At 44.5% G+C, this 144,179-nt stretch overlaps 2 protein-coding genes across 2 annotated transcripts; one reads left to right on the top strand and one right to left on the bottom strand.

The window, feature by feature from the left end:
• Positions 1-10,330: 10,330 nt before the first annotated feature.
• Positions 10,331-12,197, top strand: LOC147617288 (fasciclin-like arabinogalactan protein 10). The gene has a single exon (XM_086776921.1). The coding sequence runs from the start codon at positions 10,378-10,380 to the stop codon at positions 11,716-11,718; it is 1,341 nt and encodes a 446-aa protein (XP_086633047.1). The 5' UTR covers positions 10,331-10,377; the 3' UTR covers positions 11,719-12,197.
• A 20,917-nt stretch (positions 12,198-33,114) lies between these two features.
• Positions 33,115-118,536, bottom strand: LOC147617287 (methylesterase 18-like). Its single transcript, XM_086776920.1, has 4 exons — positions 118,223-118,536; positions 117,440-117,580; positions 117,211-117,330; positions 33,115-33,567 (listed from the first exon to the last, which is right to left on the bottom strand). The coding sequence occupies exons 1-4, from the start codon at positions 118,496-118,498 to the stop codon at positions 33,286-33,288; spliced, it is 819 nt and encodes a 272-aa protein (XP_086633046.1). The 5' UTR covers positions 118,499-118,536; the 3' UTR covers positions 33,115-33,285.
• Between the last annotated feature and the right edge of the window lie 25,643 nt (positions 118,537-144,179).

Genomic DNA, 144,179 nt, shown 5'->3' with positions numbered 1-144,179 from the left:
AAAAGAGAACACACACTCACAAAACCCTAAAAGAGAACACACACACTCACAAAACCCTAAAAGAGAACACACAAGGTGAGAGGCTGAAAATCTTCTTCTGCTTCACTCAACACTCAACACACCATATACAAAGATAAGAGTACACACAATATGAAAAGGTACTCAACCAAATACATACTAGGGTTCTCTATAGTGTGAATCCAACTAAATGAGCTGGCGCTATAACTATGCTAGTCTCTAGAATGGCTGTCACACAGCCTGTCATCCCACTGGCCGCATATCACCCATGATCTCACCAACCATGCCAGTGGTGTAAGTGTGGGGCCTATCCCCCAGCAGGCGGGTCATCAGCGTCGTCCACCGTCTCACTAGATAAGCTCGATATCTCAACACTCCCTCGAGCTCAACTCCATCTCATGTACACCAAGCGAAGCCTGAATCTGTGGAGCTTCTCTGTACCCAATGCTTTGGTGAAGATGTCAGCGACCTGATCCTATGTGCTAACATAAACAAGGTCAACGTCTCCTGCGCCAAAACCTTCTCTCTGACAAAATGGTAGTAGACCTCTATATGCTTCGTGCGAGCATGAAAAACTGGGTTCCTAGCCAACTATATACTTCTAATGTTGTCACACAAAATGACAACTTGTCTATCCACTCATAGACCCAAATCTGCAAGTAGCTTTCTCAACCAAGCTACCTCACATGCTGCCATAGCAGCACCTCTGTACTCGGCCTCTGTACTGGATAGAGCAACCGTAGGCTACTTCTTGTGCTGCTCCAAGTCATAGCAGCACTCCCCAAAGAAAACATGAAGCCACTAGTAGATCTTCTATACTACCAGCCCAATGAGTATCTGTGTACCCATGTACACATATCTCTATCCCAGTTTCATAAAATAGTCCACAATGCAAAGTAGACCTCACATACCTCAGTATGTGTGTCAATGCATCCAAATGCAACTTTCAAGGAAACTGACTCACAAACCCAACATCATAGCTCAAATTTGGCTTGGTGATCATCATGTAGATCAAGCTTCCTACTATGCGCGTATGCATAGTAGGATCCTCCAAAATCTCTCCTGAATCTGCACTCAACTTGCCATTCTGATCTAATGGCACTGAGATAGGCTTATAGCTTGTCATACCATACTTGGACAACATGTCCAAGCCATACTGTCTCTGTAGTAATCCAATACCATGTGGTGACCTAATCACCTCAATGCCCAAGAAATATCTGAGCTCCCCCAGATCCGTCATCTCAAACTTCTGTCTAAGCAAGATCTTTACATCAAAGATCTCTGCATCATGGTGCCCCGTAATGATCTGGTCATCTACATAAATGACAACAAGCACAACCTCTCTATCACTGTGTCTCACATACACTGAGAAATTTGCATTGGCTACATGAAAGCCAATAGTGACAAGATATTCTAAAATCTTGTCAGACCATGCTCTTGGTGCTTGTTTTAAGCCATACAAGGCTTTTTTCAACCTCCTGCAAACATGCTCGGGGTGACTCGCATCCTCATAACCAGAGGTGGCTGCAACATATACACCTCTTCCTGCAAATCCCCATGCAAGAATGCATTCTTTCAATCCATCTGATGTAAAGACCATTGCTTTGACGTAGCCACTGCTATCATAACTCTCAATGTTGAGGGCTGAAAGTTTTCTCATAATCAATGCCATATGTCTACGCATATCCTTTGGCTACCAATCTAGCCTTGTACCTGCTTATGCTTCCATCACTATTATGTTTTACTTTGTACACCCACTTGCATCCAATGGCTTTCTTGCCTTCAAGGCAATTGCACTAAATCCCAAGTCTCATTTCCATATAGTGCATCCATCTCCTCATCCATAGCTTTCTCCCAACACACATTTCCAATATAGTGCATCCATCTCCTCATCCATAGCTTTCTCCCAACACACATTTCCAATAGCCTCATCAATGCATGCGGGCTCTACAACCTGTACAACTTTTGCCATGTATGCATAGTGATATGCCAAATAACCATCATAGGCAAACCTGTCCAGAGGATTCTTCACTCTCCCAGATCTTTGCAGCTTTGCATTCATGGCTTCCATAGCCTTCTTTACACCAGGTGTTCTCATAGCTGGTATCCCAAGATCCTCATCAAGGCTCATCTCTGAGCCACTAGACTCTCGATCAACATGAGAATGCCCTGCAGAAATGTCAGGCATACTAAGGGGCTCAACCACTTTCTCTTCTCCTTTATGTGATGTACTAATCACATTTGCAGGACTGGTATTATGACACAGCCTGCCACTCCATGGTCTATCAACAACTGAACCACTAGATGAGGACTCTCCTGGTCCACTCAAAGACTGTGATTGCTGACTTGCATTCTGTGCAACCACATTTCCACTCACATTAGTCAACAGCTTCTTTTTCAGCAGCATACCAGCTGCTCATCTCATCAAAAACAACATCCCTGCTTATCCTTAACTCACGTGTAGTAGCAGGGTTATAACACCTGTATCCCTTTTGCTCAAGGGAATACCCAATAAACACACATTTTTCAGCTTTTGGATCCAGCTTTGTTCTCAGCTCATCTGGCACAGCTCATCTGGCACATGCACATATGCAATGCACATATGCAGTGCATCCAAAGACTTTCACATGAGACAAATCAGGTTTTCTACCCCAGTAAACCTCTCCTCTGGAGTTACATCATGTATGGCTGCAGTTGGAGTCCTGTTCATGATGTAAACTATTGTAGAAACAGCCTCAGCAGCCCAATAGCTATGCGGCATATTCTTCTCTCCCATCAATGCTCGCGCAATCTCAGCAATGTGCCTGTTTTTCTGCTCAGCAACTCGATTTTGCTGCGGAGTGTATCTGCATGTAAACTATCTTTGAATACCATTCTTCTTCAAAAATTCAGAGAACTCATTGGAGAAGTACTCTCCCCCTCCATCTGACCTTAGGCACTTAACATGTTTCCATGTTTGCTTTTCAACCATAACTCTGAAATTCTGAAAATGAGTGAACACCTCACTCTTCTCCTTCATGAAGTATACCCACACTTTCCTTGTGTGGTTCATCAATAAATGTCACATAGTACCTGCAGCCTCCCATAGATATGGTCTTCGTAGGACCCCATACATATGAATGCACAACATCTAGTGCCTATCACGTAAAAATACATGCTTTGTTTGCTTTCCAAATTGGCATGCTTCACATATTTTCTGCATACCTTCAACTTTAAACTTTGGAAGCCCTGTCACAATTCCTTTAGTCTACATAAACTTCATTCTCTGCACATTCACATGTCTAATTCTTTTATGCCAAATGTCTGTGTCTACAACAATTCCCGGACCATTTGGAAACATCGCAGCACTCACTTCATGCATGTTTACATTCAATGTAAACATTTTGCCCACTCTGTTGCCTTTTGCAACCAACCTGCACTTGTCTTAAAGTCTTAAACATAACAACCATCAGGGTTAAACCGAACATGCAAACCCTGCTCAATCATCTAGCCAACTAAAACTAGATTCTTTGTTATGTTCGGAACATGAAGCACATCTGCAAGGTACTTCACTTTGCCATCCTGCATAGATAATAGCACATCTCCAACATGGGCAATTGGATGAGCAGTGTCATCCCCTGTTTCCACAAAACCTGATCTTTCAAGGTTTTTCATCTCCTTGAACCACTCCCCATGACTCGTCATGTGGTTCGAAGCACCTGAATCAACATACCATATATCATCTTTATGTGCTGCTTCAACATTTTCAGACATGGCATTAATGACATGCTGCATAACAAATAACCTTTCATTATCCTCATTGTTTCTGCTCAAGGATGCATAGTTGTTTTGCTGCAATTTTCCATTTTGCATGTCAGCCTGCTTCTTATGACAATCTGCATGCACATGTCTAGGCTTACCACAATAAAAGCATCCACGTGTATTATTATACTGCCTTTGCCAAATTCCACGACCTCTTTGACTCCCCTTGCCCCTGAATTGGCCTCTTCCACCCACGTGTTGTTGTTGTTGTGAATTTTGGGACTGTTGTTGTTGCTGTTACTGCTGCTGCTGGCCATAATTCTGATTACCTGTTCGGCCACCTCCACGGCCTCCTCTACCTCGTCCTCTTCTTGAACCTGTGTAGAAGGCCTATTGCTCTCAACCGTTTTTGTTTTGTGAAGACTGTTGGTCTTCACCCAAGCTCTTGTCTTCTATAATCAACATAGACACCAAATCTGTGAAATTTGGGAATGTTTTCCCGAGTCTAAATAGACGTCTTGAACGCCTTGTATTGTGGCCCAAGACCACGTAGACAGACTTCCACCTTATCATCATCATTCTTTTGAAACGCCAATAGATGCAAGGGATTCCACAATACCCTTGATCTTCAATGCATAGTCATTTAAAGACATACTTTTTTACTCCACATTTTGAAGTTCATTCTTCATTTGTATCTTTCGTACCTTGGTATTCGTTTCATAGAGTATTACCAAGGTGTCACACGCCTCCTTGGGGGACTTGGCATGTTGTATGTGCCCAATCATGGTGTCCTGTATACTGAATAAAGAGCCAATACATAACTTTTATGGCTCCTTGGTTCCAATCCTTAAACTCTTTCACATCTGTAGCAGTCAAATTGATCTCCGGTATCTCCGGTGCCTCTTCATGCTTACCTTCTATGTAGTCCCAGCAGTAACCCTTTCCCATAAGGAAATTTGTCAACCTGAACCTCCAAGCATGGAAGTTGTTCTTGTCAAGCTTCTCAGCAACAATCTGGTTTATGCCATCATTTGACATTTTACCAGACACACAAATTTACCAGAAATAGCACTCTGGTTTTTGTCCTGCACAAACTGCTGTATTTTGTGCAGCGGTACTGTACTACACTCAAATGTCACAACCAGTGACCTCAATGTGCATACATACACCCAATGGCAACTGTTGACCTCTTTTTTGCAGCACACACAATATCTACACAACCAATCTGTCTTCCTGCAGTTCTCAAAACAAAGTTTTACATAGAATCGATGACTTACCCGTAGTGCTCAAAATCACCTGCTTTCTAAAAATCGGAGGTCCTAATGCACCCGAAATGTGTTTTCGGCCCGCAAAGAAAGCTCCTCAATCAAAGATCGTTTGTCGGTGCCTCCTGCACAGAGCTCCCAACAAGGATGTAGTCGCCAACACAAATAGGAAAGAGTAGATGAAACTCTTACCCTCGTACTGCTTCCTATGCTTCTCTTGCTTGCAGCTTAGCCCTTAGCATGAACCAAGCTCTGATACCATGAAAAGATGCAGGGGAGAAGAGAGCTTGAGCTCTTGCAAGCACACACACACTCACAAAACCCTAGCATGAACCAAGCTCTGATACCATGAAAAGATGCAGGGGAGAAGAGAGCTTGAGCTCTTGCAAGCACACACACACTCACAAAACCCTAAAAGAGAACACACAAGGTTTGTCGGTGCCTCCTGCGCAGAGCTCCCAACAAGGATGTAGTCGCCAACACAAATAGGAAAGAGTAGATGAAACTCTTACCCTCGTACTGCTTCCTATGCTTCTCTTGCTTGCAGCTTAGCCCTTAGCATGAACCAAGCTCTGATACCATGAAAAGATGCAGGGGAGAAGAGAGCTTAAGCTCTTGCAAGCACACACACACTCACAAAACCCTAAAAGAGAACACACAAGGTGAGAGGCTGAAAATCTTCTTTTTCTTCACTCAACACTCAACACACCATATACACAGATAAGAGTACACATAATATGAAAAGGTACTCAACCAAATACATACTAGGGTTCTCTATAGTGTGAACCCAACTAAATGAGCTGGTGCTATAAGTATGCCAGTCTCTAGAATGGCTATCACACAGCCTGTCATCCCACTGGCCGCATATCACCCATGATCTCACCAACCATGCCAGTGGTATAAGTGTGGGGCCTATCCCCCAAGCGGGTCATCAGTGTCCACCGCCTCACTAGATGAGCTCGATATCTTAACAAAGCTAAGGTATCCAATGAAAATGAAGATCTTTTACATAAAAACATAAGAGTATTATAAGGCATAGTGATGTTAAATCCATATGTGGACTATTTCTAAAAACTTAGTACAGACCATGATTGGGTGTCTATTCGGGGGAAAAGTTATGATGTAAACCTCAAGGAAGGTAACATGACCTCAATAAAGGTGATAATAAATTAATTAAGGTAACATTTACCTCACTTAAGCCTAATAGGAATCTCTACTCCTCTACTTATCAACTGCATTCCTTCGCATCCACTAGGTTGGCCAAGGAGCTATAGACCAATTGGTCTTCTCAACCAAACCATGAAATTGATGATAATGAGTAGAAATACTAAGGTTAATTTTTAATATATGAACCAATTCCTCCACCAAATCATAATCAAATAACTTCCCTCCATTAATGAAAATATCTAATGAAAAGCATGCATGTTCTCCATCAAGAATGGATGCAACAATTATGGTTGCTTTGTCATTTTTGGTCTTGTGTCAATTTTGTGGTATGGTCTATGACTACCAATTAGTAGAGTCCCCATTTCAAAATCAAGGAAGAACCACCAACCCACTACATTGGTAGGTAGCATTATTAGGCATCTTACCTGTACAACCTCTAGACAAGACTTAGCAATGCTCTCATGCAGAAAGGGTTATCGAGGCTTCTTGCCCATCATACAAGCTTCACATGTATCTAACACTTCTAAAAATGTTGGTAGGTGCTTCATAATCCTAGACCTACCTATCTCTATTGAGAACACATAGCTCAGATGCCTAAACCTCTCTCATGCCACCAACCTACTAGTGCTCATGTTGGCCTAGGTATTAAAGGTTAATAATTCATATAGATTGTTGGACATTGTTCCTCTCCCAATGATTGTGTAATATGATTGCACTAGAGCTCGATCACAAGGAACTCACATCATGCTATATTAGAGAATAGATTTCTCTTGATATTATAGCCATTTAGATTGTTCCACATAGTTCCTCTCTTAATGACCATGCAAGATGACTGCACTAGCTCAATCATAGTGAACCCTCACATCATGGTCCATGATGCTATAATGGAGAATAGATTTTGCTTGATATTTTTGTAGCCATTCCCTCCCCCAATGACCATGCAAGATGACTGTACTAACTCGGTCGTATAGTGAACCCTCACATCATGTTCCATGATGCTACGATAAAATATAGTTTTTTCTTGATATTATAGCCATTTATATGGTAGTGACGTGTGAATGTAGGCTAATAAGGGGATGGGGTACTTTTCATCTCAAGAAAAATTTCCCCCCAAGCATGTACATGTACACACTCTTATAAGTGAGCATGTAAGTAACCTTATCATGTCATGTCACTTTTATTTTACTCATTCTCGTATTGTGCTTCTTTGTATCTCTGCTTGCTTACTGCATTTCTATGTGTGCCAGAAAATTTGTTTAATCATAGAATCTTCTCTTTTGAAATGGAATAGCTGAGTGGGTGAGTTAAAGAGAAATGAAAATGAAAATGAAAATGCCAAAGCATTATTTTTCAGTGGAAAGGTTATAATGATTTCAAAATATTTAAATGATGTCTTCACACAGCTAGACAAATATAATAAGTATTGGAACTAATGAGATTGATGAGGGTAGAGAGGAAGTTATACTTGTCGTGGAAAGAAGTGAGGTCTGACTAGCCCTGACTTAGTGGGTCCTCCGGTTTTCTTGGGTGAGGTCAAGGAAAGTGGCCTTGGGATGAACATGCTTGTTAGTGAGAGGCCCTCAAGCGAAGAAATCGAGCTCCCTAGCTAGGCCGACCTCATACTCCAAGCATTGTGGAGTAAAAACAAGAATAAAGAGTGCATGGTGGTGGCCAACATACTTACAAGAATATAGCACATCAAAAAGATAGATATCAAAACAAAGTGCAAATAGACAATGCAATAGATGCAAAATGGAGAGAATTTAAAATTTTGAGATAGGTACAATGTGATAGTGTCGTCCACCCATGCGCTCTTAATTAGCGCTTGCATTTAGAATGCGCAACTCTAGAACTAATTTATATATTTGGAAAATGAAGAAGAGGTTCACAGATGGACATATCTCTCATAGAGTTGTTTTTCATGTGTATGGAGAAAACCTAGATCAATTATAATATAAAAAGTCAAATGTAATGCTTAAGTGTGCTAAAGTCTTGCATAAGGAAAGTAGCCATGTAGATAGATACCTCAGGGAGATAAAAGCTATCTTTTGTTGGCATCTAAGAAACATTATGAAATGAGGAGGTGACAAAACACCCTCAACATTCTAAAGAGAGTATTATATAAAGAAACTTGTACAAAATATGAAGGACATCAAATGATGCAATGGTATAATGATATTGTACCAAAATAAAGTCTTTTAATGAATTTCTTAGCTAAAGCATTGGCATTGTGGTGAGTGTCATAATGTATACAAACTTTGCAATCCTTAAAAGTTACACCTTTGCAAGCTTTTAAATTTCTTTATCATTTCCTTTACTTCAAATAGCTTATGTATATAAGTGTTCATATGCTTTTCCTTATAATGTGCACACTCTTTAGTACAAAAGAATACGTCATATCGGAACCCACTACAAAGATGAAAAGATGGTTTCCTTTTACATTTCTAAAACTCTAATTATGTCTTCAAGATCTCTCTCTCTCTCTCTCTCTCTCTCTCTCTCTCTCTCTCTCTCTCTCTCTCTCTCTCTCTCTCTCTCTCTCTCATGACATGAAAATTTCTATTGCAAGATTTTTTTAATATTAGAAGATTTAGGTCTTACTACAATCGCAAGCAACCAAGTTTCCTTGTCCACTTAAATTTTCTCTATGTAATGAATATTCGTGACTCTTATCACAAACATAAACTTCCTAAAAATTAGTCATCCTTCATATTTAATTGTATTTCTTTCGTATTTAGTGTGCAAAATATTATGATAAATATAAGAATGAGTAAATACGTGTGCTACTGTGACATGGCATGTCACAAAACATACTCCTTCTAGATTGATCAGTGTCTTGCATATCAATCCATTATAAAGATCACATGGCCATATGTGTGATGCTTGATTCTTATAAGTATAAAGCTACCCACTTTCAATCGAGGAAATTAAGAAGGGAGAATCATGCCCAATGAGCTAGCATAAGCTTTGAAAGAAAGACTTGAATTGCTACTCATATTTGTGCGGTGGGCCGGGCATAAAAGAGTGGATGCTATGTTACTCTTGGCATTTTATTTTGGAATAAGGTTAGGTTTGAATGTTTCCATTGAAACTAAAATTTTAAAAGAGATCATATGATGTGTTCATGTGCTCCTTATTCTCTTACTTGATATATCCAAGTAGGATTACTTTTTAATGGTTAGCATGTGCATATTGGTTTATTGATATAAGTTGAACTTTGAAGCTCTCAATATAAAATATAATGAAAGAGGTGAAATTGAGCAAACCATTTGTTCTTTATGTCATTGGCTTTGTCAAAAAACATGGGTCCTAGGACCAGTATACGCCAGTTTATAAAGGCTTATATGTTAATATGACCCTAATTTTGTCCGGAGATTCATAATGGCAAAGGAATAAATACTATAGGAGCCTTGAATGGCAAAGGAATAAATACAATAGGAGCTTGGAGGTATTACGACGACTTTAGTGAATAGGGCTCTCTAGTGCTAAAACAGGTTGTCCCAAGTTTCTTTTTTAAAATTGGTTAAAATTTAGGCTTGCCTTCTTGGAATCAAGGGCTTTTTTTTTTTGGGGGGGGGGGGGGGGGGGGGGGGGGGGGGGAAGGTGATCAATGTGAGGGCGTATTTTTTGGGCAGGTTTTCTAGGACTAGGAGTGTGTTGTTGTGGCCAAGCTCCAAGCTTGGAGGTGTGAATCACAATATATCATATTCCCTAAGACATGAAGTAGAAATCTATGAGAGGGAAAAGTGGCATAGGGATTTGTTTTGCAAGTTATTAAATATTATAAAAAAAGTTATTTTTTTGAAATGATAATAAAAAAGTTAAATTCTTTGAAATGATAATGGTGGGCCATAAGAGGGGGATGGTGTGGTATGTACATGATGGAAAGCATGCAATGTTCTTCTCGAATGTACACGGACAGAGAGCAAAGGGCACGCGAAATTCTTTGGAAGGACGGGGCGAAATCCCGGCATTAAATAGTGCAGGAAATGTGTGGCCGGGAGTCGCGCCGGCCGTTAAGAGAAGCCGTTGATCCGATCCCGTCCGATGATTGATGGCGGATTGAGCGACTAACGGCAGGGTCGGTTGAAACCAACTTAAATAAGTGGGAGTGCCCTCCCTTCTTCCTTACCTCTCCCCTCATAGTCCTTCACTAGAAACTCCCTGGAGCAGTAGCGTCGCAGCCATGCAACGCCACTCCCTCCGCCCGCTCCTGCTCCTCTGTTTCTTTTTCGCCTCCGCCAGTTGCTCTCTGGCTGCCTTCCAGAATGTCACCACCCTTCTGCTCAACCACCCAGACTACTCCTCCTTCAACGAGCTGCTTTCCAAATACGGCGTTGCCGCCCAGATCAACAGCCGAACAACCATCACAGTTCTTTGTCCGCCCAACCGCGTCGTGGACGCTTTCATGGCCACCCAAGGCTCGGCCCCGGACCGCCAGACACTGTTCAACATTCTAAGCTTTCATGTCCTCTTGGATTACGAAGACCCCGCCAAGCTGCGCTCATTGGCTGGTGGTTTCGCCACCATCACTACCCTTTTCCAGACCACCGGCATGGCTGCCGGCGACAACGGGTTCGTCAACATCACCATCACCGCCGGCGTCGCCAAAATCCGTCGCCCAGGGACCACCACCTTCGCCACCATAGGCTCCGCCCTAGATCTTTTCCCCTTCAACATCAGCTTGCTGGCTGTCGACGATGTTCTTGTGCCTTCCGGCATCGGTGGCCCGGGTCCACCGCCTGTAAACGTCACCCAGATCATCTCACAAGCCGGTAACTTCAGCCGGTTTGTATCGTTGCTCGTGTCGACTGGCGTCGATAAAGTCTTTCAGTCTCACGACACCCCTCCTGGGGTGACGATCTTCGCTCCGACAAACGCCGCCTTCGACCGCCTTGGCTCCGACGCCTTCAACCGCCTTACAAACGCCCAACTGGTGGCGCTGATGGAGTTCCATGCCATCGGATCGTTCTTTCCGACGGAGGAGCTGGCCACGGCTAGCAGCCCGCAGGCCACTCTGGCCAGCGGCTCCGGCGGGGCAGCCTTCACGGTGGCGATGTCTCAGAATAAGGCTGGCATTATCGCCGTAGATGCGGGCTCCAACAAAGTACCCATTGCTGGAACGCTCTACTCCAACAACCCGGTGGCCATTTTCTTGGTGGACTCCGTTCTGCTTCCGACGGAGATTTTCGGGGCACCAGCACCGTCATCTGTGGGGTCACCCTCTCCGGCACCGTCAAAGTCGCTGTCGCCGAGGTCTGTGGGATCACCGTCGAAGTCTCTGTCGCCGTCGCCTTCTCCTGTTCACTCAAAGCCAACTCCGGCGCCAGCTTCAATTCCGGTTTCGTCACCACCTGCCCCGCCTCCGGGAACGTTTACGCCTGCGGGTCTTACACCATCCACGAACGGTCCGGAAGCGTCATCGCCCCATAGTCCCACGAGCTCCGCTGATGCGGCCGCCCCTTCACCTCCCGCCCATCTTCGCTTTCTGGCTGGCGCTTGTTGCCTTCTTTTCTTTTTGATATGATGAGCCATATAACGAACGGCCCTTGACACACACACACACACACACAATTCATTTCATTCTTTTTGCTTACATACAGAGAAGGGCACACATTTCTCGTAATTAGTTGTGCCTGCCCTTCTTGTCGGGTGGCCAGCAGTGTTTTCCCTCTTCCTTTGCATTTTGTAGTTTTCTCCTCCTTTCTACATGTAGTTACTTGTTCGAGTAATACACAGAGGGTCAGGCTCGCAGCATTGTTTCAATTTAGTTAGTTATGAAAAGTGTTCTGCACATGGGTCTAACCGATTGGCTAATCACTGCGAAGCAAGCTTTTGCAAGCAACACAAGCAATGTACGCAATGCTGTACCAGAAAAACCACTTATCAAATGATTCAAATTCTCACTGATTGAGGCTATGCACTCAACAATGCCCCACACACTTAGATCATTAAGAACTCTTTCACATACTTGTTTTGATTTTAAAGCCCAGAGGATTTGCTGTTCCCGATGATTTTGGCAATTCTTATTGCGTTTTAATATTTTGTTTCTTATTCCTAGTTGTATTAAGTTTTGACTTGCCCATTTGGTTGTTATGGGCAAGTCAATTCATCTTCCTTCACTATCAAGCTTTTAAAAATCCAAATGGTATAAAGCTTTTGGGGCTTTCTTAATACCACTTGACCCCATGCATGATGGTCCTAAACCCTCCCATCGGGTGGCATACACAATCAAATGCAAGTCCAATCCACGATCATTGTTTCGATTAATCCTAATATCCATTATATGAACTTTTATATGGTTGCGTAAGATTTTCAAAGTTGTAATGAGTTTAATTTGCTCACATGTGATTTTGTGGAAAGGTGAAAGGGGAGCTTTGTTTTGTGGGAAATTTGTTTCATTAGTAATGCCAAAACATTGTAATTCTTTGATGGCCAAGCAAATTTCATTCCTCATGGTGAGAAATGCTATGTATATAAGTATCAAGATGCATGTGAGGGCTCCACATGTATCTTTTTATTTTTTTAAAGTTTGATTAGAATTAGATAATACAACAACACGCATCATGCCACCGCACACATCTTGACACAATTTGGGTGCCAAAACAACAAGGGAAAGTTTAGAAAAGCGGTAGGATAGCTATAGAAATGGGTGACAACATAGTAACATAGTTTGGCAATTGTTTTTATATTATTTTAAGTTTGATTCTTGGGCGTATCTATGGTGGAGTTCCTTGTTGTTGTTGGCATCACCGCCTTTTATTCTCCCTCTAGCAATCCCATCTTTTTTGGTTTTCAAACTACACACAAAGTGCAGTGTAGTGTGTGCTCACCATTTAAAAAAAAAAACCAAGAACAGTTTCATGATGAAGAAACTCTTGAAAGTCCTTATCTTATACCTTAACATGAAATAATGACAACCTAGCAAGAATCCATTTAAAAAAACTCTTATAGGTCCATTAAAAAAGCAAGAAATAATGAGAACTCATTAGTACACAATCATGCCTAGATAAATAACATCATGGATGATAATTCCTAAGCATGATATGCTAAGCACTCTTTTGTATTGCCAAGTGCCATGCTAAGGACTCTTACTCTTTTATGGGTTTTATCCTAGTCTGAACCTTAGTGAAAACATTGCAATATTTTTTTGGGTCAAATTCAAATGTTAAGAGGAGTGCATAGATAGACCTTCAGAGAGAACGTTTCATCTCTAGGTTGAATCATAGGATATGGCAAATAATCAAACAAGTAAAAAGGTGCCAGAGACTAGGAAGATATACAAATCGGTATTGTCATATTAGTTATACCTTCGTCTAATGCTCCTAAAGTGATTAAATGAATCACAACCAAGTATGGCTACCTCTTGGTTGATGTGATAGTGTCTCAAATCACAATAAGGATGCATCAGTTACATCTTGATCATGAAAGGAGGCTACCTCATGTTGATGTGAGTGTCTCACTCAAATCACAATTGTATGCTTGCAACCAAGTATCCTCCTCTAGTGCAACTTGATTGATGCTACTAAGGGAGAAAACGGAAAGGATATTATGGATATTTATAATGTACATGCTATTGAAGTGCAAAATAATGGATTTTCAAAAGGAACATATGATAATAAAGTAGATGTAAATTTTATGGATGCCTCGGTTGTTGGTTTTATTGATGTGGTTGATACAAAAGAAGAAGGTGCTCATTGTGAATATGGTTTTATTGATGTGAGTGTCTCACTCAAATCACAATTGTATGCTTGCAACCAAGTATCCTCCTCTAGTGCAACTTGATTGATGCTACTAAGGGAGAAAACGGAAAGGATATTATGGATATTTATAATGTACATGCTATTGAAGTGCAAAATAATGGATTTTCAAAAGGAACATATGATAATAAAGTAGATGTAAATTTTATGGATGCCTCGGTTGTTGGTTTTATTGATGTGGTTGATACAAAAGAAGAAGGTGCTCATTGTGAATATGGTCCTAGCTACTTGCTAGAGGAAAATGTTGAGGTGGTTCAAGAATGTCAAGGACAAGATGATGAAGTAGCAAGTGAAGGTACTTGGGATATGATGTATTGCATAGAGATCATGGCGATCCCTTACGACATGTGAGGCTTGACTACAACCATCTCTTATGGAAGAAGGTATGCTTGGAACAAGAATTGGTAGCAAGTGCTAATGATGAGAATGCTGTTGAAAAAGGTTTGGGAGGTGATATATTTATGAATGATATGACTGGTATTTTCATATGGAAAAGGTATTCATGAGGATGTTCATGTGGATGATTACTTTTTCCTCTTGCTTTTCATAAGTAGGTTTGCATATGGAAAAGGTATTCATGAGGATGTTCATGTGGATGATAATGCTATGAGAAAAAAACTTGTGCTTGTGATAATGCAATGGGAAAAGAAAGAACTCGTGGACCTCATTGTGGAAAAACAAATGGAAATACATGCCTACGAAGATTTTGACAAAGAAAAGGGAGCAAGATAATGTATGATTTTATGATGAGCACTCACTATGGAAATGTGATGAAATATCGATGATATAATGAGGACATGTCTAGCAATGATCTAATAAATGCCCATGGGATGGCATGTATCTTGATGAGTGAAGACCACATGGATGTTATTGTAGATATGTTTATAGGGTAATAACATTTCAAGGTTGGTTTAATGAATGGAGACTTAGAGATGAGAAATGGCTACATGCTTTACCGATGTATAGAAGCCTTCAAAGAGAGGTTATAATGTATCCATGTGTTTTGGAGATTCTTACTTCAATAACGTACTTCAAAGGGCCTAGGGAATACTTCAAAAAGGCAATGGCTTACATGAGGGATCTTTAGTGCATGCTCTTGCAATCCAACTCTAAGGACATAGTTCCATTTTGGTATAGGGGAGATGTAATGTCAAAAATTTCCTTTTGTTGAGGCTTATTTATTGTAATGTATAATATATGTGTGGTGGTTATCCATGTAGGGCCCAACATTTGGTACAAGACTTGGAAAGCTTGTATAAGAAATTGGTAGCTTGGCGACATCTTGGCAGCTATCTTCAACAGATACAGATTTATGATGATTTGGCTCCAAATATATTGTTTCAAATGAAGGATTCTATTATGTAATATTATGTATTGGGTGTGAGAATGAGTGGAGTGTTCATTGTAAATACCATGATATTGTGTATGGTATGGGTTATAGTACTAAATGTATATATAATGGGTGATGAGTCATAAAATCGAAGTGGGCCTTATGTCTACATGGAATGTTAATTCTAGTAAAACAAGATGAATAATACATACCAATCTTGTGGAGAGCATGTGGAGGAGTGTGAAGTATGCATAATAGAGAAGAATCCTAGAGGTTCTATGTGGACTAAGGAGACTTTTGACATGTGTATCGAGAGGCCTTTATGTGGGATCAAGTGGGGTTGAGCATATCTTCCAAACCAACAAACCTTTGAATTAATAAATCAAGAAGACACACGTCAAAATTAACTAAGAAGGACATGTGATAGTGTCATTTGTACTTAGGCAATCCAAAGTAGAATGCTTCTTTTATCTCTTAACTTTGTAATTCTTGAGAAGAGAGACCTCTTGCTCACTTTTAAGACATATTAGAAATACTGAGATACATTGTGATAGTGTCATTTGTACTTAGGCAATCCAAAGTAGAATGCTTCTTTTATCTCTTAACTTTGTAATTCTTGAGAAGAGAGACCTCTTGCTCACTTTTAAGACATGTGATAGTGTCATTTGTACTTAGGCAATCCAAAGTAGAATGCTTCTTTTATCTCTTAACTTTGTAATTCTTGAGAAGAGAGACCTCTTGCTCACTTTTAAGACATATTAGAAATACTGAGATACAGTGAATGATGAGGATAACTAGAGTGCCAGTATTTTCGGCACCCTCAATGCCACCTCTCAGTGGTGGCACTACAGCTTACCCAAGCACAAGAACTCGATTTTTACTAGGAATCTATATAGGTACATGGATATTCCACCTATAATGTTACCTCCTCAACCAATGTGAACCACTCTTACAATGCTAGTCGAGATTGAGTCAATTATTGATGAACCTCCCAACACACTTGAATTCTATATTGAGTACCAAGACTCAATGGTTGGAAGCCCACGAAGGGATGAACACCACATGTCCTAACCTAGACATTTGATGCTTAACATAAACAAGTCGACCACCTTAAGCAAACAACATTTATAGCTTACAAATCGAGAGATATCAACGCACCAAGGTGAGTTCCCTTAGCTTGCTTTAGATGGCCCTCATAGAGTGATCCATTGGCCAATGAGAGCTAACCTGAAAGAAGTAGCTACTACTAGCCCACCACCTTTGGATAGATGGTGTATAAAAAAGTGTGGCATTGATCATTTGACTCTCTCTTAAGACAACAACTATAAACCTTCAATGAGTGCATCATCTCCTGCCACCAAGGGTTGCGGGTTATCAGTGTGTCATGTCCGATCTCATCTTTAGATGAAGAAAAAAAAGTACCATTGTAGATTGTGACAAGGGCTCATGCCAAGAAATTGTAAAATCAAGTATACACAACTTCTTCTGCATTACAAACCACTAAAATAAAAAATGTGAAAAGAAAAAATAGGGATTGTAACAAAGGGAAGGCACACGCAGTGCCAAATAAGCCCTCATAGAACTACATGAGCCAAGAACTTCCCAAAGTTCTAAGGTGGTAAAGGAAACCAAAGAGAAAGACCCTAGGGACATACCATGTTATTTTGAGAAGTATATTCTAGATTCTTCCACTCAAATTACCTTAGAAAAAGAGTGGAGAGTGGGAAGCCTCGATGAACCAATTCTCATGGACAGAACGGAAGAACTGAGAGAGAAAGCCTGGAGAGTGTCGCAAGTCCATAGGGAGGACGAGAGGCCTAGACACACCAGAAGATGTTCTAGAACCTCCAATCCAAATCACTTTGAACGAGGAGAGATGGATGGAAAGTAGTGATGGATCCATCCTAATGGATAGAACAAATGAGTGCCTAGAAATATCCAAGAAAGTCGTGGAAGGATGATACAAACCGAGACCGAAACATGGGGAAACCCTTTCTAAAAATATACAAGAATACCCTAACCCAAGAGACGAGATCTTGAGGTTAAGTGAAGGAAATGACTGGTACTACAAGCCTAGCTAGAAATAGAGGGTCTAGCAAGACCTATGATCATGTTTCCACAAACAATTTCTACATCGAGACCTCTAGAGCCAATCCTAGAAGCAGAGAGGTTGGGATGAACATACTAGTAGAAGCATTGCGGCTTAGAGGATTGCACATAAGGTACAACAAATAGAACAAACTCCCTTCCAATTAGTTTATGGAATTGAATCCATCTTTCCAATGGAGTTACACTTGCCATCCCTTATCTCAAAGGCTTGAAGAGCAAGTGTCCATAAACTAATGGTTACTTCATTTAAAATGTTTGGATGAGATTTGAAGGATGTCTTTGCAGTGTCCATAAACTAATGGTTACTTCATTTAGAATGTTTGGATGAGATTTGAAGGATGTCTTTGTAGTGCATAGAGTCCAGACAATTAAGAAAAAAATCTTACCATGATGGGTTCCTCAAGCCAAAGGAATTCAAAGAAGGTGAGCTTATCCACTTATGGCAAGTTTCCAAGAAAGCTCCAGCAAAAATTGGATGGGACCTTTTATCATAGTGAAAGTGTCCCCTAATGGGTCCCTGGCAATCCAAGTGATGGACGAATATGAGGTTCCCTTCCTCATCAATAGATATCGAGTAAAGCAATACTTTCCTCTCCTAAAGAATCTTAACAATTAAAGGCCGCCCCTCACAAGTCAAGAAAGAAGCAGTACAAGTGGGTATGTGTCCTGACTCTCTTAGAAATGTTATCTCTTTGAGCCACAATGCAAATTGGCAACCAAGGCCTCTCTAACAACTCGGGAAATATTCCTTGAAGCCTATCAATTTGATCTTGTGTAGCCTTACCTCCCTGGGTAAGATTCTAGGATGATATTCCTAGAATGATATTCCTAGAATCTTACCTCCCTGGGTAAGATTCTAGGATGATATTCCTACCTTTCCACTATAGGGCATTTCTTTGTAGACATTGATTCCCAATGGATCCTTGTTCACCATTCATGTATATATCCCTTCTTTCAATAGTTGTTTCTCCCTTTTAATATATTTATTCAAAAAAAAGAGAAAAAAATTCCTTATGGGAAAAAAGGAGAAAATTCCCTCAAGGAGCCCTGGCCAAGGAAAAGGTGGGTTGTTAACCCAAATATTAGTCTCTCTTTTTTATTTTTTACATCAACACATAAATCCATGCCTCAAAATAAAACCCATCTGACCCCCTAATCCTTGTACCCTACTCGGCCCTATGTGAACACCCCTTCCCCCCCTTTATTAAAAAAAAACCACTTAACCTACCACCAAAGCAACTCCGTCCTTCATTTAAAAAAACCACTTATCCACCACCAAAACAACACCCCCCTCCCCCCCAATGTTTGTCTCTTGTTTTTAAACATTAACACATAAATCCATGCCTGAAAATAAAACCCATCTAACCCTGATCCATTAGGACCAAAAATGTTAAAAAAGGGCCGCATTTTAATCACTTGTACCGAATTTGTTTTAATCTTTGGAACAATAAAAATGTGACATTCAACCACAAATATGACATTGGGTGTCATATCTACTTTTCACTAACTTCACTAATTTTGGCTATTTTAGTGGGTTATCACTACTTTAATGTAATACGGCGTGGCTATTTCTAGGGGTTCTAACTTCAAGGGCCTGCCCCCACGTACCAAGTGTCAGTACTTCAAAAATCAAAATTTGAAATTTTGGTTCCCCCCAAAATGAGTGTTACAGTTGAGTAAATGCACTTTAAATTCCCTAGTCTACCACCATTGCACCTCTTTCTCATCATCTTTGTGCATTATCCTCTCCTCTATTCATCATCAAACAATGTCAAGACAATAGTCCAACTTGAGGCGCAATCCTAATGCCATCTTATCATGCATTATTCATAATGTTAATGAGGGAATGATCAAGGTGTGTTGAAAGGAATTAGCTTCAAGCTAAATGATTGGGCGACTATGGTTGCAACCATCATGCAAAGATCCTCACAGGATAAAAAGGCAAAGAAGGCTGATTTACATGTGTTGTATATGTGATAGATGTTTATCCACATTGAGTGGCAACTTGTGGAGTCATTCACCAACACTTTTGAAGCTATACATGATAATATTGGAAAAGTATTATTTTTTGATCAACCATTGTCTTTTTTCATTAAGAAGCAAATATTTTTATACATTGCTAAGTCCATTGTCCCTAAAGACTGGAAGCCTATTGAAGACTAGAGAGTTTGCCTGCACCAAGTCTAGATTCTTTAGATTGGGATTTCTAGACTCTATTAGCATTTAAATCAAAGATTGTCTTGGATATTTAGAAGTCTATGAAATTAGGAAGGATTTCTAAGAAGATTAAGCTATCATGGTTTATACCTCTTCATCTATTTGTGAAATGTTTTCAAGAAACAAATATGTAAAGAACAAAAGCAATGTGGGCATCTAGAAATATATCTGAGACTGACTTGGATAATACGGTTGGAGAGGAATGTAAAATGCTTAAGTCTTCCACCACACAAGGGTGATTTTATAAAGTGTAATGCTTGCATTGATTCTGTGGTGATGGCATATAACATCTCTCAATAAACCTTGTACATCTTTTTGGAGTAGAAACGATGGAAAAAGAGTGGAGGAACTTGGATGCTATTGGATTCAGAGGAAAAAAAGGTGTTTTATAACCTAAAGATCAACTTCAGTGATGATCATAGCATATTTCTCTCTGTCAATGCAAAATGGACATTGAAGGATGTGCATGAGTCCTTGGAATTTCTATTAGATAGTATACCATCAAACTTCAAATTTAAGGTAGATGGTATTACATTGGGAAGAAAATCTGAAAATACTTTCAGTTGTATGAAATGTGTGTTTCTCCCTGTAATCTTGAAGTTTAGTTCTTAATATATGACAATTTTGCACACATTTATCTTGCCTTCTAGATTAAATATTGTTATATTTAAGACATAAGACAAGGTAATCAATGTTAAACAATAAAACAAACGCAATAGTTATTCAACCTTCTTATATTTAAGATATAAGAAAACATGATCAATGTTAAACAAAAAAAAAACTCAATATATAGTAATCTGATATATATATATATATATATACATTTTTTAAGGGTATTTGTATAAGTTGGCTGGATACAAAGAGTGAGAACAAAATCTCTTGTTCTTAATAGTTTCTACTTCTTAGGCTCTCGCTTTTTAGCTGGTTGGTCTCCATAGATTCTTTAGTTGACTTGGACTCTTTTCAAAAGGCATCACTTTAGCCTTTCCTTTCGTCTCTCGTACTTTTGGAAATTTCCTCTTTGTGGATGCCCCAAATTTCAATGGAGATCTTATTGGAGATATATGGACAAACCCTTCTTTTTTTATATCTTATATTTCTTCTTATATGTATAAGAATATGGCACAACAGAAAGAGATAGCAAGACCTTTCAATAGACAATGCAATAAATATACGTAACAATGGAGATAATTTAAAATTTTGATTATACCAAAGGGGTACAAGTGATGGTGCTGTCCACCCGTGCGCTCTCAAGTAGAGCTTAGATGGCGATCTAGACAGACTTCTGGATGGAGTACGTACAAAGTGTAGAAGGGGGTGGATACTCACAAGCATTGGATACCTTAGCTCATGGCAACCATGTCCCTATATAGTACTGTAGGTAGTGTGGTAGACTCGCATACAATGAGGGCGGTTACACTGCATAGACATGGTTACCACCCACATATCAAGAACACAGCCCATCGACCATCGACCATTGCCCACTAATGATGGACCTGGTATCCGAGGGAATATACTGCCCCCGAACCCCGCTAGGGGGGCTAGCATTGGGGCGATGCCCCAAACCCCAACTAACGCTCGTACCCTGACCATCTCCTAACCATCATCAATGGTCACAATAATGATCCCATCGGTGTCTAAGCTGGGGTTCCCACTAAAGATATATGCACCATGGCTACTCCTCATAATGGGGGGACCTAACAAATGTGCATTATACATCAAAGTGAGATACGTGCTGAGAGGCGGGCATTGAGTGTATACTAACAATCCCTCCTCAATGTCCACAAGATGAACTAGGTTTTTGGCCCAACACCAAGTCGATGAAGATGTCGTGTGTGAGTTGGTCCTTTCCAAGAGCCTTTGTGAAGATGACTGAAGTATTGCTCTATAGAGCAATACTTCAGCTTCACTATCTCATCCTCTATTAGCTCCCAGACATAATGATACTAAATCTCAATGTGCTTTGTGCGAGCATGAAACACAGGGTTCTTGGAGATAGCCATGCAACTCTGATTGTCGCACCACAAGACTGTAGCCTCCATGATCTGAACTCCCATGTCAACCAAGATTCTCCTTAGCCATACTACCTCACATGCAGCAAAGCAAGCTGCCTTATACTTAGCCTCTGTGGAAGAAAGTGTCACTGTAGGTTGCTTTTTTGCTGGTCCAAGAGAAAGCATCGGAACCAAGCGAAAAATAATATCCAAAAACTAATTTCCTAGAATCACAATCTCCTACCCAATCCGAGTCACCTCTACATGAAAAGAGGTTGATAAGACTAGCCAAAATAATACTGTATATAGTTTTAGTAGAAGGCCTACTAGAGGTCTATTAATGGCTAAATGCTGAAATCTGATCTCAAACATTTCTTGCTCTTGCGTGAAAGTCTAATTTTGAGTCATTACCACACTTTTCAACTTTACATCCTTAACACAAAATAGTAGGTAAACAAGAAGAATAACATCATATATTTTATTATTTGAAGTTTACATATGTACAGAGAGATTCATAAATCTCATCAATCCTGGTCCTCTTCTCTCTCACAAGCTATCTCCTTAACCTTCTCATGATGGATGGCCCTATTATACTCTCTCCTTGTCATGCCGCAATAAATGTGATCCATGACACTCAAGGAGGGGAAATAATCCTGGGTCAGGGGGAATAAAGAAACTAAGGATAGGCCCATATAACCTAAACTGAGCTATGGTCCTCATCTTAAAAAGCATGACCAAACATACGTTCCTAACTGTAATAAGCACTGATAGTGTTGTCTAATAAACTAACATTATCACTCACTCAACCCAAGTCAGGATGAAAAGTATAGCTCCTCAAAATGCCGGGCTAGAGCAAGTCTCTCACACTTAGCGACCATGAATCAGTAGTAATAAATGTTAGAATGCAAACATTATCACTCACTAACCCAAGTCGGGACGAAAAGTATAGCTCCTCAAAATGCCGGGCTAGAGTCTCTCACACTTCACGACCATGAGTCAATAATAAATGATAGAATGTAAAGGCTATCATATCATCCTCCTTGGATATTCTAAGTACCCCAAAGAGGTATGGTTGAATCATCTATTGCACCATATGAAAAGAAACCTAGTAAAGTACTATAAGTTTAATTTTCAAAAATTACACTCTAATACCAAATGTGAGACCCCTACCCCTAATAAATCTAAATAACTACATTGAAATACTATACTAAGAGTAGAGTGACTCTCTCGATGTCTCCATACATCAATTTCCTATCACTCGAATATCAACTAGCTTTCTCAACTTAGCTAGTTGAGAAATAGACCTCATCATAGGAAATTGAGTATAATTCCTCCATACATCAATTTCCTATCACTCGAATATCAACTAGCTTTCTCAACTTAGCTAGACTTAAATAGACCTCATCATAGGAATTGAGTATAATTCCTCCAAGTTAGTGTCTTCTTCATTAGTCTCACAAATAAGAGTCATTAGTAGCTTCCCTAGGCTCAACAATCATGAAGGTGACTATTCTACCTTATTTTTTGCTAAAACTTTATTAGAATTTAAAAATTATATTTATAAATACTTTTGGTCTCAATTTGGAAAGCACTTGCGATCTCGGGTCCACCCGACCGCTCAATTTTTGGTGTTTAATCCTTTATCAACTTAAACTAGGTCCTTAGGCTCAGCCTATCCCCCTTCACTCATGTTAGGATCTTTATGACACTTGGAGAAAAACTCTATTTCTCAACACAAAAATTAGAGCAAACCATAAACTAGAAACAAATAAACAAGAGAGCATGAAAATAAGAAATATATCACGTCGTCAACATAAGATTGGGTTGAATCTCCCTTGGATGAGTGTGGCCCATCGTACCACTCACCCATATTTATATGTATAATAATACTTTCTTTTCAAATAGATAACACCAAAAATAAGTGCTTGTGAGGTTTTGAGCATAAAAGCTCTTCCAAAAATATAGCTAGATACAAATATAAAGTCTTGGGCCTACCAATAGTACAACTACTAATTGGTATGTACAAAGGTTTGAGGAATTAGCCTTATAATTAGTGCCAAAATATGAAACCAAAATAGGTTCACATTTCTTCCCAAATATCTCATTGTGATCCAACAAATGTTCCATCCATGATTAACAAATAATCCACCCACTCAATCATTGCGTACATCCAAAATAATATTAGTAGTGCACAAAGTTGATTACACACATTACTCTTGAGTATGTCATCACTTACAGCATGGGTGACACTCTAACAAAGACACAAGAGAGAGATAGATGGCTAAATTTTCTTCTATATTCTTCTCTTCTCTACAACCATTATCATAAAGAGATAAGAGTACATACTATAAGGGAAAGTAATCTTCTACTGTAATATGTAATGGTTGATCTATAATATGTGAATCTAACTATATGAGCTAGCGCTATAACTATGTCATCCACTAGGAGTATATCAACCATAATCGCACCAACCATGCTAGTGGCATAAGTGTGGAAGCTATCACCCCGGTGGGTCATTAATATTCACAACACTAGTTAAGCTTGATATCTCAATAGTCTTCCAAACCCACTTGGTGCCATTAATCTTCTGCTTTACATGATCTCCACAAGAACCAAGTGTGGTTTCTCAACATTGAGTCATACTCCAACTGCACGGCTCCCCTCCAGTTTGGATCTACTAATACTTCCTCTAAGCTAGCTAGCTCTTATACTTTCATAATCTTCTTCACAATGTGAGTAGAGATCCTCATGTCCTTTCATTATCTCAACCATCAAGATCATATTGACAATGTGAGTGGAGGCCCTCTCTTGCTTCTCTATTCTCTTGGATCTACAAACTGCTAGCTCTTCTATGATTACCAATGGAGCTTTCCCACCTAAGATCTTATTCACCCATTTAGGATATGGCTCCTTCTTCTATGGTGTTGCAAGATTATCTTCTTCATTATCTAATGAATCCACCTCTTGTGGAGTTGGTACTGCTACTTGTTGTGGCTATGTCTATTGGGCTAAGTTGAGATATCGAGCTCAACTACTGCAATGGTGAACATTGATGACCTACCTTGATGATAGATTTTTCACTTACGCCACTCACACATGAATGGTGAGATTATGGGTGATTTGCTACTGCCACCAGTGATTCATAGATTGTACCACTTTGGTCCTTTCTTCTTCAAGATGATTCTCAAGGTTTTAAATTCTTATCTAATTCCTCATCTCATATTGATTCTTAAGAACTCTTGCAATGCTTTAGAATTTATGGTAGTATGTTGAATAATCAAGTCATCACCAAATCGATGTGCTAATGACGATAGCACATAGTATATCTGCATTTCTTTACCTCCACGCTAAAGTGAGCAAAATTTGGTGGTATGGTCTATAGTGGATCTAGTAGATCCAGTGTAGGATCTGACTTTTCATCAACCCCTTTTTGGAATTTTCCACAACTTATATGAATCAAGAATATAGCCCTGATCTTAAACTTCTATTTAATTTATTCCATCCAAGAATATAGCCCTGATCTTAAACTTATATGAATCAAGAATATAGCCCTGATCTTAAACTTCTAGAGAGTTTAATTTATTCCATCCAACTTTTCATTACCAAATGGTGGAGGATGGGCACAAGAGGCTGCAGTATTTGTTGATTGGGCCATCTCTCCAAATCTACCTTAAAATAGTAAACTTCCAAAACAAACTAAATACCAAGAGCCTATACTCTAGTACTATGTAAGAATGCACAATAAGGGAAGCATGATAAAGTACTGAATTATAGAAAGGAGTGGAGAGTAAACAATGTTACTGCTTGCAAACTTTGATTACAAAAACTGATGATTGTTTGCTCATTCAACATGAGCTCTAGGTAAGAAGATTTTGATGGCGTTCTAGACCTCGATGGAGGATGTCCTTCTTACAAGAGTTCTTGAACACAATGAACTCGATGATGAACTAAGGCTACCAAACTAGTTTATATGTAGTACCCAGGGTTAGCATAAACATGGGTTGGCCATGTCAGCTAACCCATGACTTGGTCTAAAATGATAAATCGACCATATTATCTAGCTTGGACCATCTAGAGGCATATAGACCCTCATCAAATGGGCCAACCTAAGAACATTGTCTCAATCTAGCACTAACTAATGCGGCCACATAGCTTGCACAAGCAAGTATCCTACTTGTCAGAGTACTAAGTCTATATAAGCCATTTCCTAACCATCTAGTGTCTAAATGGGAAACTATTGGGTGCCTAGGTGAGTGCTCACCACAATGGCTTATAGAGACTTGGCAGAGTGCTAAGCCTATATAAGCCATCTCCTAACCATCCATGACTAAACTGGGAACTGTTAGGTGCCTAGGTGCTCACCATAATGGCTACTCCTCATAAAGAGAGTCTTACAAAATAGAGCACATCCATCACCCATAGTAATAACACCAAGATGGAGCATTGAGAAAATTATATTCCAAGAAATAGGTGGCACCTTTGGATCAGGTGCTTATTATTCTAGGCCCACCCATGGTTGTATGATCATGCAAGCATGGTCTGTCATCACAAGATACTTATTTATGGCTATTCCTTAGAGGTGATTGGGGAGTCCTTATTGTGTCCACATAGGTCCTATTTAAACCCTATTTGTAGTTATATTCGCTCTTCAGATGAAATTAATGGTACACACAAGGGTGGTCATACATGTATGGTATATGTTGAGGTTATTCATACAGATGACTTGGGGATTGGACATCACTTTTTGCACACGAGCATGGACACTTGTTCAATGGCAATTTTCCCAACAAGGAGTTTCCCCTCAATCACGATCGAGCACCATCACATTGATCTCATTCTTAGCACGCAGAGCTCTATCTCGTGCCCCATACCATATGAGTCATCCTTAAGATGAAAAAGCTCAAGAAATAGCTAGAAATGTTGGCAAAAGTCTTGTTCATCTAGACTCGAGTCCACATGTGTCTTGAGAAGATTTTCTAATGGGCTAAGCCAAACATATCACCCTACTAGTGAAACATTACATAAAAAGTACATCCACAGGTCTTGGTACAACTTTTAGGCTTATCCGAGGTTCTCTTTGGGTATCCCTTTAGGCTAAAATCCATCCACTTGCACTCTTATGTCGCTCCTATTTTGCATGGTCTCAAATTTATATAAGCCATCTCCTAACCATCTAGCCACCTGTAACCAGCCCCAATTCCTAAACTCAGCATTGTCAATGTCAACACATGCTCAAACTAGTGGCTTCTTCTCATAAAGAGGGCCTTACAAAATTATTGAGAATAGGGTTGTAAGAATGTGTACGTGCACGCGCATGCGCGGGCGCGCACACACACACACAGTGGAGAAGATCAAGGGAGCACACAACGAGATGTGATGTACAAAGAAGATAAGTATACCCCAAGATGGGTGTATACTAGCATGGGGAAAAAAACCTCCCAAAGAGGGAAAAGTGCCCTAGCTGGTCCTAGTGTGTTCACACACATCAATACCAAATATGGCTACAAATCTCCCCTAGGAGTGATGATGTGAATAAGGGGTGAGCTAGCACTAGAAGTACAAGGTGTGCTAGGCTCTTTGGACTAGGGAGCCCGGACTAGTCCCCAAAGAAAAGTAAGCTTAAAGCTTTGTGAAAAGCTTCAAAATACTCTCGTGGGAGAGTCTTTGTGAATAAATCTGCCAAGTTGTCCCGTGTTGGCACAAAAGCTAGCACATGACAACTTGACATAATGATGGTGCACCTCAATGTGATTTGTGAGAGCATGAAAAATTGGATTCCTCACAACTGCCATAGCGCTCTGACTATCAATGAAGATGGTAGTGACTGAGGACTACCTAAATCAGCAACACAATAAGGCATTTGAGCCAAACATACTCAACTATAGCTATACATGCTGCCCTGTACTCAGGTTCACAACTAGTAGTGGACCATAGTGGGTTGCTTCTTGCTGGTGAGCCATGATATACATCAATCACCAAGGTGAAAGCAAAAACCTCGTGGTGGACACCCGTGTGTCATAACATCCAGCCTAATTTAAGTCTATAAACGTATGCAACTATGATTTACCTCCCTTGGGATAAAATAACCCAAAGTGCTTAGTGTTCTTTAGGTAACGGAACATCCGTTTGACAAACTGCCAAATCTTTGTACCTAGGCTATGCATAAATCTGCTCAATATTGATACCACATTCTAAATGTCGAGCCTAGTGTTACACAAAAAAGATAAGGCATCCAATAGCTTCTTGATACATGCCAACATTAAAAGAGTCACTTACATCTTCAAGACTTAGTCGTAAACCTGGCTCCATTGGTGCAACTAACAGGTTTACAGTCTTCAAGATTGAATCTCCCTAACAATGCATCTATGTATTTCCTCTGTAGCATAACAATGCCATCATTATGCTACTAAAACTCAATCCCCAAATAATAGTGCAATGGTCCAAGCTCTGACATCTCAAAAGACTTCTCTAAATCAGCCTATAAAAGCTAAAATATGATCATCATTAGGACCTATGAGCATCATGTCATCAACGCACAACACGATGACCAATAAAACATCTTTAGTCTCCTTAATATAGAGGGTACTATTAGTTGGGTTATTACAAAAACCCTATGCAATCAAGTATGCATGTATTTTTTCATACCATGCTCTAGGAGCCTGCTTAAGACCATATAAAGCTTTTTTCAATCTACATACTTTTGATTCTTGACTTTTCTGAACAAAACCACGAGGCTGAGATACATAGACCTCCTCATGCAAATATCCATTCAAGAAAATAGTTTTGATATCCAACTAACGTACATTCCAACCTTTGTGTTGCAAATGCAATGATAGTCCGCATGGTAGTCATATGACATGTGGGTGCAAATGTTTCACTATAGTCAATGTCTTTCTCTTGTGCATAACCCTTTGCAATAAGTCTAGCTTTGTATCACTCAACACTGCTATCCGCTTTACGTTTGAGCTTGTAAACCCATTTTTTGTACCAATGGTCTTCTTCCCAAGAGGCAATTCTTCCAAATCCCATGTATCATTTTTTAGTATTGAATCATACTCAGATTGCACACTCATCTAATTTTCAGATTCCTTTGCTTTGTAAAAGGAGATAGGTTCTCCTTCATCACATAAACTAGCAATATGAGCATAACCTGCATCAACAAGAGATGCATAATGAGAGCCTGCACGTGTTTTGCTAGGCAAAGGTGTGGCCAATTTGCTGTCAAGTAGCATTTGCACACACCAACCATTTAGGCCTACTTTTAGACTCCTCAATTTTCCTTCTTTCCTCATCAATTGCAGCATCCATATTTGCCTCATCAATAGGTTGATTTATGGACTAAAAACATGCTGATTCGTAACATGTGTGTGGGCTGATTTTCAACATTTCTTTAATTACCCAAATGCTCTACATCAATGTGTCCTACATTGAACAATGGAAGGAGAGTGTTGAATATGTCACATTTTGTTGTTTTTTACATGACAGCAAGGGATGAATTACATCTTCCACAAATACAATATATCTACTCATAAGAATCCGCTTGGTAGAAGGATGATTGAGATGATAAACCTTACTTTCCGAGCTATACCCCACAAAAATACATTTAATAGCCTTAGTATCAAACTTGCTACGAAGTTGCTCAGGCACAATTGCAAAAGTAAGACAACAAAAAAATGTGTAAGTGAGCCACATAAAGCTTTCTACCATTCTAAGCTTCAAAAGGTATAATTGTATGCAAAGACTTTGTAGGACACCTATTCAAAACATATGTTGCACACATGACTGCTTCTAGCCAGAAACCATAAGGTAACTCCTTACTTTTGACCATATAACGTGCCATCTCCATGAGAGACCTATTTTTATGTTCAGCTACACCATTTTGTTGAGGTGTATAGGACACAATACATTGGTGTTTTATCCCATGATCAACAATGGATGCATGAAACTCCTTAGACATATACTCCCCCCCTCGAGGGTACCAATCTTACATGTAGAAATATTTCGAACCATAGCAACAAAGTACCTAAAGCAAATAAAAACCTATGATTTTTGTTTCAATGGATACACCCAGGTATGTCTGGAATAATAATTAATGAATGTGACAAAATAAAGGTAGCCCCCAATAGGTGGTGTCCTCATAGGACCACATACATCACTGTGTATAAGCTGTAATTTTTGGATAGTTCTAACTGAACCATCTTTGGGAAATGATGCCCGCTGCATTTTTCCAAGAATATAGCCTTCTTCACAAGCATGTTTGATAGGGGCTTCAAGATATGGCAGCTCAGACACCATGTCATGTTTATGCAAACACAATAAACTGCCAAAGTTCAAGTGACCAAAGTGTGCATGCCATAGATTAGCATCACCCATTGCCTTTGTGGAAGAAACTTTCATATGCATCTAGCATGTAAAGGCCATGAGACAAAGTACCCGAAGAAACAATTGTCTTGGCGTCGCACTCATGAACAATACATCTGTCATCCTCAAACTGAACCACTAAACCACTTAGTAATATCAGAGATAGATAACAAGTTCTTCTTGATCCTTGCTACATATAATACATCTGAAAACATGATTGTTTCACCATTTGTAGTAGTGAGAACAATTTTACCAACTCCTTTTACAAGATATGAGAAGTTGTTTGCACATGTTACAGTGTTTTCCTATGGAGTAGATTTAGGTGATGAAACAAACTGTGATGAGAAGTAAATGCGTTACTAACACCACTGTCAAAATACCAAACATGTATATTTGTAATAGCCATGCATACATCCTTATACGAAGGATCATAATTACATTTCACAATGAAATCCCAATCATCATGTGCATAGCTTGCAGATTCTTTGTTTTTTGCATTAGATGATGATGCATCTATAGCCATACCTGAGTCTTTCTTTTTCTCCTTCTCCAGCCATTTCCTACACTCATTAATATAGTGACCAGGTTTCCTACAATAGTTGCATTTTTCTTTTTTCTCTGGCTTGCCACCTCCATTGTCTATAGGCTTGCCCGCCGATGACTCTGATTTCAGCTTGTAACTACCCTGAGAAAAGGATTTACCTTTGCCTCTTTGTTGAACTGGCAGCAAAAGCCTGATCTCCTGTACGCATGATATTTTTTTTTTCTTGGATTTCTCTTCTTGTAAGAGCACAGAAACCAACTTCTCAAACTTCAAGGCATTTGGATTACCTTTTATTCATGAGTATGATGGTAGAAGAAAAACCTTAATATAAGTCCGACAACATATTCAAGACAATAGGCACCAATGAACTATCAGAATATATTTCATTAACACTGGCCAGCTGCTCCTTAAAATCCTTGATTTTTATAAGGGAACTATCCATGGAGTCTCCCTCATCCATATGCTCTAACTCTAATCACTTGCGTATATAAGCAACACGTGCTTCATTACGTACCCGGTACAATGATGCAAGTGCATCCCAAGCATGTTTAGCAATCCTATATAATCGAATGTGAGGAATGATACTCCTCTTAACTTACAAAGCAAGCAACACATGTGCTTGCACATCTCTTCCATCTCACTTTATTGTTCCTATGTGTAGGAGATATGCTAGGCTGTGATAATACACCATGTGAAATTGAGTCCATGTTTGCAGATGTACCTTCTACATCATGTGCATTAGAGGAACTAGGACGTTTCTCAATAGCAAACACATCATTCCATAGTTCTTTGGCTACCAATACATGTCATATTATATAGGACTATAACGAGTCAAGCTTATTATCAGTGGATAACATTCGAAATACATGACTGTCTGCCATTTTTGGTAATAGCCAAGTAATCACGTAACCTGCAAAGTGCTAAGTACTCCTTTGTGCAACCAAGGTGGCTACTAAAATAAGGTTGTTGATGATGGAGATCTGCAAGGTGTGAAAGAAATGCAAAGTAAAGTGAGTAGAAATTTTACTTGTAAGATGTGGAGATCGATACTGAAGTGTAGTTTGCACACCAGATCTGGCATGGTGAGTGTCTGTTGATGCTTTCTTGTGTATCTACACATTCTTCTATAATAGATCTTACAAAATTCTCCGTAATCCGATCCCCAAAGTTGTCTATAGGAATCAAAAACTGTGCAAACAACCTCCAAAACGCGCTTGAAACAAAATCCAATAGTAAAACTATAATACAAAGTACGGCATATTTAACGATCCTCTTTCTTCTCCCAAAAGGGCTTCTTAATTTGATTCAAGAAGACATGCAACTCAAGGTGAAAGGTAGGCAATAGCACAAGGACGAGGAGTGTATGCTCTATTACTAAATGTTGAAATGCGCACACTCACACACAGTGGAGAAGCTCAAGGGATCACACAATGAGATGATAGATAATGAATATGCGTTGTACAAAGAAGATAAGTATACCCCAAGATGGGTGTATACTAGTACAAAAAAAAGAACCTCCTAAAGAAAGAAAAAGTGTCTTAACTGGTCCTAGTGTGTTCACACACATCACTACCGAATATAGCTACAAAATAAAGCAACCTATTACCTCCACATTAATAATGAAGAGGACTTCTTCTTATAAAAGGAGCCTTACAAAACATAGCAACCCCTTACCTCTACAATAATAATGACAAACGAGGAGCATTGATTTCTAAATATATCTCATTATTAATGTCGATCATTATCAACACAATTAAATCTTTAGCTCATGTCACCATTGTCTATCTTTTATATGCTACTCATCACTAACTCTCTAATTAAATCTGTCTTATGCCATTTACCATGATTAGCTATTAGAGTGCTCAAATGGAATAAAAACACTTGATAAATGGAAAGTAATTATGCAAACAATAACCCAAATTACAAGATGTAACAAGAAACTTACAATGTTCACAAAAGAAAAGATTTAATATAAAGTAAATAATCAACTTTAAGAATTGACCTTGAAAAATAAAAAAGAGGTTTTTATGAATTGTAAATTTTAGTAATAATTTTTTTTCTCATTGGAAAAAGGAATTTTTAATCATTTTAAGAGCATACAATTTGTTGTCATTGTGAAGGAAAAAAATGAAAATTAATGTTGGAAGGGTGTAAAAGATTCATGAATTTTACACATCATATTTATAGTCTTTTGTTTTACGACTTAAATAAAGAAGTTAGAGAGGAAACCTTGACCAATCAACTAGTGTATCTACAAAGGCGTGTTAAAAAAAGTAATGACCAACTCATTTAAAAATAAGCAAGGATATCTTGTGGTATGAAATGAGTATTAGGAGTTTTCTTTCTCTTAATGTTTAAACTTGCATGTTAAATGTTTTGTAAAGCCATAGTTTTACAGCTAAAGATTTTCCAATTCCTAATTGTGTGGAAATAATTTTATAAATTATGATTTATGCTATAAACTCAAAACTTTTGCTAAGAAGTGAGTTTTTGTATGTTGTACATAGTTATGGGAACTCTTAACCGCACATGTGAAAAAATCTCTTAGCCATAAGTGTGAAATTCATTGGCACACCTCGTTGCAACACACCATGGACATTCTAAACAATAGACAATAAAAAATCCAGTTTTGATTGAATTAAGATATTCTCATGCTTGCCAACAGTAGAAGGCATGGTGATGGCTCCAAATTCAAGTACTCATTATAACTAATATACACACTTGCATTAATGGCTTGGCTTAACTAATAAACACACTTGCATTAATGTACACACTAGCATTACTGTGAGCCATACTTGGCTTGAACTTGAAGCAGACATGCTTGTAGCTCCTTTGCTGCTGAAAAGAAAGGACTGTGATCCGAGTCAATAGTGAATATGTCTTTGATGCCGTGTTCCCTTGCCATGTCTTCTTGGCTTGACACTGGAAAGCAATTATCAAGCCTAGTCTTGATGTATACCTTTGGTATACTGTAAAAGCCTTCTTTTGTGAGATTCAACTTTGGAGCAAGTTGAGCAGCTACCGGATTAGACCTCATTAGCATTGAGGCTAACACAACATCCTTCACAAGGAAAAACACACAAGCTTTAGTTACTAATGTGATTTTCACATCTTATCCGTACACAAAATGAAACCGATCCCGTCAAGTGGGAAGACTCCGTTGGACACCCACACGCTTAATAGCACAACTTTAAAACCACAAATTTGAAATGGACAACTTAATACAACTTGAAATTGAAATGAAATGAAATGGAAAGATGGACACCAGCATTGGGGCCGGAACGGGCCGACCCCCCCCTCAATATATGATATATTTATTGGGAGTATTTAACAAATACAATGCTCCATGGGTTCCAAGAACCAGATGATGTCCATGTACATATGAAAACAGTACCAAACAAATATGCTCGAAGTCGACGTTCGAAGTAGATACTCGAAGCAGAATGACCACTAGCGTGGTCCAGTCTCTACGGTCCTGTGCTTTCACTGGACTCCGCGGAGAGCGCCTCACTGGTGTTCCGAGACCACACACAAACAGGCGCTCTCGTACTAACGCCTGGCTCTCCCGATCTCAGCACCTTTGGACCGAGGTTCGCCAATAGAGCTTGGACTACCTGGCACCGAACGGGTGTTGGCCGTATAGGGAGTCGGGAATCCCTTATCAGATTTAACACAAAAATACTTTACTTAAATCTGAAATTCACTTACTTGTGGATGGCAGATAGAGGACCAATACCCGAGGTATTCGTGTAGAAGATGTAGCCACCCAGGAGATGTGAATTCCTCTTGTAGTCGCCCGTGGAGAAGATGTGCAAAGAGATGGCACAGCCGCCTTGTAGATAAACTTAGTGTAGCCACCAGGGTAAGTACAACCGCAAAAAGGGGCACAGCCGCCTGCTATGAGAGAGGAAACACCCACTTGCAAGGGAGGAGTTTCCTGGCTGCAGCGTGGAGAGAAGATGGCATGGAGGAGCAGCCGTCTGTATCCTTCTGTTGATGGTAGCTGCTGTGCAGAGGAGGAGAAGGAGAAGGCGCACAACCCTCTAGAGTGTATGCCCAGCCTGAGAAGGAGGAAGCGTGCACAACCCGCCTGTTATGGCCGCCTGCAGAGGAAAGGCAGCCGCCCACTGGAGGGAGAAAGCAACCGTCGGCTGGGAAGGACACGTGCCTGCTGTGAATGAAGCGCAGCCTATTCTGAAGGTTCAACGCAGCCAGCTGGAGAGGGTACAGCCGTAGCAGAGGGTACAGCCGTCTGCAAGACAGAACCAGCCGCCTCAGAGATGATGGAAAGAGCCGCCTCAGGGGTTGCGTAAACAATCGCTGGTTCTTGCTCTTCACGAAGATGGTGGAAGTGGGTGGTGTCCACGCTTGAAGGAGAAGGTTTTTTTTATAAAACTTAAAGTGGAGTTAACACTTTCATTTGGCTGGCCCCCCCGCATGTGGGTGGCCAGTTCTAAGGTGGGTTGGGTAGGTGCCCATGCACCCACCCCCACACACACTTAAGTGGGGCTCCCCACCTTGGCCCCTAAGTGGGTGCCCATAGGGGGTGCCCACTTTTAAATGAATGTGAACATTTAACCTTATAAAACAAAAGGTTAGAATATGAAATATTAAAATAACATGTGCAATATACTTACCACCTGTTCACATGCACTAAAACTCGTCAGAAGACAAAGCAAACTTCACGACTCACTGGCAGGCGTCCCCGCTCAGTAAGTAACACGTCAAGCAAGCAAACACAAAAATACATGTCATGCGAAAACAGTTTCAAACATGCAAAACATGTGTGCATGTGCAATAAGTAACATGGACATATCTCCCATTCATGGAACAAGTACAAAATATCTGTCGGCACAAAACTGGCACGACGTAAAACATAAAAACCTGGTCTCCCTATGGTGTGACAGTCCCATAGGCAAAACACGGCACGAATACTGGCTCTTCCATGACGTGACAATCCCATGGGTCGAACACAGTCCAGGTCATACACGGGTGGCACCAGTTTGGCTCCCGTCCATACGACACCATCCTGCTAACACACGGGTACCAGTCTGGCTCCCGTCCATGTCAGCAAAATACTGGCCTCTTCACATGAGACACTGGCTTGGCCTCAAGTGAATGAGACGCAAAAACTGGAGATGGACCAAATGGTCGGCCAATTGGTGACATCCCCCCGGGCTTCTAAAGAGTTGTCTTCAACTGAAAAGCCTCAAGATATGCCTGCAACAACTGCGGGTAATCAACAAAATAATCTTCATTTACCCACTTGGCATCAATAGGCAGATAATTCTTAAACTTCACAAGGTATCTCTTGGAAAGCTTTCCGGCAGGTAGCTTTCGCTCCTTGTGAAAAACAATCTGTTCTGGCTGGAGGATCTCCTCAAGCTCTTCAATCTCTGGTGGATCTTCTGTGACAGGCTCATCAAAATCTGGCCCCACATATTTCCGAAATAGACTCACATGAAAGGCATTGTGAATCTTCCAATGACTAGGTAAAGCAAGCCTGTTTGACACTTCATTGATCTTGTGAATCACCTTGAAGGGTCCATAATAGCGAGGAGAAAGTTTAGGATATGACTCTTCTCGTCCTGGCCTATTCCGTGTTGGGGTAAAGGCATTATGCCCACCCTTATAGTGTGTACAAGCCCGTAAGTTATAGTACATAGTACACTTAGTACTTTTAAGTTTTAATGTACCAAGTGCACTATGTGTACTAGTGCAATATACATGTGTGATAGGAGAATCACACACTCATCTTGGTGAGTTGACTTATCCCCACAACTCTCTCTCTCTCTCCCTTGTTTCTCTGTGTATGTCTCCCACATGAACTCTAACCCTAATTCTCTCTCCCATTCAACTGGTATCAGAGCCCTGGTTTTAGGGTTTTGTTCTCAAGTGCTGCATCGTTGGCTTCTTCGTGGAGCTTTGCCATTAGCCCACTCGCTCATGAATCACTGGCTCGTAGGGGTTTCGTCTTCTATCAGCATCTGTAATAAATTCAGTGTGCAAGGGAGACGTGTGGACACGACGAGTGGCTGGGCGAAATCAGGTCAGCCCACACAAGGCGAAGAGTGTAGGCAGAGGGCGTTGACGGGCGACAGCCGATGGTGATGAAGCAAAACGGCAGGTACAGAGAGGCGTGAGCGAGGGAGCTCACCTTCAGTCAGCCAAAGAGAGCAGCCCGTGACTGGGCAGCTGGGAGCGATGGCACGGAAGGTGCAGGAGAGCAGCCCGAGGGGGTGAAGCGGGAGCAGCCCGTGGCTGGGCAGCTGGAATCGCGGACGGGTGAAGCAGGAGGCGTAGACTGCAGAGCTGCCACATAGTGCAGTACACACGCTGCACGCATAGAGCTTCCGCTGAACGTTCCCGTCTCGCAGGAGCTCGCGCATTGTTCCCGTCTCGCAGGAGCTCGCAGGTGCGGTGAACGTGTAGCGATTGGTGGCCACATGGGATACTCTTGGCCCCAAGGCGTAGCAAAGTACACCTGCATGTTCCATTTTCGCTGCTACGACTGTGTGCAAGTCGTCTTGAGCTTCCCGTCTCCTCCTACAGTCTCGCTTCTATACCACCAACGGTTTCTCCGCCACCGCAACCGCATGCTGCGACCATTTCTACAATAGCAGCACCAAATTCATCAACCCTTTTTTCTGCAACAAAAAATCAAAAATTACCTGAGGTATTTGCTTCAATTTTTTTGAAATTTGCATGTCCAATTTGCAATTGAGCAGGTACAATCATCAATTGAGCAGGTCAGGTGCCGAATTGCTCAATTTTTGAGCAAAGTTGGCAAAATTGGGTGACATTGGTCACAATCAGGATCAATTTGCAGGAAATTGGATGTCGAAATTTGGGGCTTTTGATGTAATTGTGCAATTAAGCATTCATACATGCTGTATGATGTGAGAAATCGCACATTCGGGCAAAATTGCAGCAAATTGCCGTGCAAATCAAGGAACTTTTGTGCCGATTGGATTGATTTACATGAAGGCAATCGCATTTGATGCTTTGGGCAATGTGTTAATGCCTGTCAAGCACTCAATGTGCCTGTAAATCAAGGGGCTTTTATGTACTGGATGTGATGTGGCCAGGGGAAAGCATCGCGAAGACTCTGGATGCCTTCATGTGCGTTAATGTACCATTGATCTTAAATCAAGGGGCTTTTCAAGATTTTATGCTTGTTGAGCTTGGCAAAACAGCAAGCAAGACTTTTATGCCTTGAATTCTCAGAAATCAGCTTGCAGTCAAGGGGCTTTTGCCCAATTTCTGTTCGGGACTGTTGTATGCAGTGTTCGGGACTGTAAAAGTCTGATTTTCACTCATTTGGACAGCTAGGAGAGCATTTATTGCTACTGTACCTGCTGGTACAGATTTGGTACAGCTTTGTACAAGTTTTGGCATGGCTGCACATTGATTTGAGTGAGCAAAAGGTTCATTTTCAGCTGTTGTACTTGCCGGTACAGGTTTGGTACATCACAGGTGAGCACTTAGTACTGCTGTACAGTACTTTGGAAGGGCAACAGAGCACATTTAAGGTGCTGTCCTAAATCTGCAGCAACCAGATTTTGGTGATTTCATCACATACAGTGGGAAAAAAGTTGCATTCTTGCTTCCGCAGTGGGAGATAAACTTTGGGAGAACAACTGTGAGCACTTTGTGTGCTTTTTGGTGCAGTGTTTGCACATTTTGCAGGGAGTCAGGCATTGACAGGTTGCATATTGCTATGGCAACCACAGGTGAGAGCTCTTCATTGCTTCACATCAAGAAGCTTGAAGGCTCACATAATTATGACATTTGGCAAACCCAGTGCTGTAATGTGTTGCTCCAGAAGAAGCAGCACAAGCCCATCAAAGAAAGGGGTGTAAAGCCCGCTTCTCTTACTGCTGAAGAGTGGGAAGATATGGATAAGCTAGCAAGATCTACTATCATGTTGTCTGTGTCAGACACTTTACTTTTCAGCATTCGTGAAGAGAAGACTGCTTGGGGAATGTGGCAGAGATTGCAGGACTTGTATGCCCAGCAAAGTGCCTCAAGCAAAGTGTATTGGTTGAAGAAACTCATAGGTCTTCAGATGAAGGAAGGGGCGTCTATGACAGCCCATCTAAATGAGTTTAATGGTATTGTCAGCCAAGTTATAAATCAAAAGTTGGCAATTGACGATGAGTTCAAAGCCACCTTTCTCTTATGCACTTTGCCAGAGAGTTGGGACACATTCAGGACAGCCACTAGCAATTCGAATGCTATGCTGTCATATGCAGATGTTGAGGGTGCTCTTCTTTTTTTTTTTTTTTTGGAAAAACGATCCTTCTATTAGTTACTGAGAAAACGCCATATGGCTACAAAGCTCACCTCGCAAGGAGGGATAAAAAACACAATGAACACCTGAGCTCCCCCCCGTGGCTGGCCGCTCTCTGGGGGGGGCTACCTAGTAATACATGATGGAGGTGAGAAAAGCCAAACTGGCGGTCTATAGTGCCAAGTGACATCCTCGTCCCTCGCGGCGGTGAGGAAAGGACCAGGCTGCCAAGTGCGGAGGAAAGCCTTGCGGCGCCCTCTCATGCGATCCGAGTCGCCCTGGAGTTTCCCCCAGTGTCCTCTCAAGGTGTGAATGATGTCCACCCAGAGGGCCTGTATGACCTCCGCCGGTGGGGTCGCCTGGTGGTCAATGGCCTCCCTGCATCGGGCTCTCCATATGTGCCAAGCCGTCATGCTGCTGATCATCTCCCATCTCTGCCCGACCCCCTCCTGAGAGGCTGCCGAAGAGAAGTCTGGTGTCGGAACCACCGCCATCGCCCTGTCAGAGACCTGGATGGTCACACTGCCAGGGACGTCCTCATATCCAAGTGCAGGGCCGCTGTCCGTGGCCCAAGCCACCGCACCCCACGTCACCAACATCTCACCTGGTGAGCCTGCAAAAACCATCCTGAGAGCGCGCTGCCAGACCTGCTGTGCCTGTGGGCAATCCCATAAGCAGTGCCGCTGTGACTCCTGTGCATGGCCGCACCGAGGGCAGGACGCTGGGTGTCTGCCAAAAGCTAGCCAAGCCCCCACAGCCAATCCTCTATGCGCTGTGAGCCAGAGAAAAAGCGTCACCTTCCGGGGCTGGAAACTGGCCCAAAGGCGCTGCCAGAAGTCCCTAAGAAAGGCAGGAGAGAGCCCCTGTCGCCGCCAATGCTCGGCCGCTGCCGGGGTGCTCGCTATCCTGTGTCTCTGAATCCGCCGCCCCAGCCTCGCTGTGTACTGAAAGAAGGGGATGGCAGGGCTGGTAGGGGCCGAGTAGGGATCTCGCCAAAACCACTCACCTGGATCCCACTGGAGGCGAATAAGAGGCCTGCTGTCCCATGCCCATAATCTCCAAGAGCAGTCCTCCCCTATCGAGGCCGGTGAGGGGTCTACATACCACTGCCTCTGATGAAAGCCGACCACCCGTACCCTCTGAAGAATACAACCCTGGAGCCCATCCAAATCCAGTCGTGTCCTATGGAGCTGGCCACCCTCTCCCACCTCGAAAGTGAGTGGGGAGACGCTCTCCGCTGTGCCGCAGACCGCTAGAAGGATCTCATGCCGAGTAAAGACACCCATCCACTGTGGAGGTGGAGGGTCCTGTACTGGGGTCCGCCACTCCCGGGGGATGGCCGCCTCAATGTCCTGTCTCATCAACTCTCTGCCCCTCATCCCACTGAGCCTCCTCTCCTGAACCTCTGGAGGCAACTGCTGAAACCATATCCAGTCGTCTAGGGACTGGGCCGGGCCGGAGCTCAACGGGCCCCACGACACGTGAGACCGCGAGCCAACCATATGGCCACTGGGAAGTCGAATCAAGGGGTTCCATATCAATGGCTGCCGCAAGCGTTCCTCATCGGTGCCCGGGGGAGTCTGGAAAAGGGACGGCCTCAGATGCGCCCAGGCCCTCAGAAGGCTGGCTGCAAAACGCTCCTCGAAGCCAAGGCCCACTCCTCTGGATCGCTGCTCCGTAAAGATCCACCTGATGCTGGGGGTCCAGGGGCCGCTAAGAGAAGGAGTGCGGCTGAGCATCCTGGAAACAAGAAACTCCTTCCACGGCTCAGCGCCTGGCAGGAGACCACGAACTACCAACTTGCCAAGCAAAGCACGACTTTGGCAAATAGGATCTACAATGCCCAGGCCGCCTCTCTCCCTCGGCTGAGTGATCACAGCCCATGCCACCTTGGCCCTGGCGGGTCGCCCGTCGCCTCCGGACCAAAGAAAGTTCCTGATGAGCCTCTGCACCTGGCCAATGCACGCCCGAGAGAAGGCCCAGCAAGAAGTGATGTACCACATGGTAGCGAGCAGAACCTGGTTGGCCACAACTACTCGGCCAGCCAGAGATAAACGAGCGGTACTCCAATACAGAAGCTTCTTCCGAATACTCAGAAGAAGGGGGGCTATCTGCTGCTCCGGAGATATATCAATGCCCACATAGCATCCCAAATAACGCACTGTAGTGCCGGGCGGCAGCCACTGAAAACCATCAACTGGCCTCCAAGTCGGGGGGGGCATAGAACTGACCCACAGCCCACACGACTTGTGCCAGTTGATCAAAGCGCCCGAAGCTCTGCAAAACCTGTCCATGGCTGAGGCGAAGCGGCGGAGGTTCTCCTCACCTCCCTGAAGATAGACAGCAGTGTCGTCCGCAAACTCCGAGTCTAGGAGCTCCTCCGAGGTGCGGATGGGAAGCTGGAGGCCCCTCAAACCTGTATCCTGTGCCGTCAAGAAGGTGCTCATGGCCTCCGCCACAAAAAGAAAAAGAAAGGGCGCCAAGGGGCACCCCTGCCGCACCGAGCGCGAGAGCTGGAACCTCTCTCCGCACACGCCCTGTATCAGCACCTGGCTATGAGCCGAAGTGTAGAGTGCAGAGACCCCACGAATCCACTGAGGGGGGAAGCCCATCCTCTCCATAGTGCCTTCCAGAAAGGCCCAGTCCACCCGATCATATGTCTTCTCAAAGTCGAGAAGGAGCACCGCCAGATCCTCCTGTCGAAATCTAGCCAAAGCCGTAGCCTCCCAGAAAGAGAAAATGTTATCCAGAATGCTCCTATCCTGGATGAAGCCTGTCTGCGTGGTGTGGATGATGTCCGGAAGGTGAGGCTGCAGCCGCCTGCTGATCGCCTTAGCTAGGACCTTGTAGGCCGTGCCTAGCAGGGTGATCGGTCTCCACTGTCTAATCTCCAGTCTGTCTCCTCCCTCTTTGGGGATCAAGTGGATCAACCCCTCTGCCATGCTGTCCGGCATGACTCCCGTCTCCATAATCTCCTGGAGTGCCAATCTGAAGCCCCTATGAAGGAGGCCCCAGTATCTCTGGAAGAAAGCCACTGAGAGACCGTCCTCTCCTGGGCATTTGCCCCGAGGTAATGCCTGCAGAGCCTCCTCCAGTTCCGTATCCGAGAAAGGGGAGAGAAGGGAGTGCTGCAAATGGACCGGCACAACCGGTCTCGTGAAGCTCCAGACCGCCTCCCTAGCCTCTCTCACCCTGTCGTCTGCTGGCTCAGCAGAGAGAAGATCCCTGTAAAAATCTGTGGCTATCGCCCGAACCCTGGGGGGATCCACCACAACCTGGCCATCAGCCTGGCGAAGCCGCCTGAGACCTTCGCCTCAAAGAAATCCCGAGTCACTCTGTCTCCAGCCTGAGTCCAAAAAGAAGCCCGAGCATGGAATCGAAACTCCACCCGCCTCTCCTCGATGGATCTGATCTCAGTGCGGGCTGTCTCCATCTGCTCTGAGATCCAGGGGCTCAGAGGATCTCTCTCCTGGAGTCTCTGAAGGGACGCTAGACTCCTCCGTAAGCTCCTCTCCTGCTCTCTGAAGGCCTCCAGACGGTCCAAGGCAGCCAGTCTGAGCATCCGACTGATCTCCTGCAAGCCACTGGCAAGATCACTGGCTGCCGAGCCTCTCCTGAACTGCAGCTCCTGCCAGACCTGCTCAACTCTGATCGCGATCTCAGGCTCCTCTATGAGGCAATCTGGAATCCGGACGCTCTGGCCCCGCTCTCCTCTCGTAGGGTCCTCAATCTGGAGAAGCACTGGGAAGTGGTCTGAAAGCGAGGAGCCTGCAAGTATGCCCACGGTGCCACCTCTATCACAAGCCCACTCATCAATGTAGAACCTATCGATGCGAGAGAGGTTGACTCCTGTGGCCCGTCTATCCGAGCGCGAGAAAGAGAGACTCCCCTGCAACCTGCCAAACTCCGGGAGAGTCCACGGATCCTGGCCTCTCACCTGTAGCACAAGCTCCTCCCAGGCAGCGAGCTCTGGCCCATGAATGGTCTCCTGGCTGCCCCCCAGCCTGTCCTCTGCATCCTCCAGCATGTTGCAATCCCCTCCTAGGCACCAGTGGTCTGCCAAGGGGAGGGACTGCCTAATGGTGCTCCAGAACTCAGCTCTCCCGGATGCCCCGTTAGGGGCGTAGAAGTTGAGGAAGCCAATGCGATCTTCCCCAACCCGAAGGATGATCCACTGCGCGCGACCCTGAACCAGGGTGCCAGAGTCCACAACCTCGGAAAGAAGCTGCTCGCTGACTGAAATGCATACTCCGCCCTGATTCCCCTGGGGGCCATATGCCGGGGACCAAAAAGTGTGACTCCTGCCTGGCAAGATCTTCCCGCAGGTGCGGGTACGCCCGGCAGAAAGGTGGTGCTCCTGGATGAAGAGGATATCTATGGGTCCTCCAACGAGAGCCCTCTGGATCTCCTGGCGAAGTCTGCCCCGACCAATGTAGCAGCGACGTCCACCGAGACCCTGGATGTTCCATGAGAGGATCCTCATGGATGAGCTGTGGCAAGTGAAGCAGCCACCACTGGCTCACCCCTCTCAGCCGGTCCGGATGATCTGCCCTCCACTCTGTGAGTCTTGGGCGCCGGCTTGGAAGGAGAGTAGTCACTGTCTGTCCGGGTGCGGAGTCTCTCCAGAAAGAGGGTGACCTGAGTCTGTGTCCAGCTCCACTCCGCCTTCGCCCTGTCCAGAGCATAGGCGTGAGACCACTCCTCTGCATATAAATATCGAAAGGTAGGCTGCACCCTCGGGGCGGCATGGAGGAGAATCAATAGCACCGCCTCAACTGATGTGTGGACCGGATCCACCCGCCAATCTCCTATACCAAACAGGCTCATGCGGGCTGAGTGTAGTCGGGTCTGCAATAAGTCCGTGAGCCCCAAGTCACTGAAGTGGTGAGAAAACTCCAGTATCTGGTCACGAAGAACTTCCTCTACAGAGTTGCAGTCCCATGCTGTGTCTGGGGCAACGCTGAGAGGAAAGGAGAAGGCCACCATGCTGCTCACCACTGAAGGAGAACGAGAGGGATGGCACACCACGCAAACTCGCAAGGGCGCGACCAGTGTCTCGAATGGGCCAGCATCCAGCTGGAGGCACCTGAAAAAACTGTAATCCACTGGTAACCCCATCACTCGTGGGGGCCCCCCGGGGGAGGCTGGAGAGAACTCTGTGGCGGGCGAAGCTAGGATCGCCATCTCCACCGGCCCGGAGAGGCGGTGAAACAGCCGCTGGACTGAACTCTGGCCTACCCCGCTGCGCTGCCCCGGGGCAGCGGGTGGTCTGGCGAAATATCCTGGAGAGGCCGAAGGGGGGATGGGGGCTCGCGGCGAGGAGGGGGGAGAGCGAGTGGAGGATGTAAAGGCATCTGCCAGAGGATAGGAGTCAAGGGGGGCCGCATGGGGGAGGAGGGAGGGGGGGGGCGGGGGGGGGGGGAGAGGGGGGGGAGGAAAGAGTGCTCTCCGGGTGGGGGGGGAGGGGAACCGGGGGTCGCAGAGAGCGTCCGGGGATCCTCAGGAAACTGCTCCAAGGAGGGGGCGGGGCCCCCCGGGGGGGGAGGCGGGAGTGGTGTCTCCACGTGAGAGGCTCCACCATCGGCCTCAACAACGGGCACTGAGTCTGAATCCTCGTCCATCGGGGTGGGACCTGCAGGCCGCCTATCCCTGACTGGAGCATAACTGCGGGTAGGTGCCTGTACGCCAGCCGGAGTCGCCTGTCCACCAGCCTGTGCTGCCTGCTGGCGTCTGCGACGGTCCCTGCGGGCCGGGCGTTTCCGCCGGCGAACCTCCTGCCAGCCGCCAGTCTCCTGGGTCTGCGCGGCGTTCTCCGCTGGAGCCTGCTCGTCCGATGGTGGTGCCTGCTGTGGCGAGCCAGGGATGTCCGGTCTCGGAGGTGGCTGGCCACCTCTCGGGTCTCCTGCAGTGGGTCCAGAGGCCGCATAGCGTGAAGGATGAACCCCCTTGCGGGGGCATGTGCGTGCGAGATGGCCCATCTCCCGACATATGAAACACTGGCCGGGGAGGCCCGAATACTCCACGCGCTGTATCAGATGTCCTCCAGAAAGACAAGGGAGGAGGATCGTCTTCGGGAGGGACTCTGGTGACGGAACCACAACACGAATGGCCGGGAGTCCTGCTGCCCGAGCAACCACTGAGGCCGCGGTCTGTGGCACCTCCACCACTTGCCCGAAAGCCCTGCCTATGGACGGCAAGAGGGGCAAGTACTCCCTTCGGAGACCTGGAAAGCAGACGGTGATGGGGAATCCAGTCGCGCCTGCCAGTGGATCAGACGATGGGTCGAAACCGTGGGTCCACCGTGCAAAGAACGCCCGAGAGGAGCGTAGGGCAATGGGGCTCCGAGCCAGCACCCTCTGAGCTGCTGGAGGGGACTCGAACTCCACCTGGTAGTAGCCGCGGCCTAAAAATCCACGCTGACGATTCTTGCAGTCTCGCCAATGAGGCTACCCTGCAGTAGGTCGCGTAGCTCTCTCCGCATTGGGCGGCTACCCACCACCTTGCAAACCAAGGAAGAGGCCTCCAAGGAAGAAACGGAGGACGCGAGAAGCTGCTGCTCTGCATCTGAGAAGTCTAATCGAAGACCTGTATCGGTCGGGGCTGACGGAGAGGCTGCCATGGAGTCCTCCTAAGGGAAAAGACCAGGTACTGGCTGAATCGAAGAGACGAAACCAAGAAAAAACCTCTCCACTACGCGGAAATCGCCGAAAAAAGGGGAACGGGGGGCTGAGGCGGGGAGAAGGGGAGAAGCAGGGACGGGGGGCAGGCGAGGAGGGGAAGTAAGGAAGGAGGCGGAAAACAAAAAACCGGGGGGGGAGGCGGAGGCAGGAGGGCGAGGGGGGGCTGCGCAAGGAAGGCGAAGGGGGGGGAAGACGAGGGCGGCGCAGAAGAGGGAGGCGGGGGGCTGAGAAGGCTGGCGGTGCAGGCGGGGGGCTGAGGGGGTGCTCTTCTTCAAGAAGAGATGAACAGAAAGAATAATTCTATTGGAAAGTCCAATGCAATGAATGCACGTGGGAGATCCCAGCAAAGGGGTAAAAGCCAAGAACGGGGAAGGAGCAAGTCCCGCTCCAAAAAGGACTTGGAATGCCATTATTGTGGCAAGAAGGGACACATCAAAAAGCAATGCTACAAATGGAAAAATGATCAAAAGGAAAAGGGAAAAGGCAAAGACAAAGACAAAGATGAAGCCAAAGATGTAAAGCCAAAGGGCAAAAGTGGAGTCAAGATTGAAGAAATCAATGTGTCACATGCAGGTGACAATGAGGATGAGGTCCTATTCACGTCTTCACTTGATGCCCATTCACTTCTTACAGGAGATGGTCATGGTATGCACTCATGGATCATTGATTCAGGTGCCTCCTTTCATGTCACAGGTTGCAGAGACTTGTTTGTCAGGTATACTGCTGGCAATGAAGGATTAGTTTATTTGGGTGATAACCATGCATGCAAGATTCTTGGCAGAGGTGATGTGAGGCTTGTGTTTTCAGATGGCTCACAGCTTATGCTCCATGATGTCAGGCATGTGCCTGAGATCAAGAAGAACCTGCTTTCTACTGGACAACTTGATGATGCTGATTATGTTACCACATTTGGTCGTGGAAAGTGGAAAATTAGTAAGGGCTCACTGGTTATTGCCAGAGGCTCTAAGGTGGACACTCTTTACTTTATGCATGCAGGTGTTTGTCACCATGCTAATGTAAATGCAACCGAGCTGCCGGAAATTTCTATGTGGCATAGCCGGTTGAGACATGAAGACAGGATAGGGTTAGGGTTAGGGTTTACAGAAAGCAAATAGGCATGGAAAACCAAGCAGAGGGAGTGAACACGACTGCTGTACTATTCAATGATGGAAAAAGTGAAGTACAAGCCACATGATAGTGACCCCTAAAGGATAAGTGTTCACATGACCGGCCATAAATGTGCCGGGTGGACCAAAACACTTATAAACTGCATATAAGTGAAAATGAACTAAACTGGGGGAAAAAACCTCCACTAACTGAAGTAAAAAGTGCCCCAGTAACCTACTGATGATCACTAGCACTCCTCTGGGTGCATACACAGCATAAAACCCAACAAACCCCCCTGGAGTGATATGTGATCACTGTACATCATCCACCAAAAGGAAACAAATTCAAAGCATTGCGGAATGCTTCAAATTTCGGACGTGGTAATGCCTTGGTGAAGATGTCTGCCACATTCTGATCTGTAGGACAGTAGATCAGACTGATATCTCCTGCCTGGAGTCTCTCCCGAACAAAATGATAGTGAATCTCAATGTGTTTCGTGCGAGCATGAAACACAGGATTCCTGGCCACAGCAATGGCACTCTGACTATCAGTATAGATAGGTGTAGGCTCCTCCACTGAAATATCCATATCAGTCATAAGACGACGCAGCCAAACACACTCAACAGTAGTAGTGTAGGCTGCTCTGTACTCTGCCTCACAAGATGAAGTGGCCACTGTGGTCTGTTTCTTGCTTAGCCAAGAAATGCATGAAGCGCCAAGGAAGAAACAATTCCCACTAGTGGAATGTCTGGTATCAAAATCACCAGCCCAATCTGAATCACTGTAAGCATGTAACTGCATGTCACCCCCCTCAGGATAAAGCAACCCAAGAGACAAGGTACCCTGCAAATAACGGAATACACGCTTCACAGCTTGCCAATGTGACAACCGTGGGCTGTGCATGAATCTGCTCAACTGAGAGACTGCATACTGAATATCTGGCCTTGTATTACACAAGTAAATGAGGCACCCAACAGCCTGAGCATATGTAGTGGCATCAAAGGAAACACTGTCATCTTGTAGTGACAGTTTCATCCCAGGCTCCATAGGAGTACTAATAGGCTTGCAATCCTGAAATTTAAACTTCTCCAGAAGTTTAGCAACATAACGTGATTGCAACAACCCAATGCCTCTGTTATCCTGCACAAACTGTATGCCCAAATAGTAATGTACAAGGCCCAAGTCAGACATGTCAAATGTCTGTTGCAGTATCTCCTTAAATGCTGCAATTTTGTCATCATTTGATCCCATGAGCAAGAGATCATCCACATAAAGACTGATGACCAGCAGATCTGTCTCTTCTTTCTTCACATACAAAGTGGTCTCTGATGGACTGTTCACAAATCCCTGAGTGAGTAGAAAAGCATCTATTTTTGCATACCAAGCTCGTGGAGCTTGTTTCAAACCATACAAGGCCTTTTTCAGCCTGCATACTTTCCCCTCATGACCATGTTCTGCAAATCCCATGGGCTGAAATACATAAACTTCCTCCTCGAGGTCCCCATGTAGGAATGCAGTCTTTATGTCCAACTGATGAACAACCCAACCACGATGTGCAGCCAATGCAATGACACACCTAAGTGTCGACATACGGGATGTAGGAGCAAATGTCTCCTCATAATCAATGCCCTTCTTCTGTGCATAGCCCTTTGCAACTAGACGGGCTTTGTACCTGTCAATGGATCCATCTGCATGTCTTTTCAACTTGTAGACCCATTTAGTACCAATGGCTTTCTTGCCTTTGGGCAGATCAACCAAATCCCATGTTTGATTCTTTTTAATAGAATCAATCTCATCCTGCATGGCTTTGTTCCAATGCACATTATCTCGTGCATCCACGAATGAATCAGGCTCATCATCATCCTGTAAACTGGCTGCCATAACCAGATTCAAATCCATGATGTGTGCATGCTCATTGTTCCTTGTCTCCCTACGAGTACGACCAGCAAGAGGACCTTCTAAATGGCTGTCCTGTAATGTCCTCAAATACCATCTAGGTATATGTCTGACCTGTGGTGCCTGCTGTCCCATATTTGGTTCAACTTCTGGCTGATTTGGCTGCTGAATTTCTGCACCACCTACATCATTTGCTGGCTGTCCAGTACCCTCATGAGTTGGATCACCAACTGTGGAATGAAACTCCATGGGTAGAAGACCTTCAAATACATCATTTTCAGCCTGATTTGCCTCATAACCAGCCATGGATAATTCTGATTTTTCATCAAAAATCACATCCCGACTGATGAATATCTTCCTAGATAGTGGGTCATATAACCTGTAGCCCTTGCTCTCACGGCTATACCCAACAAAAATGCATTTTGTGGCTTTATCATCAAGCTTCCTCCTCAACTCTTTGGGTATGTGTGCATATGCGAGACACCCAAAGATACGAAAATGTGATACAGAAGGCTTGCGGCCATGCCAAGCCTCAAAAGGAGTAATAGAAACCAATGCCTTTGTGGGACATCGATTCAAAATATGACAAGCACACATTACTGCTTCCACCCAAAAGATATGTGGTAGTCTTTTTGCCTTTAGCATACATCTGGCCATCTCCATGAGTGACCGATTTTTCCTTTCTGCAACCCCATTCTGCTGTGGAGTGTAAGGAGTAGTATACTGATGTTTTATACCTCTACTCCCAAGAAAAGAATTCAGTACATGTGACATATATTCCCCCCCTCGGTCAGAACGGAGAGTCTTCACCTTGCATCCTGACTCTGTCTCAGCAAGTGCTACAAAGGCCAAAAATGCATCATATACCTGTGATTTCTGTGTCAAAGGATAGACCCAGCATATACGAGAGAAGTCATCAATAAATGTTGCAAAATAAAAGCAACCACCTAATGACTTCGTCTGCATGGGACCACAAAGATCACTGTGTATAAGTTGCAACTTTGCAGTTGCTCTTAGAGCCTGATCACGTGGGAAGGAAAACCTGTGCATTTTTCCCAAAATACATCCTTCACAAATGTGATCTGGAGGCTTCTCCATGAGAGGTAGATCTGTAAACATATTATGTCGCTGCATAAGCATAAGACTACCAAAATTTACATGCCCCATGCGAGCATGCCATAACTCCGCATCAACCATAGCTGGAGTAAGAGTGAATGCATGATAAGCAGACTGATCCACTGGCTGAAATGCATCCAACTCATAAAGTCCATGACATAATGTACCAGTAAGCATCAAGGTCAAGGCATTTGCTTTGTCTCTGACCATGCATTTATCATCATCAAAGTGGACTTGCATTCCACAATGTGCTAAAGAAGAAATGGACAACAAATTCTTCTTTATCCCTGGTACATATAAGGCATCTGTAAGGCGGAGAATGGAGCCATCAATGGCTGTAAGCTGAATCTCCCCAATGCCACACACTGGATATGAAGCATTGTTGGCACACTGAACAGTTTTGCCAACAGGGGCAGGGCCAACATGACTAAACAAATCCCTGCGAGATGTGATATGCTTTGAGGCACCACTATCAAAATACCAAGTACATGCATGCTCTGTCAAACTGAGTGCCTGTGAAGACCAAGAGGCATCATAGCTGCATGTAAAAAAACAGTAATCCCTGTCCTCAACAAAAGAAGCAGTCTCTGGAGGAGCTTTAGGAGCATCATTAACAGACATCCCAGCTTCCTTTGCCTTCTCTTTGGCAATCCTCTTCCTACATTCCGTGATGTAGTGACCTGGCTTCTTACAGTAATGACATTTGCCCTTCTTCTTGGGCTGTCCATCACCTTTCTTGGTATCCTGTGAAGAACCACCATCACCTGAATTTTGATTTGCACTCTTTGGCTGAGATTTCCCTTTCCCCTTTTGACCTGTAGTAAATGCTTGTTCAGCATTTGTGTTCATATTCATATTCATATTCTTCCTCATTTGCTCCTCTTGTAGTAAGAGAGCAACAAGTTCCTGATACTTGAGGGGTTCAACAGCATTCCTCATGCTGAGGTTCAAAGAGGTATGGAAAGCCAAGTAAGATCTTGGCAAAGCTGCAAAGAACCTGCATCTGGCTTCCTGTCCACACGGCATCCACAAATAAATCCAGCCATTGTTCACATCGAAAGACTCTCTCACATTGAGTCTGCATACAAAAGCTTTCTCCCATGATCAAGGCTGCCACAACCATCCATAGCCTCTCACACTATGAACAGCATCACACCCTGACACATCCAGTGCTTCTGCATCACAACACAAACTCCCAAACTGTCTCTCAAAAGAGAACTCGCATCACAGCCAGCATACCATACAGTTGACACACCTGTACAAACCCTCTCTATCATCCAAGGGTACTATCCATCTCTGTATGGATTCCCTGTCCCCTGTCCTATCAATAGCAAGGCTGTACCAAACATGTGTCCACTCCTGTACCTTCTGCCTGCATGTGACCTATCTCCTGGAGAAACCCAAACACATGTCTCGTCGAGAAAACCTACGACCTGTTTCCACATGAAACCCTTAGGCCTGTTTCCCTTTGAAACTTATGTCCTGTCTCCATACATCTAGTTACCTATTCCCTCATGAAACATCTGGCAACATAGAGATTCTCGTAGCTGTAGTTCCCACTGTTCCTTTCTAGCAGGAAGAAAGCAATCTGCTCCATGAGCACGCAGCCATGCGAGCTTGCTTAACTCCCATGCCAAGAAACATAACCACATGACCTGCACTCGTAGCCAAAAACTCAAGCACAAAGCTGAATTTGCAACCAAACAAAAACAGCCCATAAACTGTCCCAAAACAGTCCCGAATCCAAAGCAAATAGAAGCTGAAAGTTCCATCAGTTGAACGCCATCGACATGATGTCTATGTTCATGGAAAAACAGCCCTTGCTTTCTGTAGAAACACAGTGTCCTCCAAAAAGCACACGCCTGCAGCCACCTTTCCGAACAGGTCAACATCAGCAGCCACCCGTACCCAATAGTGTGCAACTGCCACCTGTATTAGCTGTCGTACAGCAGCCGCCTGTACCAGCTGTACCTGTCCGTACACCTGTGCATGCAGTCGTACAGCTGTACCTGCAATCGTACAGCTGTACTTGCAGTCGTACACCTGCCTGCGCCGCCTGAATGTGCAACTGCAGCTGCCTGACCTGCGCCGCCTGTACCAGCAGCAGCCTGATATGCGCTGCCTGTACCTGTAGCAACCATGCACTGTACCTGCAGCAACAGCCGTACACTGTACCTGTAGAGCAGTCGTACAGATCTGCACGAGCTCTTATGTGCGCAGCCCACAACCAGCAGCCAACATGCAGTCGACCCACTTCTCCTCCCTTCCACGCATGAGAAGTTGCACGCCTCCCCAAAAGCAAGAGAGAGAAGCAAGAGAGAGACCAGAGCCTCCAAAAGTGGAGTAGTCTCTAAAAATTGCCTTGGGGTCTCTCAAGGCTTTGAAACCTTCATAACTTTAATTTTGCCCCACCAAAGGTTATAAAACCTTTTTAAATTAAAGTCTCTTTTGCCCCCTTTCACACATGGGGTTATCCACACATGGGCTTCCATCTTCACTCCCACCTGATGCCATTTCACACTGTCCACCATGTCCCCGTGCACATCTGCATCTTGTCCAGAGAAAAACACAGGGTCGTAACAGAATGCCCAAAACTCAAAACCTGTGATCCTTACCAGCTGAGATAAGAGTTGATTGATGTACTCGTAGACTGTTGTACTGTGCAGGTACTTTACGAAACCAGTCCTCTGTAAGCAAGCAGGTACAGTACGGATTCTGAGGCGACCACAGTACTGCAGGTTCAGTCAGCGCTGAAGGCGTATGGCTGCACAAGTGACAGTAAGCACTGTCGGGTCTGCAGTACTGTTGGCGCTGAAGGCGTAGGCGTACGGTGGCTAGTACACGTGTGCTGTACACGTGCGCTCAAGTTATAGGCGGCGTACTGACTAATGCAGTACCCGACTGAAGGCGACCAGGTACGGGCAGCAAGCGCAGAGTAGATCTGACGGCGCACAGGTGTACGGGCTGAAGGCCAACTGGAGGCGACTAGACACGGGCAGGTGGCGCACACGTACAGTTGAAGGCGGCGCAGGCTTGGTGTACGGGCAGCATATGCTGAAGCCGGCGCTTGACTCAATGTTCGTATACTGTACGGGCAGCAGCAGCAAATGTACGGGTGTTGAGCAAAGCTTCAAAGGCTCTGATACCAATTGAAGACAGGATAGGGTTAGGGTTAGGGTTTACAGAAAGCAAATAGGCGTGGAAAACCAAGCAGAGGGAGTGAACACGACTGCTGTACTATTCAATGATGGAAAAAGTGAAGTACAAGCCACATGATAGTGACCCCTAAAGGATAAGTGTTCACATGACCGGCCATAAATGTGCCGGGTGGACCAAAACACTTATAAACTGCATATAAGTGAAAATGAACTAAACTGGGGGAAAAAACCTCCACTAACTGAAGTAAAAAGTGCCCCAGTAACCTACTAATGATCACTAGCACTCCTCTCGGTGCATACACAGCATAAAACCCAACAAGACACATGAGTGTCAAAGGAATGGAGCAATTGTCTCGTTTGGGTTACTTGCCTTCTCTAAAGTTTTCAAGTTTTCAGTTTTGTGAGCATTGTATATATGGTAGGCAACTACAGTGCCCCCACAAGAAAGCTCTTGGACAAAAAGATGCTCAGTTAGAGCTTGTGCATACAGATGTATGTGAGATGCCTCAGCTTTCTTTGGGAGGGGCAAAATTGATGCAGAGAAAACCAAAATTAGGGTTAGAGTTCATTCATGGGAGACATACACAGAGAAGCAAGGGAGAGAGAGAGAGAGAGAGTTGTGGGGATAAGTCAACTCATCAAAAGCATGAGTGTGTGACTCCCCTATCACACATGTATATTGCACTAGTACACATAGTGCACTTAGTACATTAAAAGTACTAAGTGTACTATGTACTATAACTTATGGGCTTGTACACACTATAAGGGTGGGCATAACGCCTTTACCCCAACAACCTCCCACTTAAAGGCAAAGTGCCCTTAAGGAAAGGAAAAGAAAAAATCAGCATGTACATGATAATATACAAGGCCATATCAAGGCTGAAAATGGCCTCATCCAATGCCCATCAAGTGTCTGCAATGAGCAAACCGCTCCGGAGGCAAACTCTTCGTCAACAGATCAGCCGGGTTGTCATCCGTATGAATCTTAACAAGCTGAATTTGCTTGTTCTCTATCACCTCTCTGATGAAGTGATACTTCACATCCACATGCTTCGTCTTTGCATGAAAAACAGGGTTCTTTGCCAACTGAATGGCACTCTGACTGTCACAATGCAACAATGGAATATCCCCTGTATAACCCAAATCAACCACTAACCGAGATAGCCATAATGCCTCCTTGCAAGCCTCTGTGGCTGCAATATACTCGGCCTCTGTAGTAGATAAGGCAGTGCACTTCTGCATCCTGGATATCCATGACACAGCACCTCCTGTGAATGTAAATACATAACCGGTAGTAGACTTCCGGTTATCTGGATGACCGGCATAATCCGAATCCGTGTAACCATGCACTAATGCATCCTGTTTGCCAAAGCAAATGCACATATCCTGTGTGCCCTTCAGGTATCTCATGACACCTTTCACTGCTTCCCAATGCTTCTTGCCAGGGTTGGCCATGTATCTAGAAACCACTCCCACTGCAAATGCAATGTCCGGCCTAGTAGCAACCATGGCATACATGAGACTGCCACAAGCTGAAGCATACGGAATCTTGGCCATATCAGCCCTGTCACTATCTGACTGTGGGCTGTCCATAGCACTGAGTTTCACATATGGAGGCAAAGGAGTACTAGCCTTCTTCCCCCCGTCCATATTGAACCTCTGCAAGACTTTGCCAATGTATTCCTTCTGAGACAAATACAACACATGCTGATTTCTGTCCCGAAGTATCCGCATACCCAAGATGTGATTTGCATCACCCAAATCCTTCATATCAAAGGTTTGATGCAGCCTCTGCTTCAAGGCATCCATCTCTTTACGAGATTTCCCGGCAATCAACATATCATCAACATACAAGATGAGGATCAATAGACTGCCATCCAAGGCTTTCTTGGTGTACAAGCAGTGATCTATGTCACTTCTCCTGAATTTCTGAGATTTCATGAATGTATCAAATTTATGATACCATTCTCTTGGTGCCTGTTTGAGCCCATAAAGACTCTTTTTCAGCTTGCATACAAGCTTCTCCTTTCCACTCACTGCATAACCCTCTGGCTGCTGCATATATATCTCCTCATGGAGATCACCGTGAAGAAAAGCAGTCTTCACATCCATCTGAATCAAGTCCAGATCATCATGCGCAACCAAAGCCAACACAGCTCTAAGTGTGGTCATTTTGACCACTGGAGAGAAGATCTCATCAAAGTCCACACCATATTCCTGCTTGAAGCCCTTAGCCACTAACCTGGCTTTGTATCTTGGCTTTGCATCTGATGCAACTTTGAGCCTGTATACCCACTTGCATGGCAAAACCTTCTTGCCTGCAGGCAAAGGCACCAACTTCCAAGTTCCATTTTTATGCAGAGAATCCATCTCTGACTTCATGGCACGCTCCCATAGAGCCTTGTCTGCCCTCTGTAAAGCCTCCTTATAACATGAGGGCTCCCCACAGTCAGTGAGCATCAAGTAGTCAACCCCTGGAACAAACCTGTCAGGGACTCTGGAGGGTCTAGTGGACCTCCGTACCCAATGACCATCATTTGCAGGTTGCTGTCCAGCCTGCATATCACCCATTGGTGGCTCCTGTTCCATGCCATAAGGCTGAAATATAATGCCCGGTATCTCCTCTAACTGTGGTATATCCATAGGGATATCTTCTGCCATCTCTGGCTGTCCATTTGGACCATTTTCAGCACCATTTAAGGGCTGGTTTTCCTGCTGTAATGGCTGATTTACAGCCCTTTGTTGTTGTCCATGATGTCCATCATCATCAAAGATGACTCTGCCAGGCTCCTGTTGCCTTGCAGGCTCCTTATACATGCATGTTTCATCAAAAATGACATCATTGCTGCGTATGATCTTTCTATTTATGGGATCCCAAAGTCTATACCCCATTTCACCTCTGTCACCATATCCTAGGAATATGCATTTATGAGACTTAGGATCAAGTTTGGTGCGCATTTCCCTGCGTATGTGCACGTACGCAACGCAACCAAACACTCTCAAGTGCTTGTATGACGGAGGCTTCCCTGTCCATACTTCCTCTGGCACTTTCCCACCAAGCCTCGTGTTAGGTGACCTGTTTATAAGGTGAACGGCTGTCATAACAGCTTCAGCCCAAAAACCATGAGGTAATGCAGCATGTGACAACATAGAACGGACCTTCTCCTGTATGGTCCTGTTCATCCTCTCTGCTGTCCCGTTTTGTGGAGGATCATAAGGAGTAGAGAGCTCCCTCTTGATGCCTTTAGCATCACAAAAGTCCTGAAACTGTTTGGACGTATACTCTCCACCATTGTCGGAACGCAAAGCCTTCAGTGTTTTGCCAGTTTGATTCTCAACAAGAGCAACAAACTTCTCAAACACTGAGAATGTATCACTCTTCAAACGAAGAGGATAAACCCACACCTTGCGTGTGGCATCATCTATAAATGACACAAAATATTTTGCCCCTCCCAAAGAAAGCTGAGGCATCTCACATACATCTGTATGCACAAGCTCTAACTGAGCATCTTTCTGTCCAAGAGCTTTCTTGTGGGGGCACTGTAGTTGCCTACCATATATACAATGCTCACAAAACTGAAAACTTGAAAACTTTAGAGAAGGCAAGTAACCCAAACGAGACAATTGCTCCATTCCCTTGACACTCATATGTCCCAACCGGCTATGCCACATAGAGATTTCCGGCAGCTCGGTTGCATTTACATTAGCATGGTGACAAACACCTGCATGCATGAAATAAAGAGTGTCCACCTTAGAGCCTCTGGCAACAACCAGTGAGCCCTTACTAATCTTCCACTTTCCACTACCAAATGTGGTAACATAATCAGCATCATCAAGCTGTCCAGTAGAAAGCAGATTCTTCTTGATCTCAGGCACATGCCTGACATCATGGAGCATAAGCTGTGAGCCATCTGAAAATACAAGCCTCACATCACCTCTGCCAAGAATTTTGCATGCATGGTTATCACCCAAATAAACCACTCCTTCATTGCCAGCAGTATACCTGACAAACAAGTCTCTGCAACCTGTGACATGAAAGGAGGCACCTGAATCAATGATCCATGAGTGCACACCATGACCACCTATAAGAAGTGAATGGGCATCAAGTGAAGACGTAAAGAGGACCTCATCCTCACTGCCACCTGCATGTGACACATTGATTTCTTCAATCTTGACTCCACTTTTGCCCTTCGGCTTTACATCTTTGGCTTCGTCTTTCTCTTTGTCTTTGCCTTTTCCCTTTTCTTTTTGATCATTTTTCCATTTGTAGCATTGTTTTTTAATGTGTCCCTTCTTGCCACAATAATGGCATTCCAAATCCTTTTTGGAGCGAGACTTGCTCCTTCCCCTTTCTTGGCTTTTCCCCCTTTGCTGGGATCTCCCACGTGCATTCATTGCATTGGACTTGCCAACAGAGTTGTTTTTCCTCTTCATCTCTTCTTGAAGAAGAGCACCCTCAACATCTGCATATGACAGCATAGCATTCGAATTGCTAGTGGCTGTCCTGAATGTGTCCCAACTCTCTGGCAAAGTGCATAACAAAAAAGTGGCTTTGAACTCATCGTCCATTGCCAACTTTTGATTGATAACCTGGCTGACAATACCATTAAACTCATTTAGATGGGCTGTCATAGAAGCCCCTTCCTTCATCTGAAGACCTATGAGTTTCTTCAACCAATACACTTTGCTTGAGGCACTTTGTTGGGCATACAAGTCCTGCAATCTCTGCCACATTCCCCAAGCTGTCTTCTCTTCACGAATGCTGAAAAGTAATGAGTCTGACACAGACAACATGATAGTAGATCTTGCCAGCTCATCCATATCTTCCCACTCTTCAGCTGTAAGAGAAGCGGGCATCACACCCCTTTCTTTGATAGGCTTGTGCTGCTTTTTCTGGAGCAACACATTGTAGCACTGGGTTTGCCAAATATCATAATTATGCGAGCCTTCAAGCTTCTTGATGTGAAGCAATGAAGAGCTCTCACCTGTGGTTGCCATAGCAAAATGCAACCTGTCAAGGCCTGACTCCCTGCAAATGTGCAAACACTGCACCAAAAGCACACAAAGTGCTCACAGTTTTTCTCCCAAGCTTTATCTCCCACTGCGGAAGCAAGAATGCAACTTTTCTCCCACTTTATGTGATGAAAACACCAAAATCTGGTTGCTGCAGATTTTGGACACTCTTTTGCCCTTCCAAAGTACTGTACAGCAGTACCAAGTGCTCACCAATGATGTACCAAACCTGTACCGGCAATTTCAGCAGCTGAAATTGAACCTTTTGGTCACTCAAAACAGTGTACAGCCATGCCAAAACATGCACAAAGCTGTGCCAAATCTGTATCAGCAGGTACAGTAGCAATAAATGCTCTCCTGGCTGTCCAAATGAGTGAAAATCAGACTTTTACAGTCCTGTACACTGCATAAAACAGTTCCGAACAGAAATTGGGCAAAAGCCCCTTGACTGCAAGCTGATTTTTGAGGATTCAAGGCATAAATGGCTTGCCTGCTGCTTTGCCAAGCTCAACAAGCATACGAACTTGAAAAGCCCCTTGATTTAAGATCAATTGCTGATCATACATGGTACATTGAGGCACATGAAGGCATCCAGAGTGTTCACGATGCTTCTTCCTCGCCACATATACATCAAATACATGAAAGCCCCTTGATTTACAGGCACATTGAGTGCTTGTAAGGCATCAACACATTATCCACAGCATCAAATGCGATCGCCTGCATGCAAATCAACCAAATCGGCACAAAAGCCCCTTGATTTGCACTGCGATTTGCTGCGATTTGCTGCGATTTTGCCCAAATGTGCAATTTTTTACATCATACAGCATGTATGAGTGCTTAATTGCACAATTACATCAAAAGCCCCAAATTTCGACATCCAATTTCCTGCAAATTGATCCTGATTTGACCAATTTCCTGCAAATTGATCCTGATTGTGACCAATGTCACCCAATTTTGCCAATTTTGCTCAAAAAATTGAGCAATTGGGCACCTGTACCTGCTCAATTGCTTGAATTGATAAGAAATTCGCAAAATTGAAGCAAAAATACCTCTGAAATTTCTGATTTTTTTTTTTGATTTGATTTGCAGGCGAATTTGGTGCTGATGCTTGATGCTGATGCTGATGCTCCTGCAGCTGTGCAGGTAGGGACGGCTGGGTGACAAACTCCTGGTTTCCCCTTTTCTGCAGAGCCTCAAGAGATTCCAAAAAAAAAAGAGGTCTTCCTTCTCTGCTTCGTAGCTTCAGCGCACCATGTCAAAGAAGGCGAGCAGCTTCATGGACAGAAGCAATGGAGTCTTCCTCCTTCACACGGACACACGGCGCTTAATTTTTATTTTTTTTTTTAAAAAAACTGACGTGTTTTGCTTGTTGACGCCGGGTTCGGGTTCGCTACGATGCGCCTTCGCCTGCGTTTCGAATAGCGCCAGCCGACGCCAGCCGACGCCTTCACAGTCGACTTCGCAGCCTATTCGCCTAGCGCCTATTGTTGACGCAGCCTCCGCTCACGCTTCGCTCGTTGCCTTCGCTCAACTTACGCCTAGACTTACACTCCTTCCACGCTTACGACCAGTTGATGCTGCGGCTACTCCTCATGGCTGATGGTCGACGGCAGCGGTTGGCTGCACACTTGCGCTGCCATCACATAGTCGCTGCCCAAATTACATACAGACTGCGCCCAGCACGTTGACTCCTTGCACTTCAAAGACCTGCTGTCTCAACGACCACACACAGTGCTCTTCTTGCTTGACTGGAGACTCTGAAGACAACAAGGGACCAGGGGAAGAATCTGCTTGCACCGAATGGCTCTGATACCAGTTGATGCAGAGAAAACCAGAATTAGGGTTAGAGTTCATTCATGGGAGACATACACAGAGAAGCAAGGGAGAGAGAGAGAGAGAGAGTTGTGGGGATAAGTCAACTCATCAAAAGCATGAGTGTGTGACTCCCCTATCACACATGTATATTGCACTAGTACACATAGTGCACTTAGTACATTAAAAGTACTAAGTGTACTATGTACTATAACTTATGGGCTTGTACACACTATAAGGGTGGGCATAACGCCTTTACCCCAACAAAAATATTTTGTGTCTTTTATTGATGATGCCACACGCAAGGTGTGGGTTTATCCTCTTCGTTTGAAGAGTGATGCATTCTCAGTGTTTGAGAAGTTTTGTTGCTCTTGTTGAGAATCAAACTAGCAAAACACTGAAGACTTTGCGTTCTGACAATGGTGGAGAGTATATGTCCAAACAGTTTCAGGACTTTTGTGATGCTAAAGGCATCAAGAGGGAGCTCTCTACTCCTTATGATCCTCCACAAAATGGGACAGCAGAGAGGATGAACAGGACTATTCAGGAGAAGGTCCGTTCTATGTTGTCAAAGAGAGAAAATGGATACTGACGATTCATGGTTTTTGGGCTGAAGCTGTTATGACAGCCGTTCATCTTATAAACAGGTCACCTAACACGAGGCTTGGTGGGAAAGTACCAGAGGAAGTATGGACAGGGAAGCCTCCGTCATACAAGCACTTGAGAGTGTTTGGTTGCGTTGCGTACGTGCACATACGCAGGGAAATGCGCACCAAACTTGATCCTAAGTCTCACAAATGCATATTCCTAGGATATGGTGACAGAGGTGAAATGGGGTATAGACTTTGGGATCCAGTGAATAGAAAGATTATACGCAGCAATGATGTCATTTTTTATGAAACATGCATGTATAAGGAGCTTGCAAGGCAACAGGAGCCTGGCAGAGTCATCTTTGATGATGATGGACATCATGGACAACAACCAAGGGCTGTAAATCAGCCATTATAGTAGCAAAATCAGCCCTTAAATGGTGCTGAAAATGGTCCAAATGGACAGCCAGAGATGGCAGAAGATATCCCTATGGATATACCACAGTTAGAGGAGATACCGGGCATGATTTTTCAGCCTTATGGCATGGAACAGGAGCCACCAATGGGTGATATGCAGGCTGGACAGCAACCTGCAAATGATGGTCATTGGGTACGGAGGTCCACTAGACCCTCCAGAGCCCCTGACAGGTTTGTTCCAGGGGTTGACTACTTGATGCTCACTGACTATGGGGAGCCCTCTTGTTATAAGGAGGCTTTACAGAGGGCAGACAAGGCTCTTTGGGAGCGTGCTATGAAGTCAGAGATGGATTCTCTGCACAAAAATGGAACATGGAAGTTGGTGCATTTGCCTGCAGGCAAAAAGGTTTTGCCATGCAAGTGGGTTTACAGGCTCAAAGTTGCACCTGATGCAAAGCCAAGATACAAAGCCAGGTTAGTGGCTAAGGGCTTCAAGCAGGAATATGGTGTGGACTTTGATGAGATCTTCTCTCCAGTGGTCAAAATGACCACACTTAGAGCTGTATTAGCTTTGGTTGCACATGATGATCTGGATTTGATTCAGATGGATGTGAAGACTGCTTTTCTTCACGGTGATCTCCATGAGGAGATATATATGCAACAGCCAGAGGGTTATGCAGTGAGTGGAAAGGAGAAGCTTGTATGCAAGCTGAAAAAGAGTCTTTATGGGCTCAAACAGGCACCAAGGGAATGGTATCATAAATTTGATACATTCATGAAATCCCAGAAATTCAAGAGAAGTGACATATATCACTGCTTATACACCAAGAAAGCTTTGGATGGCAGTCTATTGATCCTCATCTTGTATGTTGATGATATGTTGATTGCCGGGAAATCTCGTAAAGAGATGGATGCCTTGAAGAAGAGACTGCATTAAACCTTTGATATGAAGGATTTGGGTGATACAAATCACATTTTGGGTATGCGGATACTTCGGGACAGAAATCAGCATGTGTTGTATTTGTCTCAGAAGGAATACATTGGCAAAGTTTTGCAGAGGTTCAATATGGACGGGGGGAAGAAGACTAGTACTCCTTTGCCTCCATATGTGAAACTCAGTGCTATGGACAGCCCACAGTCAGATAGTGGCAGGGCTGATATGGCCAAGATTCCGCATGCTTCAGCTTGTGGCAATCTCATGTATGCCATGGTTGCTACTAGGCCGGACATTGCATTTGCAGTGGGAGTGGTTTCTAGATACATGGCTAACCCTGGCAAGAAGCATCGGGAAGCAATGAAAGGTGTCATGAGATACCTGAAGGGCACACAGGATATGTGCATTTGCTTTGGCAAACAGGATGCATTAGTGCATGGTTACACGGATTCGGATTATGCCGGTCATCCAGATAACCGGCATCCAGATAACCGGAAGTCTACTACCGGTTATGTGTTTACATTCACAGGAGGTGCTGTGTCATGGATATCCAGGATGCAGAAGTGCACAGCCTTATCTACTACAGAGGCCGAGTATATTGCAGCCACAGAGGCTTGCAAGGAGGCATTATGGCTATCTCGGTTAGTGGTTGATTTGGGTTATACAGGGGATATTCCATTGTTGCATTGTGACAGTCAGAGTGCCATCCAGTTGGCAAAGAACCCTGTCTTTCATGCAAAGACGAAGCATGTGGATGTGAAGTATCACTTCATCAGAGAGGTGATAGAGAACAAGCAAATTCAGCTTGTTAAGATTCATAAGGATGACAACCCGGTTGATCTGTTGACAAAGAGTTTACCTCCGGAGCGGTTTGCTCATTGCAGACACTTGATAGGCATTGGATGAGGCCAGTTTCAGCCTTGATATGGCCTTGTATATTATCATGTACATGCTGATTTTTTCTTTTCCTTTACTTAAGGGCACTTTGCCTTTAAGTGGGAGGTTGTTGGGGTAAAGGCATTATGCCCACCCTTATAGTGTGTACAAGCCCATAAGTTATAGTACATAGTACACTTAGTACTTTTAATGTACTAAGTGCACTACGTGTACTAGCGCAATATACATGTGTGATAGGGGAGTCACACACTCATCTTGGTGAGTTGACTTATCCCCACAACTCTCTCTCTCTCTCCCTTGTTTCTCTGTGTGTGTCTCCCACATGAACTCTAACCCTAATTCTCTCCCATTCATTCCGAAGCCTAGCCTTCTCAAATTTCAGCAAAACCCAATCACCTTCTTTGACTTCCATGCCCCTTCTGTGCTTGTCAGCAGCCATTTTATGCTTATCCTGAGAGCTTGCAATGGCTGTCCAGACCTGACCAAAGGCAACATCCAAGTCACGAACATATTCATCAGCTCCAAATATCTCATCCTTAGTACGAAGGATGGGTGGCAATACCACTCTGCCATAAATAATCTCAAACGGAGCCTTTTCCATGGAGGCATGGATCGTATTGTTGTAGGCAAACTCAACAAGTGGAAGATACTTCTCCCATGCAGTCTTTTGATTTGCCACATAACATTTCAACAAATCCAACACGGCTGAATTTGCACCTTCACTTTGGCCATCCGTTTGGGGATGATAAGCTGATGAAAACTCAAGTTTAGTACCCATATTATCAAATAAAGCCCTCCAAAAGAGGCTTGTAGTCCTGGGATCTCTATCCCCAACAATGGATTTAGGCATACCATGATGCTTGAAAATATTAGCAAGAAAAAGCTTTACCATATGATCAGCTTTAATGGTTTTCTTGACGGGCAAGAAATGAGCTTGCTTGCTAAACCTGTCCACAATGGTCCAAAGAGCATCATTCCCATGCTGGGATCTAGGCAAATCCATAATAAAATCCATAGTAATGCTTTCCCAAGGTTGCGAGGGAATAGGCAATGGCTGAAGCAAACCTCGAGGTTTTTGCCTGTCAGATGTCACCTTTTGGCAAGTAATACATGCACGCACATAAGCCTCAACGTCTTTACGCATGCTTGGCCAAAAGAAATATCTCTGAATCATGCATGTAGTAGGCATAATACCTCTATGACCAGCATATGGTGGAGCGTGACATTCGTCCATAACCTTTGGATGCAAATCCTTCACCACACATAGGCAATTATCCTTCATAAGATAACCCTCGTTGATAACATAAGAGGCATGTGAATGACCAGCCATCAAATCAATCCATATATGGCAAAAATCAGCATCCAAATGATACAAATCTCTCATAGCAGATAAGTCTCCATGAGAGGCCACTGAGACTGCAGCAACATAAGGCCTCCTGGATAGTGCATCGGCCACCACATTTTTCTTTCCTAGAGTATGCACAATCTGAAAATGAAACATAGAAAGAAAGTTTGCCATTCTCATCTGCTTCTCTGAAAGCTTTGTTTGAGATAGAAAGTATCTCAAGCTTTGATAATCTGTCTTGACTACAAATTCAGCCCCAAGAAGGTAATGTTTCCATATTTTTAAGGCGTGAATTACAACCAAGAGCTCTTTCTCATAGATATCCATATGAAGCTCGGCATCATGCAAACAACGGCTCTCGTATGCAACTGCATGCCCTTCTTGATTTAGGACAGCTCCAATGCAATCACCACAAGCATCACACTCAACCACGAATGACTTGTGCAAGTCAGGAACAATCAATACTGGACCACATATAATAGCATGCTTGAGCTGCAAGAAAGCATCCTGTTCCTTTGAAGTCCATTTGAAAGTGATTTTCTTCTTCGTGAGATCATGTAGAGGAGTGGCAATCATGGCGAAATGCCTTATGAAACGCCTGTAATACGAACATAATCCCAAAAAACTACGTACTTGATGTACGTTTTGCAATTCGGGCCAATTGCGAATGGTCTCTATTTTTGCAGGATCCATTGTTACTCCTTCTCTGGATACAATATGACCCAGATAATGAATCTCTGAAAGAAAAAATTCACTTTTCTTGGCATTGATGAAAAGTTTATGCTTCCGCAACTCTTCGAACACTGTGACCAAATGAGTTCTGTGTTCCTGCTCATTCTTGGAGAAAACCAAGATATCATCAAAGAATACTCCTGTGTATTTGCGATGGGGTCAGAATATCCTATCCATCATACGATTAAAAGTAGCAGGAGCATTGGTGAGACCAAAAGGCATTACCAAAAATTCATATAATCCGAAGGCTGTCCTGAATGCAGTTTTATGGACATCTTGTGGCACCACGCGTATCTGGTGATAACCACTCTTCAAATCAAGTCTACTAAAACAAGCTGAGCCATCAAGCTTATCCAAAATATCATCAATTCGCAAAATTGGAAATCTGTTCTTGATGGTAAGCTTGTTCAAAGCTCTATAGTCCACACACATACGGAATGATCCGTCCTTCTTTTGAACAAGAAGCACAGGAGAGCAGTAAGGTGAGGAACTGGGCTGAACCAAACCTTTCTCTAAAAGCCCGTTTACCTGCTTCATGATTTCTTCGTGTTGTGCAGCACTCACTCAGTATGCGGGTTTGTTAGGTGGAGAACTACCTGGCACAAGATCTATGCGGTGATCTTCGGGCCTTTGGGGAGGTAATTCACCTGGCAATGAATCAACAAAACAGTCGTTGAATGCATGAAGAAAATTCAGCCTATCATTAGACATAGCATCCACATTTTGATGATTTGGTACAAGGCTATCACGAACAAAAACCAAGTACGCGGAAAGACTCTTTTTCATTGCTTTATTAATTTGGATGTGTGATACAAGTGGGATGGAATCCCCCTCTTTGCCAACATCAATAAAATGCATGCGGCCTTTATGCATAAATGAAATCATATTAGACTCGTAGTCTTTGCGGGACTCAAGCCTATGGTGCCACGGCTTGCCCAACAATACATCACATCCATTCAGTGGAGCAACTAGAAAATTCTGATTATCAAGGTAGCCCTGGATATGGATGCGCAACTTCCCTATCAATGGGGTAACCTGCACCTCTTTACCAATAAATGCAGCTTCGGCTTCAATCTGAGGTCCCATGTTCTCAACCTCAATACCCAATGCAGCTGCCATTGACATAGAGATGAAGTTATCGGTTGCACAGTCATCAAACATGAATAAGGCAGCCCTATCTACATGGGCTCCATGGGCCGTCATAGAAGTTTCATGAGGCACGGTGGCATGTGCTCCACGAACTTGAAACTCAGATGCATGTGACTTACCTGCATATGGCAATGTCTCTCCATGAGACAACTCAGAAGGCAAAATTTTCCTGGAAGCAGACCTGTCACCCTTACCATGAGATACATGTCTTGCATGCATGTGACTTTCATGCCCTCCATGATTACTGGCATACATATATCTGTCAGGCTTAGTGCCTTGTGGAGAAGATGCATGTCCAGAGGTGACTGTCACCTCTTCCTTTTGCATTAAAGATTTCAGCCTTTGAGATGCAAGATCTCCATGCTTCAAACGAGGTGGATTTCTGAATTTCAGCTCTCCGTCATCCCCCTCTTTAATATCACCTTTGCGGAGAAGGTAGGCAAGTGCCAACTCCCTTGGTTTCTTGCCCACTTCCCGAGCCATAGACTCAAAAGTTACATCTACCATTGCATCAGCCTTCCTGGCTGCAATAGCACTTTGCACATGGGGATCTTCATGCAAAAACTTTAACTCTTGCTCTTGAGCCTGCAGAAGTTTTCTAATATGTTCCATTTCAGCCCTCATAGCATCAGGCTCTTGTTCAAGCATGACTGTCTTTCCTGGAGACAGTTAACCCTTTGATTCCCTCGCAGGGCATCAGACCCACGAGAGGCACTAGATGGACCCCCGGAACTAGGCACTTCCAAAGGGTTGCCTTGGCTGTCCATTGTATTTTAAGTGTGCTAAAAGCGGGATGTCCAGTACACAAGTTCGTTTCCCCACTAGAAAGAGGGAAACAACCGTGCTCTGATACCAATGAAATCGATCCCGTCAAGTGGGAAGACTCCGTTGGACACCCACACGCTTAATAGCACAACTTTAAAACCACAAATTTGAAATGGACAACTTAATACAACTTGAAATTGAAATGAAATGAAATGGAAAGATGGACACCAGCACTGGGGCCGGAACGGACCGACCCCCCCTCAATATATGATATATTTATTGGGAGTATTTAACAAATACAATGTTCCATGGGTTCCAAGAACAAGATGATGTCCATGTACATATGAAAACAGTACCAAACAAATATGCTCGAAGTCGACGTTCGAAGTAGATACTCGAAGCAGAATGACCACTAGCGTGGTCCAGCCTCTACGGTCCTGTGCTTTCACTGGTGACTGGACTCCGCGGAGAGCGCCTCACTGGTGTTCCGAGACCACGCACAAACAGGCGCTCTCGTACTAACGCCTGGCTCTCCCGATCTCAGCACCTTTGGACCGAGGTTCGCCAATAGAGCTTGGACTACCCGGCACCGAACGGGTGTTGGCCGTATAGGGAGTCGGGAATCCCTTATCAGATTTAACACAAAAATACTTTACTTAAATCTAAAATTCACTTACTTGTGGATGGCAGATAGAGGACCAATACCCGAGGTATTCGTGTAGAAGATGTAGCCACCCAGGATCGATGAATTCCTCTTGTAGTCGCCTGTGGAGAAGATGTGCAACCTTGTTGAGATGGCACAGCCGCCTTGTAGATAAACTGCCACCAGGGTAAGTACAACCGCAAAAAGGGGCACAGCCGCCTACTGTGAGAGAGGAAACACCCACTTGCAAGGGAGGAGTTCCCCGGCTGCAGCGTGGAGAGAAGATGGCGTGGAGGAGCAGCCGTCTGTATTCTTCTGTTGATGGTAGCTGCTGTGCAGAGGAGGAGAAGGAGAAGGCGCACAACCCTCTAGAGTGTATGCGCAGCCTGAGAAGGAGGAAGCGTGCACAACCCGCCTGTTATGGCCGCCTGCACAGGAAAGGGCAGCTGCCCACTGGAGGAAGAAAGCAACCGTCGGCTGGGAAGGACAGGTGCCTGCTGTGAATGAAGCGCAGCCTGTTCTGAAGATTCAACGCAGCCTGCTGGAGGTTCAACGCAGCCAGCTGGAGAGGGTACAGCCGTAGCAGAGGGTACAGCCGTCTGCAGGACAGAAGCAGCCGCCTGAGAGATGATGGAAAGAGCCGCCTCAGGGGTTGCGTAAACGATCGCTGGTTCTTGCTCTTCACGAAGATGGTGGAAGCGGGTGGTGTCCACGCTTGAAGGAGAAGGTTTTTTTTATAAAACTTAAAGTGGAGTTAACACTTTCATTTGGCTGGCCCCCCCGCATGTGGGTGGCCAGTTCTAAGGTGGGTTGGGTAGGTGCCCATGCACCCACCCCCACACACACTTAAGTGGGGCTCCCCACCTTGGCCCCTAAGTGGGTGCCCAAAGGGGGTGCCCACTTTTAAATGAATGTGAACATTTAACCTTATAAAACAAAAGGTTAGAATATGAAATATTAAAATAACATGTGCAATATACTTACCACCTGTTCACATGCACTAAAACTCGTCAGAAGACAGAGCAGACTTCACGACTCACTGGCAGGGGTCCCCGCTCAGTAAGTAACACGTCAAGCAAGCAAACACAAAAATACATGTCATGCGAAAACAGTTTCAAACATGCAAAACATGTGTGCATGTGCAATAAGTAACATGGACATATCTCCCATTCATGGAACAAGTACAAAATATCTGTCGGCACAAAACTGGCACGACATAAAACATAAAAACCTGGTCTTCCTATGGAGTGACAATCCCATAGGTAAGACACAGTTCCAGGCACGAGTCTTGTTGGGTTTTATGCTGTGTATGCACCCAGAGGAGTGCTAGTGATCATCAGTAGATTACTGGGACACTTTTTACTTCAGTTAGTGGAGGTTTTTTCCCCAGTTTAGCTTAGTTACACTTACAAACAGTTTATAAGTGTTTTGGTCCACCCGGCACATTTTATGGCCGGACATGTGAACACATCTTTTAGGTCACTTTATTATGTGGCTATTGTACTTCACATTATCAACTGAATACACAACAAGAGTCGTGTTCTCTCTCTGCTTCCCCACGTTTGTGTTTGCAGTACTCCAAACCCTGACCCTAACAACTGAAAGCCTTCATTTGGTATCAGAGCCACCAGGTTGGCCTGCCTTGCCCTGCCCGTACTGTTGAACACCTAGGCTCATCAACATTAGCTTCGCTTGCAGCTGCCCGTACAGCTTCATTAGCTTCGCCTGCAACTGCCCGTACAGCTTCATTAGCTTCGCCTGCAACAGTCCGTACACTGCAGCTGTCCGTACAAGTTTGCCGACAAGCTACAGTACTTGCTCCGTACACTGTGCCTGCAACGTGCTGGTCCACGCCATCAGCTGCAGTTGTACCTGCTCATTCCGCCATCACCTGCAGCAGTACTGTCCTGCGCAGACAGCCGTACTGTCCTGCGCAGACAGCCGTACTGTCCTGCGCAAACAGCCGTACAAGCGACCTGCTGTGTACCTGGTCGCCCTGCTCCGTACAGACCACGACTACAGCCGTACAGTCAACGTACCTGCACAGTACAGCTGACCAGAACCTGCTACGCAAATCTGAAGTCTACAGTCGACTGCAGTTTCGCCTCCTGCTTCCGTACTATACCTGCTTGCCCTGCTTCCATACTGCTTCCATACAGTACCTCGACTGTAGCTGCTGTGTACCTGCACAGTACAGTCGACTGTACTTGTTCATTACAAATACCATAAACTGCTCAGTACAGTAGTGGTAAGCATTACAAGTTTTGAATTTTGGGCATTTTTATTTTCTCTGTGAAAATCTTCTGGCAGATACAGGCAGACTTTCTTGCAAAGAAAACTCTACAGGTTTCTTGCAAGGTTTTGGGTGCAGTAACTCTGGACAATTTTTGGGCATTTTGGCACTGTGTAAGCCATTTTTGCTGCTCTACTCAGTCAGTGGTGCATTGTGTTGCACATTCAGAGGATTGAGAGTGCAGGCATATTTGGGTTAACTGTATTCAGTGGAGTACAGTTGCTTTCAGGGTTCTTGATATTGGGTTTTTTGATACACAGGTACAACATTGTGCATTGGCATAATGGCAAATCAACAGCAGAGTGATGTATTCACGTATTTGTCTAAGGAAGACAAATTGGACAGCACGAACTACTACTTGTGGAGTTTTATACTGAAAAATGTGCTCGTGGCAAAAGGTCTTTGGGATTTTGTTAGTGGTGATGAACCACGTCCAGGTCCATTGGCTCCAGAGACTCCTCCCCAAGGGGGTGCTCGTGGACGAGGACAACAGGTACAGGCTCCAGGTCAGCCATTGCCTGTTCAAAGAACAAATGCTCAGAAGACATGGGATGCCAGAGATGCACAAGCCTTGTCACTGATTGCATTGTCAGTACAGAGGTCTATTATACCTCATATTCGTTCAGCTGGCTCTTCACAGAATGCATGGGTGACTTTGGAGCAGATGTATGCTGCTCGTAATGAGGCTCGGATCTCGTTTTTGAAAAGAGAGCTAGAAAATCAGAAAATGCATGAAGGAGATGATATGTCTAGCCACTTAAACAAGCTACAGGATTTGAGAGAGCAACTCATCAATGTGGATGAGATTATTCCTGAAGACACAGCTTGTGTCCACCATCTTGCACTCTTTGCCAAGATCTTACTTGGTTTTTCATACCTCTTTGAACCTCAACATGAGGAATGCTGTTGAACCCCTCAAGTATCAGGAACTTGTTGCTCTCTTGCTACAAGAAGAGCAAATGAGGAAGAATATAAATATGAACACAAGTGCTGAACAAGCATTTACTACAGGTCAAAAGGGGAAAGGCAAATCTCAGCCAAAGAGTTCAAATCAGAATTCAGGTGATGGTGGTTCATCTCAAGATACCAAGAAAGGTGATGGACAGCCCAAGAAGAAGGGCAAATGCCATTACTGTAAGAAGCCAGGTCACTACATCACAGAGTGTAGAAAGAGGATTGCCAAAGAGAAGGCAAAAGAATCTGGGATGTCTGTAAATGATGCCTCTAAAGCTCCTCCAGAGACTGCTTCTTTTGTTGAGGACAGGGATTACTGTTTCTATACATGCAGCTATGATGCCTCTTGGTCTTCACAGGCACTCAATATGACAGAGCATGCATGTACTTGGTATTTTGATAGTGGTGCTTCAAAGCATATCACATCTCGTAGGGATTTGTTTTGTCATGTAGACCCTGCTCCTGTTGGCAAAACTGTTCAGTGTGCCAACAGAGCATGCATGTACTTGGTATTTTGATAGTGGTGCTTCAAAGCATCACATCTCGTAGGGATTTGTTTTGTCATGTAGACCCTGCTCCTGTTGGCAAAACTGTTCAGTGTGCCAACAGTGCTTCATATCCAGTTCGTGGCATTGGGGAGATTCAGCTCACAGCCATTGATGGCTCTATTCTTCGCCTTACAGATGCCTTATATGTACCAAGGATAAAGAAGAATTTGTTGTCCATTTCTTCTTTAGCACATTGTGGTATGCAAGTCCACTTTGATGATGACAAATGCATGGTCAGAGACAAAGCTAATGCTTTGACCTTGATGCTTACTGGTACATTATGTCATGGACTTTATCAATTGGATGCATTTCAGCCAGTGGATCAGTCTGCCATTCACTCTTACTCCAGCTATGGTTGATGCGGAGTTATGGAATGCTCGCATGGGGCATGTAAATTTTGGTAGTCTTATGCTTATGCAGCGACATAACATGTTTACAGACCTACCTCTCATGGAGAGGCCTCCAGATCACATTTGTGAAGGATGTATTTTGGGAAAAATGCATAGGTTTTCCTTCCCACGTGATCCGGCTCTACGAGCAACTGCAAAGTTGCAGCTTATACACAGTGATCTTTGTGGTCCCATGCAGACGAAGTCATTAGGAGGTTGCTTCTATTTTGCTACATTTATTGATGACTTCTCTCGTATATGCTGGGTCTATCCTTTGACACAGAAATCACAGGTATATGATGCATTTTTGGCCTTTGTAGCACTCGCTGAAACAGAGTCAGGATGCAAGGTTAAGACTCTCCGTTCTGACCGAGGGGGGGAATATATGTCACACATGTTGAATTCCTTTCTTGAGAGTAGAGGTATAAAACATCAGTATACTACTCCTTATACTCCACAGCAGAATGGGGTTGCAGAAAGGAAGAATCGGTCACTCATGGAGATGGCCAGATGTATGCTAAAGGCAAAGAAGCTACCACATATCTTTTGGGTGGAAGCTGTCATGTGTGCTTGTCATATTTTGAATCGATGTCCCACAAAGGCATTGGATTCCATTACTCCTTTTGAGGCTTGGCATGGCCGCAAGCCTTCGGTATCACATTTTCGTATTTTTGGGTGTCTTGCATATGCACACATACCCAAAGAGTTGAGGAGGAAGTTGGATGATAAAGCCACAAAATGCATTTTTGTTGGGTATAGCCGTGAGAGCAAGGGCTACCGGTTATATGACCCACTATCCAGGAAGATATTCACTAGTCGGGATGTGATTTTTGATGAAAAATCAGAAATATCCATGGCTGGTTATGATGCAAATCAGGCTGAAAATGATGTGTTTGAAGGTCTACTACCTATGGAGTTTCATTCCACACTTAGTGATCCAACTCATGAGGGTACAGGACAGCCAGAAAATCATGAAGGTGGTGCAGAAATTCAGCAGCAAATTGAGCCAGAAGCTGAACCAAATATGGGGCAGCAAGCACAACAGGTCAGACACATACCTAGATGGTATTTGAGGACATTACAGGACAGCCATCTAGAGGGTCCTCTTGCTGGTCGTACTCGTAGGGAGACACGGACCAATGAGCATGCACACATCATGGATTTGAATATGGTTATGGCAGCCAGTTTACAGGATGATGATGAGCCTGATTCATTTGTGGATGCCATGCAGGATGAGCTTGATTCTATTAAAAGGAATCAAACATGGGATTTGGTTGATCTACCCAAAGGCAAGAAAGCCATTGGTACTAAATGGGTCTATAAGTTGAAAAGACATGCAGATGGATCCATTGACAGGTACAAAGCCCGTCTAGTTGCAGAGGGCTATGCACAGAAGAAGGGCATTGATTATGAGGAGACATTTGCTCCTACATCCCGTATGTCAACACTTAGGTGTGTTGTTACGACCCTGTGTTTTTCTCTGGACAAGATGCAGGTGTGCACGGGGACATGGTGGACAGTGTGAAATGGCATCAGGTGGGAGTGAAGATGGAAGCCCATGTGTGGATAACCCCATGTGTGAAAAGGGGCAAAGGAATTTTAGCTTTGAAGGTTTAAAACCCTTTAAAATCATTTATTAAGCCCTTCATTAAAGAAACGTGGCCCTTATGCTAATTTGGGGCCACGTGTGCTTTTTGGGTAAAAGGAGGGCTAGCAGGCAAAAGAGGCGCCTATCCCTACAGCAGGCGCATGTGTTTTTCTGAGGAGGGCTGGTCGCCTGAAGGGACACGTGGGCTGCACACAGGAGAGTTCAAGCTGGTCTGTACGACTGTACGGACAGGGCAGATTCTGGCGCAGGACAGTTCTGCTGCAGGCGTGTACAGGCAGCGCTGGACAGAGCAGCGCATGTTCTTCTTTATGCGCAAGGGTCTGGACTGCAGGGCCTAGTCGGCAGCATGGATGATGCACGTGGGCTGAACTGCAGGTACAAGGCGGCTGGCTGGTCTGCAGAAAAGTACAGCTTTGGATTCCATGTGGTCAGGACTGTTGGCCGACAAGATCTCTTCCAGAGGGTGGCAAGTTGCAGGAGAAATAGTAGAAGGGCTGAAGCTGCGGCACATGCTCTCTTTTCTCTCTCTCTCTCTCTCGCTTGGTGCACAGGAGGGCTGGACTGCAGGCGTTTAGGGCTGCGTGCTTTTCTCCTAGGTGGCCAAGGGTTGGTTTCTCTGGACACAAAGGTGGACAAGGGCTGGTTTTCCATGAACATAGACATCATGTCGATGGCGTTCATCTGATGGAACTTTCAGTTTCTCTTTGCCTTGGATTCAGGACTGTTTTGGGACAGTTTATGGGCTGTTTTTGCTTGGCTGCAAATTCAGCAATGTACTTGGGTTTCTGGCTACAAGTACAGGTCATGTGGTTATGTTTCTTGGCATGGGAGTGAAGCAAGCTCGCATGGCTGCGTGCTCATGGAGCAGATTGTTTTCTCTTGCTAGAAAGGAACAGTGGGAACTACAGTTAGGGGCATTTCTATGTTGCCAGATGTTTCATGAGGGAACAGGTAACTAGATGTATGCTGTTGTTGGCGAGGAAACATGTATTTGGGTTTCTCCAAGAGATAGGTCACATGCAGGCAGAAGGTACAGGAATGGACACATGTTTGGTACAGCCTTGCTACTGACAGGACAGGGGACAGGGAATCCATGACAGAGATGGTTAGTACCCTTGGATGGTAGAGAGGGTTTGTACAGGTGTGTCAACTGTATGGTATGCTGTGCTGTGATGCGAGTTCTCTTTTGAGAGACAGTTTGGGAGTCTGTGTTGTGATACAGGAGCACTGGATGTGTCAGGGTGTGATGCTGTTCATAGTGTGAGAGGCTATGGATGGTTGTGGCAGCCTTGATCATGGGAGAAAGCTTCTGTATGCAGACTCAATGTGAGAGAGTCTTTCGATGTGAACATTGGCTGGACTCGTTTGTGGATGCCGAGTGGACAAGAAGCCAGATGCAGGTTCTTTGCAGGCTTCAGGAGTTCTACTGGGACGGCTGAATTTCCAGCCTTATATTGTAATCAAAGCTCTTAAAATCAATTAAAGAAATACCGCAAGGGGCGCCATGCGATTTGGGGCCAATCGGTGTCCGTGTACTCTATTTGCAGGAGCACTCTAGCTCCCCCTGTTTGTTTTCTTTTCTAGGTCCTCAATGGCGTTGAAGTGTTTTATGTGCGAGTGTTTGTTTCACCGCCCTTTGTTCTCTGAAGGCCGGTTTTCAAGGTTTCGTTTGCCGGGACACATCGTCGACTTTCTCAAGGAGGCGAGTCCGTGGTTGCTTTGGTCGGGACAATCGCCAACTTTCCTAAGGGGGCGAGCTCGTGGTTGTCTCATGAGAGTCACATCAAAAGCTTCAACATGAGGAAAGTGAAAAGGAAGTGCAGGACACAGTACAAGATTTTGTGTCTTTGCCTATATGAGGTGAAGAGCAAGAGCTGAAGATGAAGTTCAGGAGAAAAGACACCAAGGACAAGAAGTAGTCGGCCAGGAACAAGAAGCAGTTGAAGTGTTATGGTGCAGGAGATGTGTTGAAGGCTATGGCTTTCGACAGTTTGTCACCGGTGGTATCTTCATAGAGGCTTCATGGGTTCGGAAGACAGTTTCTTTCTATGTTTAGCAGTGGTGATCTACTATGCTTCATCGAGGACTTGTGCTTATCACTTGGGTGGAGTGCAAGCAGGTTTTGGGTGCCTGAGGATGTATCAGATGAGGCTCAGATGGAAGTGGAGGAACTTGACGAGGTTCTTATTCCTGAGCATATACTGGCACATAAGGAAAGAAAGGTACAGGGTAAGGTTTCCCGTCGCTATCCTGTGAAGTTCAAGAGCTGTTCACTGATGGATACGAAGTGGATGGAGGACGTTCACTGATGGATGCGAAGTGGATGGAGGAGGGTGACTTAGCAGATTCACTTGAGGAGTTGCAGCTTTATCTTGATGCCTTTGAGTTGGAGTCGACTCTTGTTACGGCTCATTCAGGTTCAGCAGAGCATGGGTCTCGAGCATTGCCTGATGCTCAAGAGGGGGGTAGCACCTCCGCTCCCTTGTTGTTACAGACAGGCTCATTTGTTATCTAGGAGTCGCTTGGTGACATCTTTGTATTCACCCGAAGGTACTGAGGCTGACAGTACATCTGCTTATGGGACTTCTATGATATTGTGTACTAGTCACAGGAGATGGTGGTTGAGTAAGGTTCACAGTCGCGCGCACCTGGAACTATAACTGCAACTATGGATAACTCTATGGAGGACATAAGTCTTGCGAGCAGTCCTAGAGTTGATTTGGTTCATGGAAATATGGATCGAATTCTGTTTGTGCATGTATGCATACACTTTTTGAGGTAGAGGTATTTTTGTATTCTGGTGCCATTGGATCCTGGTACCATTGAGAATACATTGGAAAATACTCTGCATTGTGTCATGTGCTGCATGTATGTTGGTATGATACATCAAGTGCTTTATTATGTCATGGATGCACCACTGGGTGTAACTCCTGCGGGATGGCCATGAGACATATGTGGGAAAGTACTTGGTAGATGTAGTGTTTGGATGCATTGAGTGCTTGCATATGCTCATGTTTTACCTTCAGTCGTGGGTCCTGCGGGATGCCCATGGGCGTAAGGCTTGCGAGCAGCCCTTAGACTGTTACTTTGGAGTAGGTAGAGCATTTTGAGGAGCATATTGTTTGCGAATGCATATGTGTGTCATGCATATGTGTGTCATATGTAGAATGATGCATGGTTTTGTTTTTGGCTAACACAGTTAACGTGTTTCCATTTGGTTTTAGACTTTTGCTGTAGGTTCTGAAGGAACAAGCAAGAGGACAGTGTGGCTTATTGTGCAGGATGATTGTTTTATCATCCAGATGCATTGGAGAGCCATTGTATTTGCCATATGGGGTGTCTTTGCTCATGAGATGCTTTACTGTGCCATTGAGTGCAATCGAGGACGCTTGCCATTTTTCAAGAGGGGGGTATGTTACGACCCTGTGTTTTTCTCTGGACAAGATGCAGGTGTGCACGGGGACATGGTGGACAGTGTGAAATGGCATCAGGTGGGAGTGAAGATGGAAGCCCATGTGTGGATAACCCCATGTGTGAAAAGGGGCAAAGGAATTTTAGCTTTGAAGGTTTAAAAACCTTTAAAATCATTTATTAATCCCTTCATTAAAGAAACGTGGCCCTTATGCTAATTTGGGGCCACGTGTGCTTTTTGGGTAAAAGGAGGGCTAGCAGGCAAAAGAGGCGCCTATCCCTACAGCAGGCGCATGTGTTTTTCTGAGGAGGGCTGGTCGCCTGAAGGGACACGTGGGCTGCACACAGGAGAGTTCAAGCTGGTCTGTACGACTGTACGGACAGCTGTACGGACAGGACAGATTCTGGCGCAGGACAGTTCTGCTGCAGGCGTGTACATGCAGCGCTGGACAGAGCAGCGCATGTTCTTCTTTATGCGCAAGGGTCTGGACTGCAGGGCCTAGTCGGCAGCATGGATGATGCACGTGGGCTGAACTGCAGGTACAAGGCGGCTGGCTGGTCTGCAGAAAAGTACAGCTTTGGATTCCATGTGGTCAGGACTGTTGGCCGACAAGATCTCTTCCAGAGGGTGGCAAGTTGCAGGAGAAATAGTAGAAGGGCTGAAGCTGCGGCACATGCTCTCTTTTCTCTCTCTCTCTCTCTCGCTTGGTGCACAGGAGGGCTGGACTGCAGGCGTTTAGGGCTGCGTGCTTTTCTCCTAGGTGGCCAAGGGTTGGTTTCTCTGGACACAAAGGTGGACAAGGGCTGGTTTTCCATGAACATAGACATCATGTCGATGGCGTTCATCTGATGGAACTTTCAGTTTCTCTTTGCCTTGGATTCAGGACTGTTTTGGGACAGTTTATGGGCTGTTTTTGCTTGGCTGCAAATTCAGCAATGTACTTGGGTTTCTGGCTACAAGTACAGGTCATGTGGTTATGTTTCTTGGCATGGGAGTGAAGCAAGCTCGCATGGCTGCGTGCTCATGGAGCAGATTGTTTTCTCTTGCTAGAAAGGAACAGTGGGAACTACAGTTAGGGGCATTTCTATGTTGCCAGATGTTTCATGAGGGAACAGGTAACTAGATGTATGCTGTTGTTGGCGAGGAAACATGTATTTGGGTTTCTCCAAGAGATAGGTCACATGCAGGCAGAAGGTACAGGAATGGACACATGTTTGGTACAGCCTTGCTACTGACAGGACAGGGGACAGGGAATCCATGACAGAGATGGTTAGTACCCTTGGATGGTAGAGAGGGTTTGTACAGGTGTGTCAACTGTATGGTATGCTGTGCTGTGATGCGAGTTCTCTTTTGAGAGACAGTTTGGGAGTCTGTGTTGTGATACAGGAGCACTGGATGTGTCAGGGTGTGATGCTGTTCATAGTGTGAGAGGCTATGGATGGTTGTGGCAGCCTTGATCATGGGAGAAAGCTTCTGTATGCAGACTCAATGTGAGAGAGTCTTTCGATGTGAACATTGGCTGGACTCGTTTGTGGATGCCGAGTGGACAAGAAGCCAGATGCAGGTTCTTTGCAGGCTTCAGGAGTTCTACTGGGACGGCTGAATTTCCAGCCTTATATTGTAATCAAAGCTCTTAAAATCAATTAAAGAAATACCGCAAGGGGCGCCATGCGATTTGGGGCCAATCGGTGTCCGTGTACTCTATTTGCAGGAGCACTCTAGCTCCCCCTGTTTGTTTTCTTTTCTAGGTCCTCAATGGCGTTGAAGTGTTTTATGTGCGAGTGTTTGTTTCACCGCCCTTTGTTCTCTGAAGGCCGGTTTTCAAGGTTTCGTTTGCCGGGACACATCGTCGACTTTCTCAAGGAGGCGAGTCCGTGGTTGCTTTGGTCGGGACAATCGCCAACTTTCCTAAGGGGGCGAGCTCGTGGTTGTCTCATGAGAGTCACATCAAAAGCTTCAACATGAGGAAAGTGAAAAGGAAGTGCAGGACACAGTACAAGATTTTGTGTCTTTGCCTATATGAGGTGAAGAGCAAGAGCTGAAGATGAAGTTCAGGAGAAAAGACACCAAGGACAAGAAGTAGTCGGCCAGGAACAAGAAGCAGTTGAAGTGTTATGGTGCAGGAGATGTGTTGAAGGCTATGGCTTTCGACAGTTTGTCACCGGTGGTATCTTCATAGAGGCTTCATGGGTTCGGAAGACAGTTTCTTTCTATGTTTAGCAGTGGTGATCTACTATGCTTCATCGAGGACTTGTGCTTATCACTTGGGTGGAGTGCAAGCAGGTTTTGGGTGCCTGAGGATGTATCAGATGAGGCTCAGATGGAAGTGGAGGAACTTGACGAGGTTCTTATTCCTGAGCATATACTGGCACATAAGGAAAGAAAGGTACAGGGTAAGGTTTCCCGTCGCTATCCTGTGAAGTTCAAGAGCTGTTCACTGATGGATACGAAGTGGATGGAGGACGTTCACTGATGGATGCGAAGTGGATGGAGGAGGGTGACTTAGCAGATTCACTTGAGGAGTTGCAGCTTTATCTTGATGCCTTTGAGTTGGAGTCGACTCTTGTTACGGCTCATTCAGGTTCAGCAGAGCATGGGTCTCGAGCATTGCCTGATGCTCAAGAGGGGGGTAGCACCTCCGCTCCCTTGTTGTTACAGACAGGCTCATTTGTTATCTAGGAGTCGCTTGGTGACATCTTTGTATTCACCCGAAGGTACTGAGGCTGACAGTACATCTGCTTATGGGACTTCTATGATATTGTGTACTAGTCACAGGAGATGGTGGTTGAGTAAGGTTCACAGTCGCGCGCACCTGGAACTATAACTGCAACTATGGATAACTCTATGGAGGACATAAGTCTTGCGAGCAGTCCTAGAGTTGATTTGGTTCATGGAAATATGGATCGAATTCTGTTTGTGCATGTATGCATACACTTTTTGAGGTAGAGGTATTTTTGTATTCTGGTGCCATTGGATCCTGGTACCATTGAGAATACATTGGAAAATACTCTGCATTGTGTCATGTGCTGCATGTATGTTGGTATGATACATCAAGTGCTTTATTATGTCATGGATGCACCACTGGGTGTAACTCCTGCGGGATGGCCATGAGACATATGTGGGAAAGTACTTGGTAGATGTAGTGTTTGGATGCATTGAGTGCTTGCATATGCTCATGTTTTACCTTCAGTCGTGGGTCCTGCGGGATGCCCATGGGCGTAAGGCTTGCGAGCAGCCCTTAGACTGTTACTTTGGAGTAGGTAGAGCATTTTGAGGAGCATATTGTTTGCGAATGCATATGTGTGTCATGCATATGTGTGTCATATGTAGAATGATGCATGGTTTTGTTTTTGGCTAACACAGTTAACGTGTTTCCATTTGGTTTTAGACTTTTGCTGTAGGTTCTGAAGGAACAAGCAAGAGGACAGTGTGGCTTATTGTGCAGGATGATTGTTTTATCATCCAGATGCATTGGAGAGCCATTGTATTTGCCATATGGGGTGTCTTTGCTCATGAGATGCTTTACTGTGCCATTGAGTGCAATCGAGGACGCTTGCCATTTTTCAAGAGGGGGGTATGTTACGACCCTGTGTTTTTCTCTGGACAAGATGCAGGTGTGCACGGGGACATGGTGGACAGTGTGAAATGGCATCAGGTGGGAGTGAAGATGGAAGCCCATGTGTGGATAACCCCATGTGTGAAAAGGGGCAAAGGAATTTTAGCTTTGAAGGTTTAAAAACCTTTAAAATCATTTATTAATCCCTTCATTAAAGAAACGTGGCCCTTATGCTAATTTGGGGCCACGTGTGCTTTTTGGGTAAAAGGAGGGCTAGCAGGCAAAAGAGGCGCCTATCCCTACAGCAGGCGCATGTGTTTTTCTGAGGAGGGCTGGTCGCCTGAAGGGACACGTGGGCTGCACACAGGAGAGTTCAAGCTGGTCTGTACGACTGTACGGACAGCTGTACGGACAGGACAGATTCTGGCGCAGGACAGTTCTGCTGCAGGCGTGTACATGCAGCGCTGGACAGAGCAGCGCATGTTCTTCTTTATGCGCAAGGGTCTGGACTGCAGGGCCTAGTCGGCAGCATGGATGATGCACGTGGGCTGAACTGCAGGTACAAGGCGGCTGGCTGGTCTGCAGAAAAGTACAGCTTTGGATTCCATGTGGTCAGGACTGTTGGCCGACAAGATCTCTTCCAGAGGGTGGCAAGTTGCAGGAGAAATAGTAGAAGGGCTGAAGCTGCGGCACATGCTCTCTTTTCTCTCTCTCTCTCTCTCGCTTGGTGCACAGGAGGGCTGGACTGCAGGCGTTTAGGGCTGCGTGCTTTTCTCCTAGGTGGCCAAGGGTTGGTTTCTCTGGACACAAAGGTGGACAAGGGCTGGTTTTCCATGAACATAGACATCATGTCGATGGCGTTCATCTGATGGAACTTTCAGTTTCTCTTTGCCTTGGATTCAGGACTGTTTTGGGACAGTTTATGGGCTGTTTTTGCTTGGCTGCAAATTCAGCAATGTACTTGGGTTTCTGGCTACAAGTACAGGTCATGTGGTTATGTTTCTTGGCATGGGAGTGAAGCAAGCTCGCATGGCTGCGTGCTCATGGAGCAGATTGTTTTCTCTTGCTAGAAAGGAACAGTGGGAACTACAGTTAGGGGCATTTCTATGTTGCCAGATGTTTCATGAGGGAACAGGTAACTAGATGTATGCTGTTGTTGGCGAGGAAACATGTATTTGGGTTTCTCCAAGAGATAGGTCACATGCAGGCAGAAGGTACAGGAATGGACACATGTTTGGTACAGCCTTGCTACTGACAGGACAGGGGACAGGGAATCCATGACAGAGATGGTTAGTACCCTTGGATGGTAGAGAGGGTTTGTACAGGTGTGTCAACTGTATGGTATGCTGTGCTGTGATGCGAGTTCTCTTTTGAGAGACAGTTTGGGAGTCTGTGTTGTGATACAGGAGCACTGGATGTGTCAGGGTGTGATGCTGTTCATAGTGTGAGAGGCTATGGATGGTTGTGGCAGCCTTGATCATGGGAGAAAGCTTCTGTATGCAGACTCAATGTGAGAGAGTCTTTCGATGTGAACATTGGCTGGACTCGTTTGTGGATGCCGAGTGGACAAGAAGCCAGATGCAGGTTCTTTGCAGGCTTCAGGAGTTCTACTGGGACGGCTGAATTTCCAGCCTTATATTGTAATCAAAGCTCTTAAAATCAATTAAAGAAATACCGCAAGGGGCGCCATGCGATTTGGGGCCAATCGGTGTCCGTGTACTCTATTTGCAGGAGCACTCTAGCTCCCCCTGTTTGTTTTCTTTTCTAGGTCCTCAATGGCGTTGAAGTGTTTTATGTGCGAGTGTTTGTTTCACCGCCCTTTGTTCTCTGAAGGCCGGTTTTCAAGGTTTCGTTTGCCGGGACACATCGTCGACTTTCTCAAGGAGGCGAGTCCGTGGTTGCTTTGGTCGGGACAATCGCCAACTTTCCTAAGGGGGCGAGCTCGTGGTTGTCTCATGAGAGTCACATCAAAAGCTTCAACATGAGGAAAGTGAAAAGGAAGTGCAGGACACAGTACAAGATTTTGTGTCTTTGCCTATATGAGGTGAAGAGCAAGAGCTGAAGATGAAGTTCAGGAGAAAAGACACCAAGGACAAGAAGTAGTCGGCCAGGAACAAGAAGCAGTTGAAGTGTTATGGTGCAGGAGATGTGTTGAAGGCTATGGCTTTCGACAGTTTGTCACCGGTGGTATCTTCATAGAGGCTTCATGGGTTCGGAAGACAGTTTCTTTCTATGTTTAGCAGTGGTGATCTACTATGCTTCATCGAGGACTTGTGCTTATCACTTGGGTGGAGTGCAAGCAGGTTTTGGGTGCCTGAGGATGTATCAGATGAGGCTCAGATGGAAGTGGAGGAACTTGACGAGGTTCTTATTCCTGAGCATATACTGGCACATAAGGAAAGAAAGGTACAGGGTAAGGTTTCCCGTCGCTATCCTGTGAAGTTCAAGAGCTGTTCACTGATGGATACGAAGTGGATGGAGGACGTTCACTGATGGATGCGAAGTGGATGGAGGAGGGTGACTTAGCAGATTCACTTGAGGAGTTGCAGCTTTATCTTGATGCCTTTGAGTTGGAGTCGACTCTTGTTACGGCTCATTCAGGTTCACCAGAGCATGGGTCTCGAGCATTGCCTGATGCTCAAGAGGGGGGTAGCACCTCCGCTCCCTTGTTGTTACAGACAGGCTCATTTGTTATCTAGGAGTCGCTTGGTGACATCTTTGTATTCACCCGAAGGTACTGAGGCTGACAGTACATCTGCTTATGGGACTTCTATGATATTGTGTACTAGTCACAGGAGATGGTGGTTGAGTAAGGTTCACAGTCGCGCGCACCTGGAACTATAACTGCAACTATGGATAACTCTATGGAGGACATAAGTCTTGCGAGCAGTCCTAGAGTTGATTTGGTTCATGGAAATATGGATCGAATTCTGTTTGTGCATGTATGCATACACTTTTTGAGGTAGAGGTATTTTTGTATTCTGGTGCCATTGGATCCTGGTACCATTGAGAATACATTGGAAAATACTCTGCATTGTGTCATGTGCTGCATGTATGTTGGTATGATACATCAAGTGCTTTATTATGTCATGGATGCACCACTGGGTGTAACTCCTGCGGGATGGCCATGAGACATATGTGGGAAAGTACTTGGTAGATGTAGTGTTTGGATGCATTGAGTGCTTGCATATGCTCATGTTTTACCTTCAGTCGTGGGTCCTGCGGGATGCCCATGGGCGTAAGGCTTGCGAGCAGCCCTTAGACTGTTACTTTGGAGTAGGTAGAGCATTTTGAGGAGCATATTGTTTGCGAATGCATATGTGTGTCATGCATATGTGTGTCATATGTAGAATGATGCATGGTTTTGTTTTTGGCTAACACAGTTAACGTGTTTCCATTTGGTTTTAGACTTTTGCTGTAGGTTCTGAAGGAACAAGCAAGAGGACAGTGTGGCTTATTGTGCAGGATGATTGTTTTATCATCCAGATGCATTGGAGAGCCATTGTATTTGCCATATGGGGTGTCTTTGCTCATGAGATGCTTTACTGTGCCATTGAGTGCAATCGAGGACGCTTGCCATTTTTCAAGAGGGGGGTATGTTACGACCCTGTGTTTTTCTCTGGACAAGATGCAGGTGTGCACGGGGACATGGTGGACAGTGTGAAATGGCATCAGGTGGGAGTGAAGATGGAAGCCCATGTGTGGATAACCCCATGTGTGAAAAGGGGCAAAGGAATTTTAGCTTTGAAGGTTTAAAAACCTTTAAAATCATTTATTAATCCCTTCATTAAAGAAACGTGGCCCTTATGCTAATTTGGGGCCACGTGTGCTTTTTGGGTAAAAGGAGGGCTAGCAGGCAAAAGAGGCGCCTATCCCTACAGCAGGCGCATGTGTTTTTCTGAGGAGGGCTGGTCGCCTGAAGGGACACGTGGGCTGCACACAGGAGAGTTCAAGCTGGTCTGTACGACTGTACGGACAGCTGTACGGACAGGACAGATTCTGGCGCAGGACAGTTCTGCTGCAGGCGTGTACATGCAGCGCTGGACAGAGCAGCGCATGTTCTTCTTTATGCGCAAGGGTCTGGACTGCAGGGCCTAGTCGGCAGCATGGATGATGCACGTGGGCTGAACTGCAGGTACAAGGCGGCTGGCTGGTCTGCAGAAAAGTACAGCTTTGGATTCCATGTGGTCAGGACTGTTGGCCGACAAGATCTCTTCCAGAGGGTGGCAAGTTGCAGGAGAAATAGTAGAAGGGCTGAAGCTGCGGCACATGCTCTCTTTTCTCTCTCTCTCTCTCTCGCTTGGTGCACAGGAGGGCTGGACTGCAGGCGTTTAGGGCTGCGTGCTTTTCTCCTAGGTGGCCAAGGGTTGGTTTCTCTGGACACAAAGGTGGACAAGGGCTGGTTTTCCATGAACATAGACATCATGTCGATGGCGTTCATCTGATGGAACTTTCAGTTTCTCTTTGCCTTGGATTCAGGACTGTTTTGGGACAGTTTATGGGCTGTTTTTGCTTGGCTGCAAATTCAGCAATGTACTTGGGTTTCTGGCTACAAGTACAGGTCATGTGGTTATGTTTCTTGGCATGGGAGTGAAGCAAGCTCGCATGGCTGCGTGCTCATGGAGCAGATTGTTTTCTCTTGCTAGAAAGGAACAGTGGGAACTACAGTTAGGGGCATTTCTATGTTGCCAGATGTTTCATGAGGGAACAGGTAACTAGATGTATGCTGTTGTTGGCGAGGAAACATGTATTTGGGTTTCTCCAAGAGATAGGTCACATGCAGGCAGAAGGTACAGGAATGGACACATGTTTGGTACAGCCTTGCTACTGACAGGACAGGGGACAGGGAATCCATGACAGAGATGGTTAGTACCCTTGGATGGTAGAGAGGGTTTGTACAGGTGTGTCAACTGTATGGTATGCTGTGCTGTGATGCGAGTTCTCTTTTGAGAGACAGTTTGGGAGTCTGTGTTGTGATACAGGAGCACTGGATGTGTCAGGGTGTGATGCTGTTCATAGTGTGAGAGGCTATGGATGGTTGTGGCAGCCTTGATCATGGGAGAAAGCTTCTGTATGCAGACTCAATGTGAGAGAGTCTTTCGATGTGAACATTGGCTGGACTCGTTTGTGGATGCCGAGTGGACAAGAAGCCAGATGCAGGTTCTTTGCAGGCTTCAGGAGTTCTACTGGGACGGCTGAATTTCCAGCCTTATATTGTAATCAAAGCTCTTAAAATCAATTAAAGAAATACCGCAAGGGGCGCCATGCGATTTGGGGCCAATCGGTGTCCGTGTACTCTATTTGCAGGAGCACTCTAGCTCCCCCTGTTTGTTTTCTTTTCTAGGTCCTCAATGGCGTTGAAGTGTTTTATGTGCGAGTGTTTGTTTCACCGCCCTTTGTTCTCTGAAGGCCGGTTTTCAAGGTTTCGTTTGCCGGGACACATCGTCGACTTTCTCAAGGAGGCGAGTCCGTGGTTGCTTTGGTCGGGACAATCGCCAACTTTCCTAAGGGGGCGAGCTCGTGGTTGTCTCATGAGAGTCACATCAAAAGCTTCAACATGAGGAAAGTGAAAAGGAAGTGCAGGACACAGTACAAGATTTTGTGTCTTTGCCTATATGAGGTGAAGAGCAAGAGCTGAAGATGAAGTTCAGGAGAAAAGACACCAAGGACAAGAAGTAGTCGGCCAGGAACAAGAAGCAGTTGAAGTGTTATGGTGCAGGAGATGTGTTGAAGGCTATGGCTTTCGACAGTTTGTCACCGGCGGTATCTTCATAGAGGCTTCATGGGTTCGGAAGACAGTTTCTTTCTATGTTTAGCAGTGGTGATCTACTATGCTTCATCGAGGACTTGTGCTTATCACTTGGGTGGAGTGCAAGCAGGTTTTGGGTGCCTGAGGATGTATCAGATGAGGCTCAGATGGAAGTGGAGGAACTTGACGAGGTTCTTATTCCTGAGCATATACTGGCACATAAGGAAAGAAAGGTACAGGGTAAGGTTTCCCGTCGCTATCCTATGAAGTTCAAGAGCTGTTCAACGATGGATACGAAGTGGATGGAGGACGTTCACTGATGGATGCGAAGTGGATGGAGGAGGGTGACTTAGCAGATTCACTTGAGGAGTTGCAGCTTTATCTTGATGCCTTTGAGTTGGAGTCGACTCTTGTTACGGCTCATTCAGGTTCAGCAGAGCATGGGTCTCGAGCATTGCCTGATGCTCAAGAGGGGGGTAGCACCTCCGCTCCCTTGTTGTTACAGACAGGCTCATTTGTTATCTAGGAGTCGCTTGGTGACATCTTTGTATTCACCCGAAGGTACTGAGGCTGACAGTACATCTGCTTATGGGACTTCTATGATATTGTGTACTAGTCACAGGAGATGGTGGTTGAGTAAGGTTCACAGTCGCGCGCACCTGGAACTATAACTGCAACTATGGATAACTCTATGGAGGACATAAGTCTTGCGAGCAGTCCTAGAGTTGATTTGGTTCATGGAAATATGGATCGAATTCTGTTTGTGCATGTATGCATACACTTTTTGAGGTAGAGGTATTTTTGTATTCTGGTACCATTGGATCCTGGTACCATTGAGAATACATTGGAAAATACTCTGCATTGTGTCATGTGCTGCATGTATGTTGGTATGATACATCAAGTGCTTTATTATGTCATGGATGCACCACTGGGTGTAACTCCTGCGGGATGGCCATGAGACATATGTGGGAAAGTACTTGGTAGATGTAGTGTTTGGATGCATTGAGTGCTTGCATATGCTCATGTTTTACCTTCAGTCGTGGGTCCTGCGGGATGCCCATGGGCGTAAGGCTTGCGAGCAGCCCTTAGACTGTTACTTTGGAGTAGGTAGAGCATTTTGAGGAGCATATTGTTTGCGAATGCATATGTGTGTCATGCATATGTGTGTCATATGTAGAATGATGCATGGTTTTGTTTTTGGCTAACACAGTTAACGTGTTTCCATTTGGTTTTAGACTTTTGCTGTAGGTTCTGAAGGAACAAGCAAGAGGACAGTGTGGCTTATTGTGCAGGATGATTGTTTTATCATCCAGATGCATTGGAGAGCCATTGTATTTGCCATATGGGGTGTCTTTGCTCATGAGATGCTTTACTGTGCCATTGAGTGCAATCGAGGACGCTTGCCATTTTTCAAGAGGGGGGTATGTTACGACCCTGTGTTTTTCTCTGGACAAGATGCAGGTGTGCACGGGGACATGGTGGACAGTGTGAAATGGCATCAGGTGGGAGTGAAGATGGAAGCCCATGTGTGGATAACCCCATGTGTGAAAAGGGGCAAAGGAATTTTAGCTTTGAAGGTTTAAAAACCTTTAAAATCATTTATTAATCCCTTCATTAAAGAAACGTGGCCCTTATGCTAATTTGGGGCCACGTGTGCTTTTTGGGTAAAAGGAGGGCTAGCAGGCAAAAGAGGCGCCTATCCCTACAGCAGGCGCATGTGTTTTTCTGAGGAGGGCTGGTCGCCTGAAGGGACACGTGGGCTGCACACAGGAGAGTTCAAGCTGGTCTGTACGACTGTACGGACAGCTGTACGGACAGGACAGATTCTGGCGCAGGACAGTTCTGCTGCAGGCGTGTACAGGCAGCGCTGGACAGAGCAGCGCATGTTCTTCTTTATGCGCAAGGGTCTGGACTGCAGGGCCTAGTCGGCAGCATGGATGATGCACGTGGGCTGAACTGCAGGTACAAGGCGGCTGGCTGGTCTGCAGAAAAGTACAGCTTTGGATTCCATGTGGTCAGGACTGTTGGCCGACAAGATCTCTTCCAGAGGGTGGCAAGTTGCAGGAGAAATAGTAGAAGGGCTGAAGCTGCGGCACATGCTCTCTTTTCTCTCTCTCTCTCTCTCGCTTGGTGCACAGGAGGGCTGGACTGCAGGCGTTTAGGGCTGCGTGCTTTTCTCCTAGGTGGCCAAGGGTTGGTTTCTCTGGACACAAAGGTGGACAAGGGCTGGTTTTCCATGAACATAGACATCATGTCGATGGCGTTCATCTGATGGAACTTTCAGTTTCTCTTTGCCTTGGATTCAGGACTGTTTTGGGACAGTTTATGGGCTGTTTTTGCTTGGCTGCAAATTCAGCAATGTACTTGGGTTTCTGGCTACAAGTACAGGTCATGTGGTTATGTTTCTTGGCATGGGAGTGAAGCAAGCTCGCATGGCTGCGTGCTCATGGAGCAGATTGTTTTCTCTTGCTAGAAAGGAACAGTGGGAACTACAGTTAGGGGCATTTCTATGTTGCCAGATGTTTCATGAGGGAACAGGTAACTAGATGTATGCTGTTGTTGGCGAGGAAACATGTATTTGGGTTTCTCCAAGAGATAGGTCACATGCAGGCAGAAGGTACAGGAATGGACACATGTTTGGTACAGCCTTGCTACTGACAGGACAGGGGACAGGGAATCCATGACAGAGATGGATAGTACCCTTGGATGGTAGAGAGGGTTTGTACAGGTGTGTCAACTGTATGGTATGCTGTGCTGTGATGCGAGTTCTCTTTTGAGAGACAGTTTGGGAGTCTGTGTTGTGATACAGGAGCACTGGATGTGTCAGGGTGTGATGCTGTTCATAGTGTGAGAGGCTATGGATGGTTGTGGCAGCCTTGATCATGGGAGAAAGCTTCTATATGCAGACTCAATGTGAGAGAGTCTTTCGATGTGAACATTGGCTGGACTCGTTTGTGGATGCCGAGTGGACAAGAAGCCAGATGCAGGTTCTTTGCAGGCTTCAGGAGTTCTACTGGGACGACTGAATTTCTAGCCTTATATTGTAATCAAAGCTCTTAAAATCAATTAAAGAAATACCGCAAGGGGCGCCATGCGATTTGGGGCCAATCGGTGTCCGTGTACTCTATTTGCAGGAGCACTCTAGCTCCCCCTGTTTGTTCTCTTTTCTAGGTCCTCAATGGTGTTGAAGTGTTTTATGTGCAAATGTTTGTTCCACCGCCCTTTGCTTTCTGAAGGCCGGTTTACATGTGTCATTGCATTGGCTGCACATCGTGGTTGGGTTGTTCACCAGTTGGACATAAAGACTGCTTTCCTACATGGGGACCTCGAGGAGGAAGTTTATGTATATCAACCCATAGGTTTTGCAGAACATGGTCATGAAGGGAAAGTCTGCAGGCTGAAAAAGGCCTTGTATGGTTTGAAACAAGCTCCACGAGCTTGGTATGCAAAGATAGATGCTTTCCTACTTACTCAAGGATTTGTGAACAGTCCATCAGAAGCCACTTTGTATGTAAAGAAAGAAGAGAAAGATCTGCTGGTCATCAGTCTTTATGTAGATGATCTCTTGCTCATGGGATCAAATGATGACAAAATTGCAGCTTTTAAAGAGATACTGCAACAGACATTTGACATGTCTGATTTGGGGCTCGTACACTACTATTTGGGCATACAGTTTGTGCAGGATAGTAGAGACATTGGGTTGTTGCAATCTCAGTATGTTGCTAAACTTCTCGAGAAGTTTAAATTTCAGGATTGCAAGCCTATTAGCACTCCTATGGAGCCTGGGATGAAACTGTCACTACAAGATGACAGTATTTCCTTTGATGCCACTACATATGCTCAGGCTGTTGGGTGCCTTATTTATTTGTGTACTACACGGCCAGATATTCAGTATGCCGTATCTCAGTTAAGCAGATTCATGCACAGCCCGCGGTTGTCACATTGGCAAGCTATGAAGCGTGTATTCCGGTATTTGCACGGTACCTTGTCTCTTGGATTGCTTTATCCTGAGGGGAGTGACATGCAGTTATACGCTTACAGTGATTCACATTGGGCTGGTGATTTTGATACCAGACATTCCACTAGTGGAAATTGTTTCTTTCTTGGCTCTTCATGCATTTCTTGCTTAAGCAAGAAACAGACCACAGTGGCCACTTCGTCTTGTGAGGCAGAGTACAGAGCAGCCTACACCACTACTGTTGAGTGTGTTTGGCTGCGTCGTCTCATGACTGATATGGATATTTCAGTGGAGGAGCCTACACCTATCTATACTGATAGTCAGAGTGCCATTGATGTGGCCAGGAATCCTGTGTTTCATGCTCGCACGAAACACATTGAGATTCACTATCATTTTGTTCGGGAGAGACTCCAGGCAGGTGAAATCAGTCTGATCTACTGTCCTACAGATCAGAATGTGCCAGACATCTTCACCAAGGCATTACCACGTCCGAAATTCGAAGCATTCCGCACTACTTTGAATTTGTTTCCTTTTGGTGGATGATGTACAGTGATCACATATCACTCCAGGGGGGTTTGTTGGGTTTTATGCTGTGTATGCACCCAGAGGAGTGCTAGTGATCATCAGTAGATTACTGGCACACTTTTTACTTCAGTTAGTGGAGGTTTTTTCCCCCAGTTTAGCTTAGTTACACTTATAAACAGTTTATAAGTGTTTTGGTCCACCCGGCACATTTTATGGCCGGACATGTGAACACATCTTTTAGGTCACTTTATTATGTGGCTATTGTACTTCACATTATCAACTGAATACACAACAAGAGTCGTGTTCTCTCTCTCTGCTTCCCCACGTTTGTGTTTGCAGTACCTCCAAACCCTAACCCTAACAGCTGAAAGCCTTCAAGTCTCCCTATGGTGTGACAGTCCCATAGGCAAAACACGGCACGAATACTATGTTGGGTATAGAGTCCCAGTTTCGCCTCCGGACCTTGATCATCGCGTAGCTCTTTTCGAGAGCTTCGCGGCCATATATTTACTTGTACATTTGGCCCCCATTTGGGCATTGTAATGGCATTCTTTGTATTTGGTCCGCCGGGCGCCCCATAAGTTGGGCGCCCGCCCATATTAGACCTAACCCTAACTTTACCCTTGTATCTCTATAAATACGAGGTCTCCCTTGAGCCTCAATAAGACATCAAGATATTCTTGAGCATTGTGTGAGGAGTTCTCTCTCTCTCACTCTTCTCTATCTCCTCTGCACTTCCTTGGCTGCAAGCTCTTGTGTTTGAGTCATCTCCTCCAACAACTGGTATCAGAGCTATGGAGGGAAGCTGTATGCAGAAGCTATGGAGTTAGAGGTGTCTTCCACCACTTGACTACGGGATTGTCTGCGGTTTTCGCGTCAAACACCTCCCTTCTATCATCAATCTGGTGCTTTTTTTTTCAGAGTGCTGCTCTGTTTTTTTTTTTAACGCAGGAGCCTGTTTTGCGTTTTTCTTGCTCTTCCCCTCTCCTGCGTTTTCTGCTCCACTCTACGCTGCCCTTCTGCTGCGTTTTCCTCTCCCCTGCTGCCCCCTTTGCTGCGTTTCTGCTGCTGTGCTGCTGCAATCAGCAGCGTTTGCTGTTCCCCACGGACACCAGCAAGCAGCCCCACGGCCACTAGCAGCAGCCGACGCTGCCTCCAGCAGCCAGGAACTACGAGCAGCCCCAAAGACAGCAACATACTGCCCCGGATTCACTTCAACATCAATATAGAGCTGCCCCGGTCCTCTTTTGCAGTATCTCCGACTGCCCCTCGGGTTTACATCGACATCCGGTGATTCTCTTCCGCCGTCTTCTTCACTTGAAGTTGTTTCATCAATCTACGAGCATCCTACTGTCAACTCGTATCTGGTACATAACATCTTGCTATTGCTTACTTTCTGAAGTGTCAGTTTGATAAGTCATGGCGTCTACAAGTGATCTTAAGGGTCTACTAGAGATTAAGAAGTTTGCAGGCACTGGGTTTGATCTTTGGAAGGTGAGGATTCAGAATATCCTCTATCTGCGGGAATGTGATACTGCACTTGAGCAGTTCAAACCCGCTGCTATGACAGATGATGAATGGGGAATCCTGAACAGAAAGGCCGTTGCCTATCTCCAGATGGCTGTTGCTGATGAGGTTCTTGTTGACCTCAAAGGGCTGACAACAGCCTATGCCGTCTGGGAGAAGCTGAGAAGCACCTATGAGATCACCACGCCAGTGAACCAGGTACATCTCATAAGGAAACTCATGAATATGCAACTTGATGATTCTAAGAATGCAGTAGAGCATATTACTGCTTTCACAGGGGTGCTTAATCAAATGCAGGATTCTGGATTGCCTGCTTTTGATGATAAGTTGAAAGCTATCTTTTTGCTCACTACTTTGCCTGACTCTTGGGAGACACTTGTGGTGTCACTTGGGACAAATCCCAACCTAACTTTTGATGGAGTCAGGGGTGCTATTCTCAATGAAGATATCCGGAGGAAGACCTCATAGACTAGCGGTTCTGCAAATGTCTCACGAGGGAGGACGACCAAGCGGGGAAATACTACTACCAATTCAAAGGGTAGAAGCAAGAGCAAGGGCCAGCAGTCTGATGTTACATGCTACCAGTGTGGTCGTAAAGGCCACAAGAAGCCAGATTGCAAGTTTTACAAGATGGAGCAAGACCGGAAGAAGAAATCCAGTCATTCAAATGACAAAAAGAAGGAAAAAGAGAGTAATTCCAGCAAAGCAGAAGAGTTCGAAAAGGACAAGAGCAAGGCCAATGTGGCCTCTGGTGTTGTCATAGAGGAACTGTCTCACTCAGATGATGTGCTATGTGTTTTTTCTACTAATGCTCTTGATGTTCATAACTTGCATGTCACAGAACCAGATGTTATTCATGCCTTGATGTATGAATCTGATGTGCTTTCACAAACTTGGATTATTGACACGGGTGCCTCTTTTCATGTAACTCCTATCAAGGAGTGTTTTGCAACTTTCACTGCAGGCTCCCGAGGAAAGGTGTTCTTGGGGAATGATCATGCTTGCAATATTGAAGGCATGGGCACCGTGAATTTGACTTTGCAGGATGGTAGTGAGTTTGTGCTGCCAAATGTGAGGTATGTGCCTGGTTTGAAAACCAGTCTCCTGTCTGTGGGCCAGCTTGATGCCTTGGGATACACGGCCATATTTGGAAATGGCACATGGAAATTGACCAAAGGCACAAGGCTGATTACAAAAGGATGCAAGAAAGGAACATTATATAGCCTTCATGGTCAGGCTTTGTCTGGTAAGTTTATTGCTTTTGCAGAGGTACGCTCCCACATGGAGCTTTGGCATAAGAGACTTGGCCACATGAGCCAAAAGGGTCTCTCCATTTTGTCCTCCTTGAACAAGTTTGATGCAAAAGGAAGCAAGCTTGATTTTTGTAATGATTGCTTGTATGGGAAACAGAATAGGAGTTCTTACTCCTCTCGTGCCTCTCGCAAGGCTGAAAAGTTGGACTTGGTCCACTCTGATGTATGCAGCATGCCCATTAAATCTAAAGGTGGTTCAAAGTACTTTGTGTCTTTTGTGGATGATCACTCACGAAAAGTATGGATCACTTTGTTGAAATCTAAGGATGATGCTTTTGCTGCATTTCAAAAGTTTCATGCATTTGTTCATACTCAAACTGGAGTGAAGATTAAATGCTTACGCACTGACAATGGGGGTGAGTTTGTTAGTACTAAATTTCAGAAATTTTGTGATGATAATGGCATTAAGAGGGAACTTACACCCCCCTATAGCCCCTCTTCAAATGGTGTGGCTGAAAGGTATAATCGTACACTGTGTGAAAGAGTTCGATGCATGCTGTCCACAGCTAATCTCTCTCAGGATTTTTGGGGAGAAGCCTTGAAAACTGCAGTTCATGTTTGCAATCGATCTCCACACACAGCTTTGAAAGGTGGAATCCCTGAGGAGGTTTGGTCTGGCAAACCGTCCTCATATGACCACTTACGCATCTTTGGTTGTGATGCATATGTGCATATCCGCAAGGAAGACCGGAACAAGCTTGATGCTAAGTCCGAGAAGGGCACCTTCGTTGGCTACGGTGATGAAGGTGAGATGGGCTACCGTGTGTGGTTGCCATCAACCAACAAAGTGGTTCGCAGCCGGGATGTTGTATTTTATGAGGCAAAGCTGCTCCGTAATGTTTGTGCCTCTCATGGTGATCAGAAAAAGGTCAAATTTCAGCAAAGGCAGCCACCCATTGATGCTGAAAATGAGCCCCAGGATGCTTCACAAAGGGCTGAACATAATGAGTCCGTGATATTTGAGCTAGAAGAGGTTGGACAGCCGCTTCATGCTCCTGGAGGTGTAGGGCAGCAACCCCTATATGCTGAAAATCAGGCTGTTCGTGAAAACCCGCAGCCTTTTGATGCTGAAATTATGATTCCTCCCGATATTGACCCCCAACCAGCCAATGATCATTGGGTACGGAGGTCTACTCGTTTTCGGAGGGAACCTCAGCGTTTTGATCCCTCTTTGCAACATGTTTTGCTTACAGATGAGGGTGAGCCTCTTACTTTCAAAGAGGCTAAGTCTTGTGAACTCCGAAACAAGTGGGAGCATGCTATGCAGGAGGAGATTAAGTCTCTACATGCAAATGACACTTGGGACTTGGTTGAGTTGCCCAAAGGAAGGAAGGCTATTCCTAACAAGTGGGTGTACAAAGTCAAGACAGTTGACGGCCAGCCTAAGTATAAAGCCCGCCTTGTTGCTAAGGGCTATGCTCAGAAGGAAGGGATTGATTTTCAGGAGGTCTTCTCTCCTGTGGTCAAAATGACCACCCTTCGTGTTTTGTTTGCTCTCACTGCTGTTTTGGATTTAGAACTGTATCAGATGGATGTAAAGACAGCTTTCTTACATGGTGATTTAGATGAAGAGCTGTATATGAAGCAGCCTGAAGGCTTTGTCATTCCTGGCAAAGAACATCTGGTTTGTAAGCTGAAGCGTAGTCTCTATGGGCTGAAACAAGCCCCGAGGCAGTGGTACAAAAAGTTTGATGCTTTCATGCTTAACCAGAAGTTTAATCGTAGCCATGCAGATCATTGTTTGTATACTAAAACTGATGCAGATGGCAGCCCAGTGATACTTGTGCTGTATGTTGATGACGTGCTTCTTGCCGGGAAGAATAAGAGCGTTTTGGAAGCTCTTAAGGACCAGCTGAAGTCAGCCTTTGCTATGAAGGACTTGGGTTCAGCTGAACATATTTTGGGTCTTCGGATTAGACGGGACAGAGCACAGAAGTTGCTTTTCCTCTCGCAGGAGAAGTATATCCAAAAAGTCCTTGATAGATTTAACATGGCTGATTCTAAGCCTTTGGGTGCTCCATTGCAGCCCTATGTTAAACTATCCAAGGATGATTGCCCAAAAGATGATGATGCAGCCAGTACTATGCGTGGGATCCCTTATGCTTCTGCTTGTGGATCTCTTATGTATGCTATGGTTGCTACACGGCCAGACATTGCTCATTCAGTGGGAGTAGTCAGTCGTTTTATGTCCAACCCGGGCAAAGCACATTGGGATGCTATAAAGTCTATTTTGAGGTACTTGAAGGGGACACAGAAGAAATGCCTTATGTATGGTAAAGGTCCACTTGAGGTGCAGGGTTATTGTGATTCAGACATGGCAGGTGATTCTGATACCCGCAAGTCTACTAGTGGGTACATCTATACTCTTGCAGGCGGTGCTGTTTCTTGGTGCTCTAGACTCCAGAGGATAGTAGCACTTTCTACTACTGAGGCCGAGTACATCTCCGTCACATAGGCTTCTAAGGAGGCCATTTGGTTAGCACGCCTTGTCACAGAGTTTGGATTGCCAGAGAGGGCTCCGATCCTTGGTTGTGATAGCCAGAGTGCCATATACCTGGCTAAGAATGCCATGTTTCATGCTCGTACCAAACACATTGATGTACGGTACCACTTCATCAGACAGGTGCTAGATGATGGTTTGGTCAGTTTGGTCAAGATTGGCACTCATGAGAACCCTGCAGATGCTCTCACCAAAAGTTTGCCAAAAGCACAGCTTGATATGTGTCTACAGCGGGTGGGAGTTACATAGCTTTACTTAGAGGAGCTTCACTGGCCCTTTAAGTGGGAGGTTGTTGGGTATAAAGTCCCAGTTTCGCCTCCGGACCTTGATCATCGCGTAGCTCTTTTCGAGAGCTTCGCGGCCATATATTTACTTGTACATTTGGCCCCCATTTGGGCCTTGTAACGGCATTCTTTGTATTTGGTCCGCCGGGCGCCCCATAAGTTGGACGCCCGCCCATATTAGACCTAACCCTAACTTTACCCTTGTATCTCTATAAATACGAGGTCTCCCTTGAGCCTCAATAAGACATCAAGATATTCTTGAGCATTGTGTGAGTTCTCTCTCTCTCACTCTTCTCTATCTCCTCTGCACTTCCTTGGCTGCAAGCTCGTGTTTGAGTCATTCTCCTCCGACATACTAGCTCTTCCATGACGTGACAATCCCATGGGTCGAACACAGTCCAGGTCATACACGGGTGGCACCAGTCTGGCTCCCGTTCATACGACACCATCCTGATAACACACGGGTGGCAACAGTCTGGCTCCCGTCCATGTGAGCAAAATACTGGCCTCCTCACATGAGACACTGGCCTGGCCTCAAGTGAATGAGACGCAAAAACTGGAGATGGACCAAATGGTCGGCCAATTAGTGACATCCCCCCGGGATTCTAAAGACTTGTCCTCAACTGAAAAGCCTCAAGATATGTCTGCAACAACTGCGGGTAATCAACAAAATAATCTTCATTTAGCCACTTGGCATCAATAGGCAGATAATTCTTAAACTTCACAAGGTATCTCCTGGAAAGCTTTCCGGTAGGTAGCTGGCTGGAGGATCTCCTCAAGCTCTTCAATCTCTGGTGGATCTTCTGTGACAGGCTCATCAGGATCTGGCCCCACATATTGTAGGCATATGCTCACTTATGGTAGTGCTATGTGTGAACAGGGCTTAACCAAGGGCACTTTTTCCCATGTGGTTTTTCCCCTTGGACATCAAGTGTGAAAGGACACATAATATATTTTGTAGTTCTATATTATATGGATGTGGCACACATGCAAGGGTTGACTTGCATTTTGTGGATACCACACTTTTGGCTCTCTCTCTCTCTCTCTCTCTCTCTCTCTCTCTCTCTCTCTCTCTTCGCTGCCCGCCTGTTTTTTCTCTCTCTCTTCGCTGGTTCGCCTACGTTCTTTCTCTCTCCCGCTTCACTCTGTTCCGCATCCCTCCCGCTGCCCGCCTGTTCTCTCTCTCTCTCTCTCTCTTCGCTGGTTCGCCTACGTTCTTTCTCTCTCCCGCTTCACTCTGTTCCGCATCAGCGGGTGCTCTCTCTCTCTCTCTCTCTCTCTCTCTCTCTCTCTCTCTCTCTCTCTCTCTCTCTCTCTCTTCGCTGGTTCGCCTGGATGTGGCACACATGCAAGGGTTGACTTGCATTTTGTGGATACCACACTTTTGGCTCTCTCTCTCTCTCTCTCTCTCTCTCTCTCTCTCTCTCTCTCTCTCTCTCTCTCTCTCTCTCTCTCTCTCTCTCTTCGCTGCCCGCCTGTTCTTTCTCTCTCTCTTCACTGGTTCGCCTACGTTCTTTCTCTCTCCCGCTTCACTCTGTTCCGCATCCCTCCCGCTGCCCACCTGTTCTCTCTCTCTCTCTCTCTTCGCTGGTTCGCCTACGTTCTTTCTCTCTCCCGCTTCACTTTGTTCCGCATCAGCGGGTGCTCTCTCTCTCTCTCTCTCTCTCTCTCTCTCTCTCTCTCTCTCTCTCTCTCTCTCTCTCTCTTCGCTGGTTCGCCTGGATGTGGCACACATGCAAGGGTTGACTTGCATTTTGTGGATACCACACTTTTGGCTCTCTCTCTCTCTCTCTCTCTCTCTCTCTCTCTCTCTCTCTCTCTCTCTCTCTCTCTCTCTCTCTCTTCGCTGCCCGCCTGTTCTTTCTCTCTCTCTTCGCTGGTTCGCCTACGTTCTTTCTCTCTCCCGCTTCACTCTGTTCCGCATCCCTCCCGCTGCCCGCCTGTTCTCTCTCTCTCTCTCTCTCTTCGCTGGTTCGCCTACGTTCTTTCTCTCTCCCGCTTCACTCTGTTCCGCATCAGCGGGTGCTCTCTCTCTCTCTCTCTCTCTCTCTCTCTCTCTCTCTCTCTCTCTCTCTCTCTCTCTCTCTCTCTCTCTCTCTCTTCGCTGGTTCGCCACCCTTGCTCAGGCCCCCAAGGCAGCAACATAACTCTCTCTCTCTCTCTGCTGAATCTCCTCTCTTTCCCTTTCCCCCTGCATGACTTGACCCCCCCCTCCCCTGTTGCTGCTGTTTCACACTGCTGTCATGGATTAATTTTCAGTCCATTGGCTGTGGGAAGTTCTGCAAAAAGTCATGGCCAAGACCGGGTTTAAAGAGGAGCTCGTGAAGGTGGAGGACAAGCTCGGCACAATTATCAAAGAAAACAAGAAGATGGTCGACTCTTCCGTTACCGCAATCATAAACCGCCTCTCCAAACTCGAGAAGGGATTTGACAAAATCCAAGAGCTCGAAGAGAGATCTTCCAAGCAAGAGGCTGAGATTTCAGCCTTAAGGGAGGAACTAGTGGAGGCCAAACTGCATGCTAAAAGTCAAGCGGCTGAAATCTCAGCCCTCAAAAAGGAGTTGGAAGCCACTTCAAAAAGCAAGCTTGAGGATGGAGAATTTCAGCCCTCCTTGATTGAAGAGCTAGAAGACATCTTCATGGGTGGAGGTGATCACAAAGACACAAAAGAAGATGGACGAGGCCGAGAAATGGATCGAGGTCGCCAAGAAAGGGAAAGGTAAAGAATCGCCACCCATCCCCACTCCCACCATCATCAACATGACCCTTGAAGAGGAGCAAAGGAGGAAGACCCGGGCCTTACATGTACGAGTGTCCGGTCTAAAAGACCGTGATGATGCGGAAGGGGAAACCAAGGAGCTCTTCTCTATGATGGGCATTGAAGCCACGCACACAAAGGCATGGAGAGTGGGAAAGAAGAGGGAAGGTAGTGGCGAATCTTCTTCTAAGGAGAGAGCACTTATCATTCGTTTCCCCTCCATGGAAGCGAAGAAGGACTTCTTGAAGAGACGTCCTACACTCAAGCAAACGGGAATATTTCTTGGAGATGACCTCACACTCTCGCAACTTGCCCACATGAAAGAAGTTATGCCCGAGATAAGGGCAGCCCGAGAGAAAGGGAAAGTGGCCTTCTATAGAGATGGTAGAGTGGTGATTATGGAGAGGCGCTCTTCATGACGGCGCGAGACCTATGGGACTACACTCAAAGTTGCTACTTGGAATTGTAATGGATCTCTACGCCTTGATGTAGGGGCTTTTGAGGATAGTTTCACTGGGTCATCTTCTACTGTGAGACGCATCAGGCTCCTGGACAGTCCATGCCACATGTTAGTGGATACCGATGGGAGACAGCTTGTAGACAGGAGACTCGTTCAGAGCATAGAGGACGGGGCTCGGGAGGAGTGGCAGTATTGTTTAGAGAGGAGCTACAGCCACTGATACATATAGTCCGCAGAGATGGGCAGGCTAGGTACATGTGGGTTAGACTGAGGGCAGAGACCGGCAGATATCTCTACATTGCTATATGCTATTTTGCTCCTAGTACATCAGTGTATGCATCACCTAGCGGGCAGTCTCCCTTTTCTATTTTGGATGATGACATTTGGGAGTTCTCCAGGGATGGTGACATCATTCTCTTGGGGGACTTCAATGCCAGGACCGCCCATAACCAAACAGTATTTTATGATACCTCAGAGGAGATGTTGAGGGAGCTTGATGTTAGGGATATGGGCCTATCTAGACTCTCACAGGATGAGGAACATACAGTGTATGGGTGGTATTTGATAGACATGGGGACTGCACATGGATTGGCCATCCTGAATGGCCTACAGAGATTCCCGACATCGGGCGGTTTCACTAGCTTTCCACATCGGCATGGTGCTAGTACAGTGGACTATGTTATGGCTCGGCCCAGTCTCATTCCCTCTTTTCAGGATTTTATGGTAGGCACTAGGCCGATTGGAATAGCAGTGGACCATGCTATCTTGTCCTTCACTCTCACATTTCAGTTCAGCACCGCTCCATTGGGACAGGTCTCCACACACACTCGTTATACCTTTACGAGGGAGACTGACACCGTATACACGGATGAGATATACAGATGCCTATGTGCCGAGGAGCCGGGACAGCCATTAGATGAGCTCACTCAGATATTGATAGAGACGCTTCATGCTGCAGCATCAGAGGCATATCCCCATAGTCAGCCTACACAGAGACGATCTAGGAACATGCCCCAGAACAGTTGGTATGATGAGGAGTGCAGAGAGATGAGGATCAGATTACAGAGAGAGGTGCTCATGGGTGTTACCACTCACAGACAGTCATGGATTACCTTCCGGCACCTAGTGCGACAGAAGAAGAGGGCTTATCTTGCTCAGTTAGAGAGGGATTTGTACCAGTTGTTTATGAGTCAGGACTCAGGCGAGGCATGGAGACTATTCCATGAGCATTCACCATCACCAGCCATTACCTCCACAGAGATTTGGGGTGAGTATGCAGCATCCCTGTACACAGCACCAGGACAGCCGCACCTGCCAGCCCCATCGGAGCCATGCCCAGAGACGTGTGCTTTCTTTACTGCTGAGATGGTAAGGAAAGCTATTGACAGGATGAGGACTGGGAGAGCATATGATCATGATGGTTTGGTAGCAGAGCACTTTATTCATGCCAGAGATATGCTTGCAGAGCTTATTGCTATGATGCTTAACCGAGCCATGTGTGAGGGTTTTCCTGAGACTTGGAATATGTCCACGATTGTGCCTATCTTCAAGTCAGGGGATCCTATGCTTCCTGGGAATTATCGTACCATCATGATTGGTCACACATTGGCTAGATTATATACATCTATTCTTGATCAGGAGTTGAGTAGATGGGCAGAGAGAGAGGGCATACGTGCATCAGGGCAGGCAGGGTTCAGGAGAGGTTTCTCCACTCTTGACCATATCTTGACACTCAGAGCTATTATTGAGGAGGGCAGATTATATGGCAGGAGGATTTATTGTTGCTTTGTGGATTTCCGCAAAGCTTTTGACACAGTACCGAGAGCCAGACTGATGCGCAGACTACAGGAGATGGGAGTGCCCACAGAGCTGATTTGGGGAATCATGGCTTTATACAGGACAGTTGTGGGGCAGGTACGTACTACCCAGGGTATATCTCAGATGGTTCACTCCACTATTGGGGTGAAACAGGGCTGCCCCCTTTCCCCCACCTTATTTGGGATGTATGTGGATGAGGTTTCGGACTATGTAGAGCGGGAGGGTGACAGAGGAGCACAGCTAGCAGGGACATGGATTCCGCTGTTATTGTATGCTGATGATATTGTGCTGATCTCAGATTCTCCAGAGGGGATGCAACGTCATTTGGATGCATTGCACATGTTTGCAGAGGACAGTGGATTGTCTGTTAACCTTGGTAAAACCAAGGTGATGGTGTTTAACACCACAGCACAGTGGGTTAGGAGATCAATGCCCACCTTTACATATGGTCAGGAGACAGTGGAGTATACAGATGCATATACTTACCTTGGTGTGGTTTTTAGTGGCCCACTATTTTCCTTGAGGAGAGCAGTGGAGACCAGATTGACCAGAGCTTATGCAGCATTGGGGAGACTAGAGAGGATGTGTTCGCAGGTTCAGTTTCAGGAACCTCGAACAAAGCTCTGGCTCTTTGACACTTTGGTCACTTCAGCCATGCTGTATGGAGTGGAGATATGGGGACCCTCAGTGGATCACCACAGCCGAGCTGGTAGCACTGATGGATGGAGACGTATGGAGAGGTCCTTGGTTTCTATGATTTCCCGGATGATTAGGGCCAAGGCCTCCGTACCACATGATATTATCCGTGCAGAGATGGCTGCCCCCCCATTGGTAGTAGAGGCACTCACTCGATCAGTCTCCTTTATACATAGCACTTGGGCTCTCCCTAGAGACAGATATGCTCGCTTAGCCCTGGAGTCTTCACGACAGTTGGTATCACAGGGAGACGGATCATGTTGGTATGCACAGATGACAGCTTGGTTCCAACTGCATGGCTTTAGTATGGACAGGCTACCTCCATTTCAGTACTCCCTGGATGCACCCTCCCTCTCTCTCACACGGGCAGAGATTACCAGACTTATCAGGCAAGACTTGACTCAGCTGGACACTAGGAGGACATGGATACAGCCGACACACGAGCTTGGTACGAAGATGGCTTTCTATAGAGATCATCTTCTCCAGCTCACGGAGGATGGGTTTGTGATTAGACCCAGCTACATGGATACTCATCTTTCTCATGGGGTACGGTGTGCTATTGGTCAGATGCGCACATCCTCACACCAGCTAGAGATTGAGACTGGCAGATTCAGAGGAGTACCAGCTGAGGCCAGGATTTGTCAGCTGTGCCAGATGGAGCCAGAGACAGAGTTACATTACATATGTCACTGTCCAGTATATTATGAGATACGAGGCCGTTTTCACTGCCTGTTCAGAGAGGGCTTTGGACCACTTTCTAGAGTCATGAGATACCAGGATCAGAGATGCCTCGGATTGTACTTGCTGGAGCTGCGTAGACATAGAGAGGGTCTCCTGAGAGGGAGGGGATCAGAGAGGGAGAGACACCTACAGAGGCAGATTACAGACTTCTTTCGACCAGAGATTGAGCAGTCAGGTCAGCAGGCATTGCAGCTAGCCCCAGAGTACAGCCGCACCACAGGTACACTGATTGATCGGGCTATAGAGCTGGGGCGGTCCAGGCGCCCCAAGATGAGAGGCCCATCTCGACACCAGCGGAGACTACAACAGAGGATCAGGACCATACTAGCACGGCATGGGAGACGTCCAGTCAGAGTACTCACCATGGAGGACATTGAGGATATCCGCCATCGACCGATGAGAGACATCTTTGGATAGTGATGTGTATGATGCTTACCTTTGTTGGAGTTTTCCTCCCAGATGTTATCCATTAGGAGCTCCTGGTACCGTATTTTTTCTCATAGTTGTTTCAGTTTCAGTTAGTTGTTTAGTTGTTTTTAGCTTTCCTTACACAGACATTGTATCAGATCCACCAATTGTTGTAACCTTTTTGGTCTCATAGGTCATTTTGGCCTTTTGAAGACGTTAATATATCATTCCATTTTCATTTTCATTTCTCTCTCTCTCTCTCATTTCTGTGTGTGAGCTTCTCTACCCTGCACCTAACCCTAATGTGCAGGTTTGTGTGTGTGAGTGTGTGAGTCCAACACCCAACATTTGGTATCAGAGCTGGGAGCTGGGAGCTGGCCCTGATATTCTGCTGCTGGAAAAATTCCTGCAAAATTCCGTCGCCACTGTGGTTCCGTCCGTCGAATTCCGTCGCCACTGTGTTTCCGTCCGTCGAATTCCGTCGCCGGATTGTCTGGTTCCGTCGGAGATCCTCCGTCCAGCCACCAGTTTCGGGTGGCACTAGTGGGGAGCCCACCACCTCCGCCCAGCCTCGCGGGCGGCACCGCCCTGCAGCCGGCGACCCACCACCAGCGCCGCCCAGCTCCGTCACGCATCTGGGCACCGTCGCCGCTTCATCCGGTCGACCAGAGGCAGGTGCTCGCATCAGTTCCGTTTCCACGGCGCTCGCGTACGCTCCGTCTCGAACCCGCCGTCACCGTCGCTCAGCGCCCGCCATTCTTCCGTCAGCGCCCCAGCCGGCTGCCCCGTTCCGTTCGACGCGTTGCTGTCCCGTTCCGCCGGCTCTACTCCAACGGAGTGTTCCGTGCACGCGGCGTCGTCCCGTTCACGTCAGTTCTGCTCGCGACTGCGTCTGAAGCGCCTCGTCGCCTCTCGCTCACCCGACAGCTGCACAACGCCCGTTTCTGCTGGTCCACCTCCGTCCAGAGCACTTTTCTGCTGGTCCGCCACCGTTCAGCGCCCGTCTACTATTCTCCCGCCTACGACTGGCCCACGGCTGCCGCTTCCATCTGCTCCGCCTTGCTGTCCTCTGCACACCTTGTGACCTGTGTGCACCCATCTGCAGCTCTGCACACCTCCCACTCGCTCGACTACTCAACATTCCGCCTGCTCAACTCAACATTCCGCCTGCTCAACCCTCCAACATTTGGTTCGATTCCCTTCAACATTTGGTTTGATTCCCTCCAACGTCTCCACCTGCAACGACTGGCCACCTGCAACGACACCTTGCCTGAAGGTATTTTTCTGTACAAATTTCTAGGTCAAATACAAAATCTGCAGCCATTGCAGGGCAGGTCATATGCCGATTTTGCAGACAATGAATACTGTTCAAGTCAGATTGAAAAGAAAATTGCAGATGAAATTTGGGGGTTTTTGAAATTGAGGTCAAAATCAGCAAATTGAACCTCTCTTATTTGCAAAAATTTGGGGGTTTTTCAAAATTGAGGTCAAAATTGGCAAATTGAACCTCTTTCACTTGTAGAAATTTGGGGCTTTTGTGAAAATTGGCCAATTAGATGCACATTGAAGCGATTGGAGTGCATAAAAATTGGGGATTTTCTGATTGGAGCATGTAATTGGGCATTACAGCTGCGATTTGTCGCGTATGTACACACATTGAGTGTAATTGGACAATTTGGTGCAGGTTTACACGTGCTTTGGTTTGCAGGCATACATTTGCTCAGGACATTTGGTTGCCTGGCAGTGCACATTGGTGCTTGGTTTGCTTGCAGATATATTTTGTTGACATGGCACAGAATGCTACAGATGTATTTGGTGTGCTCACCCAGGAGGACAAGCTGGATGGATCTAACTACTCCCTCTGGAGTTTTATGATCCGTAATTTGCTGGTAGCCAAAGGGCTTTGGGGCATCGTGTGTGGTGATGACACACGCCCACATACCATTCAGCCAGCCACGCCTCAAAGGGGAGGTGCTCAAAGAGCTCCTGATGTAGATCCTGCTCCCACACAAGAGCAGAAGAGATGGGACTCTAGGGATGCACAGGCCATGTCATTGATAGCCCTTTCAGTGAAAAGGACTATTATTCCGCACATTCGTTCATGCAAGACATCGAAGCTTGCATGGGACACATTGGAAGCAATGTATCAGGTACGCAACGAGGCAAGAGTTGCGTACTTGAAGAGGCAATTGGATCTTCTTTCTATGGATGAGGGTGACTCTATGGCAGATCATCTCACCAAAGTGAAAGATTTGCAGGAACAATTGCTCAACATTCATGAGGTTATCCTAGACAGACAGATGGTCACCAACACTCTTCATTCTTTACCGCCTTCCTACTTGGGCTTTCACACCTCTCTCAACCTCTCGATGAGAGGAGGTGGTGATCCCGTCACTTTTGAAGAGCTCGTGGGTTTACTCTTGCAGGAAGAGCAAACAAGAGCAAACATATCGAGCAACCGTGGTGGAGAAAAGGCATTTACAGCCAAGGATAAGGGTAAAGCAAAGAGCTTTAGGCATGGGGGACAACAGTCTAGCAAGGCTGGTCATGGACAGCCCTCTTCTAGTGGTGAAAAGTCTGACAAAGGGGATGCAAACAAGCCCAAAAAGAAGGGCAAATGTCACTACTGCCGTAAGCCTAGACACTACATCAGTGAATGTAGGAAAAGGATTGCAAAAGAGAAAAAGAAAGAAGCAGGCAATGCAGTAGCAGACTCTTCGGATGACAAAGCACGGCAATCAGCTAATGTACTCCAGGAAGAGTACACTTTTTTGGTCACATGCACTAGTGACACACCAGGTGCTTCAGACACTGATATGTCTTGCATTGCATCTGACAGACAGAATGCATCATGGTATTTTGATAGTGGTGCTTCGAGCCACATCACTTCATGCAAAGATGTATTTCAGCACTTGGTTTATGCTTCAAATGGCCGCACTGTATCATGTGCAGATCATACCACATATCCAGTAACGGGAATTGGTAATGTCATACTTATTGCAGCCAATGGTGCCAATATATGTATGAAAAATGTATTGTATGTTCCAGGGATAAAGACAAATCTGCTCTCCGTCTCAGCCATAAACGACCAAGGTTTAAAGGTTGAATTTGAAGATGGGAAGTGTTTGGTAAAAGACCCATCAAAGGGTTATGAAATAGTCACTTTTGGAACACGATACAAAGGCTTGTATAAGCTGGACAGCTATGACAAGCGCACTAATGATGTAAATACAGTGGCTGCCCACACTCCTGCTATGCATGATGCAGAGCTATGGCATGCTCGTTTTGGGCATGTAAATTTTCAGAGTTTGATATTTTTGCAGAAGCATCATATGGTTGATAATATGCCGCCTCTTGAGTCTCCACCAAGACATGTATGTGAGGGGTGTATTTTGGGAAAGATGCAACGGAAACCATTCCCCAAAGATGGAGCTATTAGAGCTGAAAGTAAATTACAGCTCATACATAGTGATGTATGTGGTCCAATGCGGACACCATCCATAGGGGGACATCTTTACTTCGTCACATTCATTGATGACTACTCCAGGTTTGCTTGGGCTTACCCTTTGAAAGCAAAAGAAGATGTGTTTACATGCTTTCGACACTTTGTAGCAATGGCTGAAAATATGTGTGCATGTAAAGTCCAAACACTTCGCTCAGATAGAGGTGGAGAATACATGTCAAATGCATTCAAGGACTATATGCTTCAAAAGGGCATCAAACACCAATGTATTGTGCCTTATACACCGCAGCAGAATGGTGTAGCTGAAAGGAAAAATAGATCTCTCATGGAGATGGCAAGATGCATGGTGAAAGCACAAAAGTTGCCTCACAAATTTTGGATGGAAGCTATAATGTGTGCAACTCATGTGTTGAACAGGTGTCCAACAAAAGCTTTGAAAACCATAACACCAATTGAGGCTTGGTATAGCCGAAAGCCAACAGTGGATTATATGCGTACATTTGGGTGTTTGGCATATGCACATGTGCCAGAACAACTCCGAACAAAGCTTGATGACAAAGCAATTAAATGCATTTTTGTGGGCTACAGCAATGAAAGCAAAGGATACCGTCTTTATAATCCAACTACACGAAGGATTTTTGTGAGTAGAGATGTGGTATTTGCTGAAAATTCAGAACAGCCCATGGTCAACTTGTATAAAAGCAATGATACAGGCATACATGACATGTTTGATGGACTTTTACCCATTGCAATTAGGGGGGATTCAGATCAGCCAGCCCCTACACAAGAAAATCCACATGTAGAACATGTGGAACAGCCAGCCATTCAGCCCCCTTCTGTGGAAGAAGTGGAAGATCTTGTCAGGGAAGAGCAAACAGCCATAGACACAGCCAAGTCAGTGCCAAGATGGTTGCTGAAAACTTTGCAAGAAAGCAAACTTGCAGCTCCACTCACAAGTAGAACAAGGGCTAGTTCCAGCCATGCCTTGAATGTACATCGTGGGGAGTCTGCATTCGCAATGGGTGGTCTCTTTGATTCAAAAGAGCCTTCTTCTTATGAAGAAGCACATGAGAATGAGCATTGGTTGCAAGCTATGCAAGCTGAAATTTCTTCTATCATGAAGAATAATACATGGGATCTTGTGGAATTGCCTAAAGGCAAGCATGTAATTGGCACAAAGTGGGTGTACAAAGTCAAAAGAAAGTCGGATGGTACTATTGACAGGTACAAAGCAAGACTTGTGGCTAAAGGCTACTCCCAGAAAAAGGGAATAGATTATGAAGAGACTTTTGCTCCTACTTCGAGAATGACCACAATAAGATCTGTGATTGCATTGGCTGCCCATAAAGGATGGAAAGTGCATCAATTGGATATCAAAACTGCATTCTTAAATGGGGATTTACAGGAGGAAGTATATGTATATCAGCCCATTGGTTTTGTAGTTCCTGGTGAGGAACATAAAGTATGCAGGTTGCACAAAGCATTGTATGGGTTAAAGCAAGCTCCAAGAGCTTGGTATGATAAGATACATGCTCATCTAACCAGCCAAGGTTATGAGAATAGTCCAGCTGAAAGCACATTATATGTGAAGAAAACCAATGCCGATATTCTCATAGTCATCTTGTATGTAGATGACATGCTCATTACAGGTACAAGCAAAGCACAAATTTCAGATTTCAAAGCTGATTTGAAAGCTGAATTTGATATGTCAGATTTGGGGCCTTTACACTACTATCTCGGCATACAGTTTATGCATACAGATGATGGCATTGTTATGCAGCAAACTAAGTACATAAAAAGTTTGCTAAAAAGGCTTCACATGGATGAATGTAAGCCCATTTCTACTCCGGTAGAACCAGGTGTAAGGCTTACTATGCGTGATATTGGAGAGCCTTTTGAGGCCGGCCTTTATAGCCAGGCAGTGGGATGCCTCATTTACTTGTGTAACACGAGGCCAGACATATCTTTTGGGGTGTCTTTGTTGAGCAAATTCATGCACAGCCCAGGCACAAAGCATTGGCAAGCAGTCAAACGCATTTTTCGATATCTTAAGGGTACCCTGGATCTTTGTTTGTTCTATCCCAGGGGGGGCAGCTTGCAGCTTTATGCATACAGTGCTTCAGATTGGGCTGGTGATTACGATACCAGGCAATCCACCAGTGGGAATTGTTTTTTTCTTGGCAGCTCATGCATATCTTGGTTGAGTAAAAAGCAACCCACTGTTGCTACATCTACTTGTGAGGCTGAGTACAGGGCAGTCTTTACAGCTACAGTAGATTGTGTATGGTTGAGGAGACTATTGGCTGATCTTCGTGAGTGTCAGCAGACACCATTCTCACTGATAGGCAGAGTGCTATGGCCGTGGCACGAAATCCAGTATTTCATGCACGTACCAAGCACATAGAGATTCATTATCACTATGTCAGAGAGAGGCTACATGCAGGGGAGATCAGTTTATCTTATTGCCCTACACAGGATAATGTTGCAGATCTATTCACAAAGGCTTTACCTCGAGAAAAGTTTGAAGCTTTCCGCAAAGCTTTGAGCTTACTCTCATACAGAGAGTGATCTGCTTCCTTGTACAGGTTCACACTTCCACTACAGGGGGGATTTGTAGGCATATGCTCACTTATGGTAGTGCTATGTGTGAACAGGGCTTAACCAAGGACACTTTTTCCCATGTGGTTTTTCCCCTTGGACATCAAGTGTGAAAGGACACACATAATATTTTGTAGTTCTATATTATATGGATGTGGCACACATGCAAGGGTTGACTTGCATTTTGTGGATACCACACTTTTGGCTCTCTCTCTCTCTCTCTCTCTCTCTCTCTCTCTCTCTCTCTCATTTCTGTGTGTGAGCTTCTCTACCCTGCACCTAACCCTAATGTGCAGGTTTGTGTGTATGAGTGTGTGAGTCCAACACCCAACACATATTTCCGAAATAGACTCACATGAAAAGCATTGTGAATCTTCCAATGACTAGGTAAAGCAAGCCTGTAGGACACTTCATTGATCTTGTGAATCACCTTGAAGGGTCCATAATAGCGAGGAGAAAGTTTAGGATATGATCCATCTCGTCCTGGCCTATTCCGAAGCCTAGCCTTCTCAAATTTCAGCAAAACCCAATCACCTTCTTTGACTTCCATGCCCCTTCTGTGCTTGTCAGCAGCCATTTTATGCTTATCCTGAGAGCTTGCAATGGCTGTCCGGACCTGACCAAAGGCAACATCCAAGTCACGAACATATTCATCAGCTGCAAATATCTTATCCTTAGTACGAAGGATGGGTGGCAATACCACTCTGCCATAAATAATCTCAAACGGAGCCTTTCCCGTGGAGGCATGGATCATATTGTTGTAGGCAAACTCAACAAGTGGAAGACTTCTCCCATGCAATCTTTTGATCTGCCACATAACATTTCAACAAATCCAACATGGCTGAATTTGCAGCTTCACTTTGGCCATCCGTTTGGGAATGATAAGCTGATGAAAACTCAAGTTTAGTACCCATATTATCAAATAAAGCCCTCCAAAAGAAGCTTGTAGTCCTGGGAAAGCTTTGTTTGAGATAGAAAGTATCACAAGCTTTGATGATCTCTCTTGACTACAAATTCAGCCCCAAGAAGGTAATGTTTCCATATTTTTAAGGCGTGAATTACAGCCAAGAGCTCTTTCTCATAGATATCCATATAAAGCTCGGCATCATGCAAACGACGGCTCTCGTATGCAACTGCATGCCCTTCTTGATTTAGGACAGCTCCAATGCAATCACCACAAGCATCACACTCAACCACGAATGACTTGTGCAAGTCAGGAACAATCAATACTGGACCACATATAATAGCATGCTTGAGCTGCAAGAAAGCATCCTGTTCCTTTGAAGTCCATTTGAAAGTGATTTTCTTCTTCGTGAGATCATGTAGAGGAGTGGCAATCATGGCGAAATACCTTATGAAACGCCTGTAATACGAACATAACCCCAGAAAACTACGTACTTCATGTACGTTTTGCAATTCGGGCCAATTGCGAATGGTCTCTATTTTTGCAGGATCCATTGTTACTCCTTCTCTAGATACAATATGACCCAGATAATGAATCTCTAAAAGGAAAAATTCACTTTTCTTGGCATTGATGAAAAGTTTATGCTTCCGCAACTCTTCGAACACTGTGACCAAATGAGTTCTGTGTTCCTGCTCATTCTTGGAGAAAACCAAGATATCATCAAAGAATACTCCTGTGTATTTGCGATGGGGTTGGAATATCCTATCCATCATACGATTAAAAGTAGCACGAGCATTGGTGATACCAAAAGACATTACCAAAAATTCATATAATCCGAAGGCTGTCCTGAATGCAGTTTTATGGACATCTTGTGGCACCACGCGTATCTGGTGATAACCACTCTTCAAATCAAGTCTGCTAAAACAAGCTGAGCCATCAAGCTTATCCAAAATATCATCAATTCGCGGAATTGGAAATCTGTTCTTGATGGTAAGCTTGTTCAAAGCTCTATAGTCCACACACATACGGAATGATCCGTCCTTCTTTTGAACAAGAAGCACAGGAGAGCAGTAAGGTGAGGAACTGGGCTGAACCAAACCTTTCTCTAAAAGCTCGTTTACCTGCTTCATGATTTCTTCTTGTTGTTCAACACTCACTCAGTATGCGGGTTTGTTAGGTGGAGAACTACCTGGCACAAGATCTATGCGGTGATCTTCGGGCCTTTGGGGAGGTAATTCACCTGGCAATGAATCAACAAAACAGTCGTTGAATGCATGAAGAAAATTCAGCCTATCATTAGACATAGCATCCACATTTTGATGATTTGGTACAAGGCTATCACGAACAAAAACCAAGTACGCGGAAAGACTCTTTTTCATTGCTTTATTAATTTGGATGTGTGATACAAGTGGGATGGAATCCCCCTCTTTGCCAGCATCAATAAAATGCATGCGGCCTTTATGCATAAATAAAATCATATTAGACTTGTAGTCTTTGCGCGACTCAAGCCTATGGTGCCACGGCTTGCCCAACAATACATCACATCCATTCAGTGGAGCAACTAGGAAATGCTCATTATCAAGGTAGCCCTGGATATGGATGCGCAACTTCCCTATCAATGGGGTAACCTGCACCTCTTTACCAATAAATGCAGCTTCGGCTTCAATCTGAGGTCCCATGTTCTCAACCTCAATACCCAATGCAGTTGCCATTTGCATAGAGATGAAGTTATCGGTTGCACAGTCATCAAACATGAATAAGGCGGACTGATCCTTGATTTGCCCCCCAAGCCTTGCAAACCATTCGCTCTTTTGCATCATGACCTGTATTTCCTTGCACATCAGGAACTGCATGTACATTAGCCTTGGTCTGCTTGTCCTCGTGCTTTGGTTTGCGATCTGGGCATTGTCGAAACATGTGGTCTTTGCTACTACAAGAAAAGCATTTTCCATCCTTGGCATATTGCTCTCTTTGCTCCGAGGTTAAGCCGAATTTGTTCTTCCTTGGGCCTTGATCTTTAGATGTGTTATTTTCAGCTTTACCACCCTTGTAGGTGTCCCGGAAGTTCTTTTTAGGTGGCTGTCCACCCTTTTGCTGATTTGGGATAGCCTTGTCTTTCCCCTTTGAACCTCCTTGATCCTGTTTAATCTTGAGCACCAATTGCTCCGTAGCAAGAGCAGAAGCTGTGAGTTGTTGCAAAGTATGTTTCGGGTGCAATTCAATGCCCAATCGATATGTTGGTTGCAGTCCAGAGCGAAACTTTCTCTTTCTTTCATCCTCAACGATTTGCATAAAGGGAGTCACTTCCAGCAACACTTTCCAAAACTTGTTGACATACTGTTGCACGCTTTCATTGTCTCTTTGTTCTAGCCTGTCCCACTTTTGAGTGAGAGTTTGCTCCGCATTTGGTGGCAGAAACTGAGCATAAAATCTGTCTTTAAATTCCTTCCAGGTGTTAATGGGATCCTTGGTGATCTTTTCAGTGATCCACCAATGAGCAGCAGTCCCTTTCAAAAACATGCTAGCATGGCGTACTATTGACTTTTCAGTAAAGTCCTCATCGCTAAAAGCAATGTCGAACTGTGCCACAAATGCTAACACTTTAGAAGCATCATATTCACCATGAAAGACATCAAACTTAACAGATTTGTCACCTGCTTTGAATTCCTTGAGCTTCCTGGCATGAGGCTCATGGTCTTCTCTTTTTCTTTTCCCCTTATCCAACGGGGCAGCCCTATCTGCATGGGCTCCATGGACCGTCATAGAAGTTTCATGAGGCACGGTGGCATGTGCTCCACGAACTTGAAACTCAGACGCATGTGACTTACCTGCATATGGCAATGTCTCTCCATGAGACAACTCAGAAGGCAAAATTTTTCTGGAAGCAGACCTGTCACCCTTACCATGAGATACATGTCTTGCATGCATGTGACTTTCATGCCCTCCATGATTACTGGCATACATATATCTGTCAGGCTTAGTGCCTTGTGGAGAAGATGCATGTCCAGAGGTGACTGTCACCTCTTCCTTTTGCATTAAAGATTTCAGCCTTTGAGATGCAGGATCTCCATGCTTCAAACGAGGTGGATTTCTGAATTTCAGCTCTCCGTCATCCCCCTCTTTAATATCACCTTTGCGGAGAAGGTAGACAAGTGCCAACTCCCTTGGTTTCTTGCCCACTTCCCGAGCCATAGACTCAAAAGTTACATCTACCATTGCATCAGCCTTCCTGGCTTCAATAGCACTTTGCACATGGGGATCTTCATGCAAAAACTTTAACTCTTGCTCTTGAGCCTGCAGAACTTTTCTCATATGTTCCATTTCAGCCCTCATATGTAACGCGCGGAAGCTCTGGGAAGTCTTCTTTCAACCCTAAACACTCTTGGAAACCTTCTGATGCAAAAACGCACCATCTGATGCAAAAACGCAGGTAGAGAGAGAGTAGAGAGAGAGAGTGAGAAGTGCTGGAAATTCCGTATATACTATGGTACAAAAAGGGTACATATCTTTGCAGCCCTTGGCTGCCCTCTTGAAAAGGTGATAACACACCTAAAATCTGCCCTAGACTAGGATCCTACTGACTCAAACCCCTAGTGGGTTGAATGACTAAACCTTGAGCATGAGGGCCCTTTTTATATGGGACTTGGGACACTTTATGCTGGCCGACTGCTGGTCGGCCAGTTCCATGTCCACACATACCCTTTTTGGTACTGCCCGACTGCTTGTCCATTGTCTTTGCTGCGCCTACTTGCCCAACCTTTCCGCTGACGTCAGCCGACAGCCAACATCCTCTTTTCCTTGCATCCGACAGCCCTTGTCTGGGTTCATGTGCTTCAGCCGACTGCTTCCCTCCATGATCCCACTTGTCCTGCCCCATGCTCACCTCAGATGCTACACCTGAAGCTCCTACATTCTGGTTCTACTGGTTCATAGTCTTTATCTGTTTGCCTCTTCTGGATCTAGCTGGGAAAATGTCCATGGCATCTGTGATGCACATGACATCCCCCTCTGCTAAACTTGATGACGGGAATCCAACCTGCTCTTGGATGACTGTCATCATCCCAATCCTGTCCCGAAGTCCCTCTGTCATCATCCATCCCTGGCAACCTTTTTCTCTGAAAATCCGATCTGTTCTCCAAACCACTCTGTCTTTGATGAAGATCTATGCATCTGGTCTTCCTCTAGTCCACAATCCATTCCTGCCCTGACTCTGAACACCGTCTTGGTCTTCGTTCCTGGAACTGAGTCTGGCACTCTCACATCACCCTTGGAGGATCAACCTCCCTTGGGACCGTTCCCTTAGAACCTATCTGGCTCACGGAACTGCCATCCCCATCTGGCACTGTGGAACACCACCAACAAACCTCCTGGGAGTTCTTCCCGCTTCTGTGCTCCTCGCCTTGGGCTTCGAATCCGTGTACTTTCCTGTACCTTGGACCTGTACACCATCATCTGGGACTGATTCAGCGTTTAGCTTTGCTGAGCCTGATGCTCTGATACCAATGTAACGCGCGGAAGCTCTGGGAAGTCTTCTTTCAGCCCTAAACAGTCTTGGAAACCTTCTGATGCAAAAACGCACCATCTGATGCAAAAACGCAGGTAGAGAGAGAGTAGAGAGAGAGAGAGTGAGAAGTGCTGGAAATTCCGTATATACTATAGTACAAAAAGGGTACATATCTTTGCAGCCCTTGGCTGCCCTCTTGAAAAGGTGATAACACACCTAAAATCTGCCCTAGACTAGGATCCTACTGACTCAAACCCCTAGTGGGTTGAATGACTAAACCTTGAGCATGAGGGCCCTTTTTATATGGGACTTGGGACACTTTATGCTGGCCGACTGCTGGTCGGCCAGTTCCATGTCCACACATACCCTTTTTGGTACTGCCCGACTGCTTGTCCATTGTCTTTGCTGCGCCTACTTGCCCAACCTTTCTGCTGACGTCTGCCGACAGCCAACATCCTCTTTTCCTTGCATCCGACAGCCCTTGTCTGGGTTCATGTGCTTCAGCCGATTGCTTCCCTCCATGATCCCACTTGTCCTGCCCCATGCTCACCTCAGATGCTACACCTGACGCTCCTACATTCTGGTTCTACTAGTTCATAGTCTTTATCTGTTTGCCTCTTCTGGACTGGAGACAGTTGACCCTTTGATTCCCTCGCAGGGCATCAGACCCACGAGAGGCACTAGATGGACCCCTCGAATTAGGCACTTCCAAAGGGTTGCCTTGGCTGTCCATTGTGTTTAAAGTGTGCTAAAAGCGGGATGTCCAGTACACAGGTTCGTTTCCCCACTAGAAAGAGGGAAACAACCGTGCTCTGATACCAATGAAACCGATCCCGTCAAGTGGGAAGACTCTGTTGGATTCCCACACGCTTAATAGCACAACTTTAAAACCACAAATTTGAAATGGACAACTTCATACAACTTGAAATTGAAATGAAATGAAATGGAAAGATGGACACCAGCACTGGGGCCGGAACGGGCCGACCCCCCCCTCAATATATGATATATTTATTGAGAGTATTTAACAAATACAATGCTCCATGGGTTCCAAGAACCAGATGATGTCCATGTACATATGAAAACAGTACCAAACAAATATGCTCGAAGTCGACGTTCGAAGTAGACACTCGAAGCAGAATGACCACTAGCGTGGTCCAGTCTATACGGTCCTGTGCTTTCACTGGTGACTGGACTCCGCGGAGAGCGCCTCACTGGTGTTCCGAGACCACACACAAACAGGCGCTCTCGTACTAACGCCTGGCTCTCCCGATCTCAGCACCTTTGGACCGAGGTTCGCCAATAGAGCTTGGACTACCCGGCACCAAACGGGTGTTGGCCGTATAGGGAGTCGGGAATCCCTTATCAGATTTAACACAAAAATACTTTACTTAAATCTAAAATTCACTTACTTGTGGATGGCAGATAGAGGACCAATACCCGAGGTATTCGTGTAGAAGATGTAGCCACCCAGGAGAGGTGAATTCCTCTTGTAGTCGCCCGTGGAGAAGATGTGCAACCTTGTTGAGATGGCACAGCCGCCTTGTAGATAAACTTAGTGTAGCCACCAGGGTAAGTACAACCGCAAAAAGGGACACAACCGCCTGCTGTGAGAGAGGAAACACCCACTTGCAAGGGAGGAGTTTCCTGGCTGCAGCGTGGAGAGAAGATGTCGTGGAGGAGGAGCCGTCTGTATTCTGCTGTTGATGGTAGCTACTGTGCAGAGGAGGAGAAGGCGCACAACCCTCTAGAGTGTATGCGCAGCCTGAGAAGGAGGAAGGCGCACAACCCTCTAGAGTGTATGCGCAGCCTGAGAAGGAGGAAGCGTGCACAATCCGCCTGTTATGGCCGCCTGCACAGGAAAGGGCAGCCGCCCATTGGAAGGAGAAAGCAACCGTCGGCTGGGAAGGACAAGTGCCTGCTGTGAATGAAGCGCAGCCTGTTCTAAAGATTCAACGCAGCCTGCTGGAGGTTCAACGCAGCCAGCTGGAGAGGGTACAGCCGTAGCAGAGGGTACAGCCGTCTGCAAGACAGAAGCAGCCGCCTGAGCTATGATGGAAAGAGCCGCCTCAGGGGTTGCGTAAACGATCGCTGGTTCTTGCTCTTCACGAAGATGGTGGAAGCGGGTGGTGTCCACGCTTGAAGGAGAAGGTTTTTTTTATAAAACTTAAAGTGGAGTTAACACTTTGTTTTGGCTGCCCCCCCCCCCCAACGATTGCATGTGGGTGGCCAGTTCTAAGGTGGGTTGGGTAGGTGCCCATGCACCCACCCCCACACACACTTAAGTGGGGCTCCCCACCTTGGCCCCTAAGTGGGTGCCCATAGGGGGTGCCCACTTTTAAATGAATGTGAACATTTAACCTTATAAAACAAAAGGTTAGAATATGAAATATTAAAATAACATGTGCAATATACTTACCACCTGTTCACATGCACTAAAACTCGTCAGAAGACAGAGCAGACTTCACGACTCACTGGCAGGCGTCTCCGCTCAGTAAGTAACACGTCAAGCAGGCAAACACAAAAATACATGTCATGCGAAAACAATTTCAAACATGCAAAACATGTGTGCATGTGCAATTAGTAACATGGACATATCTCCCGTTCATGGAACAAGTACAAAATATCTGTCGGCACAAAACTGACACGATGTAAAACATAAAAACCTGGTCTTCCTATGGAGTGACAATCCCATAGGTAAGACACAGTTCTAGGCACAAGTCTGCCTATGGTGTGACAGTCCCATAGGCAAAACACGGCACGAATACTGGCTCTTCAATGACGTGACAATCCCATGGGTCGAACACAGTCCAGGTCATACACGGGTGGCACCAGTCTGGCTCCCGCCCATACGACACCATCCTGCTAACACACGGGTGGCACCAGTCTGGCTCCCGTCCATGTCAGCAAAATACTGGCCTCTTCACATGAGACACTGACCTGGCCTCAAGTGAATGAGACGCAAAAACTGGAGATGGACCAAATGGTCGGTCAATTGGTGACACAAAAACACACAAGCTTTAGTTACTAATGTGATTTTCACATCTTGTCCATACACAAAACGCTATGTACTCTTCAAGTTCACCTTATGGGATATATAGAACATAGTCCTTTGAGCTACTCATAGTTTGCACATAATGGTAGCTAGATTTTATAGAAAGGAAATGTGTGAATTGGAAGACTGAAAATGTACCTCAGATGGAGAAGCATTGTATAGCATGTCCTTAATAGAATCGCGAGTGAAGATAAAAGATGTGGGATCATTTTTTGGACCATCCTTGTAGAAGAACTCCAAGGAGTGATTAGCAAACACCTGGTGACATTATTGTAATGAGAGCTTGATTGTTTTGGGAGGGGGTAGGGGTAGGGCCACTTTAAGTTTGAAAATGAGCTAAACATGGGCAAGAATGCAAAGTTTTCACCCTAGCAAAATGCTCTTTGAAGGGTAGTCCAGTTGGAACAATGCCTCCTACGACATACACGAGCGCAGTTAACTGGCTGGGGAACTCCTCACAAGCATGGGTGATGGAGAGGCCACCAAGGCTATGCCCTACAAGGATCACCTACAAGACAATGAAGATAAATCATCATGTTAGAAGTCAATGGCATGTTCACCTATGTGAGATGATGAAGATGGATCATCATGACCATCTACAAGGCAATGTAGAAGATGGATCATCAGTTGGATCAAGTTACAGGCCAGGTATGCCTTGTAGATGGATCATCATGGTCGTACTAGCGAGGTTTAAATTAATATTTTTTTCTGGGGCAAAGATCATGCTAAGCAATAGAAGATGGCCCTCTACATGCTCTCACTGCAGTGCTGAAATTTGAAGTCTTCAGAGGGCATCAAAGCCCTTAGCCCTTCAAACCTTCGAGAGAAGGCCTCTTAGAAATAGGGTTGCAAAGGGCGGCTACAGAAGGCCACTGTTTTGGAAAATCTCTCTAGAGTTTAGACATAAAACATATATATTTTGAAGGTCAGCCTAGTGTATGGCCTTCAGACTGAAGGAAGTTAGGGTAGGCTTTCAAAATGAAGCCCTAATGCTCAACTCATTGGGAGCAAGCAGAGAGGACAGAGCCCTCATGATGAGTTATAGCCCAGGAATTGAAATCAAGGGGGTTCTTATGCACCCTTTTTAGGTTTTTTTTTTGTTTTTTTTGTTAACAGAGGCAAAAGCAAGAAGAGAGTGCAGGCGGCGTACCTTGCGTAGCTCAGAGGGGTGGAGGGAGGAGAGGAAGTGAGAGAGGGGGCGGTTGTAGTCTTGGAAGGAGAGGACGGTGTCGGGGTCGGCCGGGTGGATGCCGGATGCGGCCAGGTCGATGGCGGTGGCCCGGTGGCCCGCACGTCTCAGCAGCTCCAGCACCTTGTACCAGCACCACGCGCCATGGCAAGCCCCGTGCACCAGCACAAAGTGAGACCCCTCGCCCACCACAGGGTCTCCCACCATTGTTGAATTTTTTTTCAAAGAACAGAACATTTGGTATTGTGCTACTCTATTTATCTTTTCTCATTCCAAATCTTGTCCTTGCAAAAAAACTAGTGTCCGGAGGAAGCATTTTACATTTTCAAGGATACATTTTACATTTTACACGCATCTATAATATCCATAGATATTGTTCACACTCATACATATATATATACTTCGTACTCAACACATCATGATTTCCATATATATCCATATAGAAGCTTCTAAAGCACCAAACTTGGCATATAAATATACATCTAGCATTACAAACCCATAAAATGATGACAATCTTAACACACCTGAATACGGCTTTAAAACAATCTTAACACACCTAAACACGACTTTAAAACAATCTTCAGATAGCTAGATTATCTCTCCTTGGTAGCCTATATCCCACCCCTCCATTTGGCAAAATGTATACCAGAAAAAAACATTAGCATTGAAGATATAATTCTCATTGAAAAAAAGTAGGGTAAGGATAAAAGCTTACAAAACTCATTTGGTGGATCAATATTTGAGGCGAACGACGTTTGAACAGGCTCTTAAAAAGCAAATCGAAAAATTATGTATTGTCCAGCGCCTATGCACCGAAAATCTAACTTATCAGGCTTTTCATAATCCAGCGCCTATGCACCGAAAATCTAACTTATCAGGCTCTTAAAAAGCAAATCGAAAAAATATGTATTGTCCAGCGCCTATGCACCGAAAATCTAACTTATCAGGCTTTTCATAATCCACAAACATTACACGTATATGAAGTTGATCTGCAACCTTCCGCAATCTTAGATTGTAAATTCTAAGGAGCCCAAAGCTCTCATCGTAACTGTCTCGACCATACAAACCCAACAACAATCTAGGTTCTAAAAAGTAAAGATATTCCATGTTGCAAAAACAATGTTTCAATTTAATCAAACAAAACAATTAGAAGTTTCTATATATACCATAAAACACCAGTTCTCTTGTAATAAAGTAAGAACTTTATTCAATAGGGTTAATAATGGGACAAGTCCATGTATAAAAGAGGGGACTTGGACCATGGTTGTAACTTTTGATGATCATTTTTAGAAATGGAAATTTATGTTTCTTGGAGCTCATAGCTTCTCTCTTGGCTTGTGGAAGGCTATTTCCATTCTCTTGGTGAGAGACTAAACACACTTAGGCATCATGTTTACATGGTGATTACTCATATTTTTCATGCATTACATCCCTTCATTCCAATTGGTATCAGAGCTCTTGATTTTGATCATGGGCATGCATGGGTTGTTGGGAAAATTTGCTTGAAAATTTGAGTTTCTTTCATTTTTTTTTCTCATTTTCTTGTAATCCTTGAGTGATTCTTGACAAATCTTCTCTAATCTTGCTTAATCTCATGGAGATGGTGAGCATTTCATGGAAATTACTTGAATTTTGAGTGATTTTGGCCAATTTTGCCATTTTTGGACCAAATTTTGGGCCTCTGGACCAAAAATTTGGGGCAGTCGGGCCAAAACTTAGGGCAAGTGACTAATTGCAATTAACTTTTCTGCTAATCACGTTTAGTAATCATCTTCTTCTTCCTCAAGCTTTCCATAGCCATGGGATGCTCTTCTTTTACCCGTTTTGATGCCAAACCTTAGGGTTTTTGTAGAGCTTCTTGAGATCTTTCATTTGAGCCTCTTTCTTGCAAATTTTTTCTCAAGATTTGGTAGCTTGTGAACCTTTCTCCATGGCTGAAAGTTGAGCTTTCATTGCCAAGTTCTACTCAACATAGATGGCTGCAAGCATCATATTATGGTGATTTCTTCTCTCAATGAGCATGGAGACTAGCAATGGGGCTGAATTTTCACTTCCACGTTGAATTTTGGGGCTGATTTTCGCTGATTTTCGTCGCCTCTTCCATGCCTCCTCCAAGCTATGAAGCTTAGCCACAAGCTTCATGAAGGATTGCTAAGTGTTTTAGCCCTTTTTGGTGAGATTTTGGGGAGCATTTCATGGCCAATGGAGAGGGAGAAATGGTGTTCTTTGGCTGCAAATCAGGGAGCAAAAAGAGGCTACGTTTTTCTTCAACAAGAGGCTTCTTCAACATTTTCTACCATTGAAGCTTTCCAGATGACATTGGTGAGTGGTTTGATCAATTTCTTGCAAGTTTGAAGCATTTGGTGGAGCTTGGGAATGGATTAGGGTTGGACACATTCAAACTCCCCTAATTTTCAGAAATTAACCATTAAAGCTTGACCATTCACATGCCAATATTGCTTCTCCATGCATTATTGATGGCAATGGTGAAAGGAATTGATTCCACATGAGCTTGGCCAATTCATAGATCACATTTTGGGGGATTTTCTTCATTATGTCTCATTTGGCATGCCATTGATGGAATAGCAAGCTTATGCAATGTTTTTGGAGTCCCTCGTGCTCATCTTGATGCCATATGGACACTATGGATGCTATACATAGCCATGCCAATGCTATGTTTTACACATGGGCATAAGAGAGCATAAGTTTTGGAAGCATGCATTTGTCAATATGATGTGAAAGGGATTGTTGGAATGCAATTGCAAATGCCTTGATTGTGGTTAACAAATGCTTATGCAAATGCCATGGTGAGGGCATTGTGAATTGTTGGTTTGTGTTGGAGCTTTTGGATGATGGATTGAGGCATGAGTCCATGCTTTATTGATGAGTTCTAAATTGTAAAAGGGCATGAGTCATGCTCAATACTTGTAAGCCAACAAACTTGTTCTATCATTTGATATTATCCACATCATTTTGTACCTACACTCACCATTGCTACCACTTCAAGTTTCTATAGAATCTAGCAATGTGTGAGGGTACCTTGGCATTGGTTGGAGAGGCCAAGGGGAGAATGGCTTGAACTCTTTGTGCCGTGATTGCTTGGTAAAGCGGTACAAAGGGGGATTAGGTACACCGGTGTGAAGAAATGGCCTCAACCTTCACCTTGGAGGAAAACTCGGTGAAGGGGTGAGAAGAGCTTGGCCGGGAGATCGGCAAGCTTCAACGCGCGTCCTCAACAATCCTCACCATCGACTTTGTGGATGCATTTGGGCAATGGGACCCCTTTTCCGTCATATTGTGTGGATATTGCAAATGCTTTGATGGACAAAGAGTGCATATGATCTTTCATGACATTGTGGGATACAAAGAGTATTGCATTGTGATTTGAGAAGTTGCATTTTCATTTGAGATTTGGTTCCAATTACAAAGGAGACTCTGGCGGAATTTTTCCAACAAGGGAGCCAAACAAGCTTATTGATTGGAGATTTACCCCATGGATACACTTGAAGAGTTATTCACAACTACCAAGGGGAGAAACACCAATCATTTGTAGCCGGATTGAGCTTTGGGACCGAATTTTGGGAATTTCTGGGATTTTACAAAACCCTAATTCAGTCCTGGGGTTTTTGGGATTAGGTCCGAGTGATTACACGACTCTATTCTACTCCTTGAGAGTTTTCAAATGAGCCATAGAACCCCTTAATCGGATATCACAATCTCGGTCAAAGTAGTCATGTTGACTTTCTAGTCAAAGTCAAACAGAATATACTTCCACTTTGACTGAATCAAAATGCTTTTAGGGGTAGGTTCTATCTTCCGTTAGCTTTCTATAGAGCCGTCAAAATCCTAATTCCGACATATATTTTGCGTTTTAGAGCCAAATTACTACTTTCAGCTATCCCGCACAAACCCTAAAACAGAGAGTACTTGCCCACACCTAATTTTTACTGTGTTCATTTGGGAGGATAGTAGACACCATTACCTACCCATAGAACCTTCTTTTGTCCAATTCCGACATCATTTGGGCATTCTACCAACATCTTGCATTTCTTCACTATGCCGAAGGGAAGACCACGCAAGGGTGGGGATGTTGTGCAAGAAATGATCATTGGTGATGAGGACATGGAAGGTAATATGGATGCAAGGGATGCATTCATCAATGAAGACAATGGGGGCAATGTACATAATCAAATTTCTCAAGGGACACAAGCGGCGGTTAACCATGACACCCTCATGCAAATGCTTGTACAACGGTTGGAGACCTTAGACTCCAAGCTTGATTCTCATTTTGAAACATTATCCTCACGGATTGGTGTGATGGAGGACAAGTTTGGGAAGTCTCAAGCACAAGAAAAGCATGGGAATTATGGTGACTATGAGCAAAGAAAAGGCAAGGGCATCTTGAATGAGGATTCCATGAAGGCTGTACAAGAGGATCCATTGGGAGCATCCACTCGGGGATTCATGGCGGATGCACGGAGACCTCTTGTCAAGGACATGTTTCCTCCTTCTTTTCATTCGGGTTTGTCTCACCTCAATGCATCAAAGGGTCCTACCTTTTCTAGGGCAATGCATTCAAGGGAAGAGGATGAGGTGTTTGTGAATGATGAGGAGATTGCACTCGATTGGAATCAAATGTCCTTTGCCCAAAGACAAAGGGATGCTCACGAGAAGTGGATGGAATTGTCGAATATCATCAAGAGGGATTACAAAGACTTTGCACAATTTATGGAGTCATACTCGAAGATGCAAAGATTCAAGCCCTCTACCCAACATGATAACCCATCCCACATATCTTCCAAGGATGTCAAAGACAAAATCTCACTATCAAAGTTCAAAGGTGACGGGTCATCTCCGCAAGAGTTGGAGGAGTGGGCTACCAAGCTTGACACCTATTTCCAACTTTACCCAAAAAGTGAGCGTGATATGGTACAATTTTCCTCCTTACATCTTGAAGATTATGCTCATCAATGGTGGAGGCACTTGGTCAAACAAGGGAACACGCCATCAACTTGGGAAGGATTGAAGCGGGAGATGAACTTGGCCTTCATTTCACCCTTAGTGCTCGACCGATACCATGAAGAATGGTATGAGCTTTCTCAAAAGGGGATGATGGTGAGAGGTTACATCAAGAGATTTTTGAAGCTTTCAATGTACGTGGAAGGCTTGAGTGAAGACATGAAGATGAAAAAGTTTGTGCATGGGCTTGAACACTTCATCAAGGCGGATGTGTCGACTCAAAGGCCTAGCTCTCTCAAAGAAGCTATGAGGTTAGCCGAACTCTATGAGCCAAAGTACAAGAGGTCTCAGCCCATGACCTTCACCACAAAGACACACTCAAACCAACCACTACTTCTTACAATTTTGGGAAAGGTCCTACCTCTACATTACCATCCTCTAATCCAAGAACTCCTACATCATTTGGGGGTGGACAGCCAAAGAATGGGATACATCAATTTGATGCCAAAAAGAGTAGTGACTTCATGAAGAAGAAGCCCTTTCAACCCTTCAAGAAAACTCAAAGAATGGATGATCCAAAGATTGAGGAGTTGAGAAGCAAAGGGCTATGTTTCAAGTGCAAAGAGAGGTGGTCACCCGGGCATGTGTGTAAATCAAAGAAGATTGTGGCCACTATGATCCTCATGGATGAGGAAGAGAACAAGGATGACTCTGATGACATTGAGGAATGGGAGGATTGCAATGAAGAAGCACATGAGGAGTCACTTGAAGACCATTCTTTCATCACGGAGGATGGTGAGTTTCCGTTTGATCCGGGAGGTGGAGTTAAGGAAAGCCTTGTGGACGGAGACATGCCTACCAACGATGAAATTTCAGCTTGCATATGCTCTAAAGAGTCGGCATTACACTCTCAAAGGTGTAACCAACTCAAAATTGGCTCATAGGTATTATGGACCATACTTGATTATCAAGAGGGTTGGTGATTTGGCCTACAAGTTGGATTTGCCTTCTTCGACAAGGATCCATAATGTGTTTCGTGTATCTAACCTTAAGAGGTTTATGGGATCTTTGCCTCAAGAGATGGAAGAGCTTCCACCCATGAATGAAGAAGGTGAGATCATTTATGAGCCGGAGAGGGTTATTGGCAAGAGGACAAGAGAGTTGAGGAATCGGAATATTGATGAATACCTTGTCAAATGGAAGCAATTACCCATGGATGAGGCTACTTGGCAATCATTGGAGTATGTCCAACAACATGGCTTACTTGTGGATGACTTTCCGTGACCAAGTGGTATGGTTTACGTGAGCAAATTGGGTAATATGAGGAGAAGTATACATGCTATAATTTCTGGACAGCTTTGGGAAGGTCTACTATTGGGCCTATTTTTCTACTCCAACAAGCTTCATGGCGTATCCTAATGAAAGATTATGATGTGGGCTACATATGGCTGAGTGTACATATCATTTTCAGCCCAATATATGGAGTCTAAATGAAGGATTTTCAAGGGTCTTCCTCGACTAGAAGGGCTGTCATAACAGTCCCACTCATACACTTTGGGCTTGAAGCTTTGTGGACTTGTATACATCCGGATTTTCATTGTATATGTGCTTTGGATGTACTTGAGAACTCTTAACCACTTCCCATTGATTACATTAGAGTCTCATACTTTGAGATTGTACATGTTATTGATTTTGAGGACAAAATCTTTGGGAAGGGATGGTTTGTAATAAAGTAGGAACTTTATTCAATAGGGTTAATAATGGGACAAGTCCATGTATAAAAGAGGGGACTTGGACCATGGTTGTAACTTTTGATGATCATTTTTAGAAATGGAAATTTATGTTCCTTGGAGCTCATGGCTTCTCTCTTGGCTTGTGGAAGGCTATTTCCATTCTCTTGGTGAGAGACTAAACACACTTAGGCATCATGTTTACATGGTGATTACTCATATTTTTCATGCATTACATCCCTTCATTCCATCTCTCTAATAGTTCGATAATTAGAGATGCTATTGCTTGTCCTTCCCAAAATGGAGGGTCCACAATTCAGCTATGAATATTAAATAGATCTTAGCAAACGATAATACCTATATTATAGCAAATGTCTAAAAAATTTACCTTCAATGTCTTGTCCATCACTATAAACGAACGTAAATGATCTCCTTGCCACATCCATCCTAAGCAATATACCCCTGATATCAAATATAATTCTCTCTCTCTCTCTCCATATATATATATATATATATATATATATATATATATATATATATATATATATATATATATATATATATATATATACACACACACACACACACACACACACACCACACACACACACACCACACACACACACACACACACAACACACACATATGGCTGTGTGTATATATATATACACACACACAACACACACATATGGCTGTGTGTGTGTGTGTGTGTGCTCAGTATCTTGAGCCAAGTAATGAATAATATAATGACACTGTGTATAAAAGCAATCCAAAAGCAAACAAAGACTGCACTTGCACATCTTTGGAAACATTCTCCATTCAAATGCTTACTTCATTGTACAAAGATATGTATAAATGTAGTCACTAACATTTGCAAGCTACCATTTACATTTACATTCTTTGGCATGCCATTTGCAAAACCTCCTTATAGACAACATTAGTTCTGAAGACTTCATTTGAACCTCTTGTGCCGCTTTGATATTCCACAATATGCTTTACACACACTTTCACTGCATCGGGTGATCTAACACGTGACATAACAACGTACAGTTGTCCATGTGTTGTGAATACTTGTGTGACTAGATAAAGTCCCAATACACTCAATGTTTGTCCTTGGGACTTATTTATTGACATACCAAAAGCTAACCTGACAGGAAATTACCTCCTTCTCATGTCAAAAGGCAATTGAAGCATAGTAGGCATAAATGTTATCTTGGGAATAAAGACTCTGTATCCAATGTTTGTACTTGTAATAATTTCTACTTCTATCACCTTTGAGTTAAATTGCTTGCATATCAATTTGGTACCATTACAAAGTCCCCGTCGAGGGTCCAAATTGTGGAGCAGAATGATAGGGGCATTAATCTTTAGAAGTAAACGGTGAGGAGGGTAACCACCTCCTAAGTTTAAACTGTTCAAGTACTCAATTGGATACAATATTGCATCATTCTCGCAAGAAACAACAGAATCTGCACTGAGGTATTCTCTTTCAAGACCAGGCAACGAACTCAAGGCTAGTTCATTGATCTCATCACAACCTCTAACTTTCGTGGTGCAAGAATAGCACAGTCTTTGAAGAAGCATGCATTATCCTCAACTCTCCGAAGATCTTTGTATACCCATTCTACCAAACTCAAAATAGAGTTGCCACCATGGATCAACATTTGCGGTGGAATTACCACTCTACCTTCATTGTTTGGCTGACCTATAGTGCCATCCCCAATTTGTAATGTCCATTTGAAAAATTCATGTTCTATACCATTATAAGCACTCTGTCTAATCCGTGTGTTTTGGGTGAGCTTTAAAACACTCACATATCTCCAAATATGTGACCGAAAAACGTTGCGTCAACAATGTCCTCGCGCGATCCCTTAGGCACAACCAGTAAGATTTGCCTGAAGTCATCGCCAAACAACATAACTTTTCTACCAAACACTGTATCACTTTGCATAATGTCCTTCAATGTCATGTCCAGTGCTTCATATGCATACCTATGCATCATTGGAGCCTTGTCCCGAATGATTAACCTTGTAAGCTTCAACACCTTCGCCAATGGGCTATTAGCTTTGATTCCACGTGTGCTAGAAGCATTGAGTACCAATGGGATTTTGGAACGTAAGTGAGTTGTATGACCATTTGAGAGTAACAATGCAACTATTCCAAACGATGCACATGCCAAGGCAACGTGTTTCTCTCCACGCAATCGAGATAGCAAGGCATTTTAAAGATAAGTTTTGCCTGATCCACCTGGTCCATCAAGGAAAAAAAACACCACCCTGGTTCAAAGAAACAGCTCTAAGGATAGTATTAAATGCTCTTGATTGACAACTATTAAGACTCCTTTCCATGGAAACAGACAAATCAGTCTGCTGAACAGAATCAAACATCATCTCTTCCATCAACAAACCATTGTTGACAATGGCAACACTTGATCTATCTAGAATAGACAACCCTTCAAAATCAGTTAATCGCTTTCCATACTGGTGTAAGAGATCTTGCATGTGCAACAAAGCCTGATTCTTTGCTATAGAATGACAAACACCAACATCGACACACCCTCTCTGCTGGTTGGTTTGCCTCCATGTGACCACTATTATCATGGACGCGATGGAGATGATGAGCTAACTCATCTCTTAACGTATCTCCCCTTTGGCTGCCAACTCCACGAATCTCATCCCAAAAGGCATCTAAGTACTCCTCAACCGAATTTTTCTCAGTGCGGTCGCATGTATCCACAATAGTCTGTAGACGTTCAGAGCTTGTTTGTCCAGATGGAGACCTTGACCAAGCAAGGTGTTTTGCAGCTCGAACATTCATCAACTTAGGCAGTGTAGACAAAGCTACTTCTTCATTGGAAGAATCATCCACAGCCCCACTACATCTTTAGAGTGGTTGTTATTTTTTTGAAGCTCCATTTGCTGAAATCCAAAATTAATATCTTAAAGCTCTACAATTATTTGTATGTATCTTTGCCAACATATACCTAACCCTAGTAGCCTACATGTATACCGTAACATTGTTTATGCCAAAGGTTTTCTTGCTTTTTTAAGAATGTTTATCAATTAATATAAATGCATATATTCTCCAAGGCTACTACAATTTGTATATTCTATATATTCTGAACATTCTCAAAGGCAGAAGTCCAAAAAATGAAAGGTTTCTAACATATCAATATTATGTAACTAAATTTGCAATTAGATTATCAACAACAAAACACTCTTAAGATAGAAAGAGATATAAAAAGTATCTTGATGTACACAATCCTCTCTCTCCCTCTCTCTATTTTTCTAGGTAATCCTTACTCTATGCATCCCTTTTTAACACAAAAATTGAGAGAGACAGTGATGCTATCAAAAGAACTAACCTCAAGTTGAAGAGAGAATTATACTCGAAAGCACCAACTTTGAGTCAATCGTCCTTGTGCTTGCTTCCACACATTTACATACAAAGAACAATTCTCAACTTACATTAAAACTTTACACTCACAAACCCCCATAAAATACACACTCTCCCTCTCTCTCTCTCTCTCTCTCTCTCTCTCTCTCTCTCTCTCACACACACACACACACACACACACACACTATTTCAAATACGTGTGGGTGTGTGTATGTGGATGTGTGCATGTATGCATGTATGTGTGTGCATATATATGCACATGTGGGTGTGTGTGTGTGTGTGTGTGTGTGTGTGAGTACATGCATGTACTCTTATGAATTGTAGATAAGGGGAAGGAAGTGCGCACAGCTAAAGGATGATCAATTATATGAAATGATATTACTATACACAAAGCCTATGCTTATGAGGGATATGATTTGTCAAAATTACTCTAGTAAGGATATTTACTCTTTGAGTGGTGATACTGTTTATCAAACACTTCATTTTAAAGGATGAACACTTAAAAAAAACAACTCTAAAGTTACATAGAAACTTTACACACAAACCCCCATAAAATACACTCTCCCTCTCCCTCTCTCTCTCTCTCTCTCTCTCTCTCACACACACACACACACACACACACACAAACAATTTCGAAAACCCACACAGACCCACAAAATACTGTCTCTCTCTCTCTCTCTCTCTCTCTCTCTCTCTCTCTCTCTCTCTCACACACACACACACACACACACACACACACACACACACACACACACAATTATGCACAATTTCAAAAACCCACAAAATACTCTCTCTCTCTCTCTCTCTCTCTCTCTCTCTCTCTCTCTCTCTCTCACCCACACACCCACACACAATGCGCACACACTTGCTATTCAAATAAATAAAAAGTTTCACACACACACAGACTCACAAAATACTCTCTCTCTCTCTCTCTCTCTCTCTCTCTCACGCGCGCACACACACACACACACATACACACACAGTATTTCAAAAACCCACAAAATACTCTCTCTCTCTCTCTCTCTCTCTCTCTCTCTCTCTCTCTCTCTCTCACCCACACACTTGCTATTCAAATAAAATTTTTAAAGAACTTTCAACATTAAAAAAACTCGAATAGCGATTAATTTTTTTAACATTTAAAAAAAACTAAAAACAATTAAATACCCACACACACACCCACAAAAAACTCTCTCTCTCTCACACACACACACTTTCAAAAACCCATAAAAACCCACAAAACTCTCTCTCTCTCTCTCTCTCTCTCTCTCTCTCTCTCTCTCTCTCTCTCTCTCACCCACACACCCACACACACATACACTTGCTATTCAAATAAATAAAAAAATTCACACACACAGACCCACAAAATACTCTCTCTCTCTCTCTCTCTCTCTCTCTCTCTCCCCGTAAGATTCCTCCCTCCAAATTTTGAGGTGTAAAGCTGTAAGAACCTCCCCTTCTGTTCTTGTCATTATTCCCCTCTCTGAAATAGAAGAAAGATCTTGTTTTACCCTGTTTTAGTGTAGAGAGAGATAATCCAAAATTAAGATATCTTTGGATATAAAAATCCTCCTAGTGTCTAAAATGGATTCCCCTGCTGAAAGAAACAGAAATTCAAAATGAACTTTCTAATGTGCATTTGGAATTAATTGAAAATGTGTATAAAGTTCCTTAGCCTAAGGGTCTACATTTTCAAAAAAAAATTGGATTATGGTCCAATTAAGGTTCCAATGGGTCAATTGGATTAATCCAAGTGTCGGGATGAGATAAATCCAAAAGAATAAAAGAAAATATCCAAAAATGAGGAAATGCTCACATAAGATGAAGAGTTGACTGAGTACAAGGTTTATTAGTTAAAAACTATGAGATATTACTAAAAAAATGAGATATTTTAGAATAATGATGTATTTTTGACACCTTGGTAAGGAAAGGGGGACTCTTGAGGTAGGCGCCTATTTCACACATGTGGAAGGGTTTTTAATTCAAAAAAGTTGTGATATTTTTATCTCTCCTCTCTCCTGGATCAAATCAAATAAAAAAGGGAGCCAAACTGGTCCAAATCTTGTCCAAATTGAGTCAAAACTGAACCTAAAAAATTCTAGAACCCAGTTGGACTTGGTTAGTGGCCTCCCTCACCTATAAATAGATCCTTAGTCTTTTGTATAAAAAAAGCTGTGAACTATACCATGCTAGTATTACATTAAAATAATGATATTTTATATTATCCCTTAAAAATCCTCTACTTTTGGAGAACTTGGAGCTCTTCTCTCGCTTCAACAATTCTTGGAGCTCTTCTCTCGCTTCAATAATTCTTGGAGCTTTCTTCTCAACATACTAAACCAATTAATTGGTTGGGGGGGCTTCCTTCTAAGATAAAGAAGCAAGCCAAACCTTGAGGTAAGAAGTAATTTCATGGTTTTTGATTATATTCTCAATGATTTCACTTCTCAACCCCTCTCAAGCTTGAGAAGTTTCTAATTAATTGTTTATAATGCATTTCAGTTTAATCTTTATGCTTAATTAGGATGATTTTTATGTATATCTCTCTCTCCCAAAAGAATAATCATTTCTATGACTAATTCTTTATTCAAATGGATGCTTCTCATTGATAAATTCTCAATTCAAAAATCAAACTCTATGCTAATTAAGCTAGAGGTTAAGAAAATGGCTTCTTTATGCTTTTATGCTAATAAAATTATGGTAAACTTATGATTTAATTCCATGAATTGGATTTAAGTCTAAGGATAGTTATTCTACAAAGTCTTATTCTTTCTAGAAATATTGAAAAAAAATATCAATAATAGCCAGCGAAGCTATGGCAAAATTTTTAGAAATTAATACATAGCTCATTTTTATGCATAATGTGAAAAGAGGACTTCCTACCATATTCTAGGATTGAATATCCTATGCTAAAAGAATGATTTTCATCATATTCATGGGAAACTAATTTTTAGTGTTTATGCATAAAAAATTAATTAAGAAAAGAGAAAATTTTGGTAATTTTATTTTTATGCAAAAAGAGGAATTCCCATGATAATGAGATCCATGTAATTAAATGGAAAAAGAGAAATTTTTGTTATATTTAAATAATTGATATTTTTATTTTAGACAAATATATCTTAGGCATGAGAAAGTTTAAATGATAAAAGAGGAATTTCCATGACATTTGGAATTCAATCATTTAAATGGTAAAAGCAAAATTCTTGGCATAATTGAATTTATGGATATTTTTATTTGATTTAAAAAAAATAGATAAATTTATTTTATGCATGAGAAATTTTAAATGATAAAAGAGAAATTCCCATGGCATTTGGAATTCAATCATTTAAATGGTAAAAGTGGAATTCTTGGCATAATTGAATTTATGGATATTTTTATTTGATTTAAAAAGGAATTTTAGATAAATTTATTTTATGCATGAGAAAATTTAAATGATAAAAGAGGAATTCCCATGACATTTGAAATTCAATCATTTAAATGGTAAAAGTGGAATTCTTAGATAAATTTATTTTATGATAAAAGAGGAATTTCCTTAACAATTGGAATTCAATCAATTAAATGCAAAAAGAGGAATTCCCATGATAATTGAGATCCAAGAAATTAAACGGTAAAAGAGGAATTTTAGCATAATTCAAATTATGAGTATTTATCAAAAGTGAAATTTTGAGCATTATTAATTTTATTAGAAAATATGGGTAGAATTGATTTTTGTAAATCCATGATTCTTTTACTCAAAAGAAGAATATTGAATATATTTCACTTGAGAAAGAATATGAAAATATCCGTCAAGAAAAAGTACCTTTAACTACGCCAAGCAATTGGCAGAAATTTAGTCCCATCATTAGTATTGAAGTAGAAAAAGTTACTAAATGTGATTACGATGTGAATAAGATGTGATAGGATGTGAGTGGATGTGATAAGATGTGAATGAGATGTGATAGGTGTGCGCTTTTGCCGCACAGGTCGTAGCTGGGGACTTGCCGGACACCGTATGCGAGCCACAAATGGCTGCAAGCATACAACCAGGAAGGCAAGCTCAAAACAGAATGCAAAAGGTGTGTCACTCACCGCTTAACTGCCGCCTTGAAGGATTCCCGCGTCGCAGCCGTGAAGGAGGAGCCGCCGTCGCCGCTCTACCGCCTCACCGCCGCCGCCGTGCCGCTACACAGTGCGCTCGATCGCTCTCTCACTCTCTCTCTCTCTCTCTCTCTCTCACACACGCAGGAGAAGGAAACCAAAGAGATAAGGCAAGAGCACTCTTCTATTCACAACACATGAGAATGAGGATTTTAGGGTTACATTTGACTCATATAGGTGACTTGGCCGTTCACACTTGGGTGCCCATACATGGCCGGCCGACCCTAACCCTTATCCTACTGATATCCAAGGTACGCCTCTCATCGGCGATCACCCAATCCCTTCATCCTTAACATATGGTGCCGACAAGCCCGGCCCATGACTCAGAATATTTAAATTAATGACGTAAAATATAGTACGTCGCCATGTCCGCCATGGGTTAACATGCCCCCCTTCCTGATGTAGATTCCGTCCTCGGAAGCTATGGTATGGTAAGCTCGAGAGGGTGTTGTGGTAGACCGTCTGCAAAACAGGGAAGTAGAGTGAAGGTATGCTGGAATTCAAAAGATATAAAGTGTATAAATTCAAGCATGTGAGACCACAATGGATGTTGCTATGAGAACTTAGTTTAAGGGTCACATGAGTGAGCTAGTGTAGCAAATTAATAGGAGTTTAAAATTATTGAAAGGAATTCAAGAGTAAGCAAGGTGTCAAAGGTTAATCAAGGTTTATAACTGGCCTAAGTCAAGGTAAATAACCAAGCTTAATAAATAAACAGATGACCACACTGTGTCTACTCTAAGAACAAGTTTATACCACGAGCCTAGGGACACAAGAAACATTAGAGTTACAGGAGCCTTTTGCCTTTATTTCTTCACGCACATGACAATTTTTATACACAATGGCGACCTTCCTAAGGCAAAACTAACATCGATCTTGGTACCATGTTTAACACAAGGCATTATCCAGGAATCTATTAGCTCACTTTAGGCAAGGCTACCCCCTACCAACCAAGGCATCGGTCTGGAGTAGAATACTCCTCGCCTACCAAGTATCAATAAGGCGATAGGCCAACATTAAAGCAGATCATAGACTTGTATTGCCATTTATTGTAGGCTTTTTTTTTAAAAAATCTATTTCTTTTGATCCTTGCTCCTGAACTATAATTTGTCTTGCATCCTTTCGACAAAGGGGTAATAGCTATGTCCTAGAGGTCAACACACACATGGCCAGGTGTCAAACATTAAGATGGTTTGACCCTAGACCTAAGACAATCGTATTCCAAGGTTAACTAAAGACGTCATGCTGCCTAGGAATATTTCCAATAAAGTTAAGCTCATTAATGATTTACACTAGCATGCAAGCAACTTCAAAAACTAAGTAGTACATTGACAATTTCCATGTGGTCATGTATTATAGTTTATGCAATTGATTGAACAGTAAAAACGAAAGAGAGTGGGTATGGAAGAATTACACCTGTAATTGGAGATCTCCTTGATTTGACGAGACAGCTTGCAATTTGATGTAGATATATTTTGATGAACGTTGCGGCAGTCTCTGGACTTGGAAGTGAACCCACCTCAAACTTTTTAACCTGTACAATCAACTAACAAGCACTATACCTCGAGAGGCACATCAGTGTGAAAATTTCAAGACATGTTTAAGGAATCTGGACTAGAAAAAACTTGAAAACGCTAACCTACCTACCAGTCACCACACTACTACTGAGGATACGGTAAGAGGATGTTGTAGAGTCCTGGATCTAGCCCTAAGGCTAAGCCTCTATCCGCATCATCCAAACAAATAAAGTCAACCTCAGTAGTGCCATGAGTTTCATCCGTCCATTCATCATTGTTAGATATTTCCTTTTCATTTTCCCATCCACATAAACTCATCAAAAATGTAACCATGCGAGGATAGTTATCTTGTGGAAAAGGAAAGCATTGGGCTATCGGGGATATGTCCTCTACGGAGTAGGGGTCAGTCATGGTCAATAGGCGAATTAGCCATTCTAATTCCTCAACATTTTCTTCTCTGGCTAGTATATCTATATGATCCCATTCAGTTTCAATTACAGGATAGCACATGTGGAATATCTGAGAAAGGTATAGATGATACCTCTCACCAAAGGTAGGAGTGGGTGAAGTGTATGATGATCGGGCATCTGCCATATCTGCAACACAGATATAGCATCAGTAGGTTTATGACAGGTCAATCTAGTTCTTGATTGTATACGGATATTTCGCTTGTTTTTGTGCTCTTGCTCTTTTTACTATTTTTTGTTTTTCTTTTCTTTGTTTTTTTTAAAATAAAATAAAATAAAATGTATGAAGCTATATATATACATCCCCTTGAATTTGGCAATTACATGGTCAGGGGAGAAGGTTAAGGAGGAAGCATTAGAATGTCGAGCGTGAGTACATGCTCCCTCTTTCCTTGGGTAGATCATATTATTTGCAATGATGTTGCAGCCTCTTGGAACCAATTTGTCCAGCGGGTCATAGGTTGTGATGTGGGCAGATAGCTTTTTATGACCCTTGTGGCCACATCCAATTGCAGAGATGGTAGTGTACGCTCCCATTGACGAATGGAGGAAATGGTTTCCGATGATACTATTACAAGGGGAGACGTAGACTCATCAATTTTTTGTTGGGTGTTGGCAAGAGTAGGTGTAGAGCATGTAGAAACTTCTATATCAGCGTGTGCCTGGCATGAGGAGCTAGAAGCTTCATGTGGCTCCCCCCTTCCTGAGCTAGGTGGTAATGATCGATATCGTTTGGGAATCCAAACTAACTCTGGAAGAAGTGGTGTGGAGCACTCTGTTACCTTTCCCTTACCACGATCTTGAATTATCGTTGGGGTGGCAACAATTGGTTTGCAAGGTTTTACAGGTGATGTAGAGGGATTCAGCTTATGTTTAGGGACCCAAATCTGGTCATTTCCCTCGTAGTACCCTTGGGCTACTAATAATTTTTTAGGGATCCATCGCGATGTTACATTGCCCTTTCTCGGGTGGGTAGCTGCTTTCCTTTTACGAGGCTTCTTGGTGGCTGAACGAGATTGAGCAGGGGAAGTAGCTGTTAGCGAAGCTTTGGGGACCCATTTGTATGTACTCTTTGGCATAGTAAGCAAAGCTTTAGGGGCCACCTTGCCTATTTCCACTCTTGGCGTTGAAGCATTAGAGGGGTGGCCAACAATCGAAGATGGTTTTGCCACTGGACTTGGTGATTTTTCGTTATCCATCATTTTGTCCAGAGTCGATGGCTTAGGAGCGAGATTTTGAGCGGTCAGACCTAGTGTTGGTTCTTGCGTCGTGACTCGTCTGGTTGCCCAATCGATATTGCATTTGGTGGCCATCATCCATTTGCGCCCTAAGTTTACAGTCCCTTCCATGGTACCAGCAGGCATAACCAAAAAGCTTTGAATTATGGTTCCCTTGTCATAAGCAACCGGAGTGTGCAGAATTCCTGAGACAGGGGTTTTCTTCTTGTTGATTCCTTGAACTTGGATAGAACTCTTGGTTAAAGGTGGTTTTCCCAGTTGACACCACACGCCATATGATAGCAAATTATGTTGAGCTCCTGTATCCAATAATGCATTATACAGCACCTCCCCGTAAGGACTCTGTAACTCAATTGGGTATCTTAGAGGTGGGTCAGATTCCAGTGCATCCTCCTCTGCTTCCTCAAAAAATACTTGCGTAATTCCCAAGTTGGCTTCTCGTTGTCGCCTAGCACGCTGTTGACGTTCTTTGGCTTCGACTCTCGCTTGTATCTTTTTAAGCTCAGCTTGTTCTTTAGCTGCCTTCTTTTGATGGATTGCATGTAACTCCTCTTGGCTCAGGGGGTCATAGTATCTTTTGAACTTACTCCCATTAAGGAATCCAATGGTTTCAACTCCGTCGAGAGTCTCCACTCTGATGGTACCTTGCGGGGTAATTTCACATACTCTATACGGTCCCTTACCAGCATATTTGAGCTTTTTCTTTTCGTTTCGCACTCCATACATCAGGAATTTATCCCCAACCTTGATGTCCTTGTCCTTTAGATGGCGATCAAACCATTTTTTCCTTCTATCCTTCTCCACAAGGGCATTGTATACAGCCAATTGTCTTTCTTCGTTTAGCCGCTCAAGGATATACAGACGCTCTGCTAAAGGATTACCATCCCATCCCTCTTGAGTAGCAACACGAAGACTAGGAATGACAAATTCCCACGGCATGACTGCTTCTTGGCCATATACCATTTTGAATGGTGTGCAATTAATAGCCACTTTGTACGCAGTACGATAGGCCCATAAAGCTGTCGTAAGCTTTAGATCCCAATCCGTGCGATGAGCTTCAACTGTCTTTGTCAAAATAGAGATTAAAGTCTTGTTGGTACTCTCGGCTTGGCCATTCGCTTGCGGATAGTAAGGAGTAGATTTATGATGGGATATCATGAAATTTGTTGTGAGCTCCTTAATCACTTCATTTATAAAATGCGTACCATTGTCGCTCACAAGTTCAAAAGGACAACCGAATCGTGTGATTATATTTTCAAAGAGGAACTTGGCTGTTGTCCTCGCATCTGCCTTACGTGTCGCTTTCGCTTCAGCCCATTTGGTCATATAGTCAGTGGCCACAATAATATAGCGAGATTGTGTGTTTCAGGCCGCTGGACTAATTGGACCTACAAAGTCTAAACCCCACTTTTCAAATGGTTGGTTTACTTTGATCGGATGTAGGGGCACCTGATCTTTCCTCTGGGGTTTCTTATATCGTTGGCATTCATCGCAACCCTTCACAAAGAGTGATGCGTCTTGGAACATAGTGGGCCACCAATACCCTGATTGTAAGATCTTTCGCGCAGTTAAGTCTCCTGAGAAGTGACCACCGGCTACGCCCATATGTGCCTCTTGCAAGATGTATAGATACTCATCCTCTCGCGCACAACGCCTAAGAACGTCATCCTTTCCTCTTTTATAAAGAGTCCCGGCTATCAGGCAATAGGGTTCGCATTCTTTGATCAGCTTCCGAGCTAGATCTTTACGAAGCTCCTTGGGTGGAAAGCCATTAACCAAAAAGTTAACAATTTTCTCACTCCATTCAGGCATTGTCTCCACCATGAACAGGGAAGTGTCAGGTAAGTCATCATCAACCCCCGTAGGAGCCTCACCACTAGGTATGCGAGATAAATGATCAGCCATAACATGTTTCTTGCCAGGTCTCACAACAACCGTGAAATCAAACTCAAGGAGAATCAATAGCCATCGTGTGATTCTTCCTGTGGAGCATGGTTTGTTTACCAGATACAATAATGCTTGATGATCCACATAGAAAACAAACTTGGTGGCAAGGAGGTAATAACGAAATTTCCTTACTGCATATATCATTGCCAACCCTTCTCGCTCCGTAGTGGTGTAGTTCATCTCAGCATCGTTCAACTGGCGACTGGCAAAGCTAATGGGGTAGTCTAGCTTATGTTCTCCAGGTTGAGTTAACACACACCCAATAGCAAAGTTTGATGCATCAATATGCACATGGAAGAGTAAATCCCAGTTAGGCATTCTCAAGATTGGAGCACTCGCCAAGGCCTTCTTTAATAGCTCATAGGCACGGTCACATTCTTCGGTCCAAATAAACTCGATGAGAAGCTTATACAATGGTCGAGCTATCTCGGCGAAGAAGAGAATAAACCTTCGATAATAACCAACGTGGCCCATAAAGCGTTGGACTCCCTTGTAGTTGGTGGGTGGGGGTAATTCCAGAATGACCTTGATTTTAATCTCGTCAGTGGAAATCCCATTTTTGGACACTATATGCCCTAAGATAACTCCGTGTTTAACCCAGAATTGGCATTTGAAAGGATTCAAGGAGATGCGATATAATCTACACCTTTCAAATATTTTTCGTAAACACATCAAGTGCTCGTCCCAAGAGGAATGAACACAAAGATCATCTAAGAAAGCTTCACAAAAGTCCCTTAGATATTCCTTAAAGGCTGTGTTTATCAATCGTTGGAATGTTGCAGGTGCATTGGTCAAGCCAAAAGCCATGACGCAAAAGGCAAACACTCCAAACTCCGTGATAAATGCTGTTTTAGCTTGGTCCTCGACTGCAATTGTGATCTGATTGTAACCTGAGTACCCATCTAAAAAGCTATATGCCTCTTTGCCTGCCACTCTTTCAAGCATATGTTCAGAATACGGCAAGGGGTAATGATCCCTTCTGGTGGCTGCATTAACCTTTTTGAGATCAACGCACACTCTGAGTTTCCCATTCTTCTTTGGTACGATGACTATCGGAGAAACCCATTCTGAGTGCTCAATAGGGTATATGAATCCACATTTTACAAGCTTTTCAATTTCCTCTTGTACAATCTTTGTGTACTTAGGATTCATTGGGTAGGGACGTTGCTGGACTGGTTTAGCAGTGCTAATCATTAGAATCGTGTGTTGCACCACCGAGGGTGGAACACCCTTCATATCATGATATGTCCAAGCAAATATGTCCTTGAATTCTTTAAGAAGCTTCGTAAGTGCAGCTTCTTCCGCCTTGGTGAGGTCTTGAGCAATAAAAACTGGTTTAGACTCCTCACCCGGATCTGCTAAGTCTATCTCCTTAACTACCGCAGGGCCATCGTAGACACCGCTACTCCCATTGGTAGGCGTTCGTTGGGCTTTTGTGTAGACTACTTTACGTTCCCCTGTGGTGAATGATTTGAAATGCTCGGGTGCGGGGTGTAAGTCTATTGGTTCTTGTTGTGCCCGGTTTTTTTCTTTTAATTCCGCCTTCTTTTGTTGTTGAGCCAACTCTTGGTCTTGCCGCCTTCTTGCAGTACGACTTAGTTTTGGCTTCTCTTCGATTTCTAATTGGGCGACGTCATGAGGTTGCGGAATACACCACATGACACTTTGGAGGTATTGTCCCCAATTATCCGCTATCTTCCGATGAGCGTCAATGGCTCCTACATAACTAAGCCATTCTGCAGTGGATCTTTCCTTGTTTATTGCAGTGCGTACATTAGCTCGATAGCGTTGGCGCTTATGTCTCGTTTTCTTCTTACCAAGTTTTTGATTTTTGTTTCTATCAGATTCGGACTCACTTGGTCGATCTTCACTTTCGGATGAACTGCAGGAGGCCACTGTCCCAGGCCTTGAGCACCTTGCTTCCACATTTGGGTGAATATTTGATTCATTTTCCCCATCAGGCTCAGGGTTAGTTTCTTCTTGAGATTCATACTCAGAGTTGCATTGGTCAGAGTCTTTGCTACTTTCAGTGTCGGTGGAGTTTGCCACGTTCTCGCCATCAGGAGTCAAGTGCATAACACCTATCATGTTTATTGGCACTAACGGTGGCATATCTTGCCCCTCAGGTGTTACCCAACTTGTGCCTCTATTTCCCCATGTGTCTATGGTTGCCGCTAGGTGTACCCAATCCACGTTATCCGACTCAGTCATACCCGGTAGGACATCCATATAAGGAGAAACTTTTCCATCATCAGTCTCTTTTTTGCATGTATAGCAATACCTTAATGGGGCGGAGTGAATAGTGGTATCCGATCGATTATCGATGATAACCTTGCTTCCTAAAGGATGCGTACGACCATTCTCAAGATCAACTCGAATGACAGAGTCCTGGAATTGAAGATAGACATGGTTTTTCGACCAGTCATGCACCATTTGTGCTTCCCTCATGAAAGGACATCCTAAGATCATTTGATATGACATAGGATGCTTGGAGAAATCCATTACAATGAAGGTATGTCGTACCTTGTATCCTAGAACCTTGATCTTAAGGTCCCTTAACATTCCAATAGGTTTAGCTATGGTTCCGTTTGCCATCTTAACCACTATGTTTGTGACTTCAAGGTGAGGCCTTCCCATAGATTCCCAACAGTTTTTAGTCACAATGCTCACTCCAGCACCACCATCAAGGATTCCCTTTAGAGTTAGTCCCTTGGTAGTAATGGGGAGGGTGGCATTAGATTCGTCACCTTCAAAGTACTGTCCCAACTTGTTCACAGGTATTTCAACGACCGAATCTTCATCGAAGTTGGGTTGTAGATCCCAATGTTCCCCTTCATTTTGAAGCGTGTCGGGTCTATCCATATTTGCAAATTGTGGTAACCCCGCCTTTAGTTCTCCATTGAGAAATGCCCGAAGAGCTAAGAATAGCTCAGGATCTCCGTATAATTTGGATATGATCGTGGTTCTGATCTCGGAGGACATGAAATCCATTAGCTTGGACACATTCAATGGTACTTTTTGAGATATCGCTCCTTGACTAGGAACTGGTGAAGATGGAATCACTTCCTCTTCAATGGGGTCAGGCATTCCCTCACTAAACATTCTTTCCAGCAAGAAGGGTGTTTGCCCACTTCCGGAGGTCCTATCCTCACTTTCTTCCCGAATGATACTAGGTATAGCTAACGGTTTATGGTTCCGGTGAGGCTGAACTTGCGTAGGAAACACTGTGTCTGGAATTTTGATTTTTCTCGGGTTTGGCTCCAGTTCTCTTTGTGTTTCTTCCACCAAACCCCTTAAGTGTTGCACTTGTTCAATCTCCTCAACTGGGTTTGGGTAAGTTCCAATCTTTTTCTTAAGGGTTTTTGGTCCACGTGGCTTGTCTTGGGGAGTCTCAGTCAGTTTGGGTGGTCGAGAGGGCATTAACTGACTTGGTTGTGGGGCCGAGGAAGTTTCCTTCTGTTTCCCCTTATTTATGTACTCGCTTGATTCTCCTTCATTGAGCTCCCGAGTGGGTTCCTCCCTTAAGGTAGTGGCTTTGGTCCCCATGGTTTCTATTGAATCGGAATCATCTTCAGGATCATTCATATACACGGGGTCGTCTCCTGTCCCTATGTTGGTCTTTGAACTGGGCTTGGAGCTCGTGGCATTAACGATCTCTTTCGTCGTGTTTTCTTTTTCTTTGCCTGAGCGATTGATGCAGTATCCCTCTCTTCAAGAATGTAGTTTTGATTTTGAAGCATTGACCGTGTAACTACATTCACGGGTACAATGGGTGTGGTTCCTCGTGCTTGGTTGGTGACCTCAACCAAATTCAATGGCGTAATCTTGGGTGCATTAGGATTATGTGGACATTGAGCGATCAAATGATCTATGCCACAACGATTACATGTAAGTACCGGCATTCCCGATGTGCTCCCTTGATTTGGTTGCATTTGAGTAGCGATCTTTTGTAACCTATTAGGGCACTCCGCTACACGATGCGGTCCACCACACTCATAGCATTGAAGAGGTGGTCTCCTCACCAAGGTATTAAGGTTTTGCCCTCTTGTGGCGAGAGCAGCCGCTTGATATACAGGCTTAACTTGCCCGAAATGATCCTCCATGTAGTACTGGGGAATCATTTCAAACGTATCAATCCCGTATGGAGCAGTAGGGTCTATCTCCTCTTCATAATCCCCACATGCACTATGTGACTCACAACCCATCTGGTTTATTGGGGTAATCCTTGGATGTGGAGGTTGTGGTCCTAGCACTGGCGGTGGTAACGGCACAGACTGGACTACATTCGGATTCCTTGGAACTATGTGCTGTGACGGTTGCTCGATAGGTTGTGCAGGCATTAGCGCGGGTACTTGAGGTGTGTTTGACCAAGCTAGTGGTGCCTGGTTTGCCAACATTCGCTTAAGTGTTAGGCAATCTTTAGATTGATGGCCATACTTACCACATGCATTGCAATTCCCATTGAATTTGACTCTAAATGTGGGACATTCACTCGTGCTATGTGGTCCTAAGCACACCGAACACCATTGTTGCTCTCTTCTTGGGTACATATGGCTATTCTGAGGAGCTCGATTACCCCTAAAGTATTCTTGGAGAGCCTTAGTAAGGTCGGTCACAGACATTTCAGATATCTTGGGCTCCTTGGCAATTGGTTTTACCGTCATTGGCTCGTGCCCAGATACTTGCGAACTAACGGATTTTGTTTCTGAAGACACCTTTTTACCTGCAATCATCAAGTTGTCTTCTAACTGGATTGCATTGGCAGTGACTGCTTCCCACGTTGTAAGACCTCTAATGACTAGGCCATTGTAAATGTCCTCGTGGCGCAATCCTCGGATGAATCTATCGAGGAGTTGGTTGTTATTGAAGCGTTCATCGTGAGCGCAGCGAGAATTTAGATGCTTCAATCGACTTATAAAGTCTCTCACTGACTCCCCTTCCTCGCGTTCAGCTTTTTGGAGTTGAGATGCTACCCCCCAAAGCACACCCTCGCGTATGTATTCTTTCAAGAACAATCTCTTGAGAGTGGGGTAGTGAGTGCGCTCTTCAACCCTTAAGGTTCGATACCAATCTCCGGCCTTCCCACTCAAGGTTAAGCCTAAGGCTTTACACTTGTGCAGCTCATTGTGCTCTTCCAAGGAATCACACACGTGTTCAAAGACTTCAATGTGCTTCCTAACATCCTCGTTACCACTGAAGTTTTGAGTGAGCTTAGCCACTTGTACTGCCTTGCTTCTAGGTTCTCTCTCAGGCATACCCCGCATGTTTTCTGCAATGGATCGTCCGATCGTCTGAGCAAATGCTGCGAGATCACCTAAGTGAGCAGGCATAGTTGGTGGAGGCACTTCTGGGATAGCCTGGCTGATAGGAGTTGGCGTTGGTCGGAGTAAGTTGGCAAATGACGTAGGATATGATATGTGACTAGGCCTAGCTCCCCTTGGATAATGGTTATGATAAGGCGGTCGTGGAGCATACGCCATTGGCATACTAAGAGGCGTAGGAGCTACCTGAGCATGAGTAGCGATAGGTACATAGGGTCGATAGGCACTGGCACGCACTGTTGTAGGTACTGTTCCACTAGGTAGCGGTGTCGTACTAACTACAGCGGTAATAGGTGCACTTTCAGCTATGCTCATCATTGGGGTAGGCATTGCGGATTCCTTAATGGAAAGTTGAGCCAAGGTTGGAAAACTAAAGTTACTGCTCGTGGGCTCAACCTGCATTGAGACTCCAGGCGAAACAACATACGAAGGGTCTATGGGACTCACCGAGGGAGTCTCCAATTGTGATAGGGTTGGTTGTTTGGCCTTGCCCGTATCCAAAAACCTCATAGGGCCAGTGGAAACTAGGTCCACTCCCCTATTTTGCCTCTCAATTTGGATAATTCTATGAATCACCTCACATATCATGTGTTGTTGCTCCTCTAGATTAGTGGCGCTAGATGTAGATCGTAGGACTTCTAACCAACCTACATGGTATGTGTAACCTGTGTATAGGTCAGTTAGAGTCTCTGTGTGTAGATCATATTCCCAATTTTCATTGAGAAATATCCCATCTAGACTTGGTGTGCCAAATGGTTCTCTTGAAGTGGACGCAATGTCACTTCTTATGGATTGGCTTCTAGGGACCTCTACTTTAGGAAGAGCATCGGAATGTGGTAGCTCAGTAGGGCCCTCATTAAACGAAGTGGGTAGAATATCCACATGGACACTCTTTGGGAGGGTAGGGTCTACATAAGATGTGAATGGCGAATCTACTACCCCTCCCTCCTCATTTACTTCGCTTGTCGCATGTTCAGAGCGTGTAGCTCTACTAAAGGTCTCTATTAGACGACTAAACATGCTAGATCCGGGTTGTGGGGCCCACACTGGCATGTTTTGGCTTGTCTCCTCAGGGTTCTTGGTAGGGTGCCCTTCCATGGCTTCTGAGTCAGCAGAGGATGAGTCACTATCCACTATTCGTGGATCTTGGGTTGCACTCCCTTGGGTTCCAGCCGAAGGCCAAGATGCCAACGTGGAGGGATGGTGTGA

This window comes from Cibotium barometz, chromosome 37, assembly GCF_041138505.1.
Source record: "Cibotium barometz isolate CiBa-2024 chromosome 37, ASM4113850v1, whole genome shotgun sequence".
NCBI classification, from domain to species: domain Eukaryota; kingdom Viridiplantae; phylum Streptophyta; class Polypodiopsida; order Cyatheales; family Cibotiaceae; genus Cibotium; species Cibotium barometz.
This window is presented reverse-complemented; position numbering and strand designations above follow the sequence as displayed.

What these genes read in the sequence shown, in the direction of transcription:
- LOC147617288 (XM_086776921.1), top strand. Translation starts at nt 10,378, where the DNA reads ATGCAACGCCACTCCCTCCGCCCGCTCCTGCTCCTCTGTTTCTTTTTC.
- LOC147617287 (XM_086776920.1), bottom strand. Translation starts at nt 118,498, where the DNA reads ATGTTCTGTTCTTTGAAAAAAAATTCAACAATGGTGGGAGACCCTGTG. An exon ending in ACCCCTCTGAGCTACGCAAG is followed by an intron (nt 117,581 to 118,222) that starts GTACGCCGCCTG and finishes ATTGTCTTGTAG; the next exon opens with GTGATCCTTGTAGGGCATAG. An exon ending in TCAAAGAGCATTTTGCTAGG is followed by an intron (nt 117,331 to 117,439) that starts GTGAAAACTTTG and finishes TAATGTCACCAG; the next exon opens with GTGTTTGCTAATCACTCCTT.